Consider the following 131,571-nt stretch of genomic DNA (forward strand, 5'->3'; position numbering starts at 1 on the left):
ACATTCACAAACTACACACAAAATGAGAGAAAAATATACAAAGTGCAACAGAAAAAAAATAGTGCAAATGATTTTTACAAACTATATAAGAATTAGTTACATAATATAACAACCAAATGGATTGAGCTTCTGGCTGTAGGCAGAGTCGGAATCAATTTTACGGGACGCGAAAACCCAAATTCCAGTGCTTTATCCAATATGTACTGCTGTTTCATCTGTTTTTGGTTTGTTATTTCAAAGTACTCTTTCGTGTCCGGGCACAGGGGTGGGGCTACGCATCAACAATCTTTCCTGTTTGGCTCAGAGGAACGAAATGCATTGGTTTCATCTGATGAATCCATGCTGATCAAAATGTGATGGCGTAATCACGCTCACCGTGGAGCCCCTGAAGACCCACAGACGTGATATCTCAGAAGAGAGGAGAATGCTGCTTTACGAGACTTTTTAAAGGAGTCATCGGATGCAAAACTCGCTTTTACATGTTGTTTGAACATAAATGTGTGTTGGCAGTGTATGTATACAATCACCCTATAATGATAAAAATCCACCCATTGGTTTTTTTTTTTTAATCTTTGCAAGTAATATCCCCTTTATCAAATCAAGCCATTCTCAGCATCTTGTCTGTGTGACGTCACACAGACCAAGGCCGCTCCCACAATAGTTAAATGACATGGCCGTCTTACTTTAGACCCGCCCTGAGTGAGCTGAGAACAGTATGACCGCCATTTTTTTTTACTTTGTTTTTGAAGAAAATTCGCCCGGCAATCTACATGAATGCGTCTATGTTCAAATTATTCGTGATCCATCTTCACCTACGGCAAAAGTGAGTGTAAGGGTTTATTTTATGCATCTTTGCAAATTGCCTTTCTTAATAATGTGCTAGTTAGCAAGTTTCTTGGCTAAACGCAGCTAAAGTAAATAGTACTGCTTGTCACCCCACAGAAGAGAGGGGCAGGGTGAGAAGAGCTCATTAGCATTTAAAGGCAAATGCACCAAACACAGAGAGCAGGAATACTAGACTGCTGTCACTTTAAGAGCTGCCCGGATCCAATATACTGTTATATTACATTATAACTTGTATTAAAATTTAATAATATAATATAATATAATATAATATAATATAATATAATATAATATAATATAATATAATTCAGTAGTCGTAGTAGTGGTAGCAGTAATATTATTATTATTATTATTATTATTATTATTAATAATTTTTATAATATATTAAAAAATTCATTGGATTCTTTGTATTAGTACTAATATTATTTGGTAATATAATATAATATAATATAATATAATAATTCAGTAGTTGTAGTAGTGGTAGCATTAATAATAATAATAATAATAATAATAATAATAATAATAATAATAGTTATTGTTAATATTGTTAATTGTTAAATAAAAACAATGATAATAAAAGTGTATTTTATATAATAATCATCATAATCATCTCACCATCATACATTTAAAATAATTTAATCTGATAATAATAATAATAATAATAATAATAATAACAACAACAACAACAACAACATAATCCCCATGATATATTAATAAATAAATAATAAATGCTAGAGTATTTCTAGTATTAATATTATTCAGTATAATATAATTATTCAGTAGTCACAGTAGTAGTAGTAGTAGTAATAATAATAATAATAATAATAATAATAATAATAATAATATTAATAAAACAATGATAATAACTGTATTTTATATAATAATCATCATCTTATCATCATCATATTGTTTAAAAATTATTCAACTGGATAATAATAATAATAATAATAAATATGTTATTATTTAAATGTATACTAATTAATATTAATTAATAATATTCAGTAATATACTACAGTATTTCCGTAATAGTAGTAGTAAAAATTGTAATAATATTTATTATTATTAAAATAGAAAAAGAGAGAGAGCTCATGAGCGTGTAACCCTAATAGAGATGATAGTCCAAAATCTCTGGCGGTTAACTGTGCCTACCGGTATCACCCACCCCTACATAGTCAAGAACAGTAAACAGGCAAAAATAATATAAGGCCATACACATTGCATGTGTCTCCAAAGTATCAGACACTAGCAAAACATATAATAATATAAAATAAAATAATCCAGTTTGAGCTCCCCAGACTATGTTAACCTAACCAGCAAAACCATAACCCATTGATTTGAAAGACTAACAATGATCTTAATTTATAAGCAATAATCGAAAAAGAAAATTAATTTCTTCTCAGTCACTTCCCATGAGGACGAATCTACCCTTCTGTTCTTAGGAAAACAACAATTCACACTGAAAGACTGATAACAGACAGAGATCTCATCTAAAATTTAAGTGGAAAACTGCATCACACAAAGGTGTTAACCCCACTTTATTTGTAGGGTTTCTCCTTCAGTCTCATAAATCAATCCTTTGGGATTTGCGGGAAGGAGAATGAGGTGAATTTGAACACAGCAATACACTCCCGTGGCCCTCCTGACCTGTGTGTGGACCCCAGACGCAGCTAATACCTCCACAGCACACAGAAGAAATATGCCTCCCTGCTGACCGTTGAATTATGGGGGCTGTAACCCTCCGTTTTGCCTTTGGACATGGAGGTGTGTACGTGTGCATGAGTGAGGCCACATAAGCATCAGTCTTCTGCGTTTTTTATTACCCCACGTCTTCTTGCTGTCACCGCACTGCTGATACTAAGACATCTGGCTGGATTCACTGTGATACACACTCACACACACACACACCACAAACACACACAAGTTGATTTACATCACACAATCCATCTATCCGTAGCCCTTCATTGCGTGATGGTGTTCAAACCTCCACAACTTCATCCCTTGGTCAATACTGTGCGCATACCAAATCGTAAGTCACAAACGGTAGTATTATAACCCGGTTAAAGGGACTGGGTTGAGAAATGGCAAAGTGTAGAGAGGGGGAGGGATCCGTGCTTTTCACCAAATGGTAGCCAGCGCTAATTGAGAGGAGTAGAGAGTGCTGGTGCACTAATGAAATGGCCTTATGTGACGGCAGAGGGTGGCACTAGAATAAAATATCTCTTGATGGGAGGAGATGAAGCCTTTCTTCAATCTGTTAATGTGTGACAATCTCTGTGGGTCCTGCATATCAAGCAGGAATGGAGCTTTGTATTATTGATGTGTCACCATTCAGGTGAATAAATCTTTTAAGATCAAGACAAAATTATTATTATTTTGTGAATGCATGCAACATTCGTTCTCAGCTTTTTTTTTTTTTTTTTTTTTAATGTCAGAACCCAAAAGAATAACAAATACGTTCATCATACATAAACAAAAATGTTGTAGATATAACTGAAGTGCATAATAATGATAATAATAACAATATAACAAAACACAATTTTTATGGTTGTTTTTATTATTATAAATAATAATAATAATAATAATAATAAGTATTATTATTATTATTATTATTATTACTACTACTACTACTATCATAAATAGTGATAACATTTATTGCCATTATAAATAGAAAGTAAATAACAACAACAATAATAATACTGCTACTGCTATTAACGATTATTATATGATAAATATTAATAATACATACAAATTAATTATTCATAAATATATCATGATGATGATAAAAACAAACTACAATGTATTATTATTATTATTATTATTACTATAAATATATATAAAAATATAAAACGTATTACTACTACTGCTACTGCTATTGAATAATTATTTACTAAATAATATTAATACTACTAATACAAACAATTAAATTAATTATTTATTAACATATGATGATAACAAAATACACTATTGTTGTTGTTTTATTATTATAAATAATTACAATAATTACAATACTTATTATTACTACTACTTTTTACTACTAATTTATTACACTATCATTACTACTACTATTACTGAACAATTTATATTATATATTATATGATATTATATGATATTATATTATATTTTATTATATTGTTGAATGATATGAATACTTATAACACAAAGAATGCAATTAATTTATTAATATATGATTATGATGATTATAACAAAATACACAATTATTGTTGTTTTATAATTAGTACAACAATATTTATTACTACTAACAACATTTATTACTACTACCTTTACTACTACTACTACTGAATATTTCTATTATTATATTATATTATATCATATTTTGTTATATTATTGAATTTTATTAATACTAGCAATACTAATAATTTGAGAGAGGTTAAAAAGCCCCCAAAGTAGCACAATGACCATATCCCATCTAAAATGTATATTTTACAGTCACCCCGTGCAGACTGATCATAAACAAACCTAAAAGGCTTCCTACCAGTTGCCAACATAAAACTTAACATCTTGCACAGGAGAGATGCTGCTCATCAGATAATGCACTCATACCTGATCTTGTAAGATGTCCCCCCTACACAGAGTGCTTGTGATCACGAAATTGAAAGTGAAAGTGAATAGCCGCTCATTCAAAATACACCTCATATGACAGCAGCTCCCTGATGTGCGAAAATATATTCAATATTAGAATGACTGCGTAAGCAGGCAGCAATGGCCTGAAATTCAGCTGGAGTGGGATCAAGAAAACGGTCCCGCACAGGGCTTTAATACAAAAATGCACACAATGAATGGTGACTGTAGAAAACAAAAGCCGAATTACGGACATTTTGGGCTATTTAGAAATCCTGGGTGGATTTTTTTAGGTCTAAAAAGAGGGTAAAAAGAGAGCAAAAACAGGACGTATGGTCACCCTAACTAACGTAAATAAAGCAAGCTAGTATGCATAGGGCACGAACTTGGCGAAATAACACATTAGTGGACCGTTAGAAATAATAGGGAATTTTTTTCCAAAAAACTTCTTGCACAAAATAAATAAGCACTTTCAAGGACTTGTGTTACAAAGCGAGGGAGACGGGAAGCGGTCAGATCCAAACGCGAAGCTTTATTAAACAAAGACAGGCAGGGTCGAACATTGGCTATATTCGGGCAAGACACAACAGAAATCCGTAAGACAGGCGAGGGTTGATCAGCGGCGTACGTAATTCAAGGGATGAGGCAAATGGGTAATCCAAAAAGACAGGCTAGAGTTCATTCAAGGGGCGAACAGAGTCCAAAAACGAAAAGGCAAAGAGTTAAATCCACAACAGGTGAAAAGTCCAGGGCAGGCTGAAGGCAGACAAGATAATATAACAAGGCGAGGATACAAGACTAGAATGACCGGATACAGGAACAACACTTAACTTAGAAACTAACAAGAGGCTCCGTAAAGCAGCTAATACTAGATGAGTGATAAACACAGTGCAATAATTTATGTTGTTACTATAAATTATCATTTTACAATGCTAAGTATAATATAAAATGATATAATATTATTGATAGTAATTCACCACAGAATACATTAATAAGTTTACATGTACAAAGTTAAATAAATGTCAATATTTTTTAAATCTCATGGAAACACTAGTCATTTTGTATCTCATCCTTAACCAGACTGTATACATTACAGTGGACAGTAGTGAAGTATTTTACTCTGCTGTATAAGTACTTTTCAAGTGTCTGTACTTTACTTTACAACATTACAAATAATATTGTACTTTTTACTGCACTACATTTCATAATAAATATAACTTAATACTTAATTACATTAGAAATCTATTACTTTCTTACTTTTACTCAAGTTAAAGTAATTCAAATATTTACTGGAGCACATGAATTTACTACATTACATACAAGTACTAACGGTAAAGCAAACAACAACTTCTATTTATGAAATGTAGTGCAGTAAAAAGTATGACATTATGCTTTGGAATGTAGTGAAGTAAAGTTTTCCAAAAAAAAAACACTCTGATAAACTACTCCACCTCTGATACATTAGTCCTTGACATTTTGTTCTTGCACTGATAGACAGTGTTGACGCACACCATGCATTTAATCCTCAAATATATAATTTTGTTATTTCATATAGTTTTAACAGGAGCTGCAGGCAAATGACGTCGTGATCAGTTCATCACATTTTATTCATATTCTTTCTTTGAAATAAACCCTTTCCTTAGTCTGCAGCGATAAAGCAGGTTCAAAAGCACCTCGATTTGCTTCGGCTGAGATGATTACATCTACCTGTTTTTGAATGCATGATGTTTTAGTCTCCGTGCTAATTCCAGTGCTCAAGTGCTGCGATTTCATCGGGTCCAGATGATAAAAGTCTAAAATGCATGTACGGCTCAGTATAAAGAGCCACTCTAAAGCCTCTTCTGTCTAAATCGAAATTCATCCAATCTTATATTCAGCGTAATGCTATTTACATGATTCCCTAAAGAATTTAACTGAAGGGATTGGGTTCATAGATCACTCCTGGCTTCAATGTAAGATACTACTGATCACTATTCATAACTTTCTGTAGCTCAGGTGAAAGACTTTCATCATGACCATAAAATAAGTTCACTCTAAAGAGAGAGAAAATACATTCTGTGTATTAATTCTGTGAAACACAAAGCGATGTTTTATGGTCTATGCCAGTCATTCTATTCTCTACCTATGACTGTTTCCCATAATCCTCTGTTTCAGTGTTATCAAAATGAACACTGAATGAACAATGAACACTGAATGAGTCTTCTGAAAGAAACCCACACAAAGGCATTGAATTGCACTGCATGTAACAAGTGACAGTGAACTCCTTCTAACACTCTATTGGTCGTTCTTTAATGACAAACAAAAAACACGCCAGTGACACCAGTACAAGTTTATACATTTGCTGATTTTGCACAGAACTTCAAAACATTAATCTCAATAGCTACAAATTTCAAAAGCAATTGCATGTTATATATTTATATATTTAATTCAGTCAGTTAACATTTCATCAACAGCAAATACCAGACAATTCCAGAATGCAGTTAATGGGATCCTCAAGAGAAAAGCTGAAAACGTTATCAAGGTCAAGTATGAAGCAAAACCAGTCAATGTTTTGTTACTAAGCTTATGAATCTCAGCTAATTAATGTAATTCTTGTTTTCTATTGCTCTGGTCCTGCATTTAAAAGTTATTCTTGCTTTGGAAAGAATCTCAAAAACAGCCTAATGTCTCTCTCAAGGACAACATTTAACATTTAAGTCTTTCTCAGATCTGCTAACCTGGCAACCTTGCGGCAGTTACATCAGCTGTCAGGCATTGCAGACATTTAAGTGACAAAAGTCGAGTCAGTGTCAACTATTTGCTGATGACGTGATTAATGAACAAATAAGTCTGAACCTTCAGCTAAGACTTCAACACTGTGAGTGCTTCTCAACATCCCTCCTCGTTTCCTCGCTCCAACATCCTCCATCCGACGACCCGGGAAAACGATCGACCTCAGCCATCTTGTAGGACATCTCAGTTCTCTAAATGCACCTTGAGAAGGCGAGGATCGAGGAGTGAGGAGGCTTCCTGAGGAGTCATGAGCGAGGATACACAGGGGTATCCTAGGTGGAAGTCTTTTTCGGCGAAAAAACTGACACACATATAAATTCTCCTCCCCCTTCACATCTGTCGTAATAATTTCGATTTATATTTTACCTTTGCAGTTTAAATAAACCATACATCATATATTTTAACAGGGCATCTTGCTTTATTAATATTTATTAGGAAATCCTTAAATAACGAACTTTAACAACATAAGGGCAGATCCCTTTAGCGCAGGTGATGACGCTTTGAAGTGACGCTTGAGTGGTCAAGAATATTCCCATGTTCATCCTTTGATTCCTCCATCCTTATTTTCTTTCCTTGCATCCTTCCCTCATATCCTAAGAGGGTGGAGCTAAGACGTGCGGAAAGGAAACGAGGACGCACAAATAAGAAATGAGAAGCACCCCTTGTTTTTACACATGGCATATGACAGCACTGGCCACATTGCTATTGTTCCTATAACAGCTCATTTTTATCAGTTCTTTTGTCTTTGGGTCGTTTATTTCTCACAGATTTCTGCTCGTTCTAAAGTTTGCATCTATATGAATGCATTAGTAAGAGAGCGATTGCATGTGTGAATGAATTTTTCCTGGCAGCATCTCACTATTAGAAGTGAAGCTGTGGGGTTTAGTCACTAAGAAATATATGCTAGAACTTTTCTGCTTTTGAGCTATTTTCTAGGAAAAAAAAAATATAATGTTATAATATAGCAGCGTAGATTGCAACGTACGTCTTCAGGATAGATGTAGGGTGTGTTCACACTTCGTTTGGTTCATTTGGTCTGGACCAACAAGGAAAATTATACATTTGGTCCTGGTCCACTTAGTGTTCACACTGCCATTGATAGCGCACCAGGGTTTGGATGGCAGCGTTCACACTTACTCAAATGAACCGCACTAACAGAGCAATCGAACCAGAGTTTGTTTTAACTGAACCAAACATGACAAGCAGGGCTGTTTCTAGCCAATTTGACACCCTAGGTGAAATCCCTAATGGAGCACATATTGGACCAATTTCACAATGATTTCACATGATTTCTCGACTGGCACAAATACAGCTTAAACAAAATACTGATTTTGTGCATTTTATTTACTGTACCAATATTTTAAATTGGTCTTTGAACTAAGCTTTAATGCATGGAGAAAAAAAAGTGCTGACAGAGACTGATGATCTAATATTGTTGAGTGCTACAAATGCAAACTTTGCATTCAACAGTCAGGCAGCATTTTACAGTGCTCTGATCTAATGGCATACAAGAATTGTCAGATTGTCAGTACTCTAGCCCAATGATATTGGGGGATCCAGTAGGGACGGCAGTCATTTTTTACGGTGACTGTGCCATTCTTTATCACAACCCTGCTAAAATGTACAGCCAGTATGTGCACTCATTGGCACACCCTCTCCAGCTGGTGGCGCCCTAGGCAACCGCCTAGCCCGCCTATGCCTAGAAATGGTATTGATGACAAGTGTATACACATTCTTAGGGTGTGTTCACACTTGCTGTTCGGGTTCGTTTGGTTTATTTGGTCCGGAAAATGACACACAAGCGGCGTATCAAAAACAATAAGCAGTGGGCAAACATAGAGCAACCAGGAGGTAAAGTGCCTTTTATGAGCTCTTTGTGATTTTACAGGTGGTAAAAAAAAATAAAATCATATGTGCACACAACAATGAGCGTGCTTAGTCCAGCAGGCAGCATTAGGTGTATTCAACTCAAAGCGACTTTAAGTCGAACACACCTTTTCCTTTTGTTTGAAGGGTTCAGTGAGTTCAATCACGAAATATATGTCATTCAACCTGACCAATCAGGGTGTGAATGTATCACTATGCCTTTAGGTTCGGTATCTTTAGGTTTGCTGTCAAAAATGTCAGTGTGAACACTAGGTGGACCAGGACCAAATGTATCATTTTTCTTTGTGATCTGCACCAAATAAACCAAACGAACCGAACTACAAGTGTGAACACACCCTTAGACTTGAAAAACACACTGAGTGAATGACTAGATTCAAATACGAATCATTTTACTCTTGTAAACCAATCTTTTTTAAAAAAAAATAAATTAGGCATACAATCGCTCCTCTTACAGGGGCTTTGATGTTGCAGAAGATCAGATATTAATAATAATATTTAATAAAATGCATAAAACAGAAATTTGCTGCTTGTGACAGCATGCTTTTGCAAAAATATCTTCAAAAAAAATGAAAGAAAGGAACTATTTCTCATGCATTGTGGTACTCTGTTGACCGTGTGTCGAAGACTGACACAGAAGAGAAGACATTGTTTCTTTGCGCACAAAAAGTATTCTCATAGCTTCATAAAATTAAGGTTGAATGAGAGACGTCACATGGACTATTTTAATGATGTTCTTACTACCTTTCTGAGCCTTGAATGTGGTAGTTGCATAGCTGTCTATGCAGGGTCAAGAAAGCTCTTGGATTTCATCAAAAATATCTTAATTTGTATTCCGAAGGTCTTACTGTGCGTTCACACCGCCGCCGGCGAGAGCGTCAAAATGGCCGGAAGTCATTCATTTTCAATGTGAGCCGGCGGCGAGAAGCGGCGAGAAGCGGGAGAAGCGGCGCGGCACGTTTTGGACGGTGTGGGCGTCGGGGAGAGTTGAAGTCAGGTCAACTTTATGGTAATGAGCTATGACGCGGCTCGGCGGCAACCAATCGGAATGTAGAAGTTCACCGCTTGAGAGGTTTCCAGAGAACGCAGTCCTGTAAACTTGGTTCCGGCCACATTAGTTCCCAACGCTTGTTTTTCAGCGGGAATGCAATTCATTTGCTCAAAACAACACTGATTTGACCAATTGCAACCAAGATGGTTTGCAATGTAGGCTGCACACAAATTCATGTTAATGTTAATTAAAGACCAAGGCTAGTAAATGTCTCCTATTATTTTGAAATTACACTAGCACTTAACCATGAACACAAAAGCCACACCACACAAATGGCTTTTAATTGGTTTATTTCGTTAGCAAACATGTAACTACAATTAAATTACATTTCTTATTTTCACGTTTAAAATATTTAATGAGGTTAACTTACACCCTACTTGTGGTCAGTCTGCACAAGATCGGCATGCTTGTTTGCTTTGCGGCCGCTTTAAATACAAGACCAAGCGTTCGATCGTCAGAGCGTCAAAGAATCTTTGCACAGCGTTGTTGGCAGCGCGCCCAGAGCGAATTTTGACGCTCTCGCCGGCGGCGGTGTGAACGCACAGTTACGGGTTTAGAACAGCAATAATTAATGACAGAGTTTTCATTTTTGGGTGAAATATCCCTTTAAAATGGTTATATTAACAGTAACCATTTTTCAGTCAGCTCACAAAATAATAATTAGTGATTAATAATAATAACAAATGATAATGATAATAATAATAATAACAACATTATAATATATTATTGTTATTAAGGAGGAGGAGGATCTAGAGAAAAAATAAAAGAGCTGCCAGACTACAAAGCAGGTGTTGATAACAGGTGGAGATTTCCTCTCACACCTCAGAGAAAGGATCAGAACAGAATAAGTGGGGCATGAACAGAACTAAAAAAACATGATAAAGTTGCTGAAAAGCTTTGGAAAGTTCCAGCAGCTCAACTGGGCAGGAGGGGGAGGATAACAGTGCAATCACAATGCTGTGGACGTGTAGACCTGCAGCCAATCAGCAGGCAGTCAGCACCTTTATTCATCCCATACGGAAATGTAATATATGTGCTTATATGAAATACCCATATATTGAATACATGTTTTATATATGCCATATCCATATATGATTCCTATTAGAAAATGGAACAATTTCATATATTGACATATAAGTCTACCCCATACAAAAATATATGTTTATGTATGTATAATACATGTATTGCCATATATGAAATGTATATAATTATTAATATATGTGATATATATGCATGTTTTTATTATGTTATATACAAATTAGACATATATGCATGAAATATATGGTTTCATATATTTAATATTTTAATATGTAATCTTTGATCCTTAAATAGAGGTTGTAGACACATGTAAGACACTCTACAAAGTTGCAGTGCATTGCACATTTCACACCTTTAGCCTTAAATGTTAAATGGTACAGAAAGCTACACAAAGAAGCATCTTTATTTAAACAGAATTTATTTAAATAGAAAAAAAAGTTACTGACCTGCACAATCAAACAGGACAAAAAAGAAACAATTACATATATAACTGATCAAAACACTGAATAGGCATAAGAAACAGAACATCAATTATAGTGGTTCAGCTAAAGGTCTACAGGTTTGTATTCCCACAGCTTGGTTAGCTTTGGTTTATTGCCATCCCCAGTAGGCCCCAGGTGAAGAAATTTCTGGATTCCAGCATCTGGAAAAAAATAGTAAAAGTTAGGTTTTTATAAGATAATTACAATAAATTTTCTGAACCATATATGATTTCAGGAAAGGCACCACATTCAAAAGCAACTTTTTAGCTTTGGTAGTGAACCAAGTAGTAAACTTACTTTAGTAGTAAACTTGATTTTAGTCAACATGATATTAAAATATAGAACCTGCTTAAGTCTTGCAATCCAACATTGTATCAAAGTTTAATTTAGGTTTTTAGTTAGAACTGTGCCTATATCTTAAAGTGATTAACTACTATAAAATGACAAATATACTGAGTATTAAACATGGTTGGTAAAGTTAAAGATTATTTTAAAAATGCAGAATACTCATTATTTATGTAATAATTATAAATTGTAGTTGTAAAATATTCCCAGATTCCACAAGGACATGGCAGAACAACGACAGAGCACAGCCTGCATGCCCATTCAAATAATATGTCTCTATACATGAACAACTAAACTATAGTAACCCAAATGCTCAATGACAGAGTTCATAGCTAAGGTTACAATTTAATTTGCTATTTAGCATTAATGAAATAAAGTGTTTACATTCATAATACCTAATATGTGCATCGAGAATGTGGCCTGGAGAAAAGAAATAGAGGGGTGGAACTATGACATGGGTTTTTGAATGACAATTTTGATTAAATCCCCTAAAATAAACTTTAATAATCTATAGTGCTTAAAGTCATGTTAAAAATAAATGTTTACGGCCACATGAAGCTGTTAGAAAGCAGAAAGATTGAGGATTTTCTAGAAGCAAGGATAAAATAATATTTTGTGTACCCACCCTAACAAAATGATAGCTGAAATGTGGTACTTCATTCACTAAAATAAGTTTAATCTAACCATATCCAAAAACTCACTCACTCTACTGTTATTTAATAGATTAAATGCACTAGAATTGTATTAAATAGTACATGGAGACACATTTTTAACTAAAATATTTTGTTGATTTGATTTGTTTACATGTATACTGTAGATGCTAGTTTTGGTTTCAATAAAATATTTAACCTTTTCTGTGTAGATGCTCCATCATTCACATCACTGTCATCCACATCTGCAGGTTCGGCCTCCCTTTCTATTTTCTGAGAATTTCGGGACTCATTACCTTGTCATGGGACACAAAAAAGAATAGCACAATTATCAGCAACAATATGAACAAAATTTACTACGATAGATTAACCTTATGTTTAAAACCCCACAATCACATCCTTTAGTGTAACTTACTGTACCTTTATGCAACATGCACATGCATGTGCTTATGCACCACTCTAGGCATGAGTCACTGACATGTCAATGCAGTTGGTGCAATATAACCAAGTACTGTAATTTACTATATGAATTCAAGGTGCTTGTATTTAAATAATTCCATTTCGTGCATTTTGTATAGTTCTAGTTACTACATCTCAGAGATAAACATTATAATTTTCATTAAATAATTATTTAATTTTAATAATTTCCAAATGTGGCATTGTTTATCCAGTGAAAACAATGAGCTCACAGTATCTCCATACAGATTAACCGGTTACCCAAAAGCTAACATTAACTTTAACGCGAACACATTGCAAAACACATCAATGCAGCTGTAATCATAACATCATATATACAACAATGACAGGGAATATTTAAAACATTAGCTGATCTATATAGAGACAGAGGCTCTTGTAGACCAAAACAATCATATAACACTTAAAGCGTGGAGTAAATTAGCGTAAATTACCTGCACCGCTGCCACATCCAAGGGCGTTTCATCCTTTCACTCAGTGATGTCGGTCTGTCTTCGTGCCCGTCTATAAAATCATTGTCGTTTATTATGTGAAGGAATAAAACATCTTACCGCAGATGACTGTTTGTTTAGCCGCAGCCATTGCTCAGACTCTGCCGTTAGCGCGGGTGTGTTTAAATTTAGGCGCATGCGCAAAAGCGCTATCGTGACGTTCACACACAATCGCTCATGTATTTTAATGAAATGCGTTTTAGTTCATTGATGATGAGAGCACATATGGACAAACAGTTACATGAAGTGTCCCCTCAATAACTCTATAATACAAGTAACTTTTAGTACATTGGCATTTTTGAACAGGTTATATATTCATCTTTACTTTTTTCCCCAGAAAACTAAATTGAAACAAAATAAAGTTAAGCAATGAATTGTGTTATATGATTTACAATAAGCAGTATCTTTTAGGCATATATGGTTAATAAACTTGCATAAATTCAATATATACATTGGTAACAAATGGTCAAAACATAGAGTACCATATATAATTTTGATATATATTGTTAACATATATGGTCATATCATATAATACAATATACCATTTTAATATATATTGTAAACATATATGGTCATAACATACAATACCATATAAAAGTTAAACATATATATACTTTCAATATATGTTTATATACAAATTGTACTATGGGAAATTCATATATGTTATAAACATATATCTACATATATCCAGAAGATGGATATATGTGATAATAATATATTGCCCTATATTTAACATATATGAGAGTAGCACTTCTGATATAGGTACATATATGTCATATATTACATTTCCGTATGGGATCCCTCCTTTTCTCTCGGATTCATGCTGTCCTTTTATTATAGGACGCAGATATCAAGTACCCGCTGGCTATTGGCCCTTCTTCACACGCTGAGCTCGATTTTGGAATGGAGAAATTGCTGCTTTATCCTGACATGGGAATACAAAGCCTTCTTCAGTCTCAATCGATAAGGTTCCGGCTCTGATAGAGAATAGGGCACTGGATCCTCCCCTTGGTAATAGAGTTTACATCTAGTGCTTTTCCCAAGCAGAAACTGCTGTGATGCCTTTACCAAAACACAGTGGTTTGATAAAGTTTATCAAAACAGGTATCACAGCAGAACTATCAAAACAACCTGTTTTAAAGAAATAGTTCACTCAAAAATGAAAATTCTGTCATGTGTCTTGATACTCTCATGAACGCACATCGAAGATTGGTGTGGATGAGAAGAAAAAAGTATTCTCGTAACTTCAGAAAATTACGGTTGAAGAACTGATACCGCATGGACTATTTTAATAATGTCCTCACTACCTTTCTGGGCCTTGAACGTGATAGTTGCATTGCTGTCTGTGCAGGTTCAGAAAGCTCTTTGATTTCATCCAAAAATATCTTATTTTGTGTTCCAAAGATGAATGAAGGTCTTACGGGTTTGGAACGACATGAGGGTGAGTAATGAATGACAGAACTTTCTTTTTTGGGTGAACTATCCCTTAAAGCATGAAAACAAACCCGGAAAAAAACATGAAGATTTGGAGAGGAAAACAAGAGATTCTTAGTGCAATTATGGTATTTTGTGTAAACTGACAAATAAGGATTACACTGCCTTGCGAGGTATTCATACCTCTTCATTTTTTTCTTTTACGTTTTATGTTGCAGCAATATGTTAAACTTACTTTTTTTCCCACATCAGTCTACACTCCACACATCATAATGACAAAGCACAAAACAGGTTTGTAACAGCTTTGCACATTTATTAGAAATAAAAAACTGAAATGATCCAACTTCATAAGTATTCATACCCTTCTCTGGGACAGTTGAAATTTAGCACTAATACCACTTGTAGACATTACTACACTTCAAGTGAAGTTAAACCGTAGCAAATTCATTTGAATGAGCCTGATTTGTAAAGGAACACACCTCTCAGAAACTAACAGCTAAAATTACATATCAGAGCAAAAACCATGCCCTGAGGTCAAAATAACTGCCTGTAGAGCTGTAAACAGGCTTGTGTCAAGGCACAGATCTGAGGAAGAGTTCAAAAAATAATTCTGTTGCCTTGAAAGTTCACAGAAGCTTTAGCCTCCATTATATATAATGGAAGACACTTGGAACTAGGACTCTTCATAGAGTTGGCCTCCTGGCCAAACTGAGCAATTGATAGAGAAGGGCTTGGTTAGACTCCTGACCAAGAAGCTGGTGGTCACTTTAGTTGAGCTCCATGATCATATATGCAGATGGAAGAAACTTACAGACGGACAAACATCACTGCAACACTGCACCAACCGGACTTTATGGCGGTATGACCAAACTCAATCCTCTCCTCAGTGAAGACACATGAAAACCCCACTTAGAATTTGCAAAAAAGCACTTAAAGGAACTTCGGACTGTGAGAAATAAGATTCTCTGGTCTGATGAACCTCAGTTCCAAGCATCATGTTTGAAGGAAACCAAGCACTGCTCATCACCTGCAGATTATTATCCCAAAAGTGAGGTGTGTTGGTAGCAGCCCTAATGATGTGGAAAGCCCAATGCACCAAAATATTGAGTTAGCCTCAATGAAAACCCAGTCCAGAGCATTCAGAACCTCAGACTGGGCAGAAGGACAATGTCCCTAAGCACACAGCAAGAATCCAATCAAATATTTCTGGAGGACATGAAAATATCTGCCAGCCCCCATCTAAGCTGAAAGAACTTGAGACGTGAAGAGGCAGATAATTGCCAAATTCAAAGTTTGTTGCATCATACCAACGCCCCCCATACCAACTAAGTACTGAGTTAAGGGTATGAATACTTATGAAATATACTTATTTCAATGTTTTATTTTTAATTTAATTTGCAAAGTTGTCACAAATCTGTTGTTTGCTTTGTCATTATGGAGTATGGAGTGTAAACTGATGTGGGGAAAAAAGTAATTGGAAGCGGATTGTAATTCACGTTTAGGCTGCAACATAAAACGTGAAAAAAAAAATGAAGGGGTATGAAAACTTTCGCAAGGCACTGTATTTGTAGTATTTTTAAGTGGAACATTTGCTCAGTAGAAAAAAGGTGGATACAGTGCAACCAGTGTGAGTATGAGGACATCTGTTTGTCCAATAATTACCAACAGGGTGAGCTGTTCTTGACAGTAGTTTCCAGATATTAATCTCAATGTTTTAGCAAAATCATTACTCAGCTACTAAGCAAACATGAGTGCTGTAGATGTACTCTGCCCTGTATATGAGCAGATAAAAAATGCCAGCCTGCCATCAAGGTCTTCAAAGCGAGACTACAGTGTACACACATACACAGGCTGTGCCAGCTAAGGGCTATTCCCACTCACTTCAAACAGAAACTTTAATAACAAGCACCCAATGAATCACTTCTCTTTTATTATTCATTTCTGTGTGTGTGTGTGTGTGTGTGTGTCTGTGCTGCAGTGCGGAGGCTGTGTCTGCAGCAGTCCCTATAGCTCTCTCCATCATACCCCATCAAATCCTGCAACATACGGCACCACTGTACATGATAGCACGCAACATGCAGTGGGATTTTCTGGAAATTTGATTTATTTAGAGGGGCTGGATGACATAAATCTCATTCCAGGAATCCGTTGGGGCACAATGCAGGAAAACTGTAATCTAGCGGATATGTAGTTTCTGTTCAAACAATCTTATTTGTGGGGACTTTTGGATTTACATCACCTGTACAAAGGGAGTGCAGACGGTGATATTAGAGCAAGGATCATATACTGTGTCACGTAATTGGCTGTTTGCACAACGAGTGGTCTCGGTCAGTGAGTTATTAAGTGATTCAGAAACAGTAATTGAATAAAGCAGTGTTCACAGTCCTCTAAATCTGATGATTAGAACTTAAAGAGGGGTAATTAAAAAAATAAAAAATAAATGAATAAATAAATAAATGAGGCAGGTTTTAATTTTATAAACTTAAAGGTCTACAATACATGACAAGGCAATATAGATGTTTGCTTTCGCTTGAAATTATGCTAGAAATATAGTACAGCATATTTCTGACAATTCTACTACTACTACTATATCAACCTGATCTCATGATAAAAACGTACCTGTGGGAACTTTTTCGCAAGACATGAAATAAGTACCGCCATTTATGTTTAATGAGATATTCAATGTGAGATGTCCACTGAGTGGTGCAAAAAGTGTGTTTGATTTTTTTCCCCAGGAACAGGTGAACGTACATATGGTTTTGTACGTGTCACAGCAATTCTGACTTGAAATGTCAGGTGAGAGGCGCTATAACTCTACTGCTCTGTGATGTTTTAAAATAACGTACCATCTGCACTACACATAAACCTACCCGACAGTAAGAACAAAAGTGAATGTGACATAAAAACAATTGCAAACATGACGTTTTAGCTTGTTTTTCAGTCTTTCATCTTCCTGATCTTTCATGTTTCATGTTGTAAACAAATTACTATAAGGAAGAAGGGACTTATCTAGCGAAACGATTGGTTATTTTCATAAAAATATTACAATTTATATACCTTTTAATGTCAAACGCTCATCTTGTCTTGCTGTCCCTGAACTCTGTCTACTCTGGCTGAAGACAGTTAGGGTATGTCAAAAAACTATTTTCTCCCTCAACTTCAAAATCGTCCTATAATGCTGTTTTACCTTTTTTGTTAAGGGTGTTTGATGATCTTTGCAGTGTTAATTTTGACAGGCATTTTTGATTTAGTCTTAGTCTTCACCTCAAGACGAAAATGCTTAATAGTTGTAGTCACATTTTAGTCATTTGATTCTTTCATAGTTTTAGTCTAGTTTTAGTCAACGAAAAGTCATTACATTTTTGTCAACTTTTAGTTGTTACTTTTAGTCATTACTTTTAGCCAAAATGTAGTTACCAACATTTATTTTGGTAGCTATTTTATAGTCTTCAAACATAGTCATTAATTATTCTCTCTTTATACCAAATCAGTTCAGCTTATGAGAAATTTGAATCAAGGATCGAATTTGGAAAAAACTGCATAAATTTCTGGGTAGAGATAAAAATTAAATTATTATTATTTTTTTTTAGATACAGTAGGTTTACTTAACATGTATACATTTTTGAAAATGTAACTTGCTTCTTTGCATGTTCAGTTGCAAAGACTGGGTCAGAACTACTGCAGTGATGTAGGATGATTTTGAAATGATTTTTTAAGTTGAGGGACAAAATACGATTGGAGTTTTTCAACATACCCTAACTGTCTTGAGTCAGAATACACAGAGTTCAGGAAGAGCAAGACAAGACGAGCGTTTGACATTAAAAAGTATATAAATTGTATTATTTTTATGAAAAAACAAAACAAAAATAAAAATGATTGTTTCGCTAGATAAGACCCTTCTTCCTCGGCTGGGATCGTTTGAAGCTGCATTTAAACTGCATTTTTGAAAGTTCAAACTCGGGGCATCATAGCAGTCCATTATATGGAGAAAAATCCTAAAATGTTTTCCTCAAAAAACACTATTTCTTTACAACTGAAGAAAGAAAGACATGAACATCTTGGATGACAATGGGGTGAGTACATTATATGTAAATTGTTGTTCTGAAAGTGGACTTCTTTAAATTATGTTCTCCAAATTTCAGTACTGTTTGTTTATGGGCAGATTTTGGAGTCAGTCACGGCATCTTTCAACTACAAGTGAAGTGCAAGGCCGCAGTCTGAAGTTCGCAGTTAACCCAGCGAATAGCAGCCCTTCACCGGCTCAGATTTCGGCAACATACCAGCATTAACGCTATTTCAGTAAAAAGCGATTACAGAGAACGGCTAAAATTAAAATGCTACTTTTAAATGTTAATTTTTTTTATGTCTAAAATGCTTGTTAAACAAGTTTAAATGTATATCGTAAACTATGCTGTATTCACCCAAATAAACAACAATTTGTTTTGTATTTGTCCATGTGTTCTTGCTTAATAATAAATGTTTGTATTTTGATTATTGCTGTTGCCTCTAGTAATTCTGTGTGTGTTTTTTATAAATTCCAGTCCATTTTAAGCCAGCAATATAATAATTTTTAAACAATAGTTGACTGAAATAAAATAACACAGCATGTTTGGTAAAAATATTTAACCCAACCAGCTGGGGCAAAATAACCCAGCATGTGTTCTGTCCACTATTTACCCAGTGCTGGGTTGCTAAATAAGTTGGGTTATTTTTAACCCAGCCATTTTAAAGTGTAGCAAGCTTCTTACATATTTACTATTGTATAGTAAAATGTATTTAGAAACTGAATTTAGGTCTAAAAATTATGTAAGGATGACATTGAAATTATCTGGTGAATTACTGTTTTCTCTTTTCTCTTGATAAAAGTTATACTGAGCAGTTGAAAAATGGGAAAAATTATTGATCTGCAGTGTTGTCTTTCATAAAGAAAACACTTATGATACTTAAACACTGTTTCTGGAGTCTCTTAATAGATTTGAAGACAAAAAAACAAGTGAATCGGTGTATGTGAGTGTTTAATGACTCATAGCACACAAAAAGACACTTGTCTCCACCTAGATTTCAGTCAATAGGGTCAAACAAAATCCTTGGCATTAGACCATACTTACAGTTGTTTCTGCTGAGGAAAAAAACTGGAAAAAGTGAAAGCACTAAAAACACACACACACACACACACACACACATACACACACACTACTTTTTAAATAAGGACAGAAAAAAAAGGAGGAAAAAAAAGCCCTGTGGTTCAGTAGCTGCACTTGCTCTCTTTTGTTTAAATATTTCAGTGACACGTCCAGCCTTAATGTCAAACACAGAGCTCCTCTGCGGAGGGCTGTTGGAGTCGTTCCTGAAAAATGTCTGCTGCGCTGCTCTAGTCACAGAGCAGCTCTTAAAAGCACACCTTTACAAGCCTCCTAAATGGAAGCTCTTGGGACCCACACATGGCCAGGCCTCATTTGTCTTGCTGAAAACCTGTGTGTTAGGCCCAAAAGAGAGTAAAGTGGGATTAATTTCCATCCCATCCCAGTCCGATTCAATCAGCTCTCATTGACTGGCTACTTCCCCTCGCAGACGGCACAGATGAGATCCGGACACTGCTTAATGTCACTGCCTGTTGTGCAATTGTGCTAATGAAAACGATAGCTGCCTGCAGATGACAGGAAGCAGCTTTGAGCGGGGAGGGGCCTGTTGTACCAGAGACTCTAGGGAGACTTAAATCTAATATAGATAGATAGCAGGAGCAGTGACACAAGGGTTGTCAGGGCCTGCAGTCCCCACAATGTAAAAAAAAAAAAAAAAAAAAAGATTAAAAATAGTAAATGATGTTTATCTAAAAATGTAACAATATCGTTTGGTCAGTATAAAAACTATAGAAGTCTATGGAAAGTCCCCACAATTCACAAAAACAAATGTGTGGGAGTGTGTACAAATATATATCTACATCTATCATCATTTCATAGTTTGCTTTCTTGTATTTAGGGTTTTGCATCACAAGTTCATCACAGAGCAAACTGTGTCTTAGTGAGTGAGAATGTGTTTAGAGTTTTGAAAAAAGAGTGCATGAGATCTCTGCCTAAACTTGTTTAAGGTTTTCCAGGAACAGTGATTTATTTGACAAATTGGTTTAGGCTGTTGAGAATTTGGTTTAGAGAATGAGGTTTAGTGTTTTAGCAAATGTGAAAAACTGTAATAAGTAACAAACTGTGAGGTTAATGACTTAAATCACAATTATTTTAGTTATTAATAGCTATGGTTTTGCTTCTCATTACATTTAAACATTTAGGTACTATTTTGTATTTATTGTTTTATTTTATTTTTTATAAATTGAATAATAAAGACTTTCTAACTTAATTTTTTTTTAAAATAATATTTAAGAACATTAAACATTAAAGTATTACACTTAATGTAATTTAATAATTAATGTAACTTTTTAAAAAAATATATATAAAGTTACACTGTAACAGAAGTAGAAACATTGCTTATGTACGGACATACATCCAAGTGAATCAAATTATGATAAATAAGAAAAGGTGTAAGTGGACTAAATGATTGGAGAAGTCCAGGATATGTTATCACAGAAGAGTATGATGCCTCACCAAATAAAAAGAAAGAAAGAATTGAATTTGAAACAGAATTTTATTTCACAATCATCTTTAAAAATAATTTACCGAATCAAACAGCTATCCAAACATACACCCAAAATTTTACAAGGCAAAAATTAAATCATTGTCATAAATCATACAAAGAGCTCCATTACAGCACCAAATCTTCTCAAAGGTAAACAAATCATTCATTTTTTAATAAAATTTATAATCAATTAATACTCGATTTCACCAAAGTTAAAAAAAGAAATCTCAGTAATGTCTTGACAAGGTTTTTGTTCAATTTTGTTCCTTCTACTTACATATATTACCATTTTTGCCTGACCAGTTATAAAATTCAGCAACTGACAGATATTTCTTTCTTTGACTGTAAACGCCAAAATAAAAATCCTCTCAGAAAAAGATTAATTAAAACCATGAAAAAAAGGAAAGAGAAAGAAAGAAACAAACAAACAAAGAAACAAAGAAAGAAAGGAAAAGAAAGAAAAGAAAGAAAGAAAGAAAGAAAAAGAAAGAAAAAAAAGAAAGAAAAAGAAAGAAAGATAGAAAGAAAAAGAAAGAAAGAAATAGGAGAAAGAAAAGAAAGAAAAAAAGAAAGAAAGAAAAAGAAAGAGAAAGAAGGAAAGAAAGAAGGAAAGAAATAAAGATAGAAAGAAAGAAAGAAAAGAAAGAAAGAAAAAAAAAAGAAAAAAGAAAGAAAGAAACAACAAAAGAAAGAAACAGCGAAAGAAAAAAGAAAGAAAGAAAAAAAAAGAAAGAAAGAAAGAAACAACAAAAGAAAAAAGAAAGAAACAACGAAAGAAAAACAAAGAAACAAAGAAAGAAAGAAAGAAAAAGAAAGAAAGAAAGAAAGAAAAGAGAGAGAAAAAGAGAAAGAGAAAGAGAAAGAGAAAGAAGGAAGGAAAGAAATAAATAAAGAAAAAGAAAAAAGAAAGAAAGAAAGAAAAGAAAGAAAGAAAGAAAGAAAGAGAAAGAAGGAAAGAAAGAAAAGAGAGAGAAAAAGAGAAAGAGAAAGAAGGAAAAAGAAATAAATAAAGAAAAAGAAAAAAGAAAGAAAGAAAGAAAGAAAGAAAGAAAGAAAGAAAGAAAGAAAGAAACAAAAAAGAAACAACGAAAGAAAGAAAGAATTCTTTCCCCACAAAGAAAGAATATTTGTGGGTATTTGCCATCAAAAACCCTGCATGAGTACACGTAGTGATTCTGAATTGACTGCCCTGCAAAAGAATGAAGCACCAGGGGTGTCGTGGCACAGATGTGTAAAAGCTCACATTTTCAACACAAAAACACACACAGAGTGGAGGATGAGATGTGAGTTGAGTCGTATGTCACACTAATGCCACTTGCAGACTTATTAAGCTCTTCACCATGGTGACGATGAGTCATTCACCAGCTCCAGACCCTTGCCATTGTCACTGTCAGACAGCTTCCAAGAGAAAACAAATAAATTAATAAATATATTCAATGTTTTAAAACCACATCTAACGCTCCTACATTAAGTCCACGTCCAGTTCTTCTCAGTCTCGACAGCATCCAAGTCTACATGACATTCATTTGCCTATTTCTTTTGTCACATTACTTTTTTCCACTCTTTTCACTTGGTCCATATGTTGGTACTTTATTTTTACTTAATGTTTCAACAGGACATCAGATAAGTGTTTATTGACTGCCCAGATGTCCAAATGTTAGCAATAACGGTCAATACCAGTGAATGTTTTCCAAGGCTTGTAGTTATTTTCATCACATGTGAGTGTGGCTGACAGGCTATTTTCACAAGCCGCATGATGCATTGTCAATGTTGATATAACTCACATGTCATGCATTTTACCTCCACACACACAGTAATGACTGCCTTTCACTCGGCACGGCGTGCCTATATGTCATCTGCACATATCTCTACTGCAAGACTGTGAGGATTTATAGCATCATATCATGGCATTCAAGTCATTACCCAGCATTCATCACACATACATTGTTCACATGGTCCATACCCATAATTACCTCTCAAGCTCAGCTGAGAGAGGCTTTCATGCATGTTCGCTAACTGCAAACTGCACATAACTGTTTGTATCGCTCTTTATCATATTAAAGACAGTGTTGAGAAAACTTTACCAAAACATATCTACTATTGATTTTTTTATTGATTTTGTTCAGCAAGAAGACTAATGGAAGACTAATAGAATAGATTTCTATTTCAGTTAAATGCTGTTCATAACTGTTTTCAACTTTGATAATACAAAATGTTTCTTGAGCAGCAAATCAACATGTTAGAATGATTTCTGAGGGGTCATGACACTAAAGTAATGATGCTGAAAATTCAGCTTTGCCATCCCAGAAATAAATTACACTTTAAAACATATTCAAATAGAAAACAGTTCTTTTAAATTTTAATAATATTTCAAAATATTTCTGTTTTGACTGTATTTTTTGTAGGGCTATCAAATGGATTACTCACGATTAATTATATCCAAAATATTTTTTTATTTTTTTATTTTATTTTATTTTTTTACATGATATATTCTGTACTGTGTATGTTTATATGTACAGTGCTGCTTGAAAGTTTGTAAACCCTTTATAATTTTCTATATTTCTGCATAAATATGACCCAAAACATCTTCAGATTTTCACTCAAGTACTGAAAGTAGACAAAAAGAGCCCTCTTGAACAAATGAGAGGAAAAAATACTTTCTTTGTCATTTATTTATTCAGGAACATGATCCAATATTACATATCTGTGAGTTGCAAAAGTATGTGAATCGCTAGGATAAGCTGTTAAAGGGACAGTTCACCCAAAAATGAAAATTCTGTCATTAATTACTCACCCTTACATCATTTCAAACTCGTATGAACTATGGACCGCAAATTAAGATATTTTTGATGAAATCTGCATCGTGATACACTTCATAATAGGGCTAAGGTGACGAGGATGAGAAGAATTGTTGAATAAAGTCATTATTTTTGTTTCTTTGTTTTATTCTTGTTTTTGAGAAAGTATTCTCGTAGCACCCTAAAATTATTGTTGAACTACTGATGTTACGTGGACCAGTTTAACAATGTCCTTACTACCTTTCTGTGCCCTAAACCATGGTAGGACCCTTTCTGTCTATGTAGGGTCAGAAAGCTCTCAGAGTTCAACAAAAATATCTTAATTTGTGATCTGAAGATGAACGAAGGTCTTACGGGTTTGGAACAACATGACAATAAGTAATCAATGACAGAATTTTCATTTTTGGATGAACCATCTCTTTAATTTGAAGGTGAAATTAAAGTCTATCTGTTCAAAGGTGTTTTTAATCAATGGGATGACTATCAGGTGTCAGTGCCTGCCAGGGATCTATCGAAGTCTAATCATGTTTGTGGAAATTAATCATGGCATGAACAAAGGAGATCTCTGAGAACTTTGTCAGGATTGAAAATGTTACAAAGCCATCTCTAAAGAGTTTGGACTCCACAAATCCAGTCAGATAGATTGTGTACAAATGGAGGAAATTCAAGACCATTGTTACCCTCCCCAGGAGTGGTCTACCAACAAAGATCACTCTTAAAAGCAGGAAATGTAACAGTTTGCAAGGTTGCAAAGGACCCCAGGGTAACTTCTAAGCAACTAAAGACCTCTCGCATTGGCTAATGTTAATACGTCCACCATCTGGAGAACACTGAACAACCATGGTGTGCCTGGCAAAACTGCAAGAAGAAAGCCAGTGCTCTCCAAAAAGAACATTGCTGCCTGTCTGCAGTTTGCTAAAGATCATGTGGACAAGCCAGAGGGCTATTGGAGAAATGTTTTGTGGACAGACGAGACAAAAATAGAACTTTTTGGTTTAAATGAGAAGCGCTATGTTTGGAGAAAAGAACACACTTCATACCAGCATAAAAACCGTATCCCATCTGTTAAACATGGTGGTGGTAGTATCATGGTTTGAGCCTGTTTGTTGCATCTGGGCCAGGGCGGCTTGCCATCAACTGATGAAACTAAAGCAATAAAGGAATTAAAGCAATAAACCCCAAGAGTGCCTAAAACCCCCTTAGCGGTTCTAAATTCACTGTAAACCACGTCTTCAAAGTGCTTATTTCTTTTATAAAATGTTTTTTCTATATACGTAGTAGGGTTTCACAAAATAAAACGGAGCAAACAAAGTGTAATGATATTAATAAAAACATTATTCTTCTGCCAAACAATATATTTCCTCAGAAACCGTTGTGGTTGCCGAACAACACACAAACGTAAACAAAGGTGTATGCTTGTAGAGTAATTTACAGCAGCTTTGAACGTGGCTCAACGAATCAGAATTAGGACTAGGGTTGGGTGATGTCTACCAAATTGTCACTGGATGACATATACAGTGAAACAGCATGATGGACGATGACGTCAGCGGGGTGCAAGAAGCGGGTGGTATTCACAAACGCACTAAAAAAGAATAATGCGTTCTAATCAGTGTTGCCAAGCCTACAGTTTTCCCACAGAATTGGGCCACTTTAGCACTGTTGCCACAGGTTGTTTTTTTAATATCCGCGGGTTGCGACCCTAATAGCGTAATATTTAGCCCCTAGAATGAATTTTACTCCCCGAAATGCGAGTACCAATTGGGTGGATTTTGTTGTGAAAACCTGGCAACCACGGTTCTAATAAAATAACGAACGCGAGTGACATGGTTAGTTGCTTGCTAGCCTTTTACATTGCAGTACACACAATTTCACAATGCCGCCTCAACATCATGATGTCTATCAGCCATCGGCGACTGACGATAGCATTGTCTATCGACCCAACCCTCTAAGGACCAGAACTATCCATTTTATAATCTGAATTATACCAGCAAATTCTAAAGGAAAATGTCAGAACATTTGTCCATGGACTGAACAAAGAACAAAGTTAATGTTTTGGAATCGCCAAGTCAAAGTCCAGACCTTAATCTAACTAAAATGCTGTTGAAGGACCTGAAGCAAGCAGTTTATAGGAACTATATACAAAGTACATATTTTTGTCTCATTTGCTCGATTGGGTTCTGTTTGTCTTTTTTTCAGGACTTGAGTGAAAATCTGAAGATGTTTTGGGTCATATTTATGTATAAATATAGAAAATTCTAACGGGTTCACAAACTTTCAAGCAGCACTTACAGCCTTGTGGTTAGCACGTCAACACATTGCGCTGCGGGCAACCCAAGTTTGAATCCTGGCTCATGGACCTTTCCCGATCCCACCCCCTTCTCTCTCTCCCACTTCGCTTCCTGTTCATCTACACTGTTCTATCCAAATAAAGGCATAAAAACACCAAAAATAAATCTTAAAAAAAAAACAAAAACATATATTGTATATAGTATATGTAGATATATATTTTTATTTATATAATGTAAATCATATTTAAATATGAATATATATACATGTAAATATTTCTTAAACATATACATGTATGTGTTTATATAGATATATAAATATTTTCAGTACACACATATATCACGTAAACAAAAACTTTTATTTTGGATGCGATTAGTCGATTTCACAGCCCTAATTTTTTTTATTAAATGCAGCCTTGGTGAACATAAATTGTTTTAAAAACATTAAAAAAAAAATAATGGTAGTGAACATGACAAGCTGCTTTTTAATTAATTTAATTACTTGAATCAGAGTGTGTACAGTTTTAATACACTTTAGGTAAAAATGCCTATATGTACAGTACAGAATTGCTCAGAAGCAAGTGTTGAACTTAAAAGACCTTCTTTATCATTGGGATACAATAAGATTCTTTTACAGGTTTGGTTTCAATTGATTGAAGGTAAACATTACTTCATCCAGTGCTCATGTTCTCTGAGCTAAAGTGTTCAGTTACTGTTTTATGGACTGACAAACTGCTTTAAATGATTTAATGTGTGAGTGATCTGTCCGAGTGATTCAGACTGAATCACAAACCAATTTTGCCAAGTCATTTGACCAATTTATTGAAAAAAGAAAAAAAGAAAAACCCCAACAGCGATTCATTCGCAAAAGAGATATTGCTAGTTCTGATTCTAAATGGTGCATGGATTTAAAAATAAATAAATAAACAGTTTCAAATCATTAGCCAACTGAGCAATGTTGCCAAACTAATAGCTTTGCTCCTTGTAGCGACACAACTGCCCACCACTGATATGCTGTATTTCCCGCAGCCTCCATTTCTGACACACTCAGAAGCACAGCCATAATCTCCTCTGTAACAGCAGGTGATAAGCTAAGCCATTGGGGTAAGAAAGGATATGATCTCAACTACTTCCCTGGATGCTTTTCTTACCCAATAAGACTCTGAGCCAATCTATTCAATTCCTTGTTAAGAGTTTGAACCTGAGCAATATTCCCTGCTGGGTTTACGAGAAAAACACATCTGAACATGCAGGAGACCAACACGGATCCCGAATGGATCTCAGACTGAGGTGTAACTTCACACTATTGAATTTTAAGAGGCCATATTTATGCAGGTATGCTAATTAGAGATGCACAAGCTGTTTCCATCTAATGAAAATTAATTTACCCCTGCCAGAAAAAAGATATCATCCACTTTGGCATGGATATAAGGATCCCAGACAAAGGAAAAAGCAATTTATTCATGCCTGACATATCTGTCCACATCTGCAGAGGTCAAGCAAATAAAATTGCAAATTGATTCCCTCTCTATAATTGGGAAGCACTGTGTGTGGAGGAGAACCAGATGCATGATCTCTGAAGACTGCCAGTTTCAATAAGTGTCAAGGAGGACTTTCTTGCATCCACGTCAGCAGAAGACACTTCTGGTTCCTGAAAAAGCCTCTTCAGATGGTCACTGACAAAAATATGAATCTGCACATACACTTAAAGGAACAAGGAAGAGAAGAACTGTAGAAGTCGAGTGCTATTAAGAAGATGAGAGCATTTAGCCAATATGAGCTAACATCGGATTAATGTGTCCAAATCAACTTGCTGGGTCACGTTAATCCAACATATGTTCTGTTCAATATGTACCCAGCACTGGGTTGCCAATTGGGTTATTTTTAATCTAGAAATTTTACAATGCAAAGATGGAAAAACCTAAAAAACCTAAAATTAGCCTGATTCAGACAGTAATTGTTTCTTATGGGGACGTGATTTTCAGCATTTACAGGGGTTAGTCTGTGAATTTATTGCCATCCAAATCCAGAATGTCGTTGTTTTTCTCCCACCACCTGCATAAAAATCCCCTACCAAATTATGTTTTTTTTTCTTTTTTTGACAAAGGTCATGTGGTAATTTTATGGCCATCTGAATCCACATCTCTGAGTTTACAAGAAAAAAATAAATAAATTCAATGTTTAAACCCTAAATCCTGTTTGAGCACTTGCATGCATATGTACTTTTGAAAAAATGACTGAAATGCTGGAAAGTATTTACAACACTGTTGAAAAATCCAGCATATGCTGGTTAGTTATGTTTTGAAACATGGCTGCTGGTTTGAGCTGGTTTAAGCTTGTCCTTAGCTGGTCATGAGCTGGTTTAAAGGAGAAATTCACTTCCACAACAAACATTTACAGATAATTTACTCACCCCCTTCCCCATCCAAGATGTTCATGTCTTTCTTTCTTCAGTCGATAAAAATTTACGTTTCTTGAGGAAAACATTTCAGGATTTCTCTCCATATAGTGGACTTCAGTGGTGGCCTCAAGTTTGAACTTCCAAAATGCAGTTTAAATGCATCTTCAAAGGGCTCTAAACGATCCCAGCCGAGGAAGAAGGGCCTTATCTGGCAAAACGATCGGTCATTTTCGAAACAAACTGACAGTTTATATACTTTTTAACCTCAAATGCTCATCTTGTCTCGTCTCTGCGATGCACATGCGTAGTCTGTAATCTGGGTCAATACAGTTAGGTATATGTTGAAAAACTGTCTTGGTTTCTTCTTCAACGTCAAAATTACTGTTTTTTTGTAAGAGGCGTTTGATTTTCTTTGCATGTTCACTTTGTAAACACTGGGTCAGTACTTCTTCAGCGATTTAGGGCGATTTTGAATCACGCAGTGTAAATAGCTTCACTTATAATGCGAGTGTTTTTTAAAATGCAGTGCATTTTATCATGCATCAGTGATGTTCTTTGATAATGTTAGGCTGCTTTTAGCCTTATGCTGGAGCTGGTTTCGGGCAATAAAACCAGGTATGTAAATAATTAAATACATTAGCACGATAATATCATGTATTGGCGATCTCACAGGCTGATGATGGGACCCAACACTACTGTAGCGTATTATTTACTCACCCTCCATGAATCCTAGTTGTATATGACTTCCTTCTTTCAGATGAATGCGATCAGAGTTATATTAAAATTTATCCTGCCACTCCCAAGCTTTAGAATGGCATAGACGGGTGTTTCTCCTCATCAGTCCAAAACAAGTCCAATAATATGCATCCATCCATAATAAAAAGTGCCTCACATGGCTCCGGGGGGGTTAATAAAGGCCTCCTGCAGTAAATTGATGCGTGTTTGTAAGAAAAATATCCATATTTAAAACTTAAGCATGTTCAAGTACACCCCAAAACAAAATCAAGACTTTGTAAAAGAGCATAATAGGACCCCTAACCCTAACCCTAACCCTAAACAGGGAAGAACAATATTTTAAAACTGCTGAACTGGGTTGAAATGGGTTATTGTTATGGCAGCTTCAGATATGCAATACAATTGTAAAATGTATTATATAGGCCTTACATACATTTTTAAAAAAGCAGCTTTATGTTTGCTTAATTACTGTAAATAAGAGGTTGCATTAACTTATTTCTGCTAATCTCCACATTTTTAATGACATCCATCATTTTGAGAAATAAAATGCAAGACAGGAAACCATTTCAACTATAGCATGTCTATTTTCCTTTTTTAAGCAAGAGATTTAAAGTCCCCATGAATCAAAAATGAAGTTTTTTGGCTTTTAGTATGATTATGTTAGCCTTAAGGTTATCTATAGGCTAGTGTGTTTCAAAACAGTGACAAATTTTGCATTTTAAAGAGAGATTTAAGACTTACAGCCTCTAACTTCTGCCAGTATAGATCAGTGATTTTGATGACATCACCCTGCACTTCAGCTTCTCATCAAATTTTCTGTCCAATCAAATGCTCTCTAGAATGCTGTGGCTTGTTCACAGAATCAGTATTTTCTTTGTAGTAAATGGCACATAGTGCACTCCACTAAATATGCATTCCGTTGGGGGTGAATGAAGTCTGATTTTGTTTTGTCACACAAACTAATGCAGGACACAGTCTGCTCTGGTCCAAAGACACGACAGCACGGAGCAGATCATATGCGCAAGTCGGCGCAGACCATAAAACATATCGGACCCATTTGAATTCTACACAGTACGGTATATTTTATAGTGATGTGGATGAGATTGTAGCTGTCACACGCTGTCAAATGCGGCTTTACTAAGCTCAGTGTCTCTAGCCGAGACTCAAGCTGAGATACAAACGAAACGCTACTGGCGATTTTAAAATAGGGGAAGGGTCTGCTTGATATGTCCCACCATGTCTTCCTGTTTCAGTTGAAATTACTGTACGTCAACACATAGAATAACACTGAAGTGTGTTTCAAAGCACTTCACTGGACCTTTAAATAATTAAATAACACTCTAAATATATTCTTTACATGTAGTAATGTTTCTATTTAAAACCACAGCATACTGAAGAACCGTTTTATCCTGAAATGGTTTGTGTTACAGTTTAGGGTTCATTATTCCTGCATTTTGACTTACTCTTACACAACATACTCTCAACAGGTAAATGATTTCATTCTTAATATAAAATAAAAATTTACTGCAAACTTAACTTTTAAATAAGTGGTTTCCAAACAAACATGTTCTTTTCTCCTCTTAGTTTTTTAATGTAGCCATCCAACTACTCAGACTGTCAAAACACTCTCAACAAGCAAATTATTTCTTTCCTAAAATGTCCATAGTTTTTAACTTTTAAATTGTAACTGGTTTCCTACCAATCATGCCTTCTTCTTTTTTTTTTAGTTTAAGAGAACATGTAAGTTAGTACAGTCCTGTTTGAATTTAGGGATACTACTCTCCTCTTCACCATTAAGTAATGAAAATACGTAATTTATGGTAATTTGTTTTATTATTATTTGGGTTTATGCATTAACATACCCAGTCACAGCTGCATGACTTTATATCACACTTGCATACTACTGTTGGCCTTCATAAACAATTGTTTTCACATGAACAAATAGAAGTAGACACATTATGACTCTAAACTCAATTGTGTATTTCAGACGCATCACATCCTACAACTTCTTCTGCAGAGAAAACTGCCACTCAGTCACACCAAAAAAAAAAAAAAACACGTAATGATGGACTTACAGGTATTATAGAGGATAATGAAAAATACAGTATTTCACTAGAACTTGGTCTCAGTTACAGTATTTAGTGTTTCTATTATAGTTTATATATTATATATTATATTTAGTGTTTTACTTCGTTACGTATTTATGTTCAATGTCAATTGTCTGATGTCCAGAGCAAACCAACAAGAAAAGCAGAATATTCACCATTCAGAATTAATAATTAAATTTCATACTTGACTGTAAAAAAAAAAAACTACTGTCCTATATACTATGCAAAAAACAGTACACCAAATGAGCAGCATGCCCGAATGCATATCGAAAAAAGTAGACAAAAAGTACCTGGATGAGCTACTAATTCTGCTGAGATTTGTAAGAGTGGCTCTGATGGACAATATACCTTGAGGCCACTGAAGAGGAGTTAAAAATGTCAGTGAAAAGACACAGCTGAGGCCTTGAGTCACATGGCAATGGCAACTTGACCAACATACTGGATTCGGTCACAAAGTACGTTCTTAATCAAATGTAGTAGTACCTTCTAAGTATGTGACTTCATCAAGCCAAAACTCAAGCAGGGTAAAGGAGAGGAAAAACAAGGATATTTAATCAAACTCTGCAAACCATCCACTAGCACATCATTAAACTGACCCCATAGCCAAACTATTTATGTTACACAGTTACTGTGGCTTATCCTTGAAGCAGATCACTGACAACAGAGACAGACACCCCTGAGTGATGACTGGAAAAGAGGTAAACGTCAGTGGTTTGAGTAAATGGAAATGTAGGAGTAAGCAACAAGACAAGAGTAGTCTCAGTGATACAATAAGAGAGAGGGGGTGAGAGATTAGGTGGATGATGGTGAAGAGGCGAGAGACGTGTTGCATGATTCACAAAACACGATAGCCAAGGGGATGATATGAAGTGGCCTATTTTCTTAAGTTAGCGTGAGCGTGCTTCACAGCACACAATGCTAGTTTAGTAAGACATTTACTGCTGGCCTGTATTTCAAACATAAACAAAGGAGAAAAAGCTATCTTGTATCAGTGTTAGGAAGGTTACTTTGGAAATGCAATACTGTAGCTTACAGACTACAAGTTACCCTAGTGCAGTGTAACTATTTCAATTAATTTAATATATTTGATTACTTTTTGATTACTTTTCCAAATGTAAATTTCTATTTTTTAACTTTTTCTTTTTTTTATGATTTTTACACAATTAATCCAGGCAGGATTAACCTTACAGTAGTACTCAACACTGATTACTGTCAGATTTTCAAAATGCTTAATGACTTGAATTAAGGTTACAATAACTTAATTTTAAAGACAAAATCAGACTTTACACTCTCTTTTTACTTTGAGATTAAATACAGATTGAAACTCATAAGATATAGTCTAATAGCCATAATGTTGTTTTTTAAATTAAATCTTTGTATAGCTATGACAGAAAATACTGGCATCTAACAATGATTTTGAAAAAAAAAAACTGTCAACTTAACAAATAAAGCATATATAAACCCAAATAGAAAATAAGTAATGCTGTGGTACTATTGTACAGTGATGGTATCAAATGAAAATACCATGGTACTATGGCATGCACTATGATTCTTGTGTTGTATGATAGATTAAGTATACAGTAAAACTAAATATTCTCATTCTATAAAGTGTTTATCAACCTTTTGGTTTCAAGGGCCCCCAGCTGTCCACAACAATATTCAAACGCCCCATGACTTTTTCAATTTCTCATGATTTACTAAATAAGGATTTGTAAGACTCTTTGTCTGTACCGTATGAAATATTTTAGAGCTTAGCATAACTAGAAAAAAGTATATTCATTATAAAAAAAAAATACCCATGGAGTTCAGAATTTATTATTTTACATGACTTTTCAAGGCGTAAAAAAATATATATATCACACTTTTAAAATGAGTCTGCTTTTTTTTTTGTCAAAGGAAACAGTTGTTGAGGGGGTGAATTAAAAATAAGAAACCACTTTGTAAACAGATTAACTAACTGGGTAAAGCTTGTTTTGTCTTATTTTAAAGGGGACATCGGATGACCATTTTCCACAAGTTGGTATGATTCTTTAGGGTCTTCATGAAATGTCCACAACATACTTTCATACTTTAAATTCCTCAGTAGTTGTGTAAAACAACACCATTTTTACTATGTGAAAAACAGCTCTGTTCACAGCAACCTGTTTTGGTAGATGTCTCTTTAAATGATAATGAGCTACTGCTCACCCCACCCCTCTCTTCCATTTTTTGTGCATTTGGTGGCACATTACCATCTAAAACAAAACTAATCCACTGTGCCCTCAATTGTTCTGATGTCAGGAGAAAATAAAGACTCTTATGTTTACCTTTATATCCAACTACAAAACAATTCTTACACTTCTTACAACAAGACCTTTTCTATGTACACAAAAGGCCTATTTCTCTCAAATATTGTTCACAAATCTGTCTAAATCTGTGTTAGTGAGCACTTCTCCTTTGCCGAGATAACCCATCCACCTCACAGGTCTGACATAGCAAGATGATGATTAGACAGCATTAGAGGTTGACCGATGTATCGGTTTTGCCGATATATCAGCAGTATACTTTTGCCCATTTGGTGATCAAATAAAGTCTTGTAGACCGCCGCTTGAGTTGAACGTGATGCGTCCAGTGTGTGTGATACCGGATAACTGCGAGTTCTTCTAGACGCGGCGTTGCACTTTTGCCCGTTGTGTGACTAACATATTTTATATTTTGAGTAGATAACCACAAATGTTCTAGAATAGAATTGTGAAAGTACACAATAGCCATATGTATGCAATTTCAATACTGTGGCCTTTGTGTAGATATTTAAAGATGGCCATCTTTAGCTTGATTGTTGATGTAATGGTAACACTTTACAATAGGAGTCCATTTGTAACATTAAGATTGATAAAAGCTGTAGAATAGCAGTATTGTTCCTTGTTAGAGTGTGTTAATTTCAGCATTTACTTATATATTTTAAAAATTTTAGTTGCTTTTGTTAACATTAGTGAACAGCGAACTAACTGTAATGATCAATATATATATTATTAATATTAATATTTGTATTCATTTACAAAGTATGGTTTATAACCCCACCGCCACCATGGGCCATTCGATCCACAACGTTGACATCAGCAAACCGCTTACCCACACAACGCCATACATGCTGTCTGCCATCTGCCCTGTACAGTGAAAACCAGGATTCATCCATGAAAAGAACACCTCTCCAAAGTGCCAGACCCCATCGAATGTGAGCATTTGCCCACTCAAGCCGGTTACGATGACGAACTGCAGTCAGGTTGAGACCCCGATGAGGACAACGAGCATGCAGATGAGCTTCCCTGAGATGGTTTCTGACAGTTTGTGCAGAAATTCTTTGGTCATGCAAACCGATTGTTGCAGCAGCTGTCTGGGTGGCTGGTCTCAGACGATCTTGGAGGGTGAAGATGCTGGATGTGGAGGTCCTCTGGTGTGGTTACACGTGGTCTGCGGTTGTGAGGCCAGTTGAATGTTCTGCCAAACTCTCTGAAACGGCTTTGGAGAAGGCTTATGGTAAAGAAATGAACATTCAACTCACGGGCAACAGCTCTGGTGGACATTCCTGCAGTCAGCATGCCAACTGCATGATTATGGTAATACGCAACAGTCTGTCAGCACTCATGGATGGGGCCCAAGTAGTTTGCATCATACTTTAAATCATTTTAAGTCATCTTGAAGCTTTGCTTCCCTTGGAAGTTTGCTGAGGCCCCTAGTTGAAAACCCCTGTTTTAGATAAATCTGTTTGGACAAAAATCTAGACACGCCCATAAATGCAAGATAAGTCATGGATATTTTAGGTCAGCAGTACATTACCTTTTTAATGCATGTTTTGGAAGGACATTAGCATCTAAACTAATATGCATATGCTACAGTATTTGATTCAGATTTCTAGGCATTTTTCAGGGAAAAGTTGAATCCTTTTGCGGGGTTGATCCCATGCTGAGAAAAACCCCAGTGGTAAATCAAGGTTAAACAGACACCATCACTGACGATGCATCTTTTTCTCATGCCGGTAATTTCCTTCCCCTCCACTGGGTCTCCACCTCTCTTCTAAACATTTAATACCAACTGGAGAGCGATATGATGGAGCCCACAATACTATCCATAAAGATTAACATTTCCCATTTTCAGACCAAGACCCTTCCATGTTTTATTCATGAAAAAGCTTGAGCTGTGTGGTCCAGAATTCTAGGAGATTTAGGTGGCGTACCAGTCGATTTGATCTGCCCTCCTACTCTTTTATTCATGAGCGTCTCTCTCTTCCTCAATGTTTGAGGAGGTAAATTAGCGGCCACTCTGGCTCTGGCGACTGTGACTCTGCCACATCGAGAGCTGAATGACACCAATTTGTCTTTGCAGTAGCAAACATAATCATTGAGGAGTAGACAGTGGCATACGTGCTCAAACATTCAACCTCAAACACAAAACACACACACATACAAATATGAACCATGAGCAGACATACGCAGGTGACTGCAAACACGAAGAACAAAACAATCTGGTAATGACATATGCTAATCAGCTGACAGAACACAGAGCTGTCCCGTCATCTGATCAGAGGATTACCATAACACTGACCACACACTGATCAAAAAATTTCCATAAAAGGTCAGTGGTAGTTCAAAGGTTTGACATGAACAATTGGGATGAACGATTTTATCCCTCTGGCAACTCTCAAGATTATGTGCATGAATGATTTGAAAGGCTCATGTCTAGCTTGTGTTGAAGATGCCACTGGTTTTCAACTGGGTTTGCTTCAAGGCCCGTGGCTTCACATGCTTCAAGTGGTAACTAAACACCACCGAGTAAAATTTTTTGATACAAAAATGTTCTTAAAGGCACAGCATGCAGTTTTCACTGCTAGAGGGTGTATATTCAAAACAAAGAAAGAAACAAAGGCATAGTTTTATGAAGCTGTTACTGAGTGTGGAATCATGGAGTTGTCATCTTCATCCCCACAGCTGATGCAATCTGACAGGACTAAAAGGGCAAAAATTATGTTCATGGATGAGCTAATGTATTAAAGATTTATTAACGTCACTAAAATATGAAGCAGGGTCTGGCTGAAAGCCGTGGAAGCAAAATGAGACCGCTGGAGTGATTGCTAATAAGTCTATTAAAAAGGGATGACATATTAAAAATCATATTACATATTAAACATATTAAAGCGTCTTTGATGTTTCCATGTTTTAAAAAAAAAAAAAAAGAAAACAAAATTGAGGGTGTATGACGTCAATGGCAGGCAACGCAATGACACGATCCAATAGACTAGCTAAATTCGTTATTTCTCCGGATTTAAACATTCTTGACAACATTTGGGATAAGTACAGTAGTCTACACAATATATAACACTGTTTTAGTAGTTTTTTGATATTTTAAAGTGGACCTATTATGCAAGTATCACTTTTCTAAGGTGTTTGAACACAGCTGTGCAGCCACAGTGTGTGAAAACAACCAACCTACAATTGCGCAATTACAAGATTTCGTGATTCCAGATTTCTCCTTCTGTGGATGCCATTGCAGGAAGAAATGCTGCCCATTTGTGACAATTATTAGCATAGATACAGCCCTGAGTCAGAAGCAGCAGTCCGCCATTACTGGAGATATACAATGTCAGCACCAAAGAGGCATTTCAAGTGTTGTGTTTTGGGATGCACCAATGAACATTGGAGTCTCCATAGACTCCCTCCATCTGAGCCAGTGAGGACACTGTAGTTAAATTTCATTTTCAAAGGAAATGTCCCAGAAAAAAAAATTGGTGAAGTACCCTGTATGTTTAGGGATAAATACCAACGCTTCGTTCACAAACGTCAGCTTCAGACAAAGTAAGTATCACCCATTATTCTTCCAAACTGTCTTTCTGAAAATGCTTCTTGGCACTCTGTAAGACTAATGTTGCTAAAGCTACCATTGTCTCTGCCTGTTTGCACTGATGCTGCCTTTGCGTGCTACTAGAATGATCGTAAATAGGAATGTGGTAGTTAAAAACTGCATATGAAAGCAATGTGAAGTCGACCACCTGAATTTGTCGAGCTTATTATTACAAGTGGGACTTATAAAGTCCCGTCTGTGTAATTCATAAACACACATTTATTATGCAAGGGTCAATATAACTGTAGGGTGCCTTTTGGTGTCCTGTACATAAGTAACTCATTTGCCATGATAACTTAACATAAAATGACTATGAAAGGTTGTGTTATATTAGGCTAAGTTTTTATATTCATAACAAAAGCAGTAGATTTTTTTTTTTTTTTTAAAGTTTTAAGATGCTTGTTATTTTGCTTATCCCATGCACTGCTCATTAAATTTGTAGAGAGTAGAATATAGTCAAATCAAAAAATTGTAACATTTCATTCTCCTATTAATATTTTGTTAAATAGGAGATTACTCAATTTGAGTGCATTAACGTGCATTAACCATTTGGTAATAAAACATTTTTTTGTTTGTTTTTTTTTTTAAAGAAAAAAGAAGAGTTTGTCCATGTCCCTTGAATGTTTGTCCATGTCCCTTAAATGTTTTCACTGGAAAATCCAATTATAATTGTATTGAAAAGTACAAAGTACAAAGTACAAAGTACAAAAAAAAAAAAAAAAAAAACATGAATGGATGGATCATTCTCAAAGATTGATAACATGGATGTAAAAAATAGATTTTCAGATTTCATGCTAACTTATATCATCAAATCAAATATTGAAATTATTTTCCATTCTTCATCAAAATGTTTTGATTTTCAATCAATCTCTTCAATCAAAATTATTTAATATTTTCGGAAACTAACAAATCACAATCCACAAAAAAAAAAAAAAAAATTGAAAGAAAGAAAAGAAATGGAAAGCTTTTTTATTATAATTTGATAAGCAGCACATTTATTAAGCTGCCACATTTGTACTTTATTATTATGTGATCATAATAGACCTGCAACCAATTTTTGGGTCCCAACCCACCAGTCGAGAATCATTGCCATACACGGATCAATAGTCTGGATTGTGAAAGGTGAGAGAGAGGTGAGACACATGTGCTGTCCTCATCTTTACTCCTGGAGGAAGAGAGATACTGTGAAAGGCAGGAGAGTGATTCAGAGTGTCTCTAGGGGGCCGATGGCTCCATTTAAGTTAAAATGTCACTCTGCAAAACAAGCTCCTGCCCCACATGACCCAAATACACCACTGTTAGTCAACAAACTGCTAATTTCACTCCAAACTGCTGCAGATTATTCACGTCTTTCTTTAATGTGCTTTAAATTAGTCCCATTTATTATTTATGTAGCTACTCGGTGCATTAAAAGTTAATTAATTCATTTCCTAATTATAAAACTTCTACCTCTAAACAAATGAATCATACTTCTAAAGAAAAAAAGCAAGTTTAAATTAAATAAGTTAAATTCAATTAAATTTAAATATTAAAATAAATTAAACTACTGCACATAAATGTGTTTAGAAATGGTTTGGTAAATAAGAACTTACGCAATCAGAAATAAGAGTCAGAATCTGTTTTTAATAGCAAATAACAAACCTTGACATCATTTATTTAATTTCCTCTTTTAAGTAATCTGTGAATCAGGTGAACAGTCATGAAAGTAACCGAGTTACACTGTGGAATTAAAGCGAATATGATTAAACAGGAATTAAAACACGGTACTAGGGTAAAATAGGTCCAAAACACATGTAATCTTAAGGTACTAATATGTACCATTAGGATACCACCTAGTTGACAGCGTTGTACCTTTTTTTCAGAGAGCATTTGAGGGCAAATGTCCAACCAGCAGAGGCCTTAAGTGAGAGAATTCCTGCTGGCAGGATAAATGCATTAAGATAGCATACTTAGGCTTCATTACAAATACGCAACAGGACTCTCCAAAGCATTAAAATTGCAGTATTTTGTGATGTCATTTAATGTTGCTCATTTTAAGCCATAATATGCAATAATATCTGAGTGAAAGAACAGAAAGCTTTCTGTTAAGGATCATTAAGCACATGCAATATGTGTTTCCTTGGTGCAGTGATACTGTAACGGAAGCTCTTACGCTCACCGATGTGTGACTGATAGATCTGCATATAAACATGATGCAGACCATAGGGAATGCTAAGCCGCTTTAGAGAGGAGATAAAAGGCATATAGTATGAAGGACTGGCTTGCTTAGAATATTTGATTGCACTTTAATGGCCTCATTATGAATTGATCTTTATTCAAGTTGTTTGAATTAAGATTTGAGATCAAAGATTGCAAATAAGATTACACTGTGTGCTCTGCACCCGCACAGGCTGAAAAAAAAAAAAAAACCCTGCTGTTTCACTACCTGATATGGCTACAGAACAAAACTGCCAGTAGAACTAGAGAAGTAAAGACCCTAGTCAAACAATCCTGAAGCTGTATGTACAGAACTTACATCGTAATTGTGATGCATCTTCTAAGAATCAAGATGAAAAAAAAAGACATTTCCAAGAAAAATCATGCAAAATGAAAACGGTTCTTGGAAGTAATTCCAGGCTATCATTTTGATGACACATTGGCTTTGGGATCTCAGAATGACCAGCACAAGATGTTTCGGTAACACTTTCTATAAAGCCCACGTTTATAATATATTATAAGGGTATTCTTAATGAATATATAATGGCATTATAAAAAAACCTTATAATCTTATGAATATTCATAAGAAAAGTTTTAATGTATTATAATATTTACTTATTTGTAGTTATAGTTTAAGAGTATGATGTTTATAACACAATTAACAGGTTGCATTCACTTAAGTTACAATGGATTATATTTCTCACAGTTATAATGTATTATAAGTCTCATATCTTGCCATCTTTCATATGCTACTTTACTTAAAGGGGTCACCGGATGCCCATTTTCACAAGTTGATATGATTCTTTAGGATCTGAATGAAAAAGTCTATAATACACTTTGGTTAAAAATTCTCAATGGTAGGTGTAAAACAACACACTTTTTACCTAAATAAGCTCTGCAAAAATCAACCCATTCTGAGGCATTGTTCCTTTAAATGTAAATTAGCTCTGCTCGCCCCGCCCCTCTCTTCTCTCTGTGGAGTGACAAACTGCTCTGAGAGATTGTTTACTTTAGCTGCATTTAGCACGTTTAGCCACCAAACTTGATAACTAGCACGTTATTAGGAAAGGTGATTGCAGAGATTCAAAAAAAAAGCCTAATACTCATTTCTGCTGTAGGTGAAGCTGGATCACGAATGACTGCACGAACATAGACATATTTATGTAGATCGGGAGGCGCATTCTGCTCTTGCATCGAAACAATGGAGGTCAGACTGTTACAGCTGATCTGAGGTAAGACGCTCATGTCAATCAACTATTGTGGGAGCGGCCTCTGACGGTGTGATGCCAACAACATGTAAAAGTGAAGTTTGCATCCGATGACCCCTTTAAAGCAATCAGTGACCACTTATAAATAAAGTTATAATAATATTTTTTTTTTCCTCAAACAGCCATAAGATCAGATATTAGATCAGATGAATGTGTGATATGACACATTTGCCTTTAACTATTTTTACTGTAATATCAGTTTGATTATTTTGATGGTACTCTTTATTCACCTGTTGATTAGTAACTCTGCAACTACGTCAACTAGCAGTCACAGGAGTATGCAAACATACCAATAAGCACATATCACTGCAGTTTCCAAAAGAAATGAACACTAGAGATGGTAAAACAGCGAGCACTTGTAATCGTTTTCATACACAGTTATGATTACAGCTCCATAGGTTTAGCTTTTCTGTGTTCTGACAAAAAATACTTCCTATCAGATTATACTACCAACACTGTATTTTTAATACTGTAAGGGTCGGTTTATGGTTGGGGTAGGTGTACATGGAATTGGACTTAGAATGTGAAATTTTTGAGTATGAATCTGGTGGAAAAACATGACTCATGATGAAAGAGATGGAAGATGAGAAATCAAAAAACAAGCTAAAACGGCATGCATGCGATTGCATTTTTACATCACATTTGCTTTTGTTTATACTGTCGGGTAGGTTTAGGTGTTGTGCAGATGGTACTTTATTTTAATACGTCACAGATAATTAAAGTTATAGCACCACTCAACAGACATTTCAAGTCAGACCTGCAGTGACGTGTGTAAAAACCAACTTAACATTAAACGTGGTTGACACAGCTGCGTTATGCCGATTCTGACCCCTGCCAGATTATTACCCCCCTAGTACTGACAGGTTTAGGGTTAGGATTAGGGGTGGGTTAGGATTAGGCAATCAGGTAGCGATTTCAACAAGAGGGGGTAATAATTTGGCAGGGGTCGAAAATGGGCACAACACCGGAAACTAACAATAAATTACATTGTCTACCTATTAGTTGTGTTTTATTAACGTCTACCTACCTCAAACCTAAACCTACTCCTTACAATAATGCAAAAACAGTAATTATTGTACACTACATCTGTGTATACCATCTAGCTTTTACCATAAAACATACCATATATAGGGCTTTTTGCAGTGATAAAAAAGTGACATAAGTGAACAACAGCCTTTAAAATGTCTTGAATACGTATACAGTAGCAATGAGGCAATAATAATTAGTTCAAATATCAAGTATCTAAAGCAAGTAATCATATGATCAGGTTGGTCTATCGCCATTTCCTTTTTTTTTTTTTTCACTTTTATACTGTGACAAAACAAGCTTCCATAGAAATCCCCATTAGTATACTTTTATGACTAGTTTCCGTATGGAGATTATGATAAAATTTTCAGTAGGGTTTCAGTACGATTTTTTGAAAGCTGTTTGAGACAGTTCCTTCACACTCAAAAGTGTCTTTCATATGTTAGAAAGTTCTGAATGCCATGTCAATGCATCGAAGAAGAAATTCATCCGTGGGCTGGAGAAATGGGAGAAATGGGAAGTTACCTAACTGAAAACCACATCTTGCACCTCAAGTCTGTGACCGAAAGCATTAGCCTTTAGAGTCCCATCACTTAAATTTTACCGCAAGCCATCCCTGTTATTCCTCTCTCCCGGAGGTCGTTAAAGCTTGTCATAATCAAGGAGAAAGGCTCCGTGACCTTCTGCTTTGACATTTCTGTCACTTGGCAATTGTATAGCAAGAACACCTGAGGGGGAAAAGGCATGCAGAGGCTGGGTGAGACAGGGTCTTCGCTGGCAGTAATTTGACATTGGGCGATAAGTATAAAAACAGTACATCATCCAGAGAAGCTGGAGAAAAAGAAGGAGAAAAACAGATTGTTCCATCGCAGCTTTGATTACAGGAGGAAGTGATGGCTTTTACGCCTCTGCGTGGTTAGCTTCCCAAGTGGTCACTTAAAGGTCTGAGCTAAATGCATCAGAAAATTAGCCAGGCACACTAGACGAGTAATCTTGTCAAGTTTGGTAACCTCAATTAGATCTCAGAGACAGGAAAATAAAATAACCATCAATTAATGTGCTTGTGTGCAATGTTCTCATCTTTCAGCATGTTTCTTAAAGGGGTAGTTCACTCCAAAATAAAAATTACAAGGGTTTAGCCAGTCAGATTCTCTGCAAAAACTACGAACACTAGGAAGATATTTTAATTAAAAAAAGTAATCAAACCACTGACAGACACATTGTGTGATTTAATTGAACATGCCTGTTTAACAAATGACTACTGTGTTAATTAAACTCTTGACAATTATATGCACTTTAACAATACCACTGATTGATTTAATTTACCATCAAAAGAACATTTAAATGAGACTGTCTGAGTGCACTGATTTTGAGAGAGATGCTTTCTCAAACCATTTAAATTTTTTTGAAACCTGTATGATCGTCTTTTGTAGAACACAACTGGAGATATAATGTAAGCTAATGCTGTGCTGACCACAGCTGTCAAGACAGATTTCTGAGGCTAGATTGCCAGTGGATGAAAACTTAAACCTTACCTAACTTCATATATATTCATATACATAAAATATATATAGTGTTCACGATATATCAGAGGTTGCGTTAACCAATTTTTTTTATATATCAGTGACGAAAAAATCTGAAAGCTGTCCGTAATTCCCACCCCTGTCCAGTTGGTGGCAAATGTGCTCCAGTGTAACAGCAAAGCACAAGATTCAGAACAAAAACGAAACTGTCACAAATATTTCACTATGCATTTGATTACACACAGGGGAGTGCTCAGAAGCTACAACGTTCTATCAGGCCACATTAAAGAGTGCTGAAACGGTATTTATTGCTTGAATTTCCTAATGAAATGGACAGAATTTGAAATTTGAAACTTTGTTTCTTATCAAAAGTAACACAAAGCTTAGCCTATTGCGATTTATTGGACAGTGATGTGCACTATGTACTGTTCATTCATCAACTGAAAACAGCATAAACCAAAAGATCGATTGGGATTTATGAATCGATATTGGTTCATAATAATGACAATCTATTAAAATCGCTGTCACTCAGTGAGGGGTGTGGTGTTGAACATGAAAAGTTATGAGCAGTCTCATCTGCTCATTTGTTCTTTTCAAAATAAATGCATAAGCCTATATTGTCCTGTAGGTTCATAATTAAAAAGGGGTGTAACGATACATGTATTTGTACCGAAACGTCACAGTACGGGCATCTCGGTTCGATGCATGAGGCCTTACAATGAATACAGGCAATTCTCAGTCCAGAAGGGGGCGTCCGCAGTAATGCAACTCTGTTTGATAACTGCCGGCAGAAGAACAGCGAATGCCAGCAGTTGCGCACTTGAAAACAAAGCCCACTAGACAGTGACCATGTGCTAATTCTGAACGCGTCTCTCTCTGACAAAGGAGTATAACGTTACTTTAAAGCCTTGCGCACTCAACTGTCTGTGAAATGGAGCTTTGTGCTCTTGTATCCTACCTCTCTCATTCGGCACAAATCCAAATATTCCATAATATTTCCATATTTGCGATGTATCCAAATGCTAAACTATTATTTATTTTGTCAATTATAGACACAGTGAGGCGGGCGCGCTGATGTTTGGTTTACTGTGTTTTATTTTGATAAAGTAGCAACTGCGCTGTCAAGTTAGCAATGCTGAAAGCGTGGAACTGATATGTTTTGTGTTTGTGTGCGCCGGCGCGACCAATACTTAAAACAATACTTAATTAAATAATTTTGTTATTTCATTTAAATGTAATACTTGACTTACCCCAATGTCATCCAAGATGTGTTTTTTTTCTTCAGTCAAAAAGAAGGTTTTTGACTAGAATTAACATTCTAGGATTTTTCTCCATATAGTGGACTTCAATGGGAGCCAACAGGTTAAAGGTCAAACTGCAGTTTCAGTGCAGCAAAGGACTCTACATGATCCCAGCCAAGGAATAAGGGTCATAAAAATGTATATACTTTTTAACTACAAATGGTCATCTTGCACCAGCTCTATGATGCACATCCACAACTTCACTCATTACGTAATGACGGTGGAAAGGTCATGCATGGTTAGTTTTTCATCTGTGTACTCCAGTTCAAAAAGCTCCATCTCATTTTCTCCTCCAACTTCAAAATCATCTGATTTTGATCTGTTTTTTGTAAAGGGCATTTGACTTTCTTTGCACATTTAGGTTGTAAACGCTGGCCCTTTCCAGTGTGATTACGTAATGCGTGAGGTCCAGCTAATGCAAGACGAGCATTTGTGGTTAAAAAGTATATACACATTTAAAATTTTTTTTAGAAAATGGCTCATCATTTTGCTAGATAAGACCCTTATTCCTCGGCTGGGATCGTGAAGCTGCACTGAAACGGCAATTTGAAACTTTGGACCCTAAATAAAGGTGGCTTTAACCCACTGGGCACCAATGAAGTCCACTATATGGAGAAAAATCCTGGAATGTTTTCCTCACAAACCTTAATTTCTTTCTGAAAACAAAGACAAAAAAAAAGGCATAATATATCTGTGGTCAAAATCCTTTTTTTTTTTTAGAAAAGAGCAACATTGACATTGTGCTAAACTTCTCCTTTTGTGTTCCACATAAGAAAAAAAATATTATGGGTTTAGAAATAATTAGATGATGATTAAGTGATAACAGAATGTTCACTTTGAGTGAACAAATCCTTAAACTTCACTAATCTATTAGCAAATGTTGGCAAGGATAGACGGCTGCATGCAGCACATTGCACAGGATATGACTAGGTAATGAGCAACAGGGGAAATATGACTTCAGATGTGACATTTTGTGTTTGTGTGTGTGGCATGCATATTTAATTCTGTAATCCAAAGGACTCCTCATTAAAACTCAATACTCAGACAAAACAGGTAAAGAAAAAACAAAACAAGGAAATAGTGTGGTGTCTGTGCAGGGGAAATATTAGAGCTCTCATTGTTCCCTAACTCACAGCAGCCTGATGTAAAAGTGGTCATGTCATATCTTAGCGCACGATAAGTTAGCAGTCCAGCAGGAAATGCAGGGAAGCGTATTATCATGCTCTAATGCGTATAGCGTGTATTTGTGTGTGCATACAGCACGTGAGCGTAATGGTGCTCGCTGCGGCAAGGGTTTGATGTTGATGCCTGTGGGCGTTTGAAATGTAACCCTAGGGGATTGATCTACACATGATCAAAATACATCAGAGAGATAAAGTGATAGCAGAAGAGCGAGAAAAATAATAGCTACGAACAGATTTGGAGAGCCTTACATAAAATAAAATGAGTTCGAACACAGGCATAGATATACACACAAACACACCGACTTGCATGAACATGATATAATTACTCACTAAAGTGAGGCAGGTGGCCAGATCCAAACCCTTAATTGAAGCATTAGTGAAGGTTGCTTGTTACCGCCATAATGATTCTGTGAGATCAAGAGAGCGTGAACAGGTCATAAAAAGGGTCCATAAATAAACTCGTGTGTAATTGAGTCCCATGGCCCATGTTTGAAAGCTAATGGTATTCATACATTTATTTTTTGACCTGCAGTGACTTTGAAGAAGCATCATATTGACATCGAATTGCTTAAGGTCACGTACACAGGACAAGTTTCAAAGTGAAGGATCTAAATTATCGTTCCGTGTGTGTGCGCAACACGAGTCACTCCGAATCTGAGACTACGACAATTGACGTAACCATAATGATAACAACATTTCGGCATTTCGTGGATGTGAATAAGAAACTTGAGTGCCGACAGTGTAAGCCGTTTAATAACCGCTAGTTTAAAATGAAGCTATATTAGTGACCAAAGACGCATTCTGAACGATAACCACCGCTGACTGAAGCGCCATGTTTTGTTTATGCATGTAAAGTGGCGGCTTTTAAACAATGCACTCTCAAAATCGTATGGGTTTCAACAAGAATGGCAGGTGGGAGAAACTACAGAGGAAAGAGAAAGTGTCACGACAAGGGAAAAGACGTGTGTATGGATTAATATGGGAAATCAAACACGCCAAAAATGACGAAACTGTTCGATGTTGCCAGTGTTGCTTCATGTTGGAGTTTATCCTATGGAAGCCAACTTCCGCCAAATAAGAAAAAAATGAATGCCTTAAAAAAAATCGAAATTATGATATACTTAAGTCATAATTGTGAGATTAAAAAATCGAAATTATGACTTACCATATGGAAACTCATAATTATGACTTACAAAAGACCAAGTTCAGTAAACGCAAACACAATCAAAGTCTCATTTATACTTTTTAAGAGTTGTCTATGGGATGAAAGCACTTAAATTCAGTGTGTTGCGTTCATATTCCAGGTTCATCCACTTGCCTGTACATTATTTTCAATAATGTTTTTTTTTTCTTTCATTTCACTTCTTTCATTAAGCCACGTTCTACCCCAAGAAAACACTTAATGCGCAACTCATATTCCAGAATATATTCTGCTTGCCTGTAAAATGGTATATGCTGTATTAATAAGGTGTGTACTAATCTTGGTCCTCCAAAGTGTTTTAAGCCAAGTTAATTCATTGTAGAATGTCCTGTTTATCATTAGACCCTGATCCTGTGTTGTGTCAGACCAGTGTTTATAAAGTCATTAAGTCATAATTTCAACTTTTTATCTCATAATTGTCTTAAGTATGTCATAATTGAGACTTTTACAGTAATAGTTTAGACTTTTTAACTAATAATTTCGACTTTTTATCCTTTAATTATGACTTCAGTAAGTCAGTTTCAACTTAGTAAGTCATATTTTTGACTTAGTAAGTCATAATTTTGTGGCAGAAATGTGCTTCCACATTATCCACCTTATTCTTTAATGAGGTAGTAAGCAGGTAAGTAAAATGAGCTATGTTATTTTTCCCATAAGAGTGGGTGCAACCATTTGTAAATTTAATAGGTCGGACTTCCTGTGTCATTTGCTTCCAGCTATTTTTAGCTGTACAAAACAGCTTGTTTTGCTGCTTGACATTGCAAATTGGTGTGTCTTACAATATTAATTTAATGTATTATCTTAAGTATGAACACACTGGTTTGTAGTGCAGACATTTTTACCATTTACTGCGCTTTATTATTTTTATTATTACTTCCCATTGAAAAATAAGGTGCATAATAAACAATGATAATAAACAAAACACAGTATGTGAAAGGAGTAGTATGTCCAAATTTATATTCATAAACCAGTAGGCAGAGAGTACCCTGATGGCTTACTACTTCTGCTGAGATTCTTAAGTGTGCATCTGATGGACACTTTATTATCCCATGAGACCGCAGGATAGGATTTGTGAATGGCAGTGAAGTAACAACTGATGCTGGAAGGTCATATGACAATGACAACATACCATAGTATGCACTGGGAGTAATTTTTATTGTCCATCTAACTAAAAATGTGCATTAATAACTACTTCTTAGGTTTCCCACACATTATTCAACTATGCTACCAGACCAAAAGTCTGTAGACGTTTCATAAACATGTTTCAAGAGGCCTCTTAAGCAAGGTCCATATAAAAATGGTTTACAAAGTCTGGTGAGGAAGAACAAAGCCCAGACCTGAACCACACAAAGACCTTTCAGATGAATTGGAATTAAAATTTTAAACCAGACCCAACCGGATCCCATGAGAAAAGTGTTCTATGAAGTGCCAAAATGTAAAATACTTACAAACTGGCATGAAATAGTGTTTTTTATGTCAGAATGGGAGCAAACCCCCATAATGTGTCATCTACAGGAAAGTCTTCACAGAAAGACCAACTCGCCATCAGTGCATGAAATGCATTAAAATAAAATGCATTCACATATTGTGTAGGTGTGTTATTATTATACATATGGCCATATGTTGCTGCTAGACTTTAATTCAAACTTTAATAAGCCTTTAATTCCACTGTGATTCATCTTCATGATTCATCTAACTAGGAAAAGTGTCCGCAGCAAGATCAACACACGCTTGAGAAAAACAGCAGAGACCTACTTCTAATTTAATCTCTTATATCACAAACTTATATTTTCAAAACATTTCCCCTAGTCCACATTACACTGAAATGGGAAATAAGACGGGGCAGAGAAATCATGTTGCCATGGCAACGGAAATGAAAACATCAAATATTGATGAAATGCAACAGGAAAAGGGGCTACCTAGAGTTGGGCATACAGTATGTCTCATTTTGAGAGCGTGATTGTTTGATTTCACCGTTAACACTTGAACAAATAAAGTATGGGTCGCAACCCACTGACAGCCGCCTACCGTTTTATCCTGCAGGTGCAAAATAAGAAAATGTATTATTTTCATTTATTTACTTATTATTTGCCTAGCTTGGAGCTGCAGAAAAATAGTAGGTTATGGTTGTATATGAAGCTTCAAAATATATAGACGAACGAAAATGACTGCAATGAGTGCAAAGCAAGTGTACATAATGTATAAATGACATCCTAAATAGCTGTACAGCAGCATCCCTGTTTTCACTATGAAACTGAAAGAGTGAAACAGAGCAAAAAGGTAAAAGATCTGGGCTTTGAGCCTAAAAATTGATGGTTCCAAGTATGGTGAGGCAATTACAATGGCGAGTAAGAGGAATACCAACTATTGACTGACAAATGAGAAATCTCAATCATTTCACGTTCACATCCAATGTTTTGTTTTCTTTAACAAGCACAAGCTGATGAAGCTCCATGGCAGACAAACATGCTGTGCAGAGCAATTGAGGTGCCACTCAATATGAATACATCTCATTTACACATTTTTAGTTGTGAAATACAGCTGCAAGATAAAGTATATGAACCCTTTGTCATAAAATGTTATTTGATCTTCAGCTAAATCATACACAATCTGCTCAAACCAGTAACACACTATACATTTTAATAAATTTATTGAACCCACTGTGTAAACGTACAAAGTGCAGTGGAAAAAGATTGTGAATCACTAGGTTTGGGGCAGCTTTGTCGCCTAAGGGCCCGGACAGCTTGATATCATTGAAAAACTGAATGAATGAATTCCCAGTTTATTAGGACATTTAGCAGGGGGATAAAAGCCCATCTGTCCTCCATTTGAAACTCAAAGAGAACTGGGGTGATGCAACAGCACAGGAGCAAATCAACAGCAGAATGGCTTCAACAGAAGAAAATACGCCTCCTGATGTAGCCCAGTCAGAGTCCTGACCTCAATCCGAGTGAGATGTTTTGGCATGACCTCGAGAGAGCCACCAGGCATCCCAAGAATATTGCTGACCTGAAAAGTTTTGTAAAGAGAAATGGTACAAAATTCCTCTCAACTGTTGTGAAGGTCTGATCCGCAGTCGAAAATATTTGTGGAGGTTATTGTCAGCAAAGGTGGGTCAAACTGTTATTAAATCCACCCTGCACTGTGTAAGTTTACAATGTGTTCCAAAAAGCCATAAAATGATTTTTATATCCACCTTACTCTTTAATGTGGAAGCAAGCCAATGGACGAGACTTCTAGTTCATTAGCCACTATAGGGAATTGACGAGAAGAATAACAACGTGCAGTAAACGGTAAAACCGGTCGCACTAAAAACCAGTGTGTTCATAATCAAAGTGAGCTGTTTTGTACAGCTAAAAATAGCTGGACGTGGATGAGTCCGGAAGCCAGACCCATAAAGTTTACAAATGGCCACTTCCGCTCTTACGGGAAAAATAAGGTGGATAGGTTTTTTTTTTTAAAACCTGACTTTGTCTGTTATGACCTAGATCAGACCAAGTTTATGGACAAGCCCAAGGGTTCACTTATGTTTTCCAGCAACTGAAATCAACATTATCAACTTGTTATTCTGAGATACAGTTTTATGCAAAAGTTTGGGAACCCCTTGCAGAATCTGTGAAAATGTGAATAATTATAACAAAATAAGAGATCATACAAAATGCTTGTTATTTTTTATTTAGTACTGTCCTGAGTAAGATATTTTACATAAAAGATGTTTACATATTGTCCACAAGACCAAAAAATAGCTGAAATTATTCAAATTTGAACCCTTTCCAACAGTGACTAAATTTTAAGATCCGTATTTGAGGGCAATTGAGGGACTCCATCATAACTATTAAAAAAGGTTCAAACACCATGCATTAAGAGCCGGGAGGTGAAAACTTGTAAGAAGATGTCCAAATTTTTCTTATTTTGTTGAAGTATCATTTTTTTTTCTATTTAGTACTGCCTTCGGAAGCAACAGAAGATACTTACATGTTTCCTGGAAGACAAGTTAAGTACAATTTACCTGGATCTTCAAATTCAAAATGTTTTCATATTTTCTTAATGCATTGTGTTTCCTTCTGGAGCATCAGTGAATGTTTGAACCTTTTTTAATAGTTGTGTTTGAGTCCCTCAGTTGTCCTCAGTGTGAAAAGATGGATCTCAAAATCATACAGACTGTTCAAATATGCAAAAGATGCTGGAAAACTGAAGAATCTGAAGGACCTGAAGGATTTTTCGGAAGAACAGTGCTTAGTTTAACTCTTCAGAACATCACAAAACAAAAAAACAGTCGTAGATCATCTAGGTAACCACACATAGTATTAAGAACTAAGGGTTCCCAAACTTTTGCAGAGGGTTATTTTTTTGGTTTTGTGGACTATATGTAAACATCTTTCATGTAAAATATCTTACTCGGGACAGTACTAAATTAAAAATATGCATTTTGTATGGTCTCTCTTATTTTGTTCAAATTATTCACATTTTCACAGATTCTGTAAGTGGTTCCCAAACTTTTGCATAAAACTGTATATCATCGGAAGCTTTCAAAATAACACGCTGTAGGAATGTTCAATCATAAACAGTGCTTTACAGCCATAGCAAGCCATAGAAGTGCCTTTTAATAACTGCTCTTTAATAAGTATGCAGAAGAGAAATGGATTTCCCATATAGGCCGTGTAAACGTCCATAGCACTAGCTGGCATTTAATTTCAGTCCATCAGTATATGGTCCCACCAGTCCATAAATATGCAAGTAGATGATCAGCCAGTCAATGTAGCAAGTAAACAAACAATCACAATACCAAGTTAAAGTTTACAGGAATAAGCATTAGGTGTACAATATATCTATATTCCACTGACACTTTCAATATATATATATTTCTTTAATTTGGCGTAATAGTCTTTTTTTCACATTCAGTGGTCTGTGATGTAAACCCATGACAATGCTGGCTCTTAGTTGTCTGTCTCATCGAGAAGAATCCATTGTGTAGTAACAAAGCAAGATACAGAGCGAAGCAGAAAACATTCAAGAAAAATTTGAGGTAATGCTGACTGACGTCTTCAACAATACAAAGCCTCGAACTTGGTTAACTTCATTTTATGCACATATATAATAGAACACCACAGCAACTGTTTTGCGATACAATTATTTTTTAAGCTTCAGTCTGTGCTACCAACCATACATGTATATAAAATATTTTTGCTTACTGTACAGTCAAACCAAGAAAAATATCAACTTTTTTTTTTTTTTAAATAACAATCAGGCTTTACAAGTCTCTGTAGTTTAAGATTCGGTGTCATAACTGTATATAATACATAGTACAGTCCATTTACTATATACTGGTTATACACTATATATATTCTATAGTGTATATAGTACAGTCCAACACTTGGCAATACCACAAAAAAGGACTGATACACTTACTCCGTAGGTTCAGATGTATGTTTAAGGCCATGAAATTCTACAGTCTTAAATTTCAAGAGAAACATTGATTGTTGTAAGATTGACATAAAAAGCATCTGTACAAGGCTGCAACACTGAACGACAAAGTGTAATAATTCTCGAATAAGAACAAAACCGTAGACAATAACATCTAAATCCAATTAAGACACTGTAAAGTGAGCCCCTTTGTCCCTAAAAGGGCGTGTCGTTTAACTCGACTCCGCCCTTACTCCTAGCCCAACCCGTTCCCCCGCCCACCTGGCGGAGGTGACTGTGGTGCTAGAGTGTTGTAATCTGAGTCAACTCAGAGTTTGAGTTTCCTGTCCCTGGATTGGGTTGAGGCTCAGGGCTGACCAGGGGCAGCTCCACGCCTAGTCATGCGGGGTTACTGTTCCCGTCCGCAGTCTTGCAGTTGTAGGCCACCTCGCGTGCGATGTTGCGCATGCGGCCCGACTGCTGCGCGTCGAGGCCAAAGGGCGAGGGGTGGCAGAACTCGCGGAAACAGCGCTTGAAGTTTTCATCGAGGAACGCATAGAGAACGGGGTTCAGGCTGCTGTTGACGTAGCCCAGGGCGATGCAGAAATGCATGAACACCACCGTCTGAACACTGCCCAGGTTGAAGCCCAGCGACTGCGCCAGCGCCATGATTTGGATGGGCGTCCAACACACAACGAAGGCCGCGACTACCACTAGCACCATGCGTGTGATGCGCCGAAGGTTGCGATCTTTTTCCTTGGACCCCGATAGGATTCGGACGCTACGGAGGCGTTTCACCATGAGGCTGTAGCACACGCTGATGATCGCCACAGGGACCAGGAAGGAAAGTAGGAAAACACACGTCCCGAACACTGGGTCCCAATAACTGCGAGGATCCGGGAGAACCAAGATGCACTCGATGCCTGTGTGGAAAGAAAAATACACATCACAATTCATTTAAATGGGAACCCTTGAATTGAATGTAAAGTTACATTGAATGTAAACAAAACAATCGGTCATTTTGTAAAAGATATTAAAACTGAGATACATTTAACCACAAATGCTCATCTTGCATCAACAACATCAACATAGGTGGAAGTACCGACCCAGTGTTTACAATGCAAAAAACGTTAAAACAACGATGTCGGATGATTTCGAAGGTGGAGGAGAAAATGAGATGGAGTTTTTGCCCTACCGTACCTTTTTGAACCAATGTTGGTTCTAACCACGTGTGATCTAAGAACTAACCACGTGTGATCTTTCCAACATGATTATTTAATGCGTGAAGTCATAGACGCACATCGAAGAGCTAGTGTAAGACCAGCATTTGTGGTTAAAAAGTATCTACATTTTGTTTTATTTTTTTAGAAAATGACTGATCGAAGACCCTTGTTCCTTGACTGGGATCGTTTAGAGCCTTTTGAAGCTGCATTGAAACTGCAGTTTGGATTTTCAACCCATTGGGTCCCACTGAAGTCCATTATATGGAGAAAAATCCTGGAATGTTTTTCTCAAAAACCTTAATTTCTTTTCAACTGAAGAAAGAAAGGCATGAACATCTTGGATGACATGGGGGTGAGTAAATTATACTTTTTATTCTGGAAGTGAATGTCAGTGTTTCACTAGAAAAGCCTTGGTTCCAAAAAGATAAAAAGACTTGAATGCTTTGAACAGATAGATAGATAGACAGACAGACAGATAGACAGACCGACTAGATAGACAGATAGACAGATAGATAGATAGATAGATAGATAGATAGATAGATAGATAGATAGATAGATAGATAGATAGATAGATAGATAGATAGATTTAATTACATTTGAATTTAAAAAAAAGAAAGATCAGAAAATATTTAAAACATTACAATGTATTTAATCTAAAATTGATAAGTTAATAGTGCCATCAATAATATTGAGTTCTTTACAGATTCAACATGCCCTTTTCAGAAAATGTTGTTTTTCACAGTTAATCATTTTCTCCTTGCCACTCCTCTTGACATTTTTGACAGCCTACCTCTGAGTGCATTAAAAGCCTCTCCATTCCTGAGATGTGTGAATTCGGACTTACTGTGAGCTACATCAACACTCCCTTGAAACAGCCGTCAATCGTTAATGCCAAAAGGTAGTCTTTTACCTGTCCTGGCTGAAAAGCATTGGGGTTCTAGATGTTACCCAGACTTTTGAACTGTGGAATAATATCTGCTCTATCTTATCATGGCCTTGAACTGCTCACTAATCGAGCAACACAGAAAATAAAACTCTTCAAGTAGGAGTTTCCATGAACAGCCGTGGAGAAAACTTAGACCTTTAAACCTCTTTAAAAAGTTTTTTTTTTTTTTTTTGTATTTTTCAATTTTTTCTGCCCTGGCTGACACGAACATTTCAAAACCACTATGCTTTGTAATGTAAGACTTTTTCTTGCAGTCAATATTGTGCACTAAACACAAAATAAAAACGCAAACCCTATACCAGCATTTCTAAAGGCAACCTTCGACTAGGTAATATCAGCAATGTCTTTACAGGCCTTATGCAGTCTAAACAATTTGAAATGTTAGGGGTATGATGTATTGTAATTGTATTCATGTGAATACTGATTGAGATTTTGAGAATTTGTATATGTCTGTTTAAAGGAAACTCCAGGTATTAAGACTTATATGGCTTAATGTATAACGTAAATGATGTCTCTTACTTAAATATGTAGTAGAAAACCCATAAAAGATTTACGTTATTTAAAAAATCCACATCATTTTATACATATTTTGGACTATGGGGGGTGCCATTATTTCGATGACTTGTAATGGTTGCACATGGTGAGCTACTGGCACTGCCTGTTGTTATTTTTACCGCAACACAACTCAGAAAATAAAATACTGATACAATGCCACATTGTGCGGCTTTTGGTTGTAATTTTCAGTCGAAAGGCAACAAGAGAAGCGATGTAAGCCTTCACTGCTTTTCCTAACGTTAAGAAGAGGAGAAAATAATGGGAAGATGCCTGTGGTCGAATAAAACTTCTAAAGACCTGCGTCTTTGTTCCCTCCACTTTAGCCCTGATGCCTTTGAGGCTTTTGTAGAACACAGCTACTGAAAGAGCTTACAAATGGCAGAGACAAGAAATGCTAGATGCCATCCTGGCAGGAATTAAACATGCTGACGCTTGTCATGACATCTGGGGACATTTAGAGGAAAATCAATTGTACGGCATTTGGTTTAAGCCTACACTTATATCCACTGTCACCTGTAAACATCTTCAGGAGCTGTGGTCATCATTTTCCTAATTGAGTTGCAGTAAAATAGCAACAGGAAGCCCCCTATAGTCCAAAATATGCATAAAACATTGTGGATATTTTAAATAACGTAAATCTTTCATGAATTTTCTACTGCATATTTGAGCAAGCGACATAATTTGTATTATATTAAACCATAAAAAAGTTTTCTACCCTACGATGCGCTAAAGAGAACTAAATTATGCATTCACACAAGTACTGAGTTCTCTTCACGTTGAATCGTTTAAAATTGTTTGAATGTTTTAAATAGCAAGACTTAAAAATGTGTGCAAATGATCAACTAGCATCATCACTTTATGATGGTTAAGCTTCGCAATTAATCTGCAAGGTACATGCGTGCCATTCTGTTAGGCGGTCCGTATGGATCAAATAAAATCTGTTACATCCCTATAACATGTAGTTTGAAATCTCAATCAATCAATCTTTAAATCTCTGGTACAAAAACAGCACACAAATTATTATTAACCTATTTATCATGGCCTTGTTTGAATATTTATCTGCACCCTACAATGTAGTCTTATATATCTCTGTCAATCTTGCTAGCAAAGCAAGTCTTATGTAAGTTATGAGTGGATTTTCATCATACTGGTCTAAAGTCGCTCCTATCACATCTGCACACAAGTGGCAATCTGCAGTGCACTGCAGAGAACAGATTCTTCCATACATAACCTTTTTTCCCTGCTGAAGTCAATCATATTGCAGGATCATTTCTAAGGCATTTCAAGATTGCTTTGTATTCCTTTCATCCAAAACCAGTCACTCAAATCGCATCAGTAAAACAGCAGGATTTTAACAAGTACAAATCTCCATGCATCTTCAAAGACTGGTGGAAACAGAGTGGAAACTGGTTGGAATTAGTTATATATGCAAATAATAGAAATACATGTAAACCATGCAACGGTTTGCAGTGTTTCTGTATTTATATGGTCTCACCAACCTGGAAAATGTAATTCTAATTCATCATTCGCCATGTTGTGACCAAGCAACTCCCGCTGAATCGAATGCTTTCACAATGATTTACGAATCATTGTTGCATGTCCGCTTGTTTGTTTGAAAGCTATTTTGAGATGGAACAGCTTTGCTGAAAACTTAAACACGGATTTAACCGCAACACTGCTGGACATTTGTTTGCAGACATTCGTCCACATCTCTGTACCTCTGAATCTCTGTCATCCTCCCTCTCTCTGCTTCTGTCTGTCTTTCCCTGCAGTGTCAAAGGCAGCAGAACGCAACTTGAAGTGATGAATAAATAAATATGTTGCGGGCTGGCAGGAGAGGAGAGGAGAGAGAGTGTTACGAAAGAAAGCTGTCTGAACATTCTGCTGGGAGGAACGCTGATCATCCGAGCACTGCGTGTCCAAAGAGTTTTAGTTATTTTCTTCAAACACTATATACAGTAAAGCACACTGCTGTTGATTGAACGTATTAAGGGAGGCTTCTACTACCTGTCTTTCATCTCAGCCCCCCAAGGTTCTGCGATTAATTCAGCTGTCAGCATCCTTAAAAATGTGTGATTATGTGATTTCCCTTCACGCTTGGTGAACAGAGGTGCAGTAAGCTATCGGAGCACATAAACGGTGCATTAAGCTATTTACACTTTTCATCACTCTGTCACTGTCTAGAAAGCATAATACTTAAAGTAATGAACTTTTTAGTGTCATCCAAACAACAAAAAAGAGAAACACCAAGACAATGCTAAAAATGCTCTTTTTAACTTTCCCTTCATTAAAGCACATCTGTTTTTAACATAGGTAATAATAAGAAATGTCTTAAAGAGCAAATCAGCATATTAGAATGATTTCTGAAGGATCAAGACTGAAGTAATAATGCTGAAAATTCAGCTTTGCTATTAAAATAGTATTTTTTTATTGTAATATCATTACTGATAATTCTGGCTAATATGATAGTCCATCTTAGGCATTCTGCTGACTATTACTAACTTTGCTACTACATGTCAACTAGCAGGAGTGTTAGGTAGCAACTAGTTATATGTAACAGAGTTAATTAATGACAAAATAAATGTAACTGTACTCTGTTACAATTACTGAGAAAAAAATGTGTAATTGAATTACAGTTACTTATGAAAATGTTAATGAGATGCAAAAGCAGTTGCATCTGAAAATTTTCACACACATACAGATTTAATTGTTTTCTTTCTCAAATTGCATTGACTGCTTTAAAATAATTATGAAACAGCAATATTTCAGGAGTTTAGGACAGAATAAAACAAGCTTATTCAATAACTGTTTTATTTTCTATTTTGGAAATTATGTACAGTGGGAAAAAAATAAAAGAAAAATTTGGACATCATTCAAAAGTTTTCACCCCCCACTGTTCTGAAGAACAATGCTCAGTTTAACTGTTCAGAACAAACAAGGGACTTATGAACAACCATCACAAAACAAAAACAAAAACAAACAAACAAACAAAAAAAAAAAAAGTCATAGATCATCCAGGTAACCACACACAGTATTAAGAACCAAGGGTTCCCAAACTTTTGAAGGGGGTTATTTTAATCATTTCAGCTATTTTGGACTATATGTAAACATCTATATGTAAAATATCTTACTCAGGACAGTACTAAATAAAAATAACATGCATTTTGTATGATCTCTCTTATTTTGTTAAAATTATTCACATTTTCACAGATTCTGCAAGGGGTTCCCAAACTTTGGCACGCCACTGTATATGCTTTTTTTTTTAAAGATTAACAGTTTTTTTTTCCAAGGCATTGTTAGATTCCAGTTTTTTTTTTTTCTTTTAAATTCCAAAAACAGTAACCTCAGAATGATCTCAAAGTAAACACAGGTGCTAAAGTCTGATTTTTTTGGTGGTTGTGCTTTAAAATTAAATTATTATAATTTTAATTTAAGTGATGAAGGATTTTGAAAGTCTGCTTTAAAAGTTTCAAAATGATTAACAGTTGAAAACATTCATTAGAAATTTAGAAAATAATCAAAGAGTTACACTAATCACATAGTTACACTACTTATTACATTTTAAATAGGGTAACTTGTAAACTGTAACCTACTGCATTTCCAAAGTAACCTTTCCAACACTAACTAGCAGTAAGAGTATAAGTAAACTGTCTGCTTAATATCTGCCAGCAATTGTAATGGTTCCCAGGCAGACATTTTTAATGTATACTGTAGATGAAGCAGCTCTTATAATATAAAATTAACCTCTAATTCATCTACATGTAAATGCTGTGTCCTGTTTCTGAGGTGCTTAAGGTTTAGTGGTGATTATTTCACTGAGAGGAAACTCGAGATCAGAGAAGGTTTTTTAACACAATACAGCTAAATGGGCTGTAGGATCTATAAGGTTCATGAATAATGGATCATGAAAGAGAGGAGGGTGTTGAAGAGATGTCACAGAGGGCACAGCAAAGATTCAGAACATATGCACAAATACAAATGCGTGGACACACATAAAAAAGGATGAGTAAAAGGTCAGGCTGCAGGTCTTTAAGAGATTTTCCATTAACATTATTTTCATTTTGTAGTTTTGTATTGTAAAACATAGTTTTTATTGTACTGCCATTAAAGGATTAGTTCACGTCCAGAATGAAACTTTCCTGATAATTTACTCATCCCCATATCATCCAAGATGTTCATGTCTTTCTTTGTTCAGTCGAAAAGAAATTAAGGTTTTTGAAGTAAACTTATCAGGATTTTTCTCCATATATTGAACTTCAGTGGTGGCCAATGGGTTGAAGGTTCAAATTACAGTTTCAGTGCCGTTTCAAAGGGCTCAACACGATCCCAGCTGAGGAATATGGGTCTCATCTAGTGACATGACCTGTCATTTTCTAAGAAAATACAAATTTATACACTTTTTAACCACAAATGCTTATCTTGCACTAGCTCGACCTCACACATAACATAGGCGAAAGTACAGATCCAGTGTTTACAAAGTGAACGTGCAAAGAAAGTCAAAAACCCTTTACAAAAAAAAAAAAAAAAAAAAAAAGGTCAAACAACGATGTTGGACGATTTTGAAGTTGGAGGAGAAAATGAGATGGATTTTTTTTGCCCTACCCTACTGTAACTTTTTTAACCTAAGTACACACATGAAGAACTAACCATGTGTGACCTTTCCAACCTGACTATGCAATGTGTGAAGACGTGCATGTGCATCGCAGAGCTAGTGCAAGACGAGCATTTGTGGTTAAAAAGTATATACATTTTTATTGTTTTTAGAAAATGACTGATCATGTCCCTAGATAAGACCCTTATTCCTCAGCTGGGTCATGTAGAGTCCTTTGAAGCTGCACTGAAACTGCAATTTGGACCTTCAACCCATTGGCCACCACTGAAATCCACTATATGGAGAAAAATCCTAAAATGTTTTCCTTTAAAAACCATAATTTCGTTTTGACTGAAGAAAAAAAGACAAGAACATCTTGGATGACATGGGGGTTGAGTAAATTATCAGGAAATTGAACTTCTCCTTTAATTCATGCTGATTGAATAATAATAAAAAAGATATAATAATATCAAAAGTGAAACAGTAATGAGAATCTGTAAATGAAAACAATGTCATGAAATGTCAATTTAAAAATCATAATATTTGATTTTAATTTATTGTTTTATTTTATTTGATCAATATTTAATTTTTTTAATATAACCTACAAATTTTTTTCCCCATGAGATTCACTCTTACACACTCAAAATTCATTGCACACTCACATACTGAACACACACTCAATACACACATTTATAAGCTTAATAAGAAAAGTGAGCTCAGCATGGTGTTAAACCTGTTTCCCCCTAATACAATTTGCGTAGCAAAGTACTTTCATGCTCTTTTCCAGTAAAAAGAAACCTCATTCAATTAGGAAATGTTATGATTATCAGGAGCTCAAAGCCACAGGGAGGAAAGGCCCTTCTGGGTCACCTGTGGTTCTGCTTTCAGAACACTGTGCAGAGCAATTACTGTAACCTCAATGGATCCAATAACAGCAAAATGATTAACACTGAAATGCTTCGGATGTGCTTTTTAAAGTCTCTTAATAGCGCACATATTATTGACAAACAAACCCCACACATATACAGTCATATTACGATTTCCCTGCAGGTCTCAGGTGTTTGAGTTTGTTATTGGGTGTGCTGGTGCATCCTGTGATAGTAAAACGGCTGCTTCAAATTGAATGCTGCATAAATGTTTAATATTCACTGACTGCCTTGTGAGCTACTGATTATTCTCACATTTTCTGCAGTTGAGGAAACCTTTTACATTAAAGTCAACAGGAAACAGCTTTTACAACCTATTTCACTTCCATCATTTGATGTACTCTACCTGTCATATGTTTGGACTTTTTTAGAACATTTTTGAAAGTCTTTTATGCTCACCAAGGCTCCGTTTATTATGATTAAAAATACAGTAAAAACGAATATTGTGAAATACTATTACAATTTAAAAGAATGGTACTTTCCTTAGTTAAATTGCAGTGATGTAACACAATTTAAATATTTGCAGTAAATATTAAGTAAATGTGAGAAAACACAAGGGAAAAAAGTAAATAGGGTCATAACTGTAAACACACTCACCGTTGTCGTTCTCCACATCTCCAAGTACCATAGCCGGGACCCCTATGGCTGAAGCCAAGACCCACACGCAGATATTGACCACCTTGGCCTTGTGGGGTGTCCGCATGTCCAGGGCTTTCACCGGGTGGCACACAGCAACATATCGATCCATGCTCATCACGGTCAAGGTGAACACACTAGTGAACATGTTATAGTAGTCGATGGAGACGACCGCCTTGCACAGGGCATTGCCAAAGGGCCAGAAACCGAGGAACACATCCGTGCCCTGGAAGGGAAGCGTAGCCAAAACCAGCGCATCAGCGAGTGCCAGGTTAAAGATATAGATGTTGGTAGCTGTCTTCATCTTGGTATATCTGGGAAAGTGACAGAGACAATAAAAAAGAGAATGAAAATATAAATCAGGATGAACAGCTCTACACATTCATCCTGACAAAGTCTGTATTTGCGAGGAAACAGATCAGTTGACGCTCCCCTGGGCCCTCCTCAACAATGGCATTAAAATGACATTTCACATCCAATCCGCTTCGCTTTTTAATGGTTTTTGTCTGCAATCTCTTGTTTTATTTGAAAGCTAGAACCTGTGATCCCCACTGCGGATATGCACCAAGATTCATAAACAATTACAAATATGAGCAACGCACTGCCATGACAATGCATGAAGAGCAGGAATTATTTGGTTGGCAGCTGTTTTATGATGTTTGAGAAAGGTTGATAACAGTTGCTGTGCTGTACCAACAATCCCATCATTCACCACAGCTCCACCTCCACTCACGATCTAACAAAAAAAACATTGTGAAATGAAACATGACAAAGACTGATAAATGCTTAAACTTAATGTATATTAAGTAATTACTAATTAATAATTTATTCAATAAACATATGACTATGTAACTACAATATTTGTATATAAATATATTTTAATGTATTTTAATATGTGCCTTGCCAGTATGTGTTGTGAAAACAGCTACATCCAAAGTAGAATTGACTTGATTATTGCAATTACAGTATAATCATTAAGAATAATTTTTTTTCACGGAAATGTAATTAGTCACTTATTTAGAGCTGAAATTGCACAGCCAATGCTTTGGGATATGAAGTGATCCTCAAAATATCTGTCTGGGCTAATCTAATGTTTTGTTCCTCTGTATTCAAACTGACATTTAACAGTAATGACAGGAAAAAGTGGTACTGGGACTGGTTCAGCAGGTGAGAATTTGTGTCTTATCTATCTGTTTTATGGAAGCACGTTTCTACTACTGAATAAAAAATAAGGTAATTGCAATTTTTGTGATATAAACTAATCACAGTTCAAATAGTACATTTAAGTAATTTTTTTAAATGTGTCTTAGAAAAAACATCTTAAGATGAAACAAAGGCACTGGCATGTTTTAAAGGAGAACTCCACTTCCAGAACAACAATTTACAAATAATTTCACCCCCTTGTCATCAAAGATGTTCATGTCTTTCTTTCTTCAGTCGTAAAGAAATTGTTTTTGAGCAAAGCATTTTAGCATTTTTCTCCATATAATGGACTGATAAGGTGACCCGAGCTTGAACCTCCAAATTGCAGTTTAAATGCAGCTTCAAACAATCCCAAATGCGTTTGTAAACGATCCCAGCCGAGGAAGAAGGGTCTTATCTAGTGTAACGATCGGTTGTTTTAATAAAAAGAATACAATTTATATACTTTTTAATGCCAAACGCTCATCTTGTCTCACTCTTCTTGGACTGTTTTTGTTCCGGTTCATGACAGTCAGGGTATGTCAAAAAACTCCCATCTCATGTTCTCCCTCAACTTCGAAATCGTCCTATATCGCAGTTTCACCTTTTTTGTTAAGGGTGTTCATCTTCTTTGCATGTTCACTTTGCAAAGACTGGGTCGGTACTTCTGCAGCGATGTAGGATGATTTTGAAATGATTTTTGAAGTTGAGGGAGAAAATACGATTGGAGTTTTTCGACATACCCACAGAGTTCATGGAGAGAAAGGCAAGACAAGCGTTTGAGATTAAAAAGAATTTAAATTGTATGTTTTAATGAAAATAAATCGTTTTGCTAGATAAGACCCTTCTTCCTCGGCTGGGGTTGTTTACAACCGCATTTGGGATCATTTGAAGCTGCATTTAAACTGCATTTTGGAAGTTCAAAATCAGGGCACCATATCAGTCCATTATATGGACAAAAATCTCGAAATGTTTTTCTCAAAAAACATAATTCCTTAACGAAAGAAAGACTTAAACCTTGGATGACAAGGGGTGAGTACATTATATGTGAATCTTTGTTTTGGAAGTGGACTTCTCCTTTAAGATCAATCAGTGCAAGTTTCTTTCAGTTGAAGCAGCTCAGACTTACATTTTAGTCTAGTACTAGGATTAAGCCTTGTCTGTGAAACCGGGAAATAAACTTGCAATTCTGACTTTTTTCTCAGAACTGTGTAATATAAACTCACAATCGTGAGTTATAAAGTCTGAATTGCAAGATATAAACTCACAATTCTGACTTCATGGCTTTTTTTTCACAGAGAGGGGTTAGACTAAACCAGAATTAGGCCATAGTTCAATTAGGACATTTAAGATTTTATTTTATAAACATGCCTTAGTAAAACATCACCGGTGTGCATCTTGAGACAAAACAAAGGCACTAATATATTTTAAGATCAGTTAGTGCAAGCTTCTTTTAGATGAAGCAGCTCAGACTTACATTTTAGTCTGGGACTAGGGTTAAGCCTTGTCTGTGAAACCAGGGGTATAACACGGAATTGCGAATTAAGTCAGAATTGTGAGATATAAACTTATAAAATATCAGTCTTTTTTTCCCCTCAAAATTGGACCTTATAGTTCACAGTCACGAGGTTATGTCCCACAATTTAGAGAAAACAAGTTGGAATTGCGAGAAATAAACACATTTGTGAAAAAAATCTGACTTTATCTTGAAATTCTGACTTTAATTTTTGCAATTGTGAGTTTATATCACGCAATTCTGAGGAAAAAAAGCCAGAATTGTAAGATATAACTCACATTTGCGAGAAAAAAAAAAATCAGACTTTTATCTTGCAATTCGGATTTAATTTCTTATAATTGTGAGTTTATATTTCGCAATTATGACTTTTTTTCTCAGAACTGCGTATAATGTAATATAAACCTGCAATTGCGAGTTATAAAGTCTGAATTGTAAGACATAAACTCGCAATTCTGAGAAATAAAGTCAGAATTGTGAGATATAAACAGACATACAAAGAGTTTATATCTCAGAAAAAAGTCAAAATTGTGAGTTTATATCACGGAATTCTGAGAAAAAAGTCAGAACTGCGAGACATAAAATCGCATTTGCGAGAAAAGAGTCTTTTATCTCGCAATTTTGACTTTATTTCTCAGATTTGTGAGTTTATATCTTGCAATTCTGGCTTTATAACTCAACTGTGAGTTTATATCTCACAATTCTGAGAAAAAAGTCAGAATTGAGAGATCTAAAATTGCACATGCAAGAAAAAAAAGAGTCTTTTATCTCGCAATTCTGACTTTATTTCTCGGAATTGTGAGTTTATATCTTGCAATTCAAACTTTATAACACAAAATTGCGAGTTTGCAATTCTGAGAAAAAAGGTTCGAATTGCGAGAAAAAAATGTCAGAATTTTGAGATTGGACTTTTGGACTTTTATCTTGCAATTTTGACTTTATATCTTGCAATTACGAGTTTATATCCTGCAATACTGAAAAAACAGTCAGAATTGCAAGTTTATCACACAATTCTGACTTTATAACTCGCAATTGCAAGTTTAAATCACATTTCTGTCTATTTCTAGCAATTTTGAGTTTATATCACACAATTCTGAGAAAAAAGTCAGAATTGCGAGTTTATCATCTTGCATTTCTAACTTTATTTCTCAACTGTAAGATAATTTCATGCAATTCTGAGAAAAAAAGTCAGAATTGTGAGTTTATATTTTGCAATTCGGACTTTATATCTCACATTTTCTCACAATCACAAAAAAAGTTGTTAGATTGTATCACAGTTCTGAGAAAAAATGTCAGAATTGTGAAATAAAAAGTCGTAATAACCTTTTTTAGTTTTTATTCAGTGGCAGAAACAGGCTTTCTATACTGTCTGTATAATAAGCCTGGATTTGTTTGTTTTTTATAAGAATTCTCTTTAATATTATTTGAAGGAATGTGAATATATTTAGCATAATGAAGTCCTGCTTCTGACATTGACATGCTTCATCAATTCCAGTCCTATTCTAAATCAGTTTTGCTGCATGTACGCATGTAGAAAATGGATGAATGGACATTGAATTTGCATAAATATACAAACAAAAATTGACAGAAAAGAAAGAAAGAAAAGCACAAAACAAAGCAATAATTTTAATACATTTATGCATTTGCAAAATATGTTTACCCCAAATGGTCCAAATATTCATTTTCACTAGCTTTTTTCTTATTAGGTTTTGCTCAGCAGTTTATTCAGAGTCAGCAGACAGGCCAATCTCATTTTCAGTTTTCTATTTTAGCACGCTTTAATGGCAAGACCATATGAAACCGTGCAATGCAAATTAAAGTGTAATCCCAACAGGGCCAGTAAACAAGTAATATTAACCAATGAAACTGACTACCAGTGATGCAAATAAATAAACAAGCAGAATAATAATAAAAAGAAACTCGCCCTGTTCTCTAATACAGGAACATTAGAGGATAACCAGTGCTTTTTGCCTCCTCTGCTGTCCTTTTTTGGATTGTTATGCAACAGCGAGAGCCAGCCTGAGTGAGTACGGTGAAGAAGTGAAGAAGAAAGACAGCAACACATCCTCCTCCAGTCCTGAGTCACGCAGGTATAGAGCCATTTTAATCATCTAACACTACAAACATCACTATAGAAAAAAATAATAATCAGAGGAGATGGACTTGAAACACAAGGCCTGTGGATCCAGCAGTAAGTACTACCTAAACTTACCATCAAATATGGTACTGTTAGATTATTTGTTGACCTCCTAGGAAGTGGAACATAAGATCTGAATTGCATTCTCACTCAGGCGATGTTTTCATATCTTCAGCTGTATGACAGTACAATACAAACACTGACAGACACTGCTGTGAAATGACACTAGTGATAATACTTTCATTGGACTTCATAACCCTAATTATGAATCTGTATGTGTGTGTAAGAGCTACAGCAGCAATATTAGAACGCCGCTTATGAGCCCCTCCGGGTTTATTGTGACAAGTTAGCTGGCAAATGAAAACAACACCCTGTTTTCACTGATATATCGTATTTAATAAGCAGTGAACAGACTTCATCATTAGATGTTAATGGTAATTCCCTTATAACTGGCTCAAAGTATGTCTTGAAGCTTGAATCTTGACCAAATTACAGTTCAATATCTTAACGACTGAAAAACCTATCAGAATATTTCACAAACTGAGTGTCTTTATGATTCAAATATGATTTAAAACACTGAGCATAACTTTTCCAAACCAAAAAAAAAAAAAAAAACCTGTTTGGACAAACTCAATTTGCAACAATATCTTGACTTGTTTTTAAATTAGTTTTAGAAAAATTTATATATGCCAATAAATGGTCTTGGACTGATTTAAGATGTATTCACCCACGCTTTGGCGCAACCTCCAGCTTTTTCTTCTATTTTCAAAAAAATAGTGTTTTTATTACTCAGTATGTGTCTGTACTGCCATGTCACATATCATAGATTTTGACAAATCAGTTTAAACCTAAGCAAATCTACCTCTCCAGAGGCTGTGTGACTTTATTAAACTCGCAGCAGGTGAAATATGGAAAATGGACTGCCGGGATGAAGGCTTACATTGACATTGCGTGATTTCATAAATATCTGATGGTGTTGACAAAAGGGACATAGTTTTGAAATCTTATAAAAGAGTTATATTTTCTGAAATATTAACATCTTCCTGAAAGTTGTCAAGATGCAGTAGTAATGTTTCTTTGAAAGATACATATTAATATTTCAGTTTTTCATTTACAATGGCGTGTAGTCAAACCGAAGGATGAGGCAGACCATGAAGTTGAAATGCAAACATTAATCCACAGATAATCCAAATACAGTGCAGGAAAACATACCTTAGAGTGCCCCTCTTATAAAAATGAAATTTTGAAAATTACCTTTCATGCAGTGTGTAACATAGCTTTAGGTGAATGTAAAAGGTGTCTGCAAAGTTAAACAGCTAAAAGTGCATCATAAATTATTGAATATATAAGTGAATCATAAACCTATTTCTAATGATGGAAAGATGGTTGGCGTGCCTGCCGCATGGTCTAAAAGGGTTGTCCCTATTCTCTGAATGAGTCATGCATTAAACCAATCAGAGTCTTATCTCCCATTTCCTTTAAGAGCCAGTTGCGCTCGCGCCAAAGACTGAACGCTTCTTCAGAGAGCAGAGCCGGCGCAAGGGGTAGGGCATTCACGGGCCAAGCCCACTCAAATGAGTTACTGTGCACCCCCCTTTCAAAACTCTCCCCTCATTGCTGAACGTGATAGTTTTTGAAAGCGAAAGTGAAACCAAAAAACAGCTCGCAAAAGAAAGCGATTGATCCATTATGACATGTAAGCATTTTTATATTTTCAAACACAATAATAATCTTTTACATTGTAACCCTTTCATTTTTAATGTCTGGCATGTTTGTGTGCTGCTGCATGTCCCTGTTTGTGCAAAGTGTATGTGCATTGTGCACCTGCCACATTACTAACATGCTCTTTAAATAACAAAAAAAAAAATAATAATATTGCGCCATTGACTTTAGACCAGGTTTCAGTTGGTCAATGGCGCAGTCTATTTCAGTTGCCTCAAAATAGCAACGTGCCAACAATGCGCCTGAACACACCTCGTTTTCATAACTGCGTCGGGCTAAAATGAGCAAAAATCACTTGCGTCGCACCTGGTACCGCATTGCGCCGGGTGTATGATAGCTCCCCTTGTCTCTCAAAAGAAAAAACGACTCTGAACCTCTGAAACAAGTTGTTTTAAATTAAAATCCCATTTCCGTGAAGTTCACACATTGCACTTCATGTTCATAAGCCAAAGGATGAGGCTGTAAAATAATCTATATTACGATACCACAGCAGTATAATCCCAAACTTTTGCTGTGTTCCTGTTATTTCACTGATGACTGCTTTTCCAATCTCCGTGAGTTCAATGTGGAATTCGTAAACTGGTCTTTGAAAATGAGTTTGTGCCCAGTTTGTTTGGACCAGCTTGTTTTTTTAAATCACAGCCTGTAAGTATAATTAATAGTTGCTGCTTTAAAGGCACAATATGTACGTTTTCACCGCTAGAGGGCGCATATTCAAAACAAAGAAAGAACCAAAGGCGCAGTTTGATGACTCCGTGAGTGTGGAATCATGGGAGTTGTTGTCTAGTTCCCACAGCCAATGAAGTCCATTGGGACTTGAGCAGAAATCATATTCATGGATGAGCTAATGTATTAAAGACTTAGAAAGTCGTGGAAGCGAAACGAGGATGCTGGAGCGACTGCTAATGAAGTACGAGTGCGATACATGGCTCGAAAGCAGTAGAGCTTGTATTATGCCACAGTCAAGCCCTGCCACAGCACTGTTTCATCAAACTAGATACATCTGAGTGTTTTGAAAGTTCTGTTATAATGCTACTCTGTGCGTTCAGCACCCATCCAACAAAATCCATAACATATTAAAGCCTCTTTGGTGTTTCTGTGTTTTCCACAAAATAAAAACGGACGTATAACGTCACTGGCAGGCGACGCAATGACACGGCTCGTTATACTATTTAAAATAGCTCTTTCTCTGGATTTAAACATTCTTTGAAACATTTGGGATAATATAATTACACAAGTCAGCAAAATATATATAACTGTTCTAGTGGTTTTTGGATATTTGAATTAAAAAATCTTACATATTGTGCCTTTATTGTCCTGTCGAACGTGCAAAATATGTAGATTTATCAGCACTCCATGTCTATGTTCAGCTAACGTGTATACCATTATTGTTTGTGCCTAGATCACTAACATAAGTGTAATACAACTTTTTTTACTCTGATTGTTTATTTTTGGAACAGAGTGGAGCGCTAACATTATTATAATAGGATGTATTATTAATAAGCGTATTCCAGTACTGGTGATGAGTGTTCTGTTTCTGACATGTAAATGAGCTGCTGCTCCGCATCCGCTTTTCCAGAACAAGGATGTGCCTTTACAGCTCGTCCATCAGATATTCTGCCAAAAATCAGTTTGGTTTGATTTTCATGTCTATTATGCTGAAATAATGTGTTTTAAATCATATTAGTTTGAACTTCTGATATACGGTTTTCTGAACACACACATCTGAAGCATGTGCACTAGGGATGTAACAATATTCAATATAATCAATATTGTGAAATCGCAATAGCAAAACTATATTACAGGTCTTCCTTTTAAATGTTAAAAATACATTTAAACTTCTTTTTCTAACATAAAAGGTCTTTAAAGTTGTGTTTTGGGCCATTATGCTGTGGCACAGTATCTGTCAAACGAACTAAAACCAAAAGTACAATATTGCTTAATCCCTTAAGTCTGTTTTTTGTTTTCAAAGCGAAGCGTGCACTTCATTCAGACGATCAGCTCAGCTGATGTTTTCCACACCTCAGAACGACTCCGTTCACAGTAAATGAATGCAGTGAACTCATTTGTTGCATGTGCTGTGAGTTTAGCACATGTTTGGGAATGCAACAGCCACCAGTTAGGCTTTATTTTTGCAGCAGATGATTACAGCAATTCACTACATTTGTTGTGAGGCGTCTTGTAGTGAGGTAAGACTGTTTTTACTAAAGCTGGAGTTTTCCATCAAAATAAAAGTTTAAAAGTGCAGTATGAATTGCTGACAGATGGTGGTTGTCAAATGGTTGCAAATGGGTAATGTTACTGCAGTCCAAATTCAAAATATCTCTTTCAAGTGTAGAAATTTAGAAAGAAGTATTGTAATTTCCCTACTATAGTGTAAAGCAAAATAATATACCTATGAAATATTCATTTTCATTTATTTTCCAGTGCAATCGTTTTACAACATTTATTATATTCTAATTTGTTTGGCTTTCTAAAACACCAGTGTGAATGTAATTTAGACTGAGACAGTATATCACAAATAAAAAGAGGGTTGAGTCCCCTTTAAAGTTTAGGTACAAGTCAATTCACTGACATTATTTTCCCCTGACTTAATTTTTTTTAGTTAAGAACAAGGGACGGAGCTATTAATTTTGAACTCTCAACGTGCATTAGATAGAATAATTTAACTTTAAAATGTACAAAATGTAAACAAAATTCCAATTCCTCATTTGTCTTTTTTTTTTTTTTTTTAAATATCAACAACAAATATCTCACTGTGGATTTCATTTCGCGATATTATCGTATCGTGAGATTTTGATAATGTTACATCCCTAACGCATACAGAAAGCGGCTGTCACACAGCATGTGAGTACTAAACTAAGTTCTCTTTCATGTCTTATTGCGCTTAAACGTTAAAACCACACAGGAGTTACAAAAACAGCTGGTGAAGGTAAACAGCTGCGAAATAAATCACGTTTATATTAGATCTGTGTGGCAGCAGCGTAATATACAGTAAATAAATCAATAAATTCACTGCTCTCTTGTCTCCTCTGAGGTTGGGACTCTAAATAGTGTTCTGTGCTCGTCTGTGCAGCCAAAGACAGAACAGTTAACATGCTTTGCTCGAACTTTCGCCATGGCGTTAGAACTGGTACACCACTGTCGCTTGCGAAAACACAATGACAGCGTAGTGGGCGGAAACATGCAGATTACGGGGCTGTAATATTATAAAAAGATCCCCTTTGTACGTCAAGGGGGGAGTGAAATCTGAGTGGCACATTTTTCACAAGCTTGCAGAGAAAGGCTTTATCAAAAAAAATGTACTGGGTTGTTCTTTTTCACATTTTCTGGGTTGGTAGATGCAACAGGGACACGATTCTAGCACTTAAACAGAAAAAAAGTCAGATTTTTTAATGATATGTCACTTTTAAATATTATCATTTTAAGTTTTAAATGCATATATTTTTTATTTACATTTGATATAATACATTTCTTAAAAGTAATTTATGGTCTTGAGGTAGCGAGTTATATAATGTGGTTATATATTTAATAAAATAAAGAGAAAATTAATTAATATGAACTGTTTGTGTTGAGAATATTCTAATGATTGTCTCTTATTCACTTCATAGTTGAAATGTTGCTGCTTTCCAACCGAATGGCAAATAAAGTCATGGATCACGTTGCATCCCATGTGTTTGTCACCAGCCGAGCTGATCTAGGTTGGTTTTTCCGCAGGGTTAGCAAGTCAAACTAAAACTAGAGAGATTAAACATTTCACAGCAGGCATGGTTGTAGCAAGAAAATCTGAAGTTGGATGAGTAAAAGAAAATCTCACTGGAATGGAGAGAGTTTGCTTTGAAATATGAAGACTGAAAGCTCAGATTCAGTCTCTGTTAGTCTGGGATTGGATAGAGGAGCGGACTCGTGAGAATTGCGGTTGATCTTGCACTGACAGCATTTCAACTCCTTGAAAACCAGACTGGGATCAGACAGTACTGAAACTAGACCCTAAGCCTGAGAGCAGCAGAGAGGAGTGCAGAAGAGAGAGATCAATGAAGTGGAGGGATGGAGAGAGAGTAATCAAGGTTGAGACATCAGGGAGGGAGAAGAGCGTTCGGATCTGATGAGGCTGCGATGAGCTTTTGGGGGAACCAGTGGGAATACATTCATACACAGCAGCTCCTCTCTCTCCCTCTATAATCACGTCTCATTTACACAATCTTGGCCTGAATGTCTACACAGACATTTTTGGGCTCGGGCCAGACTCAGTCTGTTAACTCATGCTAAAACATGAAGAATACAGGAGCTTAAAACAAAACAATCAGTTTTCTGGAATGCTTTCCCATCTAAATTAGTACTTAAGTATTGGATTATAATGCAGGATTATGCTGCCTTGTGAGGGAACATCACATGTACTCTTCATGAAGAGTCCCAGAGTCCCAAATAAAACTAGTTTAAGGGTTACGTTTACTCAAAAAATTAACATTCTGTCTTTAATTACTCACCTTCACGTTGTTCCAAAGCTGTACAACCTTTGTTCATCTTTGGAACACAAATGAAGATATTTTTGATGAAATCCAAAAGCTTTCGGGCCGTACACAGGCAGCAACGAAACTACCACGTTCAAGGCCCAGAAATGTAGTAAGTAGTAAATCACTAAAATAGTCCTAAGTTGCGTTGCTGTCTATGCAGGGTCAAAAAGCTCTAAGAGATAAAAGTATCAGTGGTTTATTGTTCCTGTAGCATGAGATCAATTCTAATTTTGGTTCATGAAACACTCTCTCCATAGATTATGTATCCATGTGGGAAAAAAGAATGAATAATCACTCGATCTGGTATAAATATTATATGACCTGCCATGTTAAATGATGTATTTATGTTAATTGTATAATTTTTTTTTTATATCTTGCAGCCACTGAAGTCACAGGGGGAAGGGTTGAGATTGCTGAAATTTAATTTAGTTTTCTGCAGAGTAATATCTCAAATCTTAATAAAGCAGCTGCGTTATGCAGTGCCGGTAAGACTGTGTGTGTCAGTCATGAGAGGGAAGAGCGTTTCTGTAGAGACTCTCACTCCGACACCTGATCTGCCAAAGACAATCACCGCTTTCGTGAAGATCTCCTGAGCCACGAGTGATAAATGTGAGGAGATGAAACAGTGTTTGAGAAAATCTTTGTGGGACGTTTTCAACATATAAAGCAGCACAACTGATTTCAACATCGATAATCATAAGAAATGTTTCTTGAACAGCAATACAGCATATTAGAATGATTTCTGAAAGATCACGTGACACTAAAGACTGGAGTAATTAATTCAGCTTTGCAACACAGCAACAAATTTCATTTTAAAATATATTTAAATAGTAAAATGTAATTTTAAACTGTAATCATATTTCACAATATTACATTTTTCGCTGTATTTTTGGTCAAATAAATGCAGCTTTGGTAAACATAAGAGACTTTTTTTCAATCTAACCAACCCCAACATTTGACCGGTAGTGTATATAAAGTAGCAAGAGGTTGTGATATAAATAAAAGTCTACTTGACTTTAAAGAGCCCATTAAAATGTTATATACAGATGAAGTCAAAAGTTTGCATACACCTTGCAGAATCTGCAAAATGTTAAGTATTTTACCAAAATAAGAGGGATCATACAAAATGCATGTTGTTGTTTTTTATTTAGTACTGACCTGAATAAGATATTCCACATAAAAGACGTCCACAAGAGAAAATAATAAGTGAATTTATAAAAATTACCCCGTTCAAGAGTTTACATACACTTGATTCTTGATACTGTGTTGCTACCTGAATGATCCACAGCTGTTTGTTTGTTTTGTTTTGTTTAGTGATAGTTGTTCATGAGTCCCTTGTTTGTCCTGAACAGTTAAACGGTCTGCTGTTCTTCAGAAAAATCCTCCAGGTCCCACAAATTCTTTGGTCTTACAGCATTCTTGTGTATTTGAACCCTTTCCAGCAATGACTGTATAATTTTGAGATCCATCTTTTCACAGTGACGACAACTGAGGAACTGATAGGCAACTATTACAGAAGATTCAAACGCTCACTGATGCTTCAGAAGGAAATACAATGCATTAAGTGTTACACCGGGGGGTGTAAACTTTTGAACAGAATGAAGATGTTGTGTACATATTTCCTATTTAGCCTAAACATCATATTCATATATTTTTTTTTAAATTTTGTACTGCCCTATAAAAGCTACAGAAGATACTTACATGATCCCCAGAAGACAAAATGAGTTACATTTAGCCTGATCTTCAAATTCAAAAAGTTTTCACCCCCTGGGTCTTAATGCATTGTGTTTCCTTCTGGAGCATCAGTGAGCGTTTGAACCTTCTGTAGTAGTTGCATATGAGTCCTCAGTGTGAAAAGATGGATCTCAAAATCATACTGTCATTGTTGGACAGGGTTTAAATACACAAAAAATACTGAAAAACCAAAGAATTTGTGGGACCTGAAGGATTTTTCTGAAGAACAGCAAGCAGTTTAACTATTCAGGACAAACAAGGGAAAACAAAACAAAACAAAACAAACAAAAAAATAAATAAATAAAACATCTGTGTTTCAGTACAGTATCAGCACAGTATTAAGAATCAAGTGTATGGAAACTTCTGAATAGAGTCATTTTTATCAATTCAACTATTATTTTCTATTGTGGATTATATGTAAATGTCTTTTATATGAAATATCTTATTCAGGTCAGTACTAACTAAAAAGTAGCATGCATTTTGTATGATCCCTCTTATTTTGGTAAAATAATTAACATTTTGCAGATTCTTGACTTCATATCTGCCTAGAAAGTGCATTTTGTAAATGCTGGAGTACACTAAAATAGCAGGCATAAAATCTACAAAACGAAAGAATGTGTTTTTGTTACCTCAACAAATATTTTGTCTGATAAATCTGTGTAAACTGCTGTTTCTGAACACTAAATAGTTGTAATGCTGCAATAGTAAGTAAAGTACATAAGCCATATGGTGGCTGTATGTGTCATTAATCACAGCTGTGGCCGTCATATGTACACATGACATAAATGCCACGTGTGATCTGAATGATGCGGTTACTGGTGAGTAACCTTCCATTTGGGAGCAATAACAAATTTTACTGTTGCTCCTCAGCAGCCAAAAGACAGCTTGCTTCATGAATGATGGATGACTTGTTTGAATAGTCAACATCCAAGACATATTTAATAAAAAACTTTCTAGACGAAACTCTTCTACACAGTGTCCGATTGAACTATCAAATATTGTGCAAAAGAGAAAAGGATTATTTATGTAGCGTTGCATCAAATGCCACTCAATTCTACTGTACATGAACTCCAGCAATGAGACAAACAAATCTTCTGCTGTAGTAGTCATCATGCAAATGTACTTAAGTATAATTATATTTTCTCACTCTATAGAATAAGGACGACTGTCCTATTCATGACCAAAAGTGATCAACCGACTGAAATTGCAGAGTAATTCGTTCTTTCAGATGCTGTGTGATGGTTTTATGAGGTAAATTTACAAGGACAGCTATAGAAAATGATAGAGATTGAATGTGCTTTGCCAATTTGTATTGCTACACTCACACAGAAATATGGCCGCTCATCAGTGCGAGCCCGTCACTGAAAGAGAAGCTTCAGAATACGAGGAATTGAAAAAGAACACAATGAATCAGAAATCATGCAAACATGCATATAAATCAATATATATATACCTCTACATAAGGTCATATTCTGATGGAAAGAGAGGAAAAACTGTTTAACTTTATCCTTGGCATATACAAAATAATAAAAACACAGCCTAATTGACTGGAATAAAGCATACAGTATAGTGAGTAATAAATTAATAAATATATAAAAACTAGGGATGCACAATATTGGATTTTTGCCGATATCCAATATTTTTCATTTCGCCAGTTCGGAAATTATAAGCAAATTATTTGTCATTTTGTTATGACAATTAGTTCTTAACAAGAATGTATTTGTTAGAATTAAATAAATAACAATGAAGTTCTTTTATAATGACAGTGCACTGAAGCTTTGCAAATAACTACAAATAACCTACATATCAATCGCTACATTTTAAAATTAATTAATTAACCAATTTATTTAATTTATTTTTATTTTTTTATTTTTTTTTTTTTTTTTTAGAAAAATGCAGTGGTAACCTTAAAGGAGAACTTCACTTCCAGAACAACAATTTACAAATAATGTACTCACCCCCTTGTCATCCACGATGTTTATGTCTTTCTTTCTTCAGTCGTAAAGAAATTATGTTTTTTTGAGGAAAACATGTCTGCATTTTTCTCCATATAATGGACTGATATGGTGTCCCGATTTTGAACCCCCCAAAATGCAGTTTACATGCAGCTTCAAACGATCCCAAATGCGGTTGTAAACGACCCCAGTCGAGAAAGAAGGGTCTTTTCTAGCGTAACGATCGGTTATTTTAATAAAAAGAATACAATTTATATACTTTCTAATGCCAAACGCTCATCTTGTCTTACTCTGCTTGGACTGTTTTGTTCCGGTTCATGACAGGGTATATGTCGAAAAACTCCCATCTCATGTTCTCCCTCAACTTCGAAACTGTCCTATATCGCTGTTTTACCTGTTTTTTTAAGAGTGTTTGATCTTCTTTGCATGTTCACTTTGCAAAGACTGGGTCGGTACTTCTGCAGCAATGTAGGATGATTTTGAAATGATTTTTGAAGTTGAGGGAGAAAATACGATTGGAGTTTTTCGACATACCCTAACTGTCTTGAGTCAGAATACACAGAGTTCATGGAGAGAAAGGCAAGACGAGCGTTCGAGATTAGAAAAGTATTGAAATTGTATTTTTTTTAAATGAAAATATTTCGCTAGATAAGACCCTTCTTCCTCGGCTGTGATCATTTACAACCGCATTTGGGATCATTTGAAGCCGCATTTAAACTGCATTTTGGAAGTTCAAAATCGGGGCACCGTATCAGTCCATTATATGGAGAAAAATGTAGAAATGTTTTCCTCAAAAAACACAATTTCTTTAAGACTGAAGAAAGAAAGACATGAACATCTTGGATGACAAGGTGGTGAGTACATTACATGTGAATCTTTGTTTTGGAAGTGGACTTCTCCTTTAACATTTTATTTTAAGATTTAACATTTGAAGATGGTCTAAAGCATAAGAGTTGTACAAATTCTGAAAATCTTGTAGAGCTCATAATTTATTTAAAAAATATAACATATTACACATTAATGAATAAATCAGTATACAGTAGTCAACAATTGAAGTGGATCAAAACCTTTAATAAAAGTTGTCCTAAAACTAAAACAATACCCATTCTTGTTTTATGACAACTTTGATGACCTTTTTACTGTATACAAAATTATTTAATTCACAAATGTCATGTTTGTGATTTTTTTTAATTCATGTAAGCTAGAGCCTCTGACCTTTAAATCAAAACATACTTATGACTTTATGATATCAATTACTGCTTTATTTAATCAGAAACACAGTCTAAATGTTAATTGTTTATTTTTCTTTCATTTTATTAGAAGTAGGCCAACAGCGCCCCCTACAGAATACAGAACTCTTTACCAAACAGGCATTAGGACCCGGGGGAGGCTGCCTCTGCTGCCACTGCATGTGCTAGTACTGTTTACTCTATCACACACCGAATGCATCATTCTGTAGTGCATTCTCAGATTAAATGCAACGATCCAAAACAGTTTATCTAATCATGATTCAGACAAAACTTTGCTTCAAAAATGGGCGACACTGTCAACCTGATCTAATTGCTAGCACACCCTGAGTTATTCCTCTTAGCAGCAAGACATATCAGCATAATTTTTCATATCGGGACAATGCTGATATTTACATTTAAAGCCATTATCGTCGATTCTGATATAGGTCCGATAATATCATGTATCCCTATTAAAAAAATCTAGACAGATGGAAAAATATAAATGCTAAAAAGCAAGGGTCCCAGAATTGAGCCCTGGGGGACACCAGTACTAACTGGACCAACAAGTGAGACTGTGTGTGTCAGTCATGAGAGGGAAGAGCGTTTCTGTAGAGACTCTCACTCCGACACCTGATCTGCCAAAGACAATCGCCACTTTCGTGAAGACCTCCTGAGCCACGAGTGATAAATGTGAGGAGATGAAGTGTATTACAAATCTGTGTATCATGTTTTCGACATATAAAGCAGCATGACTGTTGTCAACATATATGAATAAATAAATAAAAAAATCTAGATAGATGGAAAAATATAAATGCTAAAAAGCATAGGTCCAAGAATTGAGCCCTGGGGGACACCAATACTAACCAGACCAACCTCTGATCTGTGTCTTTAAAAACAAAATGACTACAATCGGAAAAATAAGGTCTGAACCAGTTTCCATTACATTAAGTCCAGGAGAATAAGGACTGACACAGAGTCAGCTACGACTATATACACTACCAGTCAAAAGTTTTTGAACAGTAAGATTTTTATTGTTTTTTTTTTATTGTTTATTTTTTTCAGAAAGTCTCTTCTGCTCACCAAGCCAGCATTTATTTGATCCAAAGTACAGCTAAAACTGTAACATTTTAAAAAAGGTTTTTATTATTTAAAATAACTGTTTTCTATTTGGATATATTTTAAAATGTCATTTTTTCAAAGGTAAATTTTTAGCATCATTACTCTAGTCACATGATCCTTCAGAAATCATTCTAATATTCTGATTTGCTGCACAAAAAGCATTTATTATTATTATTATGTTAAAACCAGCATAGTAGAGTAGAATTTTTTCAGGTTTCTTTGATGAATAGAAAGTTCAGAAGAACAGCCTTTATCTGAAATAGAAATCTTCTGTAACATTATAAATGTCTTTATCATCACTTTTGATCAATTTAAAGCATCTTTGCTAAACAAAAGTTTTAATTTCCATAATTCCCTATAATTCCTATAATTAGTTTTGAATGAAGAAGAGACGTCTTTAATAAAATAAAAATTCTTACTGTTTAAAAACTTTTGACTTGTGGTGAATAGATAGATAGATAGATAGATAGATAGATAGACAGATAGATCACAATTACTCCAAACTTATACTGGTAAGCCTATATATAAGCAATTTACTTGGGTAATGATGCAGTAATTCTGAGCCTAAATCAGGCAACGTGTGGGATAGCCCTCAAGGACCACATTAATCATCTCAATACAGATTAAATGAACTGGGAAGAGAGTCAGGATTGACAAAATGACTGGCAGCTCAGATAATGTTTGGCCAAAACTAAGCAAAACAAACTGCTTGACTGGCACCATTAGCGTAATGACAATCATTATAACTAGGGAGGACAGAAATGCTAAATTCATTCCCCTTAACTTTCATTGGCTACAGTGTGAAGATGAAAAATGATACTCATTGTAAACACCAACTTTAAAATCAAGCTATATCCTCTGCCAAATGGATGCTCTGGCAATGAACAAATGTGTGAGCTGTAAACTTCTAGCGCTCACTTTCCAATGTCGGTTTTCAGCTAATCAGATGGGGCAAATGTCATTCTTATATTCAGTTTTAAGCCTAATTATGGCAAAATAGTTAGTGACTGATGTTTCTGTTACTGAGCTGATCCTAGCAATGCAGAATTGTAAATGTCTAATCAAAAGCTCCAGACGTTGTGGCTCCAGACGTCTGCTCTGCCGTTGTGCACATTTCGTGTCATGCTGGGTGAAGCCCATCACTGCTTGTGTAAAGCTTCTGCTTTGATTGACTATAATCAAAAACCAAATTTCTTATGTCCCTGTCTCTGCCAGCGGTTCAGATAATACCCGGCAGGCCCTGAGAGGATTACTATGCATGGAAAAGGACAACACAACGGAGAGACAACAAACAACTCAATTAAAACTGTGTGGGCTAAAATCAAACAAGCATGAAAAACAAACTGTTCTGCGTTCAAATATCAATCAGCATTGTTGAGAACGCTCCACGAAACCATATTGGGTAGTAATATGACAAATTTAGAATTCAGTGGAAACCATAAGCTATGAATTATTCAGTTTTGTGCAAGTAAAATTAACCTAATTAAACTGAATTAAATAAATTGCTTTTCAGCAGCAACTTGGTTATGCAAATGTTAAAGTCCAAAATTCTTTTTAAATTAATTGGCTAGCATTTTAACTTGGTATAATTAAATCAGCTTGCTATAATAACACATGAAAAAGAAGAGTAAATATTGAATAAGAGCTAATAATCATTCTACTTCAACCAGTCAACCAGTTTATTGAATTCTTTACAGCCAGGATATATAAAGATAAAATGGGGGTGACACAAATAGGGAACACTTTGGTCTCTCATAACTTCATATAAATTATTACAGACATAAATCCTCCTAAGTAGATAAGCCAGATAAACTATAAAATAAATAAAGCATGACACATAGGGCATTTTACCCATGAACTACCATTCACCACCATTTATTTGTTTTCTATTTATTTTTTTCTGCACTCTAAAAAATGCTGGGTTATTTTGCTTAACCCAAATGCTGGGTTCAGCTTGTTGGGTCATTTTATTGGGTTGTTTTTAATATTTTTTACACAGGTGCTGGGTAGTTTTTCTGCACTCTAAAAAATGCTGGGTTATTTTGCTTAACCCAAATGCTGGGTTCAGCTTGTTGGGTCATTGTATTGTGTTGTTTTTAATATTTTTACACAGGTGCTGGGTAGTTTTTCTGCACTCTAACAAATGCTGGGTTATTTTGTTTAACCCAAATGCTGGGTTCAGCTTGTTGGGTCATTTAATTGGGATGTTTTTAATATTTTTACCCAGCTGCTGGATAGTTTTTCTGCACTCTAACAAATGCTGGGTTATTTTGCTTAAGCCAAATGCTGGGTTCAGCTTGTTGGGTCATTTTATTGGGTTGTTTTTAATATTTTTTACACAGGTGCTGGGTAGTTTTTCTGCACTCTAAAAAATTCTGGGTTATTTTGCTTAACCCAAATGCTGGGTTCAGCTTGTTGGGTCATTTTATTGGGTTATTTTTAATATTTTATACCCAGGTGCTGGCTAGTTTTTCTGCACTCTAAATAAAAAATGCTGGGTTATTTTGCTTAACCCAAATGTTAGGTTCAGCTTGTTGGGTCATTGTATTGGGTTGTTTTTAATATTTTTACACAGGTGCTGGGTAGTTTTTCTGCACTCTAACAAATGCTGGGTTATTTTGTTTAACCCAAATCCTGGGTTCAGCTTGTTGGGTCATTTTATTGGGTTATTTTTAATTTTTTTTTTACATAGGTGCTGGGTAGTTTTTCTGCATTCTAAAAAATGCTGGGTTATTTTGGTTAACCCAAATGCTGGGTTCCGCTTGTTGAGTCATTTTATTGGGTTATTTCTAATATTTTATACCCAGGTGCTGGCTAGTTTTTCTGCACTCTAAAAAAAATGCTGGGTTATTTTGTTTAACCCAAATGCTGGGTTCAGCTTGTTGGGTCATTTTATTGGGTTATATTTAATATTTTTTTTTTACCAAAGTGCTGGGTAGTTTTTCTGCAACTAAGCTGCTGGGTCATTTTTATTGAGTTAATAAATATTGGGTTATTTTGTTTTATTTATTTATTTTTTTTTCACCCAACTGCTGGGTTAAGTTGAGAACGGTTGAATACACTTAAATTAAAATGCCACTTTTAAATATTCCAAGTTTTTCTAAAATGCTTGTTAAACGAGTTTAAATGTATATAATATTGTAAACTATGCTGTATTAATCCAAATAAATTCTATCTGTCATATTTTTTGTGCATGGATGTTCTTGTTTAATAATAACTGTTCACCTTTTGATTATTGCTGTTGCCTCTATAATTCTGTGTGTGATTTTTAATTTCCAGCCCATTTTAAGTCAGCAATTTAATCATTTTTAAACAATAGCTGACTTAAATAAAACAACCCAGCATGTTGGGTAAAAACATTTAACCCAACCATCTGAGTCAAAGTAACTAAGCATGTGTTCTGTCCAATATTTAAATATTCAGTATTCAATATTCAGTAACCAATATTCAGCGCTGAGTTGCCAAATAACCCAAATTAGTTGGGTTGTTTTTAACCCAGCATTTTTTTAGAGTTTAGAGCTGGTGAAAGTGTATTAAATAAATGCTAAATAAAAATGTTATTTAGTGTACAATGTTTAGTGCTGAGGTGGACAGTTGGCATTTTGTGAATGTAAAGCACCTTCTTTTAGTGATCATTTGCTGAAAAACAGAGTCGACAAAACTCTTTGAGATCCTCGTTTGTTTCCTGTTCATGGCAGGTGAGAATTGCTTCAGCAGATGCATTCACTTTAACTGAGTTTAGATTTCGTAACAATTACCCAGAGACTGAACACAAGCCGTCAACCTGTGGCATCTTTATTACAGACACAACACATCCAGTGACTTCAAAAACAAACAGCCTGGAAAGGGAAGTGAATTGAATTAGCCCCTGCCTGTACATAATTAATGATTTACACATCCAAACAGAACAAGTGCATGACTGCACAATTTTACATGTCTCTCGTTTGGCAAGAAGCTGCTGGGAATCACAACTTTGCGTCTGCCAAGCACATTTGCGTCTGACTGCTTCTGCATTTTTTGCCAAACGCTTTACATTATCAACTCACACACCTGTATGTGAGTGTTTACACACACTGAGTCCTGTCTGTCCACATGCCGGAGGCAGAAACAAAGTCTAGTGCAACAGAGTATAAAGGCACAGTGTTTTACATTCAGCCTTGGCATAGAGAAATTACCAATGGAGAAAATAATCTTAAAGGAATACTTCAGACAAAAATGAAAGATTTACTCACCCTCAGGACATCCAAGATATAGATGAGTTTGTTTCTTCATCAGAACATATTTGGAGAACTTTAGCATTACTTCACTTGCTCACGAATGGATCCTATGCAGTGAATGGGTGCCGTCAGAATGAAAGTCCAAACAGCTGATAAAAACATCACAATAATTCACAAGTAATCCACACGACTCCAGTCCATCAGTTAACGTCTTGTGAAATGAAAAGCTTCTGTTTGTAAGAAACAAATCCATCAAGTCATTTTAACTTCAAAGTGTTGCTTCTGGCTATCCATAAATATTGCTTTCTCCATTGCTTTTTTAAAAAGTTGTCTTGTCTGAATAAGGAGAGAAATTTGCATAGATTAAGCACAATTTACAAACAGTTTAAAACAGCTCTGAACAAACATGTTGGTGGATTTTGATGTAGGAGCACAATAAGGGATGGCTTTTTTGGAAGAAATGGAAGAAGCATTATTAAATATTAAGGATTTTGGTATTTTGGCCAGAATGGAGAGTGTGAGGTTAAAAATGTCTTAACAGCAGATTTGTTTCACGCTTTTCACTTTACAAGATGTTAACTGATGGACTGGAGTGGTGTGAATTACTTGTGGATCACTGTGATACTTTGATCAACTGTTTGGACTCACATTCTGATGGCACCCATTCACTGCAGAAGATCCATTGCTGAGCAAGTAGATTTTCATCAAATTGTCATTTTTAGTGGATTACTGGATCCTCATCACATGAAGTTTTCTAATACTTGAGACTCTTCATGTTTGTGATACAGTGAGGGTCTGCAGGCACACTGGATTCAAATATTTCACATTGTGCATTGTCATTGTCATAAAAACAGAATTTGTTTTCCAACAGGGTATCAGCCCAGTGCCAGAACCATTCAGGTGCAGAGGACAATAAAGTGTCTGACAAGCTGTAAATTAAAGCATTTGTAATTGCACAGCAATGTTTTAAAATATTCCCGTCTGAATTTTTAACTTTATGAAACTGGAATTAGGATTAGTTGATGTTAGTGTGGTTTGACAGTCACACAGGCACAACATCCATTAAAGTGTCGCATTCTCTGTAAACACTGGATCTCATGCACTAATGTGCTTAGCTGTTATGTGTTTAAAAATCTTCTTCCATGAAAATTTCCAAGAGATTCACAACAGCTATCCGTTTATCTATTTATATCCATTTCTTTCGGTAGATGGACAAATCTATGTAACCTCTTTATGCAGGGTTAGTGAATAAGATTACATTTTTTTGAACATTTCAAAATATTGTTTTTATTCTGTGTTAAAATAAGACTAGTTACAATAATCTTAGGGCCCTAAGATTTTCGTGAAGCAGAAAATGGAATGGAATTTACTGTGTAACCGCAAATGTCAAAGAATTTGCCAAATATTGGATGAATTAATTAATACTAGGTCACTTAAACCAAAACAAGTGTCTGTGAATATTAAGCCTGTGACATGAGGTTTTGTTTATGACGCACATACTAAAACGCATGTGATGCTTGCAGTGTTTTCTGCCTCTAAGTACATGAACATATTCTCTAGAACTGCTCTGATAGTCACTTCATGAGCATCTTACTTTTCTTTTGAGGAAAAGCTATCATCATATCATATACAAAAAGAAACTTAAAGGTCTTCACAGCAACCCGTCACAATAAAAGTTCAGTTTAACATGACAAAACTGACAGAAATATATTACTTAATGTAATGATTGGGGCTGCCCCCTAATAGTCGACTAACCATTTGTCGTCAAGAGGAGGCTTGGTTATTAGTCGTTTCGTTGCAAAGTGGCAAAGTCACGCAGTCCGCGATGGATAGATCGTTAACAGCTAGTCTATGTGGTAATACAGTACATCGGCCAGGACATCCAAACGCTCACATCTCATTTGTCAACCTCAAATATGGCTTTTCATCTGAGAGATGTAGTAGCAACTTAACATAGCACTTGAAACTTCGAAACTCCTTGTATACTTGCCTTACAGATATGAAAAATATATATATAGAGAGAGTGAAATGTCTACTTTTAAAATGAACCAATTCAAACAGAAAATAAATATTCTCTGATTATGTAATTCGTATGCAACATGCATACAGGCGCATCACTACTGCGGAGACGACAAGTCAGTGTCGTTCATCTCTTTAGCTGAAAACAATAAGAGCACTAGTTTATCAGTAAATTATTAAAATGTTAATACAGTCTCCTTGCTGTTTTTCCCTGACACATTCATAATTATTATATCTGCCGGTGCGCTGTGGCGAGCTATTTTTCTATGCGCTTGAGCGCTTATTAGGCAGTAGACAATTAAAGACTCATTATAATGATTTATATGGTTTAAACGTGTGACTAATAGTCGACTAATCGCTTAAAATGAACAACTACTAGTGAACCAGAAAAATCTTTAGTCGAGGACAGTCCTAGTAATGATACTACAACTTCTAATAAAATTATTATTAATACTCAATTACTATTCTTTAATGAATATTTACCAGAATTTTTTTGAAATAGATTATTATTCATTTTAAATAAAATCAATAATTTAAGATGCTTTTGATTTATTAATAAAAGAAGCGTTTCATAAGGCTTTAAAATGTATTTTTGTTAAACTTTTAATAAATCGCTGTTAAATTGTGTATGTTTCATGATTTCAATTAATTGGACAAGCTTTTGATTAAGATTTTTTCAATTTAACCATTAAAACAGAGTAAAAAAAAAACAAAACACAAAATTAAAAAATAATAATAATAATAATAAAATAAAATGTATTTCTTAAGGCCCTAGTCTAAAACAACTTAAAATCTATTCTTATTTTATTATTCACACAATCCAGATAAATTAGGAATCATAATTTTAAAAGTGTGATTTCTAAACCTGGAAAGGTCATGCAAATTAAAATCACTCCACGGGATGTATTTGTTTATTTATTTTGTTTGTTTGAATGAACGAATAGTCTAAAATGTTATCGGGTAGAAACTGTGAGTAAACATAATTATCTATCATCCTACAGCCCTACAGTTTTTGTTTTTTTTGTAATGATTAATTACATTAACACCTGAGGTTTCATCTTCCTAATACAGTACATTACTAAAAAGGAAGACCAAGCATATCACATTCATAGTTACGCAACTAGTCCTTTCACTCCCATCTGTTAAGAGTCATGCTGTTGTCATCTCCCTTCATGCGACATGCCACTCTCCTACAATTTGTTCTGTCTGTTTAGTCTACTTTCTTAGAAGATGATTCAGTGACTGAGCAGTGACTTGCCTTTTTTGGCAAAATGACTTTCCAGTGCTTGGTCATTAACTAAAATCGTTTCCACCGGGGTGAACATTACTGTTAAACTCTTCGGAATCATTATAGATTCTTCTAAATGTTCAACATCAAGCGACCAGCCTCATTTCTGATGATCCGTGGAACACAATGAAGCCGAAGAACTAAATATGTGTGTGTCTTCCAACGCTGAGATCTCAAAGGATATTGTTTTATTCAAGAGATATGATTGAAATATTTAGGCTGAATACTCTGCGTTTGATCTGAGATAGTATTATGTGCCACAAGCAATTCCGGCGTTCCTTTTCAGCAATGCGGCTTTGATCACAGCTAATGAATTGTTGTGCATAGCTCCTAACAATTCAAATGCAACAATGCACTAACTCTTTTTTTTTTTTTTGCAATACACTAAGAAGCAATCGAGCAAAGCTAATAATGCCAATTGTACTGACCGTCCACCTTGTAATGAAGGCACTTAGAGAAAGACAGTTAAGATAAAAGCACGTGCGTAACGACAAAGTGACCACAGATAGAGAAGAAAGTCTCTTATGTTTTAATTAAGAGGTTGCAAATCTTTGTCAACCTGCGCCTCTAATTAAGACAAAGACTATGAGGCTATGAGGTGAATGTAGACAGAGAAAGGGGTCAGCCATAAAAGGTTTAATTAAATTAGATTTCATTTATACAGCACTTTTGTTTGCACACATAAGGTGCTATGAAGCATGCAGAATTATTTTTTTCCTACACCATAAATAAATTAATTGCATGGAGACTTTCTGGTCTAGAAGGAATAAATTTGCTCAATGGCCACTCGAACGGTTTTCTATTCAGTGGTGAATTACTCAGGTAACCTGTGCATTTGCACAGTAAGGAAAGGTAATGTAAGGACCTGCTTGTTGTTTATGGATCTTCAAGTGTAGCACTGCTATACTCAAGAGGGCCAGGCATACGTGCATGAATGTGTTTTTCAGCAATTCGAAAATCAAGTGCTGACCTCAGTGACCGTGAGGTGTTTAGGCCCTATAGCATCAATGAAGCAGTAATGTTCAGGGCAGAGATCACACAAGGAGAAGGTGATACCAGCTGCTGTGCGCTCTGCTTCAACAGCTTACACTGGATTAAAGTGAGGAATAATTCACCCAAACGTGGACATTTATACTTATCCTCATGTTTTAAACCTATTAGAACCCATTGTCTTAATTTTCCATTTAGTTAAATAGTAAATATGGACTACAGTTCAACATCTTTTTTTTTTTTTTTTTTTTTTTTTTTAAAAAGAAGTCTCTACATTCACACTGCAGGCAAATTTGGCCCAAATCTGATTTTTTTTTTTTTTTTGCTCATATTTGACTTAGTGTGAACAGCACAAACCGCATGGAATCTGATCTTTCCAATTCCGTTTTGTGCCACTTCCATCTGTGGTACTAAATCCGATACAAGTCAAATGTTTGCAATGTGACCGCAGTGTGAACAGTCATATGGGAATTCATGTGACTTTTACCTCAGCAATCGTCACGATTTTACATGCCCAAAGTTATCAAGACAGCTGCAAAAGGTAGTCAGTGGAAGTACAGTGCTGTGTCAAAACTCATAAGTATTGGTATCATAAAAGTTTAAAAACTCTGCTCTCTTCTATGTGTCTAAAGACACATCCTTGTCTTTGTTTTTTATATTGCCTGCACATAATTTCGCTGGCTTCTGCAGCAGATCACACTATAAATAAAAGCATAATAGCTTACTTTATGTCCTCCGTGTTTACTTCCGTATGACAGTGCACTGTGCAAGAGTTGCCAAGTCCACAGATTTCCCACGGAATCATTGTTCACAGGTTGTTTTTTCAACTAACTTGAACCCACTAACTGGATATTTACATCCCCAGAACATGATTGGGCTAGTTTTGGACTAGTTTTGAGAAGCAATTGGGCAGATTTAGTTTTGAAAACCTGGCAACCCTGTTTGTATTATTTTTTTGCCAATCTGGCCTCATGACAAATACATACCTGTGGGAACGTTTTCGCGAGACACGAAAAAACGTACCAATAAGTACATATCGCTGCAGTTTCCAACAGAAAAAGGCGCTTAAAGGGTGTTCGTTTTTTTATTCCCTGAACAAATGAATGTACATAAGGTGTTGGTTTTGTACATGTCACTGCAGTTCTGACTTTAAATGTCCATTGAGTGGCGCTATAACTCTAATGCTCTGCGACTTTTTAAAATAACACATCATCTGAACTACACCTAAAGCTACCCAAGAGTAGGAACAAAAGCGAATGTTATGTAAAAACGCAATCGCAAACATGCCGTTTTAGCTTGTGTTTCGATCTCTCATCCTTCAGCTCTTTCATTGCGAGCAATGATTTTCATGGAATTTGTACCCAAGGTTTCCGCATCCTAAGTCCACCTTGTGCCACCTGAGCTACCGAGCAAGCTTGTTATGTCCGGAAAGCGAAACATATGGAGCTGTAATCATAACTGTGTATGAAAACGATTACGAGTGCTCACTCTTTTACCGCCTTTAGTGGACATTTCTGTGGGAAACTGTAGTGATATGTACTTATTTGTATGTATTTTGCATCTCGTGAAAAGTTCCCACAGGTACGTTTTAGTCATAAGATCAGGTAGTTTTTTGCGCATACAGGTCAGTTACGAACACTGTTGGGGGTAACGCATTGGAAGTAAAGTGAGTTACGTAATAATATTACTTTTTTCAAGTAACTAGTAAAGTAACGCATTACTTTTGAATTTCTAAGAAAATATCAGAGTTACTTTTTCAAATAAGTAACACCAGTTACTTTCCCCCCCCCCATTTATTGATTGACAAGTCTTTTGTCTGGAAATTGGGAGTAAACATGATGTTACTGTATTCTAGACTAAATGTGAACATGCATTAATTTATCTCACTCACAAAAAACAGATTCAGTATTCCTCAAAATGAATAAAAACAGTGAAATGCAAACTCAGAATATGACGCAACCCTTCAATGATTAAATATGTTAAATGAAACAAATATCCTTTATGTATTTAATCCCATTTTATTAACCAGGGTCTTTGCTGCTGACCTTCGATGATGCAATTCAGCTATACTAATAAGCAAAAATTACTTTAGATAAACTAACATTTGTGCTTCACTTTTTTATAGCTGAAGAGTGATCTCCTGCATAAATGTACTTTTCTTTCAGCCTGAGGTGAATTCTTTTCACTTTTGGTGTAAAAGGGCTTTTACACTAGAATTGTTTTATATTCTATATTCTAGACAAATTCTAAAATTCTATATTCTAAACAAAGAAGCAAGCGGTGCCCAGATTTAAAAAGTAACACAGAAGTAAAGTAACGCATTACTTTCCAAAAAAAGTAACTAAGTAACGTAATTATTTACTTTTTTAGGGAGTAACACAAAATCATAATGCATTACTTTTAAAAGTAACTTTCCCCTGGTTACGAACTATGATCTGTTCACATTGTAAATCTGATATGGGTCACATTTAAAACAAAAATGTGAACAGCTAATCTGAATCTGAGCAAAAATTGAGCACTTAGGCTTGCAGTTTGAATGTATACTCACCAACAGTGTTGAGGGAAGTTACTTTTAAAAGAAATGCATTACAATATTTCATTACTTCCTAAAAAGTAACTAATTACATTACTTAGTTACTTTTTAGAGAAAGTAAGTGTTATGTTACTTTTGTGTTAGTTTTTAAATCTGACGCAGGGGCTTGTTTGTTTTTAACACAAAGTTCTACTTTTGGCAAATGTAAAAGCCCTTTGACACAAAAAGTGAAATGAATAAACATCAGGCTGAAGGAAAAGTAGCCTAAATTCACATCTGTACAGTAGAACACAGCTCTTCAGTGATAAAAAAGGAAGCACAAATGTTAGTTTATCTAAAGTCATTTTTACTTATTAGTACGGTTGAACTGGATCAACGTAGGTCAGTACCAAAGACACTGGTTACTAAAACTGGATTAAAAAAACGTGAAGTGTTATTTGTGTTATTTAACATATTTAATTATTGTGCTTGCGGCAACTCAAGTTAGAGTCCTACCATTTAATCTAACAAAAGACATAAAAGCCCCCAAAAAAAACCAACATATTTATTTATTGCAGGTTTACGTCATATTCTTAGTTTGCATTTCACTATTTTTATTCATTTTGAGGAATACTGAATCTGTTTTTGTGCAAGTGAGATGTTTAGTTTAGTCATGTTTACACAGCACACACAAATGCCTTCCTGATTTCTCTCAACACAGGTACAGGAGAGCTTTTTTCATGTAAATTAAAAAGTAATGCATTACTTTACTAGTTATTTGAAAAAGTAATCAGATTACATCTTACCCCAAACTTTTGAAAGGTTTCAAACATTATTATTGTTATTTTTATTTTATTTTTTTTATTTTTTTATGGTGACAGCTTAAAAACTCTGACGTCCATTCTTTGCTGTGGAATGGAAAACAGACAACAAGTGCATTGTTCAAAACTTTTCCTTTTATATTTTCACTTAATAACTAAAGTCATACAGGTTTGGAATTATATGAGGTTCAGTAAATGATGAGAGAATTTTCATTTTCTGATTAAACTATCCTTTTAAGACCCACTTTGTTCAGTGCAAACAAGCCTTGTATCATCTGCGAGCACGACCTGACGTTTTGAGTCTTCAGCCTAATTTAACTGACAGAAATTCACTGATGTAGTGGCACTGATGGCCTCTGAAGTCAAGCTTCAAAGAATTCCCTGAACTGACAAAACTGAATTAAACTGTTTTAATGTAGATTAACATCATATTGAAATGACATATCTGCATGGAAAAATGGCCTTAATAAATGTGCCACAACCCTGACAACTGATCATAGCTCATGGGATTCTTTTGAAATCTGTGGTGGTTTTATGTTTTTTATTTAAGTGAGCAGACCACACATTTTATGTGAGCACACACAGTCAGAGTTGTCAAAAAAGCCATTTTGAGTCTCACAGAACAGCCTTTTATTGAATACCTCCTGACAGCTACTGTGTATATTCCCAAGCACACAGAAAAAAAAAAAAATTAATTGTTTCCTTTGCACGTGTGCCTGATCATACATAAAATACACGTGTATAAGTTATAATCGTCACACTCTGCATACTCTAATATGCCGGCTACCGTCTAGTGATTTTGCAAGCCCTGCTAATTTGCTGGTAACAATTTCATTGCATCAACTTTGATAAGGGTAAGGGGCTAATAGCATAAAACTGCATATAAACTCATATAAAATGAGCCAGTGAGGTTGGACACCCTCAGTCACTGGCACACTGACTACACACCCATGAGTAAACAAATAAAACCACTGATGTCCAGTGTTGGATACAGACATAAGGCATTTCTGAAACCAACCATGACTGCACTATACCTACACAAAACAAAAAATGACTGTGGGATGTGAGATCAAATGAATCAAGCTTTTGGTGGAAAACTATACTGGTATTCTTATGGTGAAACTGCATCTTATAGTAAATGGAGGCCAGTCATGAAGTGATTTAATTACATTAAAAACATTTTACACAGAAGGCCCAATATAAAAAAAACACAGAGCTCTAATGCTTGGATAAATTGCTGTCAGTCACAAAAGCATCACTACAGCCAAACAGCATTTACACTGAATTTAGTGAACGGCAGGACAGTGCTAACGCTGTTATGCAGCTTCATATTCATTCCTCCTTGTAATGTACTGTCTTGAGTGCAGTGAGAGAGGATGAATTCATTACAGCTCCAGTATCGATCTGACAGGCCCCAGCTGAGCCAACTGGAAGAGAACTCTCTCCAAATGCCCATAAACACACCTTTACCTCAAAGCTCTTTCAGGGAGTTCAGAGTAGGGTGATGAATTGACAGACGGAGGAACAAGCAAACAGGTGGATGGACGTACAGATGTGCATGAATAGACAGACGAACCAAGGAAAGGATGGGTAAACAGGCAGATGGATACACGGATACATGGAAAGATTGGACAACTGAACGGACGGACGGACGGACGGACGTGCACTGATAGACAATGCATGGATAGACAAGCACATGGATGGATGGATGAACAAGCAGAAAGATGAATGTTTGGCTAAACAGCTAAACAGACAGATATAAGAATGGACAGACAGATGGATGGATTGATGTATGCTCTTAGATAAACCAATAACCCGTGAACAGATGGATGGATGGTGCATGGATAGACACCCAACTGATGGATGGATATATGGAAAAATTAATGAACAGACAGATCGATGAATGGACTGATGCGCCTTGATGGAGAGATAACCTATGGATGGATGGATGGGATAATAAGTGATGGATGGACAGATGGATAGATTAAGATTAAGAAGTAATGGGTAGATGGACAGATAGATGAAAAAGTGATACAGGGATGGACAGGCAGACAGACAAACAGATGGATGTAAGCACAAAGACAGACAGGCAATCCATGGATGGATGGACAGACAGACAGATAAATGGATGGATGAGTGGATTTGTGGAAGGACAGGACAGATGGATGGATGGATGGATGGATGGATAGGGAATCCATAGATGGATGGATGGCTGGATGGACAGACGGACAGACAGATAAATAGATGGATGGATGGGTGGATTCATGGAATAACAGTTTAATAGATGAATGGATGCACACAGATGTACAGACAACCCAAAGATGGACAGATGGATAGATGGACGGACACACACAGATGGACAGACAACTCATGGAAGGACAGACAGACACACATACAGATAGATGAATGGATGCACTCATGCAAGAACATAGATAGATAGATAGATAGATGGATGGATGGATGGATGGATGGACGGATGGACAGACAACCCATGGATGGTCGGACCAAGCAGATTGATGGATGGGTGGATTTATGGAAGAACAGTTGGATGGATAAATGAATAGATGCACAGATAGATGGAAGGATGGAGATGGATGGATGGATGCAGACAAATGTACAGACAACCCAAGGGTGGATTCACAGAAGAACAGTTGGATGGATAAATGAATGAATGGATGGATGGATGCACACAGATGTACAGACAACCAATGGATGGAGAGACAGACAAATAGATGCATGGATGGGTGGATTAATGGAGGAACAGTTGGATAGATAAATGAATGGATGGACAAATGGATGGATGGATGGATGGATGGACAGGCAATCCATGGATGGATGGACAGACAGATAAATAGATGGATGGATGGGTGGATTCATGGAATAACAGTTGAATAGATGAATGAATGTACACAGATGTACAGACAACCCAAAAATGGACAGATGGATAGATGGATGGACACACACAGATGGACAGACAACTCATGGAAGGACAGACAGACACACAAACAGATAGATGGATGGGTGGACTCATGCAAGAACATTTGGATGGCTAAATGAATGGATGGATAATAGATAAATAGATAGATAGATAGACAGACAGACAGACAGACAGACAGACAGAGACAGACAGACAGATAGATAGATAGATAGATAGATAGATAGATACATGTACAGACAACCCAAGGGTGGATTCACAGAAGAACAGTTGGATGAATGGATAAATGAATGAATGGATGGATGGATGGATGCACAGATGTACAGACAACCAATGGAGGAAGAGACAGACAAATAGATGCATGGATGGGTGGATTAATGAAAGAACAGTTGGATGGACAGATAGATAAATAGATGGATGGATGCACACAAATGTACAGACAACCCAAGGATAGATGGACACGCACAGAAGGACAGACAACCCATGGATGGAGAGACAGAAAGAAAGACAAACTGATGGATGGATGGATGGATGGATGGATGGATGGATGGATGGGTGGATTCATGGTTGGATGGATACATGAATGAATGGACAGATAGATAACAGATGGATGGACAGACAGATGGATGGATTGATGCACACAGATGTACAGACAATCCAAGAATGGATGGATGAATGGATGGATGGATAAACAGATAGACAAACACATGGATAGGTGGATGGATGGATGGATTCATGGAAGAACAGTTGGATGGATAAATGAATGGATGGATAGATAGATAAATGGATGAATGGATGGATGGATAGATGGATGGACACAGATGTACAGACAACCCAAGGATGAATGGATGGATGGATGGATACAGATGTACAGATAACCCAAGGATGGACAGACAGACAAACAAACAGAGGAATGGATCGGTGGATTCATGGAAGAACAAATCGGTGGATGAACGGATGGACAGGTGGATGAAAAGAAGTATGCAAAAACACAGACAACCGAAGAATAGATGGATCTATGGATCCATAAATGGAAAAATGGCTGGACTGATGGGCAGAAAGATGAAAGGGTGCAGAGGCAAATGGATGAATGGACAAAGAAATGGATGTATAGATAAATAGACAGTCAGGCAGAAGAACTGTCAGCCAGACAAATGGATGGAAGAACAATGTCACATCTTCCATTTAAATTTCATAATCCCTTACACCATGCCATTCATGGATTAACAGGCATCCAGTTAAAACAGTCAAACATGTGACACTTCAATCTGTTTTACCTGTAAAAGGACACTTGTCAATGTCATCACACAACATAGACAGAAACAGAGATGAAACTCATGGAATTTGCTCAAGCATTCCAGAAACGACTGCTTTTAGAGAGTGGATCGACTCAGCATTTAGACTCAGCACAACACAAACTGATTAGAATGATGCATATACGGTTTCATCCTGCCAGTGGGTCGATGCTTCTGATTGGCTGAGATTGGTGAAAACGCTTGTCTGGCAGGAAAGCTTTTCTCTTAAAGAAGGAAAGAACAGCACTGCAGAAGTAAACCGCTTACATCCACATTCCTACACACAAGCACACGACTGATTCACATGACATAACATGGAGGCAAAACAATACATTAAAAGAGAGTGAAAAGAGAGAAAACGCCACAACCTTCACAGCTAAAGTCATCAACGGCACTCATCCAAGGAAAAGCAGTGATACATCAGACTCATAATCATACACTTTCCATCAGTGAGGGAGGGACAGTAAACACATTTGTGGCCTCCACGCATGCTGGCAGATGGAGAAGGTGGGTGAGCTGGGCCTGAGTGGGTGACGGCCTAAAGACTCAGCACAGAACAGGAAACCGTGGCTGCCCGATGATTAGTCTCTGGTACATCACTATGCAACATGTGCCGCACAATATCATTACGGGACAACCAGACACAACCAGATGGACAGTTCAGGCCACTTCTGTATACGAAACCAAAATGATGCTGCCTTCTTGAGAAGTGAAGAGGTGAAAAATGAAAATTCTGACATCAATTACATAATTGTTTTTCTTATGTGGAGCACAAATGAAGAGACTTTGAAGAATGTTCATTCATCTTCGGAACACAAATGACCATATTTTTGATGAAATCCGAGAGCTTCCTGACCCTACATAGACAGCAAAGCAACTACCAACTTCAAGACCCAGAAAGTAAGGACATTGTTAAATTAGCCGATGTGACAGCAAGTAATTCAACCGTACTTTTATCAAGTTACAAGAATATTTTCTGTGTGCAAAGAAAACAAAAAATAATGACTTTATTCAACAATTTCTTCTCTTCCATGTCAGTCTCTGCTGTGCAAACGTTGAACGTGGGAGTAGCGTTGCTGTTTATGCAGGGTCAAAAAGCTCTCGTATTTCATTAAAATTTCATCCTAATTTGTGTTCCAAAGATAAACGAAGGTCTTAAAGGTTTGGAAAGACATGAGGTTGAGTAATTAATGACAGAATTTTCATTTTTGGGTGAACTAACCCTTTAAAGGTTCTTCATGGAACCATAGATGCCAATAAATAACCTTTATTTTAAGAGTGTATCTGCACTAAATGAATCATTTAGCTCATTTGGATTTGTTTTAGATCATTAAACATGACCACATGGGGCACTGAAAGGCAGACAGGAACCAGATTTCTTAAAAGGTGTCTTCATACAAAAACGCCGCCTGTTAATGCACTGACTGGGCAATGAAACAGCATAGCAGCTGCCTTCTGAAACCAAATGGTATTAATTTGGCAGCATATGTGACCTCGCCATGAAATCCGAAGGACTGTGGGTAGATCTATCTGTATTCTGTCTGTTTAACTTGCAGTGTGTTGGCTAATATTATAAATATTGGGCTCCTCATATTGAAATGATATTGGCATACAAGTAGTAACATGTTGAAACCATCGATAATAATTACTAAAAAAATTGGTTCCTGGCATTTACAGTATAAACATAAGCAAAAAGTGCAATAAACTGTGAGGGAGTGATGCAAAAAAGTCTTTGTACTTCCAGATGGTTTATGAAATGAGAAAATGGGGTAAACAGGAAAAGCACTGAACTGGGAAACGATAGACAAAGTGCCATGATTGGTTATGAAACAGACTTTGGACCCAGTGAAACTCCAGGACCAAATCACTTACATTTTGTAAAACAACATAGGAATGGAGAGCGAAAGGGGTGAGGGTGGGGAATGAGGGGTGGGAAAGATGAGGTAATTGAGAGAAACTTGAGAGTGAGGATGGAGGGTGAAAATTCATTTCACATATCTAAGCCCACCGAGCTGTCGATAGTGATCAAAGCCTGCTGGGTGAGATGGTTGTGCATTGGGGGCTCAGCTGTAGTACAGCAAGGGTTAAATGTGTTCTGCTGGCTCTCAACTGCTTTAAAGAGTTCACCCCAAAATGTTATTTATTCACCTTCAGGTCAAAATGAGATATTACGGAAACCATTCTGGCTGTACAATGAAAGTCAATGGGGTCCAAAACAACACTGGACTCCAGTGACTTTCATTGTATTGACCAAAATAATGTTTGAAACAAAGGAGCATTTGGACATCAGACAAAAAGACAGGACTGTGTAGTTAATGACAGCAATGAAGAAAAGTACTACAATTACATAAAGCAATGAGAATTGCATAATTTAAAAATGACAAATGAAATACAAAACTAATAATTTACCTATAAACAGGATTACATAGTACAGGATTTACCTTTTTATCATTTGTGGTGTTACATGGGGGTGATGCTTTTTGGTGTGCTCTGATCACTGCAACTCTCTAATTGGTGGCATTTCCTGTACAGCATAATGGGTAATGTAGTTTTTTATTTTACCACAAATTCCACTATTAACATAACATTATTGTTTTAAAATAAGTTGAACTGATGCAAACTGATGGCACTCTTAAAATTAAAGGTGCTTCACGATCCCATAGAATAACCTTTTTTGTCTAAATGGTTTTATAAAGAACCTTTAACATCTGAAGAACCTTTCTGTTTCACAAAAGGTTCTTTGTGGTGAAAGATAGTTCTACAGATTTTAAAAAGGTAAGAAAGAGATGGTTCTTCAAAGAACCTTTGACTGAATGGTTCTTCTATGGCATCGCTGTGAAGAACCTTTTAAGGCAACTTTATTTTTAAGAGTGTACCATCGATTAACAACCTCAGAGCTCACAACAGGTCTGCCTTTAATGGTTTATCAGATACTGTTAAAAATCAATTTGCCTATCCACATTTTTCTTTACATAAAAGTAGCTGTGGCCATTTGTAAATTTTATGGGTTTGACTTCTGATCTTATCTGCGTCAAGCTAGTTTTAGCTGTACAAAACAGCTCGTTTTGCTACTTGATATTGCAAATTGGTGTGTCTAACCATATTAATGCTTAATTATCTTAATTATGAACACACTGATTCTTCTCGTTATTTCCCTATAGCGGAAGTCTCACCCATAAGCTTACTTCCGTGTTGTGCTTCCGTGTTTTGGGTAAAATTTTTATTTTGGGGTGTACTGTCCCTTTAACACTTCTTAAAGCTACAATGCCTAATTTGTGAAACATTAATGGCTCATAACAGAACTACAAAAATGGTTTCCTAGTCAAACAAGAAGTTCTGCCCTTTTTCTATGGCACTGATTGAGTCAGTGTAGGTAAAGAAAAAAAAAGAGAAAAAGAATGGCCATTTTCAGTACTGAATTGTCCAACGCAGCAAATAAACACTTCAATCTCTGTGCCGAAGGTCACAACCCTGTGCTCTGCTGTCAGGATACAGAGGTTTTCCGCATGGCTCTCAAATAAACATCCACAACAGTGCAGTGTACTATTACCAAACCCATTACCAAACCCATAACCTGCAACTCCTCATTTTATTACAAATAATATATGACGTTCCATCCTGTTTTCCAGTCATTCTGTAACAAATGAAGTTCCATCCTGTTTTGAGCTGTCAGCTTACCTGATGATGACGTACATGACCAAGCAGTTTCCCACCAGCCCCACCACGCAGACGATCATGTAGACCACTGCTATAGTGATCTTGACGCCCCTGGGGAAGAAGCTGTCAGTCCCGTTGTAGGCGCTGAAGTTGTTCTGGAACAGGGACTCGTTGTACAGACGGAAGTGTCTGGGGTCAGCAAAGCCGGTGGAATCATTAGGGAACTCCATGAGTACAGCTATTACAAAAAAAAAAAAAAAAAAAAGGCTGAGTGAAGCACACATGTTTTAAATTTCTGAATAAAAACTATTTTTCACTTACCTTCACAAACTACTTTTTTTAGGTAAAAGGTAAGGTTACACTTTTAAGGTGTCCTTGTTATTACACATTTAATATGTTGTAAAACGGTTTAAAAACACATACTTACTACAGGGTTAGGATTAGTGTTTGTTTTAGGGTTAGTTGCATGTAATTATCCTTAATGCACTCTTATTACTAGTAGGTTAGTATGTAATATTATAGTATGTAAGAAGGACACTTAAATAAAGTGTGTTACCAGAAGTAATAATAATAAAAAAAACCTTTAAAATATTGGAACTGCTTTCGTTCCTTTTTGTAAAATGTTTTGGATAAAAGTGTTCTAAATGTAAACGGAAACAAAAGAGTGCGGTAATGCAGTATTGGGTAACACTTCACAAGGTGTCATTTGTTAATATTAATTAATGTATTAACTAACATGAACAAACAATGAGCGACACATTTGTTACAGTATTTATTAATATTTGTTAATGTTATTAATAAAAATACAGTTGGTTAGTTCATGTAGGTTCGCAGTGCATTAACTAATGTTAACAAAAACAACTTTAATAACGCCATTAGTAAATGCTGAAATTAACATTAACTAAGCTTAATAAATGCTGTAGAAGTATTGGCCATTCTTAGTTCATGTTATCTAATGTAGTTAATTAATGTTAACCAATGAACCTTATTGTAAAGGGGTTTAAAATATTATTAATATTTGAAAAAGTTTGTTCGCCAAATTAAAGTCACTTTGGTGTAACCCATATGCAGGCAGCCATTTTGTTGTCATGTGACATGACAACAAACCACTCTCAAGTTTTCTGAGGTTTTGACCATATTTAAAATAAATAAATAAATAAATAAATAAAAATATTAACAAATAAAATAGAAAATCACTGCTTAGGTCAAATGGAGTAACTTTTCATATTCATGAATTAAAAATGCTTGGATTATTATATATTTATTTATTTATTTATTTATTTTAAACATACCTTCAAAACATGTTTGGAAAAATGATGTTTACTTGAGACCCAGCAAGAACACAAAGATAACATTATTAAGTTCTTGAAACGTGTGATTTATGTTATACGTTTTTAAAGATGTCCCGTTTGTATCTCGGACTACATTTATCGTCATTGAATATATTTTGCTACAGTTGATGGGGTCGATGTGATATGCGAGGCGCATAGTGAACCATCTACTGTACTGTCAACAGTTTGCGCATGAAATACATCACACAGTTTGGCTACACAGAAAACAACCCAAACATGCCGAATTCCCGATAACGTTCACACCGGACCAAACAAAAGTAGACAATGGTTTAAATCGCAAGGCTTCAGGAGGGTTCAAATAGAGCAGCACATACCGCTGTTTGAAGAGATCCCGTGTGATCGCTTATGCGTCCGACTCCTGTAAGCACGCGAGGAATTCTTGTTTCCGCTATTCTTTCTGTTTTAAGCAGACTCAGTGCTCTGTTTCCAACGGCACACAGATATTCACATCACTGTGTATCTCAGGCAAAAGAGAAACATGTTTTTTCTCTTTTTTCTGAGCGAGTGCAGTGGGAGGGGGGAGGTGCGCTAAAGCACTTGCTTGTTGTTGCGAATCTTCAGCAGCGACTTACATCTCCACTAGGTATCTTTCAGTCTCTCTCTCCCTTTCTCTCTCTCTCCTGGCACGCGCTAACCCAAACGCTGATTACGCAGCGGTGGCGCGCGCATGCAGGTGTCAGTGGCACGCGCGCGCGCGTCTGAACAGGTGTCTTGTGGTGGAGAGTCAGTGTAACTCAAGGTTTTACAATATTGTAATTTTAAAATATATATATATATATATATATATATATATATATATTATAATGTTATCAACTGAACGAAAAGTAGTATGTTTCAAGTAAACTAGAGTAAACAGGCATGAATTTTTGTAAGTATGAATAACTAAAACTATAATAAAACATTTAGTTAACATTTATTAGCTACTTTAGTTAACATTAACTAAGAATGAACAAAACGTCTACACCATTTGTTCAAGTTATTTCATGTTAATTTCAGCATTTACTAACGCATTATTAAAATCAAAAGTTCTGCTTGTAAACACCAATGTACTGTGAACAAACATGAATGACAATGAATGATTGTATTTTTAGTAACTAACATTAACAAAGATAAATAAATACTGTAATAAATGTATTGTTCATTGTTCATGTTTATTAATACATTAAGCAATGGAATCTTATTGTAAAGTGTTACAAAGATAACATTATTAAAACTTGTTTTATTATTTTATTATTGGTTAAGATTTCCTGATTTGATCTAAAACAGCATAATTGCATATATATATATATATATATATATATATATATATATATATATATAATTTCAGCTACTCACCAGGGCATTTTCTAATTTTTTTATATAGTTTAAATTAAATTATAAAATATCTAAAAATAAAACCTAATGAAAACTATGGACGTTTTAACAACAACAACAACAACAATAATAATAATAATAATAATAATAATAATAATAATAATAATAGTGACAAAAACATACACAACAAAATTAAAATGATCTAAAAAAACACTGACAATGGAAAAATACAATTAAAATATAAAATAAACTAAAACTAAAACTAAAATTAATTCAAATAAAAATTGAAAATATACAAATTTCAAAAATATTAACAAAAACTACAATAGTTACTTATATATTTTTGCATGTATGAATAACTATAACTGTAATATAACATTTTCATTATCTGAAATAAAATATATTTTAACTGAACTAAGCTGAGAAAAGAGTATCCCTGAGAAAAACCTGATAAACATGGTTCAGATAAATATACTAATAAAATATATTTCTTTATACCTGTTAATTTGAAAACTACTTTATCTTGGACAGTATTAACTAAACTAAACTAAAAATCTGAAAAAAACAAAAAAACAAAAAACAAACAAACAAAAAAACCCCTTTGCTTTCTTTCTTTCTTTCTTTCTTTCTTTCTTTCTAAATTAAAATTAAAATGAACTACAAATAAAAAATAGAAAATAAACTTAAATACAATTAAAACAATATTTTGATACAATTAAAATCTAACGATCCAGTCTATCAAATGATTTAAATTAAAATAAATATAGAAAACAGAAAAAAAAATCTATTTCAAAATATTAACAAAAACTACAACAGTATATCAATGATACTAATATAATAGTATGAATCACCTTAGAATTTTTAGGGAATTGTTTTTTTTAACATGATGTACTGTTATGAGTATTTTATGTTGCTTCATTCATGTTTACTGCATTAATATAGTGTAATGTGTTTTATCCTTGTCTTTCATTGTACAATCTGCTTGCTAATCAATACATTTCACAGTAACAAACCAATTTTAATGAGAACAACCACAGGCACCATGTAGTTCTGGATCCTTCTGGCAAGCAGAGCTGCCCATTTTTACTATAAATTTACTAAAGTATATTCAAATACATTTTAACCTAAAATCTTGTGTGTCAACCATTTTTACATGACAAAGCTTGAAATATGATGTGCGTCTCTGATCTCATATTTTTATATTAATTTGTGCATCAAGCATCTTTTGTCATAATTGCAACAGATTTCAATTGCAAAGTGCAACAGATTTCATGGATAATGCCGTTTGAATTATTTTCAAGATGTGGCTGATTTTGCATGCAAATTTGTTTCCTCAGCCACATGACAGAATTGTGAAGTGCACGAATGCTTTCTCAGCCGAACGTCAGTGATGCATGTTGTATGTCCTGCCCTTAAAATGTTTCAGCGAGTTTAATGTGAGTATAAATGGGAATGTTGGCTACAGGGGGAGCTCATGCTCAGGTATCAACGCACCGGTGATAAATCACAGTGCTGTTACTTTGACAACATGTCACACTCATCAGTCACATAAACCCTTGGCTGATTCTTGTTTTTTATGCCTGAAAGAAACATGCTTTGGAGGCTGTGACTACTTAGTGCATTAATATGGTCTCATTAACATTTTGCTCCGTGAATTTTATGCTCTCCTAAGCAGTTTCAAGCACTCTGGGCCTAGCCGAGTTAAAGAAATATGCAAAGTGCTATATATTAATAGAATGGAATGTCTAAGAGTGCAGTAAAAATGTTACTCAATTTGACATGCTTTATTCCCGCACTGCCGGTGGAAACTGTTTACTGCATAACTGTCAGGATGGTCACTGTCCTTGGTGCTGAAACATACAAAAGGAAATATGACAAGCTCTCAGTTGTTCATAGACTACTTAGCAAAAAACAAAGGGTAAAGCTACAACTAGAGACCATAATATAGGGGAGACCAGAAGCAAGTTATCATTTAAGGCTCATAACACTTCATCTAACAGTAAATCTTTATGCTGGTTTTAAATATTTACCTTGAAATTGGTCTTATATTATACCTTTTTGGGTTAAAGGTCTTTTAAAGAAACAGTTCACCCCAAAATGAAAATTTGCTGAGCATTTGCTCACACTCAGGCCATCCAAGATGTAGATGGGTTTCTTTTTTCATCAGAAGAGATTTGGACACCGACTTGCTCACCGATGGATTCACTGCAGTGAATGGGTGCCGTCAGAATGAGAGTCCAGACAGCTGATAAAAACATCACAGTAATCCACAAGTAATCCACTCCAGTCCATCAGTTAGCATCTTGTGAAGTGAAAAGTTACACGTTTGTAAGAAACTAATCAATCATTAAGATGTTTTAGCTTTAAGATATCACTTCTGGCCAAAATAAAGAGTCCATAATATGTAATAACACATCCTACAGTAGTAAAGTCCATCCCCTGTTGTATTCTTACATCAACATCCACCCACATAGTTGATTAGATATGATTTGGACTGTTGTAACTGGTGCTTGATCTATGCATATTTCTCTCCTGATTCAGATTCTAGAAAAACAATATTATAAATAAAGAACTTATTTAAAGTTAAAAAGTCAAAAGCTTTTTGTTTCTTACAAACACAGAGCTTTTCACTTCACAAAATGTTGACTGATGAACAAAAGTTGTTTCAACTTAAAAAAGTAAGCGTTCGTGCTACCTTAAAAGTTTAAGTTTATTCAACATGAAAAGTTAGGTTGTACTACATGAAAACATGGATATTTAAGTTGAGTGAACTTAACATTTTAAGGCAGCACGAACAACTTTTTAAGTTGAAACAACTTTTAAGTTTTTTTCAGTGTACTACTTGTGGATTATTGTGATGTTTTTATCAGCTATTTGGACTCATTGTGACGGCACCCATTCACTACAAAGAATCCACTGGCGAGCAAGTTACGTAATGCTAAATTTCTCCAAATCTGTTCTGATGAATGAACAGACGTATCTACATCTTGGATGGCTTGAGGGATGAGTACATTTTCAGCAAGTTTTCATTTTCACTATTCATTTTACTTTCAATATGATCATGTTTTAGCTATATCTGTTGTGTAAACAAGTGTAAAACACAAACAAGTTAACACTAGCATAAATTCAGCTGAATAATAAAGATAAATTTTAACAAAAATGTTGAATGTGTAAATGACAACTAGCCCCAGTCTTCTATTTTGGCTTGTGTAAATCATTCAAACTGTATTTCTATTGCAGTGCTACACACATTATTTGAATCTCAGCTGATTAAACCTGTTAGATGTGAAATATCCTGCTGTGCTTTTACAAGCCAGGAAATTAGCAGCATGTTCTGCTTGGATTCATTTGATCACTCATATCGTCTTAAATGTAGCAAATCTGTTTGCATTATAAATGTCACTCTGAATAATAATGCGAAAATGTTGCGCCATACAAATGCTAATAAAATCCATCCTTCATGGTGTCGTAAACCCTGGCAGGATCAGACCAGGGCTGATGTAATCTCTGATGTCATGTACTATTATATATCTCTCTTGTGTACACTGAGGCAACAGGCCCACATTTGAATCACTTCCACTAAATACGATAATCGTTCACTTAATAGGTTTCAGATAAGCCACATGTACTTTTACACACAGCTTTTATAACATCCAAATCAATAAATAAATTTATCCACCCATTCTCTAGCACAAGCCTCTAATGCATCCTTGCTAATCAAAAGTATTATTATTGTCAATATTTTGATAATAAAATTAGAAAACAAGATATTGAAATAAACTTACTGCAGCTGTACATTTTAGTTCACCCTATGCTTCAAGAGTAAGTGTAACTTCTGGCTTTGGGTTTCGGGGGGAATTTGAAATCCCAGACAGAGGGGAAAGAATCACGGGCTGTGCGAGGTGAAGAGAAGGTGATGGAGCATTGAGGTGCAGAAATGAGAGGCAGAGAGAGGAAACCTGTGGGGGGAGGATGACTGATAACAATAATGGTTGCGACTGACATGGAGAGAACAGAAAATGACCAATAATAGATGAGAAGACACAGCGGCGGTTAAGTGCTATAACATAGTGCTAAAACAGGGTGCAAAGACACTGAGAGATGGGAAGAGGGAAAACAATGAGGGACTGCTAAGATGGTGTGATGCTTCATTCAAGCGACTCAAAGCTATTCAAATGGTGGAATGAAGAGCATTTCTCAGAGATGCATCACAGCATTCTAGGCTACAACCATAATAAAAATATGAATGTGCCTTGAGAATTTGTTTGTTTGTTTGTTTTTTTCAGAAAGACTTAAAACAAGTTTGTAGCCAACATAAGTCGCAAAGTCACGCAGTCGGTGTCAGACAGATTGTTTAAGCCCGGTCTATGTGGTAATACATTGGGTAGGACATCCAAACGCTCGCATCTTATTCATAGACCTCAAATACGGCTTATCATCTGAAATATGTTTATAGCAGCAATATTTTACATGGCTGCTCAATCTAATGTTAACCTAAAAAAGTGCTCTATTCAAGTGTCTGTGCGGAGTGTGGAAGCTGAATAGTAGCGCGCTCACTGCTTGACAGTTGGAGGCGCCGGTGCGGTCACTTGCTCTTAAAATACTAATTTTTGGTCATGCAGATAAGAGTAATACATCTTTTAAATCTGTAAAGACTACATTTATTTGTGCACACTCACAATAGCAACAAAACATTGTGCTTTTGTAAAATAATGAAAGCAAACTGGATGTGTTTTCTGCCGTCTCGGTCTCTATGAACTTGAATGCAAAACTCATGCCTTGGATACATGAAAAAAATAGAGAGAATGATATGTCAATGTTTATACAAACCAATTCAAATGGAAAACAAATATTGTCAGATTATGTAATCCTGATGAAAATACAGGTGCAACTACTGCAGATATGACAAGTCAATGTCGCCAACTTCATCTCTTAAATCAAAAGCAAAAAATCACTAGTTTATCAAGAAATTATTAAAATATTAATGCAGCCTCTTTACTGTTCTTACCTGACACATTCACAATCATTATTTTTGCCGGTGTGCTGTGGCAAGCTTTATAAATGCACTTGAGGGCTTTTTAGTCTCTGTAAGTAATTAAAGGCTAGTTATTATGATTTAAATGGTTCTTTAATAAACTAATCCCTTAAAAAGAACAACTACTAGCTGACCAGAAAAATCTTTAGTCAAGGGCAGCCCTAGTTGCAACCCATTTTACTTACATAATATAATGTAATTAAAAGTGTGGAAGAGAAAGAAAACACTGCAACCAATATAACTGTGAAGTGGTTAATTTAAGAAGTAAAAAATGGGATGTACCCATATTAAAATTCTTGTCAATACATGAACTGTTAATTAGGCTACGTTCACACTGTCAGTTTTTGGAATCGACATCCACATTTACCTACAGGTGTGAGTCTCAAAATATCCTATTCACACAGCAGCTTACAGTCACTTTTCGAGTAGTGTCTGTATGAACGTTCAATGAGTGTTAAGCCCATATTACTTACAAGTAAACAGCCACAGAGACCAAAGCAATATCAAAGAAAAGTATTACCACTTTTTGACACGACAATTGAGTCCAATCAAGCCGTGAGTTCATCCATCAAATCATCATTAACCGACAGCAGCTTTTAAATTTGAGTCGAGAGTGGAGAATTTGAGCTGAGCGCGGAACACAAAACAGAGCGGCAGAGCGGCTCTTTTGTGCTGTGGCCATGTTCACACAGCAGCAGAATACGGTTGTCAATACCGTATTTGAGTCCTTAATACGGTTACGTTCACACAGTACGTACATTTTCAAACGCACATCTACCGTGTGCTCCATGCTTTATTGTGTGGTTTTGGTAACTTACAGAGACGGAGAAATACAAAGTGAAATACGAAGTGAATACAAGCATCACAAGGTAATTTATGAAAGCCCATTTCACTGAATAAAAAATAAAATTTTGACTTTTTAATCACAATTTTGAGAAAAAAAGTCAGAATTGATGGATAAAAACTCACAATACTGATTTTCTTTCTCAGAATTGTGAGATATAAATTTGCAATTGCGAGTTATAAAGTCCAATTTTTGATCTCACACTTCTGAGATAAATGTCAGAATTACAAGTATGTATCATTCAGTTCTGAGAAGAAACGTCAGAATTGCGAGATATAAACGTAATTGCGAGAAAAAAAGAATTATGAGATAAAAAGTCGCATTTACCTTTTTTTATTTTTTTAATTAAGTGGTGGAAACAGGCTTAAAATAACTTTAAATGAGTGTCAGATGATGGCAAAGGCCATTAAATGTAGAAGTAGGAGAAATTAGCATGATTAGTTAAATAATCAATATCAACAGATATATACCAAAGATATATTTCTATACATTTCTATTTTTTGTTTTTTTATTTTATTTTATTATTTTATAATATTTAATTATTTTATACATTTATTGTTATTATTATTATTATTATTACATGGTGAAAAGTTGTATTGTCAACATCATTGCAGTCTTCAGTGTCGCATGATCCTTCAGAAATTATTCTAATATATTGATTATATTAAATATCAACAAATGTGTATACATAAACAAAATAATAATAATAATAGTATATTAGTGAATAATAGTGAATTTAATCTAACTAAATCATATCATTTTGTCATGAATATAACAAGTTAATTTAAAGCTATTTTTTAGGTTACCTGACAAAAAATTTCCAATGAATGTAGGACAGGACTTATTCACCCATCCATTGGGAATTGTCTGGATTGTAAAACATGGTTTCTGTATCACACTTGGAGGTTAGGATCCGAAAAATAATAAGAGGTGACGTCAAACGAAAAGTGTTTTAGGATTTAGAGGCAGAGCAAGTTATTACATTTTGATGAAAGAGACTTATTTTCTTTGGAATAACATGCACCAATAAATTGTTCCTAATAACAGCAGGAACATGCATTAGTAAAAGTAAATTGGCCTTAAGGAGTCTTAGACCACTCTTCTACAAATCCTTCACTGCAATAAAGTAATTTCAAGAGGGACTGAAGGATGTGCTTTGGAATGGAGATGTGGGTGGTTGTGTCAGCAATTTCCGGTTATTAAGGGGGATAAAAGGTGGAGGGCCTACAGAGGCAAGACAGGAGTAATTAGTGGTGAAATGATGACTCTGAAATAGAGATGCAGCATTATCTCCTTCAACCATCCATCCTCAAAGACAGAAACGCTTCATCTCAACCTTCAAACCCTCCAGCCTGGCTCACTCTCTGTCCATTTTTCTACTGTTCCAACAACGCATTTGAGGAAATCTCTTCACAGCAACAAAACAGGTTTTTTAGTGTATTCAGATCTATTAGCTGATACGGTTGCCGGATTCACTTCATGGTTGACTGCGTAATTAACAAAGCCCTTATATCTGTTTTATCACATTTATTCAGCAAGCGCTGAAAGATTATCCTACTGATAGGAGAATAATTGAAGGCTCAGATATGAAAATCATAATATATGCTTATTTACTTGCCATGAGCGGATAACTGTGCCACTCACAGACCTTCGAAAAATTCCATTTATTCCTCAAGAGTTCTTTAAACGAGTACTGTTGGGGGTGTCAAAGCCATTCTTGACACCTGCCTATCAACGTCATTGTCGTACATGAATGTGTCAGCAGTCTGTCATGTTGTCATTGGCCACTAAGCATGTCTATAAACGTCCTACAATATGCCCTAACGATTTGTGAGGAAGTGTAACGTCCTATGGAAAACCCACGAACATAAAATGCACACACAAGACCTATTGATCAAAGCCAAGTGTGTATGAAGAACATCATAAAGGAACAAAGAGAACGGAGCCGCGTGACATTGATTGAGGAAGACAGGAGTGCGTAGACTGTATTTCTTCAGAACTGCACGGTGAATTCCGCAGATGAAGTTCGGAGAATGTCAGCAGGGGATGAATTCCATTTAAATTCAATTTAACGTAACAGACAAAAGAAGTGGAAGCACAGAGAGACAGAACGAGATTGCGAGAGACAAATCATTACAAGCCTATTCAGACACTATTTTCTCACAAATGATGTGCTTATTGATTTGTATCCTCATTTAAAGTTCTAAAGTACCTTGTTTGATTATATAATGGGAGCCCAACAAGATTTTAAATCACTTTTGCCTGTACTTTTAAATCACATTAAATGGGTTGATTCACATTCATGAATTCACTTTGAATCATATTTAAAATCCGAAAAGCAGTTTTACAGAATATTCTAATCACAGGAGGTGATATTTAGAAAGCCACCAAAGTTCAAGCAGTTTAATAAACAATTAGTTAATATTAAGTGACTTACATTTTAGACAATATTGGAAGTTGTCTGTTTTTGCTCAAACAAACAGTTTAAAACAAAGCCATAGCTAGACAAAGCAGTGGTGTTTTGTTCTTAAATTAATACATTTTTTAAACAAGTTTGTTGAGTGAATAATTCAAAGACTCGTTTATGTACATGAATCTGTGTTTTTGAAAAAAAAAATAATAATAATTTCAGCAATTCATAAATGCATAGCAGTGTTAATTTCGCTAATGAAAACTATGACAAAAAATGTTTGACGACAAGCTTTTTTTTCCATGACTTAAACGAAACGTTGACGAGACGACAATAAGGTCAAAATGTGACAACTGTGACTATATCAACATGCAATATCGTTGACGATAAAAGATGAGATTAAAATGTATTTTAAAAAATAAAAAGTATTCCAAAATCTCTTTTTATTTTCGGCAAAATAAGGAAAATGCGTTATTGCAGACTGCTGTACATGTCTCTACTATGCAAGCCTTCATGGGTCACACTTTATTTTAAGGTCCGGCTCTCACTATTAACAAACCATTAACTAGGACTTTTGCCTCATTAAACTCCTAATTTGCTACTTATTAATAGTTAGTAAGGTAGTTGTTAGGTTCAGGTATTGGGTAGGATTAGGGATGTATAGGCCTATGTGAAAACTGGAATTAGTCTTTTGAACAAATAGGTTGAATGAACAATTCTATGACTCACTTATGCTGTGTGCACACCAAACGGAAAGTGAATATTCTCATTGCAATATTTTTTATACTTTTTAAGCACAAAAGCTTGTGTAGCACAGGCTCTGGGATGCGCATTCATGATGCTACGCACTATTGAATCACGTCAAAAGGTCATGCGGAACGTAGCCGGAACTACAGACCCAGTGTTTACAAAGCGAACACGCAAAGACTAAGAAAGTGCAAGTAAGTTGGTAAAAGCTGTTTACAAACAAAAAGGTACAGCAATGTCCTCCTCTCAAGTTGTAGGAGAAAATAAGATGTTTTTCGCAGCATACTCAGTACACAGGCGATGAACTTACACGTGATTCATAGAAGTGATGAGAAGTTCGGATCATTTTACCAACTTGGACCTTCGATTCTCATTCAAAATGAACGTATCTTTTTTCGAGTCATTTTGTTCATTTTAGTAAAATATAATTGAAATGTTACGTGTTACTTCCCTAACACATCTACTACCTACACAAATGTAGATCACACTACAAACAAGACAAAACTATAATGCTATGAGAAACAGAAAAGATTAATTCATTGTTTACCTGGGTCTTTAGTCTATGATTAGCTCACCTCACCTCTTATCTGACAAGTTTTCGGGTTTGAGTCGTTGATTCATCACGTGACAGCCCCATAAGATGAACGAACGAATTGAAAAACCTGAAGACTCGAAACAGATGAACTAATTTCAGTACAGAACCTAATGGAATGTTGCACATGCGCGACTAAACGAATCACTCCCCGAGACAACTCGTTCTTCCCATGTCACATTACGGATTCATTCAAAATGAAAGAATCTGTGTGGTTTAGCTCAAAAAGGGAAATGTATATAAATAATTACAATTAATTATGATTGATTACAGTTATTTAGCCAGTAGTAACTGTAGCAGAATTAATTTTCCATCAACTAATATGTTCGTCCAGCAAACATTCAGCATTATATTATATATATACATTATAATTTCGTATCAACAAGAAATTATATTTTCTTGGCCACAGCAAATACATTTCTTAAAGTACTATTGCATTAGAGCATGTAGCTCAAATCGGAATCGTAAAGGGACATTGATTTTGCAAGACAGAAATCAGAATCAAAACTCATGTAATTTGTGCACAAGAGTTTTATTAACTAAGGACTAACACATAACTAATCTAAACAAACACACATGAAATCACTCATACATGGGGAAGGGTCAGTGAAAAGCCATTAGAGATACAAGAAAATGAAGCTATGAAAAGAGTCAGTTAACCACCTGAGTGAAACCATCAGTGCTGTCTACAGCTTATACTAAACCTCTGTTTTGTTTAGTTAGATGTACGATACTTGCATTGCCTTGGTCGTTGAACAAGTGTCCGAATGCAGTCTCGGTGAAAGTCCTGATGGTTTGGAGCAGTGGTGGTTTTGGAATCGTGATCATGTTCTTCTGGGTCCAAAGAGTGATGAACTCCAAATATGTTCTGACTCGATAGTGACTAGAAGTTTCTTCCCATGTGAAAAGTGTAGAAGAACCAAGAGCTGAGAGAGACCTAGCTGAAATCCTATGATTTTTGGGGACTGGAAAGACAAGGCCTGGCGCACGTTTAGGGAAGTCCTAAAAAGTTCTTCCTCAATCAAGATCTTCTTAGGTTCTACAAGAACCACTGACTGACTGAGGCGAGTCACTCATGTGAGACGAGTGAAGAAACTAAAAAGAAAACGCACAAACTTTGTAGTCGAGAGCCACAGCTCTATGTTGGGGCCTGTCGGGCCCGCCGGGCAGATCCTGTGCTGGCTCAGGCTCCCTGTGAGTTCTTCCACACGGGCAGCAATCTGAAGATTTTGCATAAGATAGATTTTGCACTAATATGTTGCAAAGGTATCAGCATATAATATACACCATCATTTAGATCATCAAAATACAAATTCAAAGAGACCAAACATGGCATAGGTAAGTTATACTACTAGTTATCTATCAAATGCATATAACAGTGCATAATGAAAAACACAAAATTACAGTGATATTATGCACAATGACCTGGGGCTATGTCTGATAGGAAGGTCAAAGATAGGTTTGTCTGTGAATGAATAAAAGTGGTCATTTCCTATAGCAGTATGTTTCTGTTTTAGAGAGATTTAAATAGGGGAAGATTCTCCCTACATACTTGTAGGTCGTAAAGTTTATCTGATCTGGCTGAGGTATTCTGGTTGCCATGGTAACCAGGGGCCTGGTGGGCCATTGGAGATGTCCCAGCAGCCAGTGTTGTGGATTGAGTGAGGGGGTCTGTGATTATTTATTAATTCAATGAAAAATTGATTTAGTAAATCGAATGAACAATTGTGTGTCTGATTGGCTCAAACGCTACAAATCATTCAAGACCGACCCATTACTAATTCGTAGCACCGTGGACGCGCATACCAGAGCCTGTGCTACACAAGCTTTTGTGCTTAAAAAGTATACAAATTTTTATTTTTGGAAAAAAATGACAGATCGTTTCGCTTCTTCCTCGGCTGGGATCGTTTAGAGCCATTTGAAGCTGCATTTAAACTGCATTTTGGAAGTTCAAAATCGGGGCACCAATGAAGTCCATTATATAGAGAAAAATCCTGAAATCCTTAAAAACCATAATTTCTTTACGACTGAAGACAGAAAGACATGAACATGACTAGGGAGTGAGTAAATTAAGTTCTCCTTTAAATATCTGCATACATCAAATGCTGCTCGGCCAAACAAATTAGAGTACTAGAACAAACTCATTTATACACATTCAGTTGAAGACATAAGAGTATCAATAAAATCATTCCTAGATATCCGATTCAGGGTCAGGCGTAGATTTCTGCCACGGTCAAAATGTATTATGCCCAGTGATTTGGGATGTATTAATAATTTAGTGATGCGTTCGTCTCATTTTCAAATGTGGTATTTCCTCTATCACACCGGTCAGACGGGTTAAGCAGACGCAAGCAAATGCTTTTCTCTTCCATTTCAGCTAATTACAAACACTCCTACGCACACACACCAACACACACAGAAACACACATACACACACTCTTCCCTTTAAACTAATGACAAACAAAGCAACGAGGCTGCCAGCGGGTGGCCTTTCGTAAACAAAGCAGGACTGACTCTGAACGAACAAGTCCCACCTCACCACCAATGCTCAGTTAGCAGCCCTGAGGCTCAATTAGCACTGATCCTGTATTTATACACACACACACCTCATAGTCTGCAATTATAATATGCACAAATCATGCATCCCTTTTGTACCACAGTGTCACACTGCTTTACGCAATTATCCATTCAGGTTCTTCAGAGAAACATATATTAGGTGCTGCTCGTGTATACCGAATGAGAACACAGATGAGATTGACTGAAAAGCAATAACTAACTCCATTTCATATTCTGTAATATGTTAAATTGAAATTTATTACAGAATATTGTCCTTACTACCTTTCTGGGCTTTGAACATGGTAGTTGCATTTCCAGATACTATAGATCCCCATTATATCACTAGCCCTGGAAAACAGAGTGAAGATGGCTTGCTAGAACTACAACAATGCATTGGCGTGTCTGGAGAGAGTCATAAACCCTGTGATTAGAAGAATAGACCATTTGGCTGGTAAACCAGCAGATGGACACATGTAAGAGAGAGAAAGGAGGACACAAAAGAGTCCTCTCGCTTCAGATGGACTAAATCCAGCCTGCGGGTGAGCAGTGGGTGTGTGCAAGTGCTTACTCTCACACGATGATACAGACACGCACACTCACGCACAGATCTCCAGCACGTCACTCCTGTAGGCAGGTCAGCGCCTGTCCATCTGTCTGACCTATTGGAGAGCATTGGAGGAGAGAGAGACCGCAGAGACAGGCAATTACACAGACGCAGAGCTTGACGGACAGCCGTGAAGGTCAGAATGCCAATCTGCAACACAAATGTGCAAAAAACACACACTCATCTAGAGTAAGGTTTGATGGTGTTATCTCAATTTAGGCAGAACTCTACTTCTTTAGAATGGTAGTAAAGATGTGGAGAGCCTGAATAGTGTGATATGAGTCAATGACGAATTCAAAAGTTTTATTTAAGCAAAGATGCATTAAAGGTGACATATCATGAAAATCAGAGTGCTAAGTGCTATAATCAGGTCTCTGGTGCATCTACCAACCCAGAAAATGTGAAAAAGAACAACCCAGTAACTGTTTTGGTAAGCCTTTCTTTGCAAGCTTATGAAAGCCACTCAGATTTTACTCCCACCATGATGTAGAAATGGGATCTTATTATAATAAAAGTTTCCATTCATGGCATCATTATTTTGTTTTTGCAAATGACAACGGTGTACCAGAACTAACGCCATGGTGAAAGTTCGAGCAAAGCATGCCAACTGATCTGTCACTGGCTGCACAGATGAGCACAGAACACTATTTAGAGTCCCAGCCTCAGAGGAGACAAGAGAACAGTGGATTTATTGATTTATTTAGTGTATACTACGCTGCTGCCACACAGATCCAATATAAACGTTATTTTTTCCCCAGATGTTAACATAAACTTGTGTGTATTTGACTGTTTAAGCACAATATGACATGAAAGAAAACTTAGTTTAGTACTCACATTCTGTGTGACAGCCACTTTCTGCGCATGTGCTTCAGATGTGTGCGCTCAGAAAGCCATATATCAGAAGCTTAAACTAATATGGTTTAAAACACATTATTTAAACACGACAGACATAACAATTAAAACCAAACAGATGTTTTTGGCAGCGTATATGAGGTACGAGCTGTAAAGGCAAAGCCCTGTTTTGGAAAAAGGGGTGGGGAGCAATAGCTTATTTGCTTTTAAAGAGACATGCATGAAAACTTGTTTCTGCTTCCACTCAAAACAGAATTTTTCAAAATTATAATAAATGATCTGTGGGGTATTTTGAGCTGAAACTTCACAGACACATCTGGGGACACATGAGACTTATATGACATATTGTAAAAAGGGGCATAATAGCTCTGTTTTAATCATTACATTTTATGCAGTTTAGAAATGGATTTTTCAGGGCAAGCTTTTTGTACAAATGTCATTCATTATTAATTTTAAAATTGTATTCAGTTTGTAAACTGCAACACCATATTACACTTTACCTATCATCTTTCTTTCACATTAAAATATCACAAAGATTAAAATATCCAATATTTTAAGACACTTATTAACCCCTAAATACATGACTGTTTCGCCAATCACTATTACATATTCGGGTCTTAAGCAACCCGGACCTGTATATCCAGCACGGATGGATCTCTTACCACTGCAATAGCAAAAAACTCTTGATATTTTAAGAACAATTACAGAAGAATAAAATAAAGCATATTTCGTTACCTTTTGAAACTTAGAAGAGTTCTACTGAGCGGATGATTTTGCCATAGCCGTTATCTTCAGAGCATACTTACTACAAAACCCGCCCAATTGCTACTCAAAACTAGCCCAAATCGCGTTCCAGGGTATAAAATACACGTTTTTATGGGTTCCCCCGGTAAATTCATATTTCAGGGGCTAAATATGACGTTACTGGGGTCGCTTCAACCCGTGGCAACAGTGTTAAAGTAGCCCAGTTCCACGGGAAAACCGCGGACTTGGCAACACTGATCTCGAGGACTAGAGGTGAATTGCATGCATTTAGTCATCAGATATTTACATATTTTTGCGCACGAAAAATATACTTACACTATTACACATCTCGGGTCTCTAGTATGGAAGCCCGTTTCCGCCACTGAAGAAAAAGTTAAGAAGTAATTTTTCTTAGAATTGTGAGAAATAAAGTCAGAACTGCGGGATATAAACTCACAAATTGCGAGAAATAGTCAGAATTGCGACTTATTCTGACTTATTTTTCTCGCATTTGCGAGTTTGTATCCTGCCTTTTTTTCTCTGAATTATGAGATACAAACTCGCAACTGCAAGTTAAAGTCCAGTTATGAGGAGAAAAAAAAGACTGATATGTTCAGAGAATTGCAAGTTTATATCTCACAATTCTGACTTAATTTCTCAGATTTCTCAGACTTCATATCTCGGAATTCTGACTTTTTAACTCGTAATTGCGATGTAATATCATGCTATTGCAATTTTATTTCTCAGAATTGCGAGTTTACATCACGCAATTCTGACTTTATTTTTCAGAATTGCAACTTTATATCGCAATTCTGACTTTATAACTCACAATTTTGAGTTTATATCTCACAATTCTGAGAAAAAAAGTCAGAATTGTTAGATAAGTCACAATAACCTTTTTTAAAAAAAATGATTCAGTGGCGGAAACGGGCTTCCATATTCTAGCTACCCTATACCTTTTTTACAAAAAAACAGACTATTATTTTATATTTTATGATTTTTTTTTCTAGTTTTATTGTTCATAATGAATAGGAATACTAAGAAGGCTGATGTCAAACTTTAAAAAAATGAAGGAGAGAGAGGGTAGTAAATTACGTCCCGGGTCGCTAAAGATGAGCCACAAGCTAACAGGTATGCATTTAAGGGTTAATCTCGACAAACTGTCATCTCTATATCTTTTCCTGTTTCACCTCCCCCTCCCCCCATGCATGTTGCTCCAAAGAAATATCAACATGAACTGTGAAATATAAAGTTTAATTCATTATAGTCATAGAAGGTGTGTATTCAGGTCATTATCTATGAACAGTACATATGTATTTTTGAAAAAATTAATAGATGCTAACAAAAAAGTCCACATCAATGACTAGTAAATGGTTTCTCTGATCTCTTGACCTGCGACTATTATTTTGCTCAAGAAGGCTAATGGGCAATGAACGGCAGCTAATGTCTGTGCATCTGTGTGGGTGGGTGTGAAAAACATATATTTTTTGTGTATATGGATCGATAGAGATTAAAGAATAATGTTGAGCATTACAAACAGACCTGCTTTTTTGTGATTAATAGCTATGGTTATCATCAGCAGCATAATTTCTCTGGCAATGAGGTGAACAGAGGGCAGTGCGGGCTAGCTTGGAGAAGGTGGAAAATTGCTCTTTGGATAATTTTGCAGAAATGTGTCAGAAGTCATCAGTTTCATTCAATGAAATGCTGACTGAAGGAGAAATTACTCAAAGGTCTCAGATTTTTGAAGGATGAAAGGAGCACTCTACAATGCATCGAATGACATCATAGACAAAACCACTCAAAACCAAGGAGTTTTTACCATTCTGACGAAAATGTGACATTCAGTCGGCACCAATAGCCTCGCAGTTTGTGCACCGACATACAGTGCAATTGTGCTCACGGTGACCCGAGTTCGAATCCCGGCTCGTGGTCATTTGCTGATCCCACTCCCCTCTCTCTTCACCCAATGCTTTCCTGTCTTATCTACACTGTCCTGTCCAAATAAAGGCATACAAAATCCCAAAAATAAATCTTGAAAATGTGACATTCAGTGATAGAGATGAATGGTGGCCAATGTACATTCTTTACTTGTCATTTAGATGAAACATTTGATCCTTAAATATATAAAGGCACAGGCACTGAGAAAAAGGGCAAGGAGAAATCTCAAGTGGCATTTGCACAAAACTAAAAGTATTGATCTGAGTCTTCAGTTGGCAAGAAGAACCACCACTGGTTGCTGTACAAAACCTGTAACCGATAAATCAATACATCTATAATCTCAATTCATACTGACTATGAGTACGTGACTTAAAGCTAATTTAAATGCCATACCAGGTAACTACTAGATTTCTAAATAAATGATGCTTACGCAACCATCTTACTTCCATAATTTGACTTGAAAAACAGGAAATTAAAGACAATTCAGGAAATTGGATCATTAGATCATGAAAGCGGCTGGAGATCATGAAAGAGGTTGAAGATACGGTTCTATCAGATGAAAAGGGAAGAAAATTTGGCTCAAATACAGCATTTCAATGAAGGATTAAGAAGCAAACTGTTTTTTTCTTTAGGAAAATAGGCACTGATGAATCATACACATTATGATCATGAATGGACCAGGAATGCGTATTAAGAAATGAAATAGGGTCAACTTTGCTTTCATTGGCTTTATTATAAACTCTTAACCCCACAGTGAGATCATTAAATTGCCTTATTCTGTAGAACAAAAGAAAAAATCAGTTCAAATTACATGCATCTTTCTTACTGCGTCTTAGGTCTTTGCACTCATTTCACATTTTCTATCTCTAATCACTCACTATGATCCTTGCATTGACCTATTAGCTTGTGGCTCAGGTTGGAAATATTCAATGTGGCTGAAATGTTCACAGGTTTCACTGCAGTGACATAAACTACTGACCTTTCAAGTATAGTTTACTCCATTTAGACGCCCCTGACCCCCACCATGATGGACCAGCATACACCACTGTTAATTAAACAAGCTCTTGAATGTCACCGTGCTGCTTTCTGCATTGCAATGAAGGATGTTTCAAGCCCAGAAATTGACTGCTGTTGTCTGTCTAACTTAAAGTGAACTAAATATTTTCATTCTTCATTGTCTGGAATTGATTAGTGACTAATGGATTCATTGATTAATGGATTTTGTCACATCACTGAAGTGGAAAATCAACAAGGCAAATCTTTTTTCACCAGCAATTTAAAATGTCAGACTAAATACAAAATGGATGCTGAAATAAAAGGACAACCAAGAGGAAGAGTGTGATATTAAAGTGATAAGAGAACTCCAACCGTTTCACCGTTTGTATCACTCTGCCTCTGGTATCTCTCATAGTGGGTGTAATGGCGGACACCCAAAACCACTACAGTTTTATAAATAAATCTGTTTTTGTGTCACAGAATGTAGTTTTAAGAGAATGTACTTGTTTAGCTTTCAAATATGCGGTTTGTTCATAAAGATAACATCTGAAAATTTGCTTCAATGTTTTCAGAGATGTGAGCTCCAGAGTGTCAGCAGGTGTTTTGCACTCATGAACCCACCGAGAGCAGTCTTACCTCGGCCAGATCTTCCCGAATTTGCTGCTGGATCTGATGTCTCTATAGTGGTTAAACATGAGATATAGTTAGTTTTGGGTATTCTAACAGGCAGTCTTTTGGCCTCTTTAAAGGGGTCATCGGATGGTCATTTTCCACAATATGATATGATTCTTTAGGGTCTTAGTGAGAAGTCTATAACATACAACATCCTTTATACCTTGCCAAAATCAGTCCTTTTCAAAGTAAGCTGTTTTGGTGCATTTGCCTTTAAATGCTAATGAGCTTTGCTCACCCCGCCCCTCTCTTCTGTGGGGTGACGAGCCATAAGGCCGCATTTAGCCATATTTAGTAACAAAAGGCAATTTGTAACGATGCACAAAAACCCTTATACTCACTTCTGTTGTGGTGAAGCTAGATCACAAATGATTCACGCGAACATAGATATATTTATGTATATTGATTGCGCATTTCCTTCTAAAACGAAAGAAACGTTAATCTTCTGCATCTTCAGCGGCTCAGATGTCGGGAATAAATGACAACTGTTATGTTCATTATTACATTCAACAACAAAACACATCAATCGCTCAGTCTGAGATATTCTTGTCTTCCCCTGCACTGGAGTCAAAACAATGGCGGACAGTTCACAGCTCACTCAGCTCATTTAGGGTGGCTCTAAGGTAAGACGTTCAAATCAATCAACTATCGTGGGAGCGGCCTTGTTCTGAGAATGGCCTGACTTGAAAAAGGGGATATTACCTATAAAGATTAGAAAAATACAGATTTTTATCATTATAGGGTGGTTGTGTACACACACTGCCAACACACATTTGTGTTCAAACAACATTCAGAAGTGAGTTTTGCATGCAAAGACCCCTTTAATCTATTATTTGTTCCAGAGCAAATAGTTTTGGCTGAGGGCAAAATCTCATCACGTTATATTTTATGTAAATTTACTGCGTTCTCAGAATTACTCAAATGTATATTAATATACTTTATCTAATAGTTCACTAAAGCCTTTGTTGAATTGTTTTCAGAAAATGTTGTTCTCTGCAGCAAAATGTCTTGCAGGTCAAGGGGGTTGAATATCTGAACATTTTGATTGTAACTGTATATATATATATATATATATATATATACAGTAAACCTGGTCCACAAAACCAGTCTTAAGTAGCACGGCTATATTTGTAGCACACTTTGTATGAGTCAAAATGATTGATTTTTTGTTTAGGCCAAAAACCATTAGGATATTAAGTAAAGATCATGTTCCATGAAGATATTTTATAAATTTCCTACAACAAATATATCAAAACTTGTTGATCTTGTTGATTAGTAATATGCATGGCTAAGAACTTCATCTGGACATCTTGGATTTGCTCAATATTTTGATTTCTTTGCACCCTCAGTTTCCAGATTTTTAAATAATTGTATCTTGGCCAAATATTGTTCTATCCTAACCATGCATCAGTGGGAAGCTTAAGAAGTTTAAGATAACTGTTTTCCATTTTAATATATAAAATGTATTTTTTTGCTGTGATGCAAAGATAAATTTTCAGCATTATTACTCCAGCCTTCAGTGTCACATGATCCTTCATAAAGCATTCTAATATGTTGATTTAAATAGAAAACAGTTATTTTAAAATGTAATAATATTTTACAATATTATTTTTTTCTGTTTTTGATCACATGAATGCAACCTTGGTGAGTATCTAAGACGTGAAAACACTGCACATCAAAAAACTTGTAGTGTAAATATGTATAAATGAATAAATTCGTAAAGTCTGCATTTATAAAGTAATGTATAAATGCAAAATAGGGTTTAGATTAGTTGGTTCACAAGATTGCAGAACTCAAACTTAAACCACCATATATCATGTCCACCAATTCAAATAAAAGAGAAAATTATATGAGAGATGGTATTTTTCTCAGTGTTTTGGTATGTTTTAAGGCAAGTGAACAACCTGAGATGTTTTTTAGAGCTTTAAACTGTATAACTTGTCTGAAATCCCTGCCTAAACAGCTTCAATGCATGAGGGGGAAATAACTAGCTGAAAAATGGCATACAGTACATTAGCAAACTAAAAGGCCCCTAAAGTACAGTAACAAATACACACATCAGTATTTACTATAAAGGTTAGAATTTCCATTTTTGGTTCTGCTTGGTTTCAGGGACATTTGGTCCCCTAAAACCTGACTCACGCAAACCCACACATGTACACACACTTCCTTCACCCAGATTACTGCAGAAATACCATCAAATTGTGCTTTACTGCTCTGGACTGGGTTTGAGACAGACAAGATCTAATTATATGACAAGGGTCTGTGCAGAAATGTGCCCGCAGCAGTAGTGTTTCTCCATTTACTCGCTCCACCTCTGTACGTCTGTACTCTCTCCTTCTCTCATCCTCCTTCACGCATCCTTTATCGTCATTAGCTGAACTCTCTTTCTGTTCATTCACTCTGCTCTGCCCTTTATTTAAACACCAAACCATTTATCAGCTTCTCAACTGTCCCGACCTCTGAACTACCTGCATACAGCCTCTTGAAGGTCTGTAAGAGCCTAAGATGATCGAAACGTTTATAGCAGTAATCAGTTTGTCTGACAACGTCATAGTGAATACCTTTATTATAAAGCCAGTTGGAATGCTGTAAATGTAAAGTTTGTAATTTATACTAAAACTAGTTAAAATACTTAAAATCTGTTTTTAATGAACCTTTTACTGAACATTTAAAATAAATAAATAAATAATTAAATAAATAATTGTGAATTTGCTATACACTGTAAAAAAAAAACAATTTGAGTCAACTTAAAATAATTTGTAACCTGGCTGCCTTAAAATGTTAAGTTCAGTCAACTCAAAAAAAGCTTTTAAAATTGAAATGTTAAATTATACTAAGTGACAACTTAGATATTTGAGTTGAATCAACTTAAAATTTTAAGGCAGCTGGGTTACTTACCCATTTGTTAAGTTTACCAAACACAAATATCTAAGTAGTACAACTTAACATTTCAAGTTGTCTAAACTTATTTTAGTTGACTGAACTTAAAATTTTAAGGCAGCAGGGTAGCAAATTATTTTAAGCTGACTCAACAAATTGTTTTTTTTTTTTTTTTTTTTTTTTATAGTGTATATGTGTTTTTGTTACCAACAACAAGATGTATTATTATTATTATTATTATTTCATTTGACACATCTGTTGATAATTATAGTTGAAATAATACAAGTGGTTGATTGTAATTTCAGCACTCACAAAAGCATAAAAAAGAAAAAGAAATCTAATTTACTTTTCTGTAACAAAAGGAAGGAATTATTGTTGCAATTAACATGCAGAATTATTTTAATATATTTTAACATTTAAATGACAGCATATGCTGCAAACACAATGAGGGAAGGCTCAATTCATTTAGCTCAGTCATTTTGAGATAATGTGTCAATTGATACTCTTTGAAACAACGGGCAAATAAAAGACATCAAAGAGTGCTAGCCAGGTGATGGCTCCTTTCTAATCATGAAGAAAGGCAGGATGGACTAATAGGAACTAAAGGACTGGTGCAACTAATGAGATCTCACATTTACATGAGCACTGAATTAGCATCCTAAATATGCATAACAGGCTCTCAAACATGTTTTCAAGCGAAACTGCTTCAAAACATCTCACAAGCTCTTGCAAGTGTTTCAGCGAGTATGAGTAAGTATTTCTGGCAGATTTTATAATCATCTTCTATCGTAAGTGTGAATGGGGAAGAATTAAGAAATGAGTCAACAATAATAAAAGTCCTCACCATTAACTTTATAACTCAAAGGCCCGATTTCACAGACAGGGCTTAGGTTAAGCCAGGATTAGGCCCTAGTTCAATTAGGACATTTAGGTAGCTTTAATAAATGTGACCCTGGACCACAAAACTAGTCTTCAGTAGTTGGGGTATATTTGTAGCCATAGCCAAAAATGAACTGTTTGGGTCAAAATTATACATTTTTCTTTATGCCAAAATCATTAGGATATTAAGTAAAGATCATGTTCCATGAATATATTTTGTAAATTTCCTACTGTAAATATACTAATCAAAACTTAATTTTTGATTAGTAATATGCATTGCTAAGAACTTAATTTGGGCAAATGTAAAGGCAATTTTCTCAATATTTAGATTGTTTTATTTATTTATTTTATTTATTTATTTTTTTTTTTGCACCCTCAGATTCCAGATTTTCAAATAGTTGTATCTCTGCCAAATATTGTTTTACAACAAACCGAACCAACCATACATCAATATTTATCCAGCTTTCAGATATAAATCTCAATTTCATAAAACTGAATGAATCTGACATATTTTAAGATCAGTTGAAACAGCTCAGACTTACATTTTAGTCTGGGACTAGGCTTAAGCGGGAAAATGTTTATTTAGCATTAAAAGAATAGCTCACCCAAAAACATTTTTGCTCACCTTCAGGCCATCCAAAATGTAGATAAGTTTGTTTATCATAACATCCTCTGCCCTGAATGGGTGCTGTCAGAATGGGAGACCAAACAGCTGATGAAAAACATCACAATAATCCACAAGTAACTCCATCAATTATATTCAGTCAATATTGCTTTCTCCAGTGAAAAGTCTCAGCTGAATTAGGAGAGAAATATGCACAGATCAACAACTGTTTATGAAACAAAATATTCCAAAGCAGTTCTTAAAAAAAAAAAAAGTTAGTTGGATGGGAATCGTGTGGATTATTGTAATGGTTTTATCAGATGTTTGGACTCTCATTCTGACGGCACCCATTAAGGCTCCATTTGTAAACAAGTGCTACATTTCTCCAAATCTGCTCTGATGAAGTAACATCATGGATGGCCTGAATGTGAGTACATTTTCAGCAAATTTTAATTTTTGTTAATGAACTGTTCCTTTAACTTGACATTGTAACAAAGGATTTCAGTACTAGTATTTTCCAAATCTAAAACTAGAACATTGAACATACAAAACAATCCAATTTCACACATAGAAACTTTTTAGAAGACTGTTATTTCAAATGAATTAATACAATGTGAATCATATAAAAAAGTATGGCAGAAAAAAAAAAATGAATTAGATACCAATTCACCCAAAAGTAAAATAGAGATTGTGTTGAAAATAAAAAAAACTGGACAAACTAAAACTATATATTTATTTGTTCAAGGCAGCCACTTGTTGTTTCAAAAATGTATGGGCATAATTTATTTTTTTGTCACACTTTAGTTTAGGGACCAATTCTCACTATTAACTAACCATTAACTATGACTTTTGCCTCAATAAACTCCTAGTTTGCTGCTAATTATTAGTGAGATAGTTGTTAAGTTTAGGTATTACGTAGGATTAAGGGATGTAAAACATGGTCATGAAGAATAAGAAATTAATATGTGCTTTATAATTACTAATAAATAACCAATATGTTAGTAATATGCAGTGTTTTGAAAGTTACTTTGGAATTGTAATAGGTTAGCGATTACAAGTAAATCTATTGATAACATAATAAGTAGTGTAAGTATTTCAGTTATTATTTTATTTTGTTATTCAGTTAAATATTTTTAGTTATTACAATCAGACTTTCAAAATCCTTCATCACTTGAATTTAGATTATAATGATTTAATTTTAAGCCACAACAAAATCAGACTTTAACACCTATTTTACTTTGAGATTGTTAAGGTTAAATACAGATTTAAATCATAAGATATAGTTTAATAGCTACGATACTGTTTTTGAAAGCAAATCTTGGCATAGCTATGACAGGAAACATTGGCATCTAACAATGCCTTGGAAAAACAACAGTTAATCTTAAAAAAATAAACCATATACATAAACCCAAATAGGAAATAAGACAGTTATTAAAGGGGTGCTATTATGCTTTTTCACTTTTTGAACTTTAGTCAGTGTGTGGTGTGTATCTTTGGGCATAAAAAAGATCTGCAAAGTTACAAATCTCAAAGTCCACTCTAAAAGGAGATATTTCGTTTTTAAAAAATCCCTTTTCAAGAACTACAACAAACGGCTTCTTTTGGACTACAACGTTTGTTTTCTACATGATGTCACAACCATTAGAATATCATTAAATTAAATCCCACCCATGGAAATGCAAATTGTTGGAGGGAAGGTAGGGACGAGGTGGGGGATTAGCCTAACTTTAGCGATGCAGCGTGGAGAACCACTTCAACGACCCGCAGCGCGGCGGGTATAAACACAAGCATTGACTAGAGTGGCCGCTTCAGAGATGTAACGCGCTGCAAACGTGTGCAGTACAGGGGGTCGAAACATTGGCGTCTCACATTTTAGAGCAGTCAAATTGGGAAATTTGGAAAAGAAATCAATCAAATCTGTAGGTGAAAATGCTGAGATGTAACTCCTTTTGTAATCGTTAACATTTTCATAAGTAACTGTAATTTCATTTCTCAGTAACTGTAACAGTAACAATTACACAATTCAATTACACATACAGGTAGTTACTCCCCAACTAGCAACTAGTTGAGAATTGGTCCCTGAACTAGGGTGTTACCTATTTTTCTTGTACAGTATACAGTCTTTTTTTTTTAAGATCATAAACAACCTTTAAGAAATGTGATTTTCTTTAGAGCATTTCTCAAGTAAATTATTAGTGGTTAAGGCATCGTTTTGTTACGAAACACCTTTCAAGCTGTCTAGCAACAAATGGTGCTGGTAAAAGAAGGGTCACATCTCTGTGCCATTAGCATTCACACAAACACACGCTGAAAATGAGTTTGAATTGAGCTGAGTGCCTTGATCAAGACAGATGAAGGTAAACACAAATTCTATTTCTTTCCTCTGTGTCTGCTTCCTTTTGGGACTTGGCCTGATATTGTACAGCCTATAATTTGGTTGAACAGAGCTGTGGAAAACAGCAGCCCTGAATATTGTGTGCAACAGTTGCTGGCTGATTAAGGTCGCCAGAGGTGTTACATCAGAGGACATCACAGTGAGGGACTCTAATTCTCTGCTTGATTAGCTTCCAGTGCTCGCAGAAAGAAGATATATACAGAGATAAAGGAAGATAAGGAGCAGAGCATAACACCATCACCGGAAATAACACAGCGCTCATTTGTCGACATATTAGCATGAACAAAACATGGGGCGCTACACCTTTGTGTGTGTTTTCGAAGTGCTTTTAACCTAATTTCATTCCTCGCATGTGCGTTAATCTTTCCTTTAGAGGATTGCCGAAGATCTTATTGTTTTCTTTGTGTTTGAAAACACACATTCTCTACATAATAAATGGCATTGCTTGAGGCTGCATTCTGAACAGCCAAAATAATAAGAAGCCTGAGGATGTGCAATACAAAAGCATAAAAACAAATGTGTAAATATGGTAAACTAAAAACGGTTTTCTCTAGGCATGCAGTAACGTAAAGTTGGTTTATTGCTTTTTAGAGGACATAGCTGATAGATTGCTAACATATCAAGTCACACACCCGAATAAATAAAAGAAAATTCAAAGGAAAAAAAAAGAAAGCAAGAGAAATGATGCAACAATGGTTGCTGGTATAAGAAAAAAATTAAGTAAGATCAGGTGTGTTTCTACTAACATAGAAACTTTTTTAAAAATTATTTTTCTTCACTTGTCAGGATGGCACAGTTGCCCTTGCAAGCAAATTTCCTATTTCCCTGACAACAGCCTTTTTTTCAGAATACTAGTTTTCCCGGAGGAAATGTAAATTTCCGTTTCACAAACATGCTTCATTTTAATCCTGTCCGTTTTTTTTTCCTCTCACACAACCTCCTTAAAAATTACCTTCTGTTTTTAGACTGTCCTCTGAGAAATCTAATCATGTCTAGATGGCAGTGTCTGTGAGTGCGGTATATTTTTTTTTCCCCCCAAAATGCTTCTCCTTTATTTCAACCTTCATTAAATTCCTTAACTAAAGTAAATGCTTTCTTGCGCTGCCTGGTGAACATTGACTTTAAGAGTTCCTGCAAACTTTGTTGAAGTACCGCCGGCATCCAAGATAAAAGATTAAAGGAATAAGGAGAGTCAGTTCCCAGACACGTCTCATAATGGTAGTTGTGAAGCTGCAATGGCATCAGCCATGATCCTCGTCTTCATTTATTCCTTCTTTCAGATTTTATACATACTGCTATAATTAACTCATTATACATGCAAGTCTCGTCTCTGCCTGTTTGCAAACAAACACAATTTTACTTCTAGTTTTACTTCTAAAGTTTTCCCTTACAATCACTGCGATTGAACCTCACTGTGCTTTTTTGTTATTGCAAAACTTTGCATAGCCTTCCTAAGATCTGAATATTAAAGATTCATGGGTAAAGTTTATTTTTAATAACGTGCCTGAGCAACTGAAATAATATTCACATTGTTACCATTTCACAAGACTGTTTTGTGAATTGCTCTAAACATGCTGCAAGTTTTTCACAGTATCTTTTATTAACATATGGCAGTGCCACTTTGTAATTTGAGGCAATGCAGGTAAGTACATTCCTTTTTTAATCTTAAAGTGTGTTTGTAATAAAAGCCAAACCAGCATTTAACACTATTAAGGAACTAAGTGTATCATCATTGAGTCTTGTAAATAAAATCAGTACATACCCAGAATTATGTGCTCCAGTTAAATATTTATATTGTTGATATGGCTAAAATCTTATATTATGATGTGAGTAATTTAATTTCACGTTGATATATATCACAAATAGGGCTGCCCTCATCTAAAGATTTTTCTGGTTGACTAGTAGTCGTTTATTTTAAATGATTAGTCGACTATTAGTCGCACATTTATTAATAGGTGAGCGTGGGGCACAACCTAACACTTTTTGAATTTCTTAGTCTGTGTAAATCCATGTGCGGTTCAGAGTATATTTTTTTATCCATGTTAATTTCACACTTGTCTTGTACAAATGTGTCACTTTGTTTCATAAATACAGTGTATACGTTTTTTGTTATTTAAAGCAAAATCTAATTTTTGAGGTTCACAATGAACACATCGCGACCATGCGTGGGACGGCCCTGATCGCAAAACACAGCTATACAGTATAGTTCAAAACAATATGTGCAAATAGATTAAACACATTCAGACATACAAAAAAAACTAAACAAAACACTCCCCTCCCTCCAAACACAGCTCTCACGAGACAAATAAGCGAGCCAAAATGCTTTCCTTTTCTTGAAATAATAATTTCTCAACATTAAACATGGATTGTGAGTCTTTATTCACCTGTTTCTTGTGGTTACTTTTTAAAATTAAAATTAAAAATTAAAATTAAAATTACATAGCTAATGTCATAGAATAGCATAGTTTAATAATAACTGGGCAGATTGTAACACAGTGTTACAACTTTTGCCATCAGCACGACTGGAATATAAAAATGGTTAGTGTCTTCTGCTGACTTGCCAAGCATTAATAAACTATCTGAACTGATAAACAACAGATTGGCTGATTTGTCTCATTTTAAATGAATACTAAAAACTGAGATGAAAAATTTACTTCAGCCAGAAATTTACTTAAAATAAATAAATAAATAAAATAAATAAATATTCAGCGATATGATGAACGGCTTTTGAATTTTGGCACACTTTTTTCTCTGTATAGTATTGCCATGGCAACTAGTAAATACCATAAATTTAGTTATGCTAGGATGTGTGGAAATATTTAAACCACGTGTGTTACAATTAACCCCCTAGTTCAGACTACACAATTTCAAATGTTGCCAGATCGCTGTGCTGTTCAGACTACATGAATTGCTATCTGAACTGAAGTCATTGTGATGTTCACACTACGTAAATGATCCACAACAGGGGGTCACACACTACATAAAGTGCTTCAATAATAATAATAGTAATAAAGGTGCTTCGAAAGCATTTTTGGTTCCACAAAGAAAACAGAAAGGTTCTTCAGGTGTTTAAGTAAGGTTCTTTATGGAACCATTTAGACAAAAAAGGTTCTTCTATGGCATCGTGAAGCACCCTTATTTTTAAGAGTGTACACAAGCTGACAACAAGTGGTAGTGAGTGGTAAGAAGTGGTACGTGAACTGACGAGAAACGATGCGTGAAGCAGTTTTTTTTTTTTAAAGCATTTGTCACTGAATCATTCATTCAAAAGATTCATTTAAAAACACTGATTCATCCAAGTCTTTATGAATGAGACATTTGAGGCCTTGAGACGAAGAACCATACAAGTCCATATTTTCAAATTTTGAGTAATAAGATTTTTTTCATTTGGATTGTGAACATTATATTATATATTTTTATTTTACTTGAAAATAGACAACAAAAGCTTCTCAATTCTAAGGAGATAACATTTTTCAGTGTCAGTATTAAAAATCAAAAGTTATTGTGATTTATATTTCTGAAATGTGGAAGAACGGTATATGTCCAGTTAGTGTGGAATAACAGTATAACTCCAGTTCATCATATCACTTTAAACCACTAAAGATCTGATTCCTTTATCTTAGTTTTAATACAGTAACAGAAACTTCAGGTTAATATTAAGCATTTCTTTCTAGTTTATTATTATTATTATTATTATTATTATTATTATTATTATTTAAAAACAGAAAATACAGTATGAACAATGTATAATACATAGACATTCTTACAGTACAGGCAATAACAATGAATTATTAACAAAAAACAATAAATAAATAAATAAATACAATGCAAACATACATCATAGCTAAATATTATTCAACATATCATAAGGTATACAAGATATATCATAATTTTCTCAACTTTCATTTCGACCTATTCATGACTGATCTATAATAGACGCCCAGTAGGCTAGGCTACACGCAAATATAACTGTAACAAGTTAGTCAGATAGGATATCTTTGATCACTTCTTGTATGTTTAGCTAGCTCCAATAGTGCACCTTGTCGTTTATTTAGAAAAGCTGGCGCAGCGCACTTGTGTATATACGACTTCAAACTGTTCTCGCGCTCCGCCATCTCACGATATAAATAAATATATAAACAAATAAACTCTGCTTGCCGTACTTTACACAGGACTGGCGGGAAATATGAAAGAATACAGCTTTATTATATATGGTATGTGTTTTATTTTGATAGGTTAACTGTTTATGCGGTGTTTAGCGCGTTCAGAGAGAGAGAGAGATCACATCACATATACGGTTCTTCCACTCAGCAGTTTGGGTGGATTTTTCCCTGGTTTTTGTTCTCCTCTTCGAGTCAAATATGGTTTTCCAGCATCCCTCAAAGCCTTCCTTACTCTGTCCTTCCATTTGGTCATGTCGGCTCTCTTTTTGCCGAGGTTTTGCCTTTTAATGTCCGAAGCGGACATGACAGCAAGCGGCATCTCCGTTCTTCTTTGTGGACATAAACGGTTTTTCCGCGTGGCGCTATTTTAACGTTTAAAATGCGGACTCTTGGTCACGCGAAAACATCCCCAAACTGTTTCTGTATACAAAGTTCACACATACAATTAATGTCACATGGTTATCTCATTTTTTGTTTTTTTGGACTTATACGGTTGTTCGTCGCACACACTCATTTACTATTCGAATAATTTTATAAATTAGTTTGTTCAAATTAAAAAAAAAAACTATATTTTTAAACAGGTTGGCACAATTAACTTTTTGTCTGAAGTGACGTAAATTATATTTTGTTTTCTACTATTTCTAATAAGTTTTCTTCAGAACTGTGTGAAAACGTCCCGGTTACGTATGTAACCTTGGTTCCCTGAGGGAACGAGACGCTGCGTCCAGAGAACGCTTTGGGAACGCCTTTGGTGGACGACGCTCTGAAAGAATGTGTAATCGAACCAATGAGAAAGCGGGACGTCACGGGCGGGTGACGTCATCGACCAGGAAGCATAAAAGCACGTGCGAAGCCGGCCGGCGTCAGCTTCGTGGATGAAGCGAGCGCTCGGCAGGGATGCCGGAAGGATGGACCGAGACGCAGCGTCTCGTTCCCTCGGGGAACCAAGGTTACATACGTAACCGGGGACGTTCCCCTTCAGGAACTCGAGCTGCGTCCAGAGAACGCTTTGGGAACGAGATGCCCACGCCACCAGACTTCCAAATCCCTGCCTAGTGAAAGAGCTAGGGCAGGAGGACAGAAGAGCCAGGAGTGGCTCGGACATAAAGGCTGTAAAACCTTACAAAGGTGAGAGGCGTGGACCATCCCGCAGCATTACAGATGTCCTGTATTGGGACACCTGCAGAAAAGGCCTTAGAGGCGCCCAAAGCGCGCGTTGAATGAGCCTTGACCCCCAAAGGTGAGGGGAGGTCAGAGGACTCGTAAGCCGTAGATATAGCATCCACAATCCATCTACTT

At 35.6% G+C, this 131,571-nt stretch overlaps 1 protein-coding gene and 1 long non-coding RNA gene across 2 annotated transcripts; both read right to left on the minus strand.

Moving 5' to 3' along the window:
• Positions 1–11,742: 11,742 nt before the first annotated feature.
• On the minus strand, positions 11,743–13,685 carry LOC127155131 (uncharacterized). The gene is made up of 3 exons (XR_007825535.1): positions 13,553–13,685; positions 12,844–12,940; positions 11,743–11,810 (listed from the first exon to the last, which is right to left on the minus strand). It is a non-coding gene; the product is annotated as an uncharacterized LOC127155131 (long non-coding RNA).
• Positions 13,686–52,111: 38,426 nt separating this feature from the next.
• Positions 52,112–100,629, minus strand: oprl1 (opiate receptor-like 1). The gene is made up of 4 exons (XM_051097147.1): positions 100,356–100,629; positions 98,711–98,927; positions 61,812–62,164; positions 52,112–53,896 (listed from the first exon to the last, which is right to left on the minus strand). The coding sequence occupies exons 2-4, from the start codon at positions 98,917–98,919 to the stop codon at positions 53,373–53,375; spliced, it is 1,086 nt and encodes a 361-aa protein (XP_050953104.1). The 5' UTR covers positions 98,920–98,927; positions 100,356–100,629; the 3' UTR covers positions 52,112–53,372.
• Positions 100,630–131,571: the final 30,942 nt, after the last annotated feature.

This window comes from Labeo rohita, chromosome 23, assembly GCF_022985175.1.
Source record: "Labeo rohita strain BAU-BD-2019 chromosome 23, IGBB_LRoh.1.0, whole genome shotgun sequence".
Classification (NCBI taxonomy): domain Eukaryota; kingdom Metazoa; phylum Chordata; class Actinopteri; order Cypriniformes; family Cyprinidae; genus Labeo; species Labeo rohita.

Excerpts from the sequence above, each read along its gene's own strand:
- oprl1 (XM_051097147.1), bottom strand. The coding sequence starts at position 98,919 with ATGGAGTTCCCTAATGATTCCACCGGCTTTGCTGACCCCAGACACTTC. Across the intron at positions 62,165-98,710 it reads GTCATGTACGTCATCATCAG|ATATACCAAGATGAAGACAG; the intron begins GTAAGCTGACAG and ends TCACTTTCCCAG. Across the intron at positions 53,897-61,811 it reads AGATGTGGAGAACGACAACG|GCATCGAGTGCATCTTGGTT; the intron begins GTGAGTGTGTTT and ends CTTTCCACACAG.